The sequence below is a fragment of the Solanum pennellii genome, chromosome 3 (genome assembly GCF_001406875.1).
Source record: "Solanum pennellii chromosome 3, SPENNV200".
Classification (NCBI taxonomy): Eukaryota; Viridiplantae; Streptophyta; class Magnoliopsida; order Solanales; family Solanaceae; genus Solanum; species Solanum pennellii.
Window position 1 is genome coordinate 74,636,171 of NC_028639.1, and position 111,802 is coordinate 74,747,972.

The window sequence follows — 111,802 nt, forward strand, 5'->3', positions numbered from 1 at the left end:
ACTTCTGCTGCTAAAGTCCTCGAAGACAATTCACTGAATCTTCAGCCAAGATGGGGAACTCTTTCTGAAACTGAGCAAGTTGAAAAGGATCAGCTGTCTCCTTCCGAGAAATTAGTTAGTGCTTCTCAATCAAAGGTCAAAGAGCTTGGACATGAACCAATGAAGTTTAAGAAACAAGGTGGTGCAGCTGAACAGTTCAAGAAGACTCAAGATAGAGGTTATGAGATCAGGTCTGGAACTAGCAAAACATCACTCTCGAGTAAAGTGGTTTTGGAGGCTGAGGAGGGACTTGACTCATTTTCGACACCCCCTATTGAGCAAGCTCAGAGGGCACGGCAGCCCAAAGCTAACCAGGAAATGAATGATGACTTGAAAATGAAAGCTAATGAGCTAGAGAAGCTTTTTGCTGAACACAAATTACGTGCTCCTGGTGATAAATCTAGTTCTACCAAGAGAAGCAGGCCAGGTGACGTGCAAAGCCGTCCAGCTGCTAGTTCTTCATCCTACAGGAAATCTGTGGTAGATAATAACAATGTTAGGACTTCTGAGTACTTGTTTAATGAACCTGCCTCAAGTTCCAAGGATGTTCTAAATAGGAATTTCTCTGAACTAAGTTTTTCGGAGGGTTCTCGGGGAAAATCATATGAGAGGTATATGCAGAAGAGGGATAGAAAACTCAGGGAAGAATGGAATTCTATGGGGGAAGAGAAGGAAGCCAAACAGAGGGCTATGGAGGATTGCCTTGAGAGGAGTAGAGCTGAGATGAAGGCTAAGTTTGCTGGATCTGCTGATAAAGACGGTATGGTTTCTAGCTCCCATCGGCGTGCTGAGAGACTCAGATCATATAATTCGAGGTCTATTCTAAGGAGAGACCAGGTATAGTTCTTTCTCTATTCTATAATACAAATAGCAACCTTACCTATGCATATATAAGGTAGCTGTTTCTATTACATGCTCTTTTTGTTGGTTTGGTTCTCTTGAGTTACATGTGCTTGACCCTGAAACAAATTTGTTTTGGCAGCAACAATTGGTTTTTGAACAAAGTGATAACGATGAAGATATGCCTGAATTATTAAAGCAGAAAAAATATGGTGAGGACAGGTCTTTTGACGAAACATCCTATGGAGATGATGTTCGTAAAAGCACTCGGGGTAAGAAGCCTTTACCTGTCAAAGGTTTGTCTTCATCCACACCTCGCACCACAGTAGCACCTGTTCCAAGGTCTTCTGGGAAAGCTTCTAATAATACATCAGGTAAGCGGAGAATTCAATCTGAAAATCCTCTGGCACAGTCTGTCCCGAACTTCTCTGACATGAGAAAGGAGAACACCAAACCTTCTTCCGCAGCTGGTAAGACAACTCGTTCACAATCTAGAAATTACGCCCGTAGCAAAAGCACAAGTGAAGAGGTACCCCTTATCAAGGAGGACAAATCACGAAAACCACAATCCTTGAGAAAAAGCTCCGCCAATATTGTGGAGTTTAGGGAGACATCCACTTTCGATTCTGATGGTGTTGTTCTGACACCTCTCAAGTTTGACAAAGACGAGATGGAGCGGAGTATCGATAAATTTCCAAAGAGTTCTGGTTCAAAGACTTCAGTAAAGAAGGGTAAGAATACTGACTTCAGCTCTAGAGGTGGTCTGACTAAGACAAGGGTTTCTGCTGTATCTAAGATTGTGGACGACAATGATGAGTATGATGATATGGTATTTGATCCCGAAGACTCCGAAGGCATGGGCCCCGATGAAGAAGAGGAAGACTATGAGACCATGACGGGTGAAATTCATGAAAACTTTGACAATGGGAAACCAAGATTGAGCCATGATTCAGAGAAGTTGGAAATCTCTGGATCAGAGAATGGTGATGTTCTAAGATCATTTTCTCAAGTGAACTCTGCTTCAGAAGCTGTATTGCCTTCTATGGTCTCTAACAAATTGTTATCTGGTGGACTTGTGCAAGATTCACCCGGAGAAAGTCCCGTCTCATGGAATACACATGCTCATCACCCTTTTTCTTATCCTCATGAGATGTCTGATGTTGATGCATCCGTGGACTCTCCTGTGGGAAGTCCTGCATCCTGGAATTCACATTCTCTAAGTCAAACAGATAGTGATGCAGCTAGAATGAGGAAGAAATGGGGAATGGCTCAGAAACCTATGCTTGTGGCAAATTCTTCTCATAATCAATCACGCAAAGATATGGCCAGAGGATTTAAACGGTTTCTGAAATTTGGGAGGAAAAATCGCGGCACAGATAATTTGGTTGACTGGATTTCTGCTACCACTTCTGAAGGAGATGATGATACAGAAGATGGACGTGACCCTTCTAATCGATCTTCAGATGATTTAAGAAAGTCAAGAATGGGTTTCTCTCAGGAACATCAATCTGATGATAGCTTTTATGAGAATGAGTATTTCAGTGAACAAGGTGAATAATGTGTTTCACTCCCTAAACAAACTATAGTTGTTTCAATATGGCTGATATTTATTGCTGCGCCCTCAAGAACAATTTTTGATATTCAACTCTGTTTCTCGAGTTTGCATTTCTTATTTTTTAAAATCTTTTTGTACATTAATATCCAAAAGACTTAACTGCTAGCATATGATAGCCGTACAGATCATAGTGCTGTTTTGTCTATCTAGGGAAGATCCAGGGAGGATAACATAATTCTTCTACATAAAAAAGAAAGAATTGGAAATGCTGTTACCTTTTCCAAAAGAAGAAGAAGAAGAAAGAATAGAAATGTTGGGAAGCAGTAGAGACCCACAATTCTAGCTTTTTATCTGTTATTGACGGTAGTTTTGCAAATGGTATTTGTGTAGAGAAAGAAGCATACTGAAGGAATGTAGCAATGATGTTTGAAGCTAAGTTCATACCTTAAACTTAGATAACTGGAAATGAGATTGTTTGGGAAATGTTCAGCTGGCGCTCTTGCTTGTCACTTTACTTCTGATTCCATCTTGTTTTGTTTGTTGTTCTTCAGTCTTTCAACTTCAGTATAGAAGCTTTTTCTAGTCTCTAACCCAATGCTTCTCTTCTGGCAGTTCAAGCCTTGCGCAGTTCAATTCCAGCACCTCCAGCTAACTTCAAATTGCGTGAGGATCAGTTATCAGGGAGCTCAATAAAAGGTGACCAGCTAGTTTAAGAAGTTAGCCTGTCCTATCTTATTGCTTATGTTTTGTGTTTTATGTTTTGTTGCATGATGCAATGTCATCATGTGAAGAAGTTATCTTGATTGGCCGCAAGTAGAAAAATTAAAGATAAGAAAGTTTAGTAAGCCTCTTGTATTGACCTATTCGCAAGTTAGCTCAATAAAATCGTAATCATAAAATGTCTTTTCTAGTTTACGCATTAGGTCACAATCACTTTCACACTGTTCACTAGTTCAATAAAAGGTTTCAATTGGTTTATCAATCTAGGTAACACAAAACATCATTAAAGTCTAAAGATGAAACAGACAAAAAAACCGACTTAATAACACAAGAACTCCATAACCTTCTTTTTTATGTGGTCTAAAACCTCAAAAATGGACTGACTGAAGACTAACAACAATGCACTAAATAATAAAGACAAGAATACATTATCAAAAAAAAAAAGAAAAAAAGAAGACAAGAATAAACCATATTAAAAGACAAGATAGCTGGTAGTTTACTCCAAACACAACTCCATATTCAGGAACTCCAATTATATAATAATTATGAGTTCAAGAACTCTCCTTTCCTTATGGCTCAAGGGCAGCACCACCTTCTCTTCTTTCTTTTTTAACTTTGTCCTACTGCAACTTGATTGCCACCAACTGCTCCAACATGGGTTTATTTGACTGTATTTCTGAGGCAGGGTGCATGATCTTATACCTTAGTATTTGATCTTTTTCTTTCTCATCCAATACTTGTACTTCTTTACGAAGATCTTCAAATGCCCCCAAGTACAGTTGATTTGCCCACATCAACATGATCATGTTACAATTCAAGAAATTTGTCTGTTACTTTTTCTTCACTTGTGGAGGCATAGTAAAATGATTTTCCACTTGGTGAAAAAATCATAACATCAACTCCTGCTCCTGTCCGAGTTGAAAACTCATTTGCTTTCTTGAACAAACCTTTTTTCCTTTTTAAGAAAGTAACAAGGGGTGCTTCAGACTCAATCAACTTAATTTCAATCTTTTGCCTACCCTTCCCGGTCTTCTTATCCATTGCAAAAACAAATAATTGAAGAAGAAAATAAGATGTTTTGGCTGAATAAGTTATAAGTCTGAGCAATTTTGAGAGGAATGCTTGTGTAATTTATAGTAGGTGTGCATGTCTATTTTTCACGTGTATTGCCACGTCTATTTAATGTTTTCATATTATGAGTCTATTTGTCACGTGTATTGTCATGTTTATTTATAGTTTTCACATTATGAGTCTATCTGCCACGTATATTGTCACATTCGTTTAGTGTTTTCATATTCTGTGAATCTATTTCAAGATAAAAGATTTCTTATTTATTCCACTGTGATTGCAAAGTAATAATGTTGGATTGAACTTAAGATAAATGAAATATAAATTGTCACGTTTATTTAATGTTTTCATATTAGGAGTTATTAGTCATGTGTATTGTCATGTTTACGTAGTGTTTTCATATTATGCGAATCTAATCAGACATTATTAGGATCCAAAACAAAAGATGTCTTCAGTATGCGCTCTTGACTTTTATCTGTTCCTAATTATTTTACAGCTCCAAGATCATTCTTCTCCTTGTCGACATTCAGAAGCAAGGGAAGTGACTCAAAGCCAAAGTGACTATCCAAAGCAATAGATAGCTCTTTCAAAGTATAAAGTTCCACTAATTCTTGGAATTACCTTGATTGCACACGTAACTTCAGACTATATTTCGAAGCAAGAGGTCAAGGTAGATGGCGCTACTATCATCTAAATATGTTGTATACTTGTACTTAGTAATCACGGGGCTTCTGAAGCCTTGCTTGTGCTTTTAGCTGTTTGTAGTAGTTGTCCCAAATATATGTTGTAGAGGACAATAGCGGAATATTAATGTGATTTTGGTAGTCATAGCATTCTTTCTTATGTTGTTGTTTACTCTTGATTTTTTTGGTAAATATCAGAAGTTAAATTTTGTTCTATCAAATATCGATAATTTAGAAGGTTGAAACTATTTAATTGTTTACGTATGACGAGTTGACACAACGTTGCTGCCTAGACGGCTAGCCTCTCTGCATATAATCTACAATACCAGACACTAAATTATGTTTGTTTTCGTACTAAGAACAACATGCTGTGCAAATCTGCATAGAAACTGAGGGAATATTGTATAATTTATGTCTGTCTTCATGCTAAAGGTTATATCATATTGTCCAAATTTGTATTTGTCTTCATTACTGGCAGTCAGTTTCAGTGACTTTCTTGAATCCTTGTTGTATAAATTAAGAAGAGCTGCTTCTAAATCATCGCTTTGGAGTTATTGAAGGGTGTTCTTAAATAATTGAACATTTTTCTTGTGATCTGATAATCTCTATGTACAGTACAATTTAGTTTCATTGTTTGATTGACTTCTCGAGGGGACCTTTGAAGTTATGTCCCCGTCTTAAAATTCAAAACTCCCAAACTTCAAATGTTATCTTTGCCTTTGAGGGCCCACGATGCATATGAACAAGGGTGGTTAGTTTAGCATGTATACAAGTCAAAAAACTACTTTTCAAACGTATATTTAAACCTTGAATATCTTTAGTGTAATTTCAGGTTTCGTCACTGCAACTTCACCAACTATGTTTGATAAACATCTGCCGATTGTCAAGAGCACAATTCATACTTTTTGCCGGCTGGTCAGCATATGCTATAAACTAAAAGCCGGCCTACCAAATGTCACTAAGTTTGCTAGCTATATAACATATTTTCTTTTTTCTTCTCTATATAGAGATTATGAGAGCAGTCAACAATCATCAACTTTATTATATAAAAATGATGATTGGTCAATCATGATATTGTCTTGAGTCATTTAACTTTACAAAAAGTTGACAAACACAAAGCCATTAAACCAGTTACTATTAGTCTTGGAGAAACCAGAAGGCAATTTAATAAGCATATTTATCTTAGGAACAACTGTAAATTATACCTTTTTATGTTCATATTTGTCTATATCTACGATATTATAACTTGAACAGAACCACAACTGAAAAAAATTCATCATCAACACTCAACAGCAATATCCCAAATGGCTCATTCCGAGTTCTCGTCTTCCCCGACTAGGCAGAGACGACATACTACACCGGTGGTGTCACAACAACCCTCCACATCATTTTCAATGTCAATGACTAGCTCCCACAACTTCAGCCGTGTGCGCAATCCCACCCCTGCTAGTCCTTTTGCCTCTGATAATGACAGGTCAGTCGCATATGTAGCTAGGTGTATTTGAAAGAGGTTCAATTGAATAGGCTAAAAAACAAAGTTTTTTTGGATGCATATAAATGGTTGAATGGAGAAATGCTATATGATGGAATATAATGTGAGGTGTTTTTGTATCTCTTTTTTGAATTACTTCCTTAAAATTTCTGAATCCGCCATGTGACAGGTCATGGCAAGGGGAGCTTTCTTGGCAATTTGATCCAACAGGGTGGCGTGATAATCGCAATCTTAGTGCAGCACTAAGTCCATGGACAGCTGCTGATACTTCTTTCACTTCAGCAGCAGTTGGCAGTAGGATTTTCCGGAGATCAGCTAATGATTATTACTTATCACGGACTAATGGTGTTTTTCAAAACTTCATCAATCCATCTTATGATCATTCTTATTCTGGCTTCCAGCCATCTGGAAGGCTTGAGCTTCAAAGTTTTGATTCCAGGGCTAATGAAAATTCTTATACCTCAAGGAATCATGTCTCTCGTGAATATAAGGGCAAGCCCCGCAAATCTCCAAGATTGACAACTATCACAGAAGGGACTAGTGCTGGGAAAAGTGGTCCTTTGGCTGTGAAAGATGAGCTCCAGTCTATAGATTATGACAGAATAGAAGATTTTGAAAGGCAGTTCCAGGTTTACGGGTGAGATAAGTCATCAACGACACTGTTAAATTGTGTGACCATATCATCTAAAGCTAAAACTGTTAAGAGAGAACAAAATTTTAATTACTTAATTATATTATACCTTCAACATGCTCCTCACATGCGAGCCTAGTTCTTTTTGAACTTGACGAAGCACATGGAAATTCTTTTGATAATGAATGACAATTAGGCTCAAACAAAAGACATCTAAATGCTATGATATATGCTGAATTCTGTGAACATCTCATATAAAAACTTTGAATTGCTTCTTTATATTATTTCTTCAGCAAACACCACAGTTCAAAATGGTTCTGCAGTATCAATTTGCATGCACAGAGAGTATACTAATCATGTCAAATTATGTAGCAGGTCAAACGCTTATAATCATGGCATTGTAAGAGATCATCATGGACACGTTAACCATATGGGACATAGCTTCAACACTGATACATCAGATTTTGACGTGAAATGTGTTGATCATGTTTATGAGGAACAGAGCCACCATGTTCAACATTCTAGGCAATCAAATCTTCATCTGTATGGAAATGATTTGTACGATGATACTGACAAGAATCATGCAGTACACGATGAAGAAGATGACACAGCAGCTCCTAAGCCAGTTGGTTTGCTAAGCTTATTCAAATACTCAACCAAGTTGGATATAGTACTACTGCTGTTGGGTTGTATCGGGGCTCTAATAAATGGAGGATCACTTCCTTGGTATTCTTATCTTTTTGGTAATTTTGTAAACAAAATTGCCCTGGAGAAAGACAAAGATCAGATGGTGAAGGATGTGGGAATGGTAAATATATACTTTATAATTTTATTGTGCTCCCAGAGCCCTCAGTTAAAAACTCCTTACCCTTCCATCCTGCAAGCAGAAAAAAGAGAAATATTCATAAATACTACTATCCTTAGTAGACGTAATTGCCTATAAATTGAAATTTCTGAATTTCAATGAGATCTTATAACAGTTGATACAACCTTCAGGTGTGTGTTCTTATGACTGGACTATCAGTGGTAGTCATGGTTGGAGCATACTTAGGTAATGTAGACATTTTTATTCTCATCTTAGTATGGATTTTTGAGTTAGAAAGAGAGCAATCACAGTTGACACTTTATCAACTTATTATGCAGAGACAACTTGCTGGAGATTGGTGGGAGAAAGATCAGCTCACAGAATAAGAACTAAGTATCTAAGAGCTGTTTTGCGACAGGACATAGGATTTTTTGACACAGAACTGAATACTGGTGAAATTATGCATGGAATTTCGAGTGATGTGGCACAAATCCAAGAAGTAATGGGAGAAAAGGTAGATTTTTTGCCCATTACTAACTGATAAGTTTTCACTTTTTATAGTGAAATAAACTGTGTTAGCATTCCCACTATACAATGGCTAATTTTTAATCCAGAGAAAACTTACACCAAATACGAGCAAAATCATTTGAAAATTGGAGAGGAGCAGATAAAGGATTTATGTCGACATTACAGCAAATTAATTAGTAGGGTGCTCAGACAAGAAAATCGGGAGTCATTCCTAAGTTGAAAGATAACTGGTAGCACCCAAAACAAGTCAAGTCACAGTCTTGTCTGTGCATCCGAATAGCCTTGGGCCATCACACATGCGGAAACTGATTCATTTTAATAAGATATGCAAGATAATAAATATTGCCACATTATGTTTTATAATAATGATCAACTATCATTGTTTACTGTGGTTTAGAATGTTCTTTCAGAAAGAAGTAATTTGGTCTGGTATTATATTCAGTTTAATGTCTTCTTCTCAAACTAGCGATATCGGCCTTATGCATATAACTGTCTCTGTGATCCTGTGTAATTTTGTTTCTCGTGCAGATGGCACATTTTGTTCACCACATCTTCACTTTCATCAATGGCTATGCTGTTGGTTTTAGAAGATCATGGAAGGTTTCCCTGGCAGTTTTTGCAGTAACACCACTGTCCATGTTCTGTGGCCTTGCCTATAAAGCCATCTACGTTGGCCTCACATTGAAAGAAGAGGTGAGAGGCATGCAGTGCAACTCAAAATAAGTCCTTCTGTCCCAATTTATATGACAATCTTTCCATTTCGACCGTCCTAAATTATTTCACAGCATCCCATTGAAATTTATTTCATAAAACCTTTACAAGTTTCTAGAATCAGCTATAACTAATGTGACATTTTCTCCTCAACCTAAACATTTCCTTGTTATTTTAATACGCTTTCTTCCACTATTATTCCTGTAATAAATGCATCGAAATGTCGTTCTTAGTCAAATAGTTTCACAAAGAAGTACAAGTTAATATTTCTCTGCTTAGTTCAGTTTAAACTGTATACTGAGTTTCGTTGTTCTTTTGTAAAGGAATCTTACAGAAAAGCTGGCAGCATTGCAGAGCAAGCAATGAGTTCAATTAGGACCGTAACTGCTTTTGTAGCAGAGGACTATTTAGATGCAAAATATGTGGAATCGCTGCAGAAATCAGGCCGTTTGGGGGCAAAGGTTGGATTTGCTAAAGGAGCAGGAATTGGTGTTATTTATTTAGTTACTTATGCGACATGGGCATTGGCTTTCTGGTACGGTTCAATCCTTGTAGCAAAGGGAGAGCTTTCAGGTGGTGCAGCCATTGCTTGTTTCTTTGGTGTTAATGTTGGAGGCAGGTAAATAATCTGTCATTTTTCTCTGTATATGCCCTCAACCAGAAGAAGGTTTAATTAACTAATCAACTTAAATTAATAAATGAAATTTAAGTACCATAAAAGTCTCAAAACTTTCAAGGAACCAAACATTTAACAGTCTCATCAAGAATTCAGCTTATTGAAAACTATTCTATTATAGGAAAATCATAATAATTTACCAATTGACATAAACAGAACTAAAATTTTCACATTATATTGACAACATATCTACTCTGGCTTAAGTAAACATATGTCGATTTTTGCAGGGGCTTGGCTCTATCCCTATCTTATTTTGCTCAGTTTGCACAAGGAACTGTTGCAGCTACCAGGGTATTTGAAGTTATAGACAGGGTGCCAGAGATAGATCCCTATAGTCTAGAGGGAAGGAGGTTGTCAACTATAAGAGGGAAGGTTGAATTTAAATGTGTTACCTTTGCGTATCCGGCTCGTCCAACTGTCCAGATTCTCCAGTCTCTTAATTTAGTTGTTCCAGCTTCCAGGACATTGGCATTAGTGGGCATCAGCGGAGGTGGAAAGTCAACAATATTTGCTCTGATAGAAAGATTTTATGATCCGCTTCAGGGTAAGCATATGAATCTTCTTTATAAGAAAATTATACCTGTGGAATGAACATTGTGGATATTGGAGGAAAGATATTAATAAATGAGAAAACAAATTACATATATCTGGCAGGTCTTATTACCTTGGATGGTCATGATATAAGAACATTGCAAGTGAAGTGGCTGAGGACTCAGATAGGTATGGTTGGTCAAGAACCAGTACTATTTGGGACAAGCATACTTGAAAATGTGATGATGGGAAAAGAAAATGCTACCAAGAAAGAGGCTATGGCTGCTTGTGTTGCGGCAAATGCTCACAGCTTTATCTCAAGACTTCCAGAGGGCTATGATACACAGGTGCAATATATGCATTACATTATTCCAAGAAACAAATCTAATGAGATAACCATATGCATATTAAAAGGGTACTAGTAATACTAAACTTGTGTACCTGTACAGGTTGGAGACCGAGGAACCCAACTCTCTGGAGGACAAAAGCAGCGGATTGCTCTTGCTCGAGCAATGATTAAAGACCCAAAAATTCTTCTTTTGGACGAGCCAACAAGTGCCTTAGACGCCGAGTCAGAAGCCATTGTGCAACGGGCCATTGACAAGATCTCCAAGGACAGAACCACATTAGTGATTGCCCATAGGTTAGCAACAGTAAGAAATGCTCACACTATAGTCGTTCTTGATCGTGGTTCAGTTGTTGAAACAGGTAATCATGATCAGCTAATGGAAAAGGCTGGGGCATATTTTGGCCTCATCAAGCTTGCTTCAGAAGCAGTCCCAAAACCTATGTCAAATCAGGGAGATGTTCCAAAGGAAAAGGAATTCTCTGCCTATGAAAAATCAAATTATGATGCGGCAAGAGTAAAAGGTGTATATGAAATCTCAAGATCAAAGTACCTGAAATCTATGCAAGAAGGAAGCCAGATAGAAGAGGAAGAAGGAGAGCAAGCAAAAATGAAGAGTTATCGTCTCTCAGAATTATGGAATCTGCAGCGACCAGAGCTGATAGTGCTATTAGTAGGGCTAATTATGGGTATGCTTGCAGGTGCAATTCTCTCCCTCTATCCCTTAGTTCTAGGGCAAGCACTTAAAGTATACTTTTATACAGACATGTCAAGATTGAAAAGGGAAGTTGGATACCTCTGTTTGATACTAGTTGGTCTTGGATTTGGATGTATATTCGCGATGGTAGGTCAGCAAGGCTTCTGTGGTTGGGCTGGTACCAAGCTCACCATGAGAGTTAGAAGTTTATTGTTTAAATCTATACTCAAACAAGAACCTGGTTGGTTTGATCTTGACGAGAATTCCACTGGAGTTCTAGTGTCAAGGCTTTCTGTTGATTGTGTCAGTTTCAGGTCTGTTCTTGGTGATAGGTTCTCTGTCCTGCTAATGGGCCTGAGCTCAGCAGCTGTTGGACTCAGTGTGTCGTTCAAACTTGAATGGAGATTAGCTCTTTTGGCCACAGCTGTCACACCATTTACTCTAGGAGCAAGCTACCTCACTTTAATTATAAATGTAGGAGGGAAACTAGACAACAGCTCTTATGCTAAAGCAAGTAGTATAGCTGCAGGTGCTGTGTCAAATATAAGAACTGTGGCAGCATTCTCAACTCAGGATCAAATAGTTAAATCATTCGAAAAGTCTTTATCTGAGCCCAAGCGAACATCGGTCAGAAGGTCACAAATGCTTGGTCTAGCACTAGGCCTTTCTCAAGGTGCAATGTACGGAGCATATACCCTGACTCTATGGTTTGGTGCATACTTGGTAAAGCAAGGCTATACCAATTTCGGCGATGTATATAAGATTTTCTTAATACTTGTACTAAGCTCATTCGCTGTTGGACAACTTGCTGGCCTTGCCCCAGATACTTCTATGGCTTCAACTGCAATACCCGCCGTTCTTTCTATTATTAATCGTAGGCCTTCAATAAGAACTGACCGTCTGAAAGAAAAAAAGATTGAAACATCAAAGCCATTTGATATAGAGTTTAAGACAGTCACATTTGCATATTCATCAAGGCCAGATGTCATAGTGTTGAGAAACTTTACTCTTAAGATCAGAGGTGGGACAATGGTAGCATTGGTTGGAGCAAGTGGATCTGGAAAGTCAACAGTGATATGGATGATACAGAGGTTTTACGACCCAACACAAGGAAGAGTACTGATGGAAGGGGTTGATCTGAGGGAGCTAAATTTGAAATGGTTGAGAAGGAAGACAGCCCTGGTCAGTCAAGAGCCGGCCCTATTTGCTGGCACCATTAGAGAGAATATTGCATTTGGCAATCCTAATGCTACATGGGCTGAAATCGAAGAAGCAGCAAAGGAAGCTCACATTCATAAATTTATCAGTGGGCTTCCTCAAGGGTATGAAACAGAGGTAAACCTCTCAATTACGACATATATTTTTTTATTTCAATGAGGTGGCGTGACTTGACTAATCTCTAGAGTTGGCATTATTGATGACTAATTCACAGGTCGGTCAGAGTGGTGTTCAGTTATCAGGTGGCCAGAAACAGAGGATAGCAATTGCAAGAGCCATACTTAAGAAATCAAAGTTGCTCCTACTGGATGAAGCTAGCAGTGCATTGGACTTGGAATCCGAGAAGCATGTTCAAGATGCACTTAGGAAGATTTCCAAGAGGGCTACCACAGTTGTGGTAGCTCATCGGCTTTCCACAATTAGAGAAGCCAGCGTGATTGCTGTTGTGAAGGAAGGCACGATAGCAGAATATGGAAGTCACGACAAACTCATGGCTTCCCATCTGGATGGTCTATATTCTAACTTAGTTCGCGCAGAAACAGAAGCCTTGGCATTTTCTTGAACCTGATTATGAATATTGGAAACTCATCAAAATATTGTCCTTATGAATTACTTCAGTATATCAATGCAAAAAGCCATTGCATATTTAGCAATCTTGGAAGAAAATGTATATTAACACAATCAGTTTAGCAAAACATATAATATGAACAAGAATCATGTTTGGCTTTTAGGATGTTTTTGATTCTTGAAGAGAGTGACTGAATCAAACACACAATACTTATCGTCTAGTATGCAAAACAGAAATCAATCGTCTATTATTAAGAAAAGAATACTCTATGGTGGGAAGTGACTGGTAACTAGTCAAGGGGCACACAAGCTTATTCCGACACCACGATTACCAAAAAAAAAAGAAAAACTCTATAAGCGGAAGCTTAGATATAAAAGTAATCACATGTGTCGTTTTCGATAGTCCTACATACAACTGCAAAATCAAAATCCAAACTTTTCTTACCTCTCTAAATGGCTACACCTCCTCTTCCCGGAAATGGCCCTGCTACCAACACAACATCCAGAGCAAACTGACCAGATTACCCTTGAAAGTCCAAACACATCATATTCAGGATTGGGACATAAGGGTCATTTGAAGTCAGATCAGATAATGGAATGGTCCCATAGAATTGTCAACAGGACCAGAAAGATGGCGTCTTAGCTTTGAAGCCAAGTAAACCTGAACACCTACGTACCTGCAATGGATATATATTAAAAAAAAATTGCTTCTTGGCTTGACTTCCACATCATTCAGGCGCCGGATTCCAAATGCCGGGTTCTTCTCCTTCTCCAGTCTTTGTATATATTTCCTGGTAATCCGTTCCTCTTTCTCACTGGCAAAAACACAAACAGGTTGTCCTATCTCATTTTCCATAGGATCTTCTTGATGGTTTTCGGATTACTTTAATTTAGTTAACTTGCATTATGTTATGTTTATAGCGTAACTGGGAGCAAAAGTAAATGGCAGCGCTTGTACCAGGAGTACTGATTAAGCTTCTCCAGAATATGCATTCCAATAAAAAGGTTCGTGGAGAACATAGATCAGTCCTTTTACAAGTCATCAGCATTGTTCCTGCTTTGAATGGATCAGAACTATGGCCAAACCATGGTTTCTTCATTAAAGTTTCGGATTCTTCCCATTCGACATATGTCACGTTATCCAAAGAGGAGAATGAGTTCATATTGAACAACAAATTGCAACTTGGCCAGTTCTTTTATGTTGAAAGAATGGAGCCTGGAACTCCAGTTCCAGTTTTAGTAGGGGTGAGGCCACTTCCAGGGCGACATCCATTTGTAGGTAACCCCAAGGATTTAATGCAAATGTTGGAACCATCTGAAGTCACTGTTCGAAATGCTCAGGAAGATGTAAATGGTTCGAAGTTGAATGAATCGCCTGAATTGAACAAAGAGGACACTAAGAACAAATTTGTTATCAAAGAGCAAAAGACAGTTGTTGCTTCCAGGTACATGCGAGGAGTATTAACCTCTAACACAAAGATTGGAGGGCTTGATCAAGGTACTGGTGTGAAAGGCATTGAGAATGAGAGCCGTGGAGCTGCTAAAAAGGCCGTACCTCTGAAACAGAAACAATGTGAGCTTAAAGGTCAGGTATGATTCAGTATTGTAGATTATTCATTTGTGAAACTCGCTAATTTGTTCATATCCAAGTTTTATTCCAATTATTCTTTGGCTACAACTCCGTGTTCGTCAAGTTTTCCAATGTCCAATGAAGATATTTATGTAAATTAATAGTAATTCCTACTTTCCAAAATGTTGTTCTGAACACCAGCACATTAAAAAGGCACTCACTGGTTAAAAAGGAAAGCAGTAGGGACTTGGACATGAAAATATTCAGGGAAAGTTCAATTGAATCTAAATTCTCTTCTGAGCTTGCTAAGATAAGTTTCTGCTCGGTTGACTTCAGACACGGTCTTCAACTCCTTTCCGCAGCCAGTCTGATGCATTTGTGATAAACTCAGGAATAAATAAGCATATGAAAACTCCAAGATTTTCAACATTGAAACTCACAACAAGCAAACAAGAAAGCATCAGAGAAAACAGTCAATCCTCAGAAGCATACATGCCTTGGTCCTCGCTACCGACCAACCTTGCAAAGCCTGGGAAGGTATATTTGATTCTTTAGATATCATTTGAATAGTATATGCTTCTGTTTAATTAATATCAACACCGCATTAGTCACCAATTTAATAGCACTATGATCTAATGGTCTAACATTGAGTGCTGTTAGAGAAGCTGTCATTCTTCTATTGGATAGACAGACTTTTGAGGGTGGGTGAAAACTAATAGTTGAAAAGACATGGAGCACCAATTAGAGAGGAAAAATGAATCAAGTATATTTATAATCTCATTCTTGTTCATATAACAAGGGAATACTTAGGAGGGGATTATTAGCTTCTTTAGTAGCAGCAGAAGCTCAAGAAGAAGCGAAGGAAGCAGCAAAACTTCTTCATTGCCTCAGGTATAGTCTAGGAGTCAGAGTTTTATGTAAGGCCACAATTGGATATCCATCTAGTTCTTCATCTTCCATTCTTTCTTTCATTTCATTCTCTCTTTTCCAGAATGTTTGCTGAACTGTGCACCTCAGCATCACCAGAATGTCCCCATATATCTCTCTCCAAGTTTTTCGCGCTCAACAATCTCATTGAACTACCCAGTACTGTTAAAACAAAAGAGCTAACCCCAGATGATTTTGCTACCAAATTATCTGTTCATAAGAAGGTGAAAGAAGGGAAGATGACATGTTTCATGAATGGTAAAGCTACAAGCAAGTCTTTGAAGCCTTCTGTGGAACTTTCTGGGTCTGAAAAGCTAGAGTGGGCAAAAGGAGAAGGTTCCAAAGACATCGTGGAACTAAGAGAGCTTCTGTTAAATGAAATACAATCTTGGTTTCTCAAATTCTTGGAGGGAGCACTTGAAGTTGGGTTCTGGCAGAACAAGCAGGAACAAAAAACGAAAGTAAGTGTACCACGCCAAACGGAGTCAAAACATCAAATAGCATACACATTATCACAGCTCAAGCATGCAAATGAATGGTTGGACAAGGTAAGGAGTACCTTATGCTCAGACAAAAACAATGTGGCTGAAAGAGTTGATAGATTGAAGCAAAAACTTTACACTTGTTTACTGCTTTACGTGGATTCAGCCGCTTCAGCTCTTGGAAAACCAGCCTCATAGACAATAATTCATGGAAATGGACCAGACATCCTAAGATGCGTTCGTCATATTCTATTTATGTAAACATTATGCAAGAAGCTATTTAAAGGCCACCTTAAAAGTGGCCAATAAGCTGATATTTATGGTTCTGTATCTAATTATTTCTTGTATTTTTTTAAAAAACAAACTGGTTGTTACAGTAAGTTAATGATGACTTACTTGCATTGCTGTTAATATTTGAATGTAATTATTGGCGGGGGTTTAAGCTGGAGGGCGAGGGCACATGCAAAATTCTCAAGGATAGAAATCCGAGTAATCTAGCATGTGCCCTGCTTCTCCAGCTTAAATAACCTGTAACCTACAAATCACTAATTCTTGCGGGCACCTCAACTAGTCCACCTAGTACCTGCAACGCTCTTCAGTTAAATAAGTCACTGCACAAGGAATATGGATGATCAAACAAGGGTACGTATGCTTGTATATATATAACGCTAAGCTGTTCAACAAAATGCATCATACTAAGAATTGTTGGCAGTACTTTTCGGGTTAGATTGGTAGTTGATCTTGTGTTTTTTACTTTTGCAAATTAGTTTATTTGTTGTGCTTTTCTAATGCAGATAAGGCCAAGCAGAAGGTTGTTTTTTGCTTTGGTGACTGTTGAAGTTTGGCAGCCAAAAAGGTTTAAGAGAAGACCAAATATTACAAATACAAGCCACCCACCCCATTTTCCTATCAAATACTATTTCAAAACTTGAACTGAAGTATATGAAAAACAGTCACCAATTCCCAAGATTTTCTGCTACTTTGCTTATTAAGTTGAAAGAATGAAACTTTGCCTACAAAAATTGTAATGTTAGTTAACTTGTTATATATGATCAAATTATTAGACACAATGTTGGGGAGTCTGATCATGACATGGGGCAGAAGGGGGTTCATCTTGACCCAAGAATGAATTGAATCGAAATGATTTTTTGATATTTTCAAGGAATTTACATCATATTGTTCTTCTATTACTCTTCAAATTTGATTTGTTATGTTTTAATTAATTGATTAACGGACATCAAAATGATTTCTAAATTTTATGCTATCCATATTATCATTAATATTAGTGTCACAAGTTCGAACTTGGAACTTAGTAACTCAAATGCTAGAAAAAAAAACATATATATGTTCAGGAAATTCAAAAATTATATATATTAAAAATAAAATAAAATAAAATACATATGGATATATAATTATTTTTGGTGAATAAATGTGGTAAAATTCCTTTAACTCAGCCTTGGGGCCCACCTACACGTCGACACCCACTCAGAAAATTACAAATCAGCACAGCTTATGCAAGTGTGTAAAAACACTTTTTATATTTTTATCAAAACCGTACCTCTTCAAATCTCAGCAAAACCCCTCTTTGTTCCCATCCCATTTATTCCCAGCTCCGATTCAAACTCTTAACAAGTTTATCAAAGGCGGTCAGCGGTCGGCGACTGGATCCCGAGCAGTCACGCAAGCGTATGATCGATCGGTAATTTTTTATCTATGCTGATAATAACTTCGTGAGCAATCTGTTTATATCATTGTGTTTGTTTGCGTGATTTTGTGTTTATTAGATTTGATTTTAGTCGTTTTTCATTGGAATTGAATGTCGTAGGTTTGAGTTGTTAGGGTAAGAGAATTATTCTGCAAATCAGTTCTGTCGATGTGCCTCTACTGCCTTAAAGTATTCAGGGATTAAACTCTTGTAAAATAACATGAATGCTCCTTGGAGATCATCTACTTTGTTTAAGGAATTCGGCTTCTGTTGAATTTTTTGAAAATGTGTATTTTGTGGTTTCAATTTGATTGTCTTGTAAGTAAAAGAACTTTTGAATGTACCAAATTATCGGGTGATCTTGTAAGTCTTAAACATGCCACGCTGGAAGCTAGAATTAAAGCGTTGCCAAAAGAAAAAGAAGGAAAGAGTCATTCTTTCTGGAATAAACTAAAAAGGAAAGTAGTTGAGGGAGATTATTTTAAGCAACTCGAAGCAGAAGCGGAAGGAATTTGCCTAAGTTAGCTAAGAAGAAGATAGAACTTGGGATTTTCTTCCGTGCTTCCAAATGAGCTGCAGATCAATATATATACTCTACTACCTTGCCAAAAGTGTGACTATGCAAATTTGTAAATAAAAATAGTTTTACTTAAAAACGTAAGGACTAATCCGTGAAGCTTTTTAAATAATAACTAACTCCCCCTTCAGCCGTTAAGTACTCCTCTTAAAGTGTAATAAACCATCCTGACTGCACAGCGTCTACTTCATCATTTTAGAACACGTCAGCTATATGTTTATTAGATTGAAAGCAAACAGTCGCACTGACTGGAAGTATAATGCATTAGTTGTTGTCATTTATGGGAATGTTGTTCATATAGATGATCCTGTTAGAAGTTAGACGGCATGGACAAAGTAGAAAATATAGAAATTTGACTACAAAAAGTTGAATTCTCACCTTTTTGTGTTTTGATGTAGCTGTATGCTTGCGGGAAAATATGGTGAAGTTGACTTTGATTGCTCGCGTGACTGATGGCCTTCCTTTAGCCGAGGGGCTGGATGATGGTCGTGATGTTCAAAATGCAGATTTCTACAAACAGCAGGTGAAGGCCTTATTCAAGAACCTGTCAATGCGCCAAAATGACGCTTCAAGGATGTCTATTGAAACTGGACCTTATGTCTTCCAGTATCCTTTTGTTCATGTTATCTTTCCAACGTGACTTCACCGGTTTACTTATGGGTCAACACCCAATAATATATTGTGTTTTGATTTTCTCTCGAAGATGAGAGAATGTGCAACTTCCTTTCTGAGCTTGACAAGTTATTTCTTCTAATAGGGTTTTGCCGGGGGTGGGATGGGGGATTCATTTGAAACTTTTAATGAATATTTTGCATATTTAGTAATCAATTTGCCCCTTCCCTAACTATTTCAATTAACTTGTACTATTGCCCATGTTTCAATTATATCTTGGTACTGCTTATTGGGGGTATTTTGATTTGAAAACCCTATGAAGTCAATACTTGTTAGAAAAGGAAATCTCCAGCATTCATAGTCCTTAAAACTTTCCCATTTGGTTTCAATATAACAGACAAGTGTTTATTTCAGAAATGATCAGTGTTGCTGGTTTAGTGCTTTAGATGAATGAGATTCCACCTTGGTGTGTCTAAGCTGTTAAATACTCTTGATCCCTTATGCGACATACATTCTCTTGGTTTGTTTAGTATGTCCACTTGATAAGCTTTCACAACTAAAAACATTGTACTTCTAGTTTTTTACTGGATTTTGAGTAGCATCAATTTCATCATTATCATGGCTGACTGAATGTGAAATATGAAGGATGATTTGGCATTTTAATCATTAACGCATCCAAAGTATGTGAACTTCCGGAGTAATTACTGTTGCCTTAACTACTTTTTTTGTCATGTATGCTTTCTGTACCACCAGTAATATTGCTCTTCTGTCTCTATTTCACCGTCTTGAGAAAGTTTACTCCATGTATATAGTATTCTCTTAACCCGTGCTCTCAGTTATATCATTGAAGGGCATGTTTGTTATCTGACAATGTGTGATCGCTCTTATCCCAAGAAACTTGCCTTTCAATACCTGGAAGACCTTAAGAATGAGTTTGAGCGCGCCAATGGGAGTCAAATTGAAACTGCTGCTAGACCATATGCTTTTATTAAATTTGGTAATCTATTCCAATAGATTTTCTTTTATGTTCTTTGTTGTCCAATTATATTTTGGTGAAACTGATATTTTGATGCTTGCAATATGTGATTTACCCTGTTGTAAAAGATACATTCATACAGAAGACAAAGAAACTGTACCAGGATACTAGAACTCAACGCAACATTTCTAAGTTGAATGATGAGCTTTACGAAGTTCATCAGATAATGACTCGAAATGTTCAAGAAGTTCTTGGAGTTGGTGAAAAGTTGGACCGTAAGTTTCTCATTCTAACATTCCTCTTTTGTGAACAATACCTCGTTCATTCTGGATTTCTTTGATTTGATTATCTCGAAAGATATTGTGCTAATGTGCTATTAACTTAACTTTTCAGTTTATTATATCGGCAATGTCAACTAATTGATATTAAAATTGAGTTTGTGGTATTACACTTACATTAGTTCTGAACTTGTGGTGTTTATAAGGATCTTTCTAGTTTGGTTAGAGACTTGTATGTCCATGTACGGCAAGTGGTGAGATTTGGAGAATCTATGGTAAGGTTTTTTTACCTTTCCCATAGCAGCCTCGCTAAATTTTAAATTATGGTTGTCTCCAAGAGTTTCCTATCAGAACTTCAGGTGTCCATTGGTAGTGTATCACAAGTCTAAATGTCTGTAATTTTCAAGTTTATACGTCTTGATGTAGTAGGTCGGGAGACAAAAACAGAGGAGAGTGGATGCTGTGGAAGATTGTTGAGAAGTAAAATGGTTTAAAAGACCACACTTAGACGTCCTTAAAATTTGATAATGTAATATAACACGGTTAAGTGTTTATTCCTTTATGTCTCCTCATTAACTCCCAGAATGATTTCTTCTATCAGAAACTTCCAAGGTATAATTGTGTAGGCTGCATCTTATATGCTAATATTGAAGGCAGAAAATAACATTTTTGGGTTTATTATTAAGGTAATTTAAATGGAGTAATTGTGGTTGTGAACTTGTGAGATGAGATTTTTATTTGGAATCATTAAAGTCCATGTTAAAGGAAAGTGGGTTCTCTATATTGTTGAGAAAAAAATATGGTGCTCTTGGTATAAAAGTAGTGGACACCAAATCCATCTCTATGCAAATAACATTGGGAGTTGTGTCAGTTCCGACAATATTTGCCACTTCCTAAATCCAAAAGGCACATGACATTAGTCAGCTGTAGGATTTGCAGCTTTGACATTGATTGGACTCTTATGATGATGTATAATTTTTATATAGTTGGTTCGCTCCTATTTTCACCCTTCCCATGTTCATTGCCCTATTTGTTATTCCATTTATGATCATCTTAGGTGGCTACTGACTAGATTGTCGAATATCAATGTTGCAGAGGTCAGTCAGATGTCCAGCCGTTTGACATCTGAATCCCGGATATATGCTGATAAAGCAAAAGACTTAAATCGTCAGGTTAGTTTCATTGGCTTCACAAGATGATGCACCTCATAATTTTGTTTGGAAGTTGTACAGTTTAAACTAATAGTAATACTAAAGCTGTACAAGAAACTGAAGGAACATACTCAGTGTGATTTCTTTTAATTCTGCTAAAATGCAGCCATCATGTTGGTACCTTATTAGGCTCCGACACAAGCAAAGACAAGCAGCTTATGTTACTGATGGTTTTGTCTCATTTGTTTTATCTTTAAGCATGTGATCTGGATATTTGATATTGCTTTAATTACTGATTCATCACTTGACTTTAGGCTTTGATTCGAAAATGGGCTCCTGTTGCTATTGTGCTTGGAGTTGTCATTCTCTTCTTCTGGCTCAGAACAAAGATCTGGTGATGCTTCCATACAGATGCAGCTCAGTGACGACAATACTGTCAAATGTTTTATTCATATTTGTCACCATCAGACTCTGCACAACCCAGAGAACCACCTCACATTACAGTTATCCAGCATGTGTTGTGCCATATCAGTTTTATAGTGCAAAAGAGGAAAGGAACCGCGGTGAATTATGTCCCTTAACCTTGAGAAATTACATTAATTTTGGCTCTCCTTTATATATTGTCTTGTTAGTTTAGCTTCAAAACTCCAAGAGGTAGCTCATTGTAGTTTCAGCTATGAAACTAACGACTTTCAGAATATACAGCAAATATAAACAATCCTTCAGATGTTATGCACAGGAGTTTGGTGCTTTGTTTACTAAGTCTAAGTTGCTGTATGCCTTCCAATACTTGAATCTTTTAAAGTGTTCATCTGGGTCTGTGAATTTTAGTAAAAACAGTAATCCAATTATGGCATAGCATGTCAAAAAAGGATTACATTTTCACCATTCTTATGAAAATGGTGTGGTTAATAAGTTGAAGTCAGGAAAATGACTATACGCTTAAATATTTGACAACGAATTATGTTATTGGTTCATGGTGCCACAATTACATGATGAAAAATGAAAATTTAGAAAAACAGTCCTCAAATGCTTTGTTAAGTCATGAGTGTCCTCTATGTTTGTAGTTGTTTGTATTTTAATGTGTATTTTCATGATTATTATCATAAACTATATCTATGATGTAGTACTTACTGATTTTCAATAGAAGATAGTGTGATCTTTGTTGTTTCTATATTATTGTAGTTTTAAAAAATTAATTTCAATATTTTGCTAATTACCAATCCAATTATGGATATTACTTCTGTACTTCCTCTTCTGTTTAGTTTTAGCAGCAATAAGTTATGTACCATACTCTTGACTGTTACTCTTATTTCTCTCCCTTTAGATAGTTAATTACAGCTTAAGTGAAAGATAACACATTTCTTATTTTTATCGTGTTTATCTTTTTGAAAGTAGAATTAAAGACTCAATCCTTCTTACAAAATCAACTAACAAATTTTAAAATGTGCAAGTTAAATGTGATATTAACGAATGTTTCTTTTACAGTTTGCTCCCTTTCTTTTATAGTAAAACCCCTAACAACAACAATCATAAATTAAATTTGTTGGCATTTCGGAAATAAAACTTATTAGAACCTATTAGAATTAAATTTTGATTTGTGATTTATAAGTCAAAACTTATAAGTTGAAATTTTTAACTTTCATGACTTTTAGTTTATTTTTTGCTTAAAAATTTAGTGCTTATAAACACTTTTTATCTTTATCTAAATACTTCAAAATTATTTAAAAGATATTTTTACATTAACATATTTAAAATAATTCGATCTAAACGAATATTTGAAAAAATATTAAGCCTTTCATTCATTTCGGACATTTAATGATCCACTTCTTTTGTTTGCTCTTACCATCCTATGGAATTACAGGACTTCTTATCTTTTTAGCATAACAAAATACTCTCTCGAATTCAGATGAGTACAAGTGAATTATGGAATATTATATTTTTTTAAAAATAATATTTATTTTATGATCATTATTTGGGATATCAAAACAGTTAAAATCCTATTAAAAAGAAGGGTAGTTTTGAGATCAAATTAATACATTTTTTATTTTAAAAATTCATTCATTTTGAATCATAAAAAACGTGGAGTGTTCACTTATATTGAACTTGAAAGAATACAAGTTACAACTAATGATTTAGCAAAACAAAATCTCAAAATAAATACTCCCTATAACCAATAATACTTGTTCACTATTAACTTTACATTCTTAAGAAGCTATAAATATATACAAGTTACAATTAATAATTTAGTAAAATAAAATCTCAAAATAAGTACTCTTTATAACCAATAATACTTGTTCACTATTGACTTTACACTCTTAAGAAACTATAAATAGAAGACTGTTTATATTGTATCACCTGTTTTAATATAATAAATATAATGTCTTGAAATATATAAATCAGAAAATGAGTATAATTAATGACAAGAGTATATTAGAAACAAAAAATAAAATTATCCGTTAATTTCATACAATAAACACGCATTATTAGACATTTCAAAATAATATAGTGAATAATTATTATTAAACGGAGGAAATATTTTATAGATATTCAAGACAAAAATTTACTTCACACTATTTCCTATATAAAAGTTCAATGTCCTACCATTTTTTTTCTCGGTCTAAACAATATTTCTAAATCAATTTATTTTTGATTGCCATTATTTCAATTTTTAGAATCAAATTATAATTTTTTTTATTAATATTATACGATATATATTTTTATTATATTGATATGTAAAGAGACATAATTAATAATATTTTTTTATACATTTTTAAATATCTAAATTTTTATTTAAAAATATTAAATTAATATAATCTAAAATATTATTTAAATTAAGCATTGACATCAAAAAAAAATGGACGGAAGGATATAAAACAACTTCCTCAACTGTATCTTCACCAACACACCATAATGCATCTTCTCCGGCGAGAATAGTCCATTCTCGCCCGACGTTCGCGCTGCCATTTCGTACTGTTGTCGTCGGTGTTTGCATTACTCATCTCAACCGATTTTCGCCGCTGTTTGCTGCCGTTTTTCCTTGTTATTTTGCTGGTAAAATGAAAATTGATGGAGCAGAGCTCAATCTTAAGGAAATCTGGAACGAAATTGTGGAATATCTCTCAAATAACCTGTTGATAACTTGCGAAGTTGATGAATCTAAGAAGCTACATAAACCTACTGAAATGGAGCTGGAAAATGTAACGATGTGGCAGCAACTGCCGGATGAAATTTGGCGCGAAATTTTAGTTAGGGTTAGTACTCTGGATAAACTGAGGAGTGCAGACAAGGTGTGTTCTTTGTGGAGAAGGTTGTTGAAGGAACCATTTAGCTGGAAAACGATCGATTTGAGAGATTCTAGATGCATTCCCTTCAAAATCATGAAGAGATTTTTTAATGTTGCTGTGGATCGCAGCCGAGGCGAATGTAATGAGTTTTACTATGCATATTGTGGGTCAAATGACCTGGGATTTTTAGTGGAAAGGTATAATTTGAACTCCTCTTTATTAATTGGGAAGACAAAATAATATAGATTTGCATTGTGTGATTGCCTTTATTGAATGATGTATATAGCTTTCCCGAGTAAAGAAGTGAATAGGAGCTGACAGCTAAAGAGCCATCTAGAATAGGCAGTTACAATGAGCTTCCATTTCATTGCTCCAACTACTGTTTTGGCACTAACATATTTTTACTCTTTGTTCTACAGGTGCAAAGACTTAAAAAAGTTGTGGCTTAGGGGTTGGGCAGGAGGTTGGGGTATTCCTATCTATTCTTGTCTGATCAAAGTGGCTCCAAGATTGTACCACTTGGAGGAGCTGATTCTCCAAGATTGTTTTCTCACGCCTGTCTGCATTGAGGCTTTAGGTGTACACTGTCCCAGATTGACATCGTTCTCCCTGAGTCATTTCAATGTTATGGAGTTTGAGACAGAGGAAGAGAAGAATGAGGATGCTTTGGCTATTGCAGCCCACTTGCCTTTACTATGCCGACTTCAACTGATCGGCAATGCTTTGACTGTCTGGGGACTTGAGGCAGTTTTGGTGGGTTGTCCTAACCTCAAGTCCCTCGATTTGCGTAGATGCCTTGGTATTGACCTTTCAGGACCTATTGGAGATAGGTGTAGAAGAATGGCGGACTTTCGACATCCTTTTGACTCGATGATTGATTTCATGTTTCTGGTTTAGAGGGGTTGTTGTTGTTGTTTTGTCCAGCGATTTATACATGCCATAGATGAATTCTTTTGAAGCCCAAATAGACACTCTTGTTATATAGTTGAACACTGTTGAATACTCTTTTTGCATCATTTGTCACCTTTTAGCCATCTTCTTGTATGTAGTATGCACTTGCTTCAACTTGTCAGAGGAAATTTCTTGCATCATTTCACACTTAAGACGACATTGAGCTACTTCATTGTTTGTACTTCTTTGCTGAGTTTATATAGCCCTTAATCGATCTATTGTGTTTCTCCTCCAAATCTTGATTTGAGTGTTGATTGTTAATGGTGATTTTGTCTCTTTCTTTATTCTGAATTATATTAGGGATTTCTCCTCATGGTATTCTTGGATCAGAACTCGAAGTCTCTACTGTTAGGATTTCTCTCAAATGGTCTCATTTAAATCCTACAAGGATCCAGTTTCTATTAGACCATGCATGTCTACTCTGTTCATGAGCAACTAATGAAAGTGTAAACTTTCTTTTGACATTTATATTAATGTGCTTGTGAATGTTTTTACTATTTTGATTATTACAGGAACAAGTGATGTGCATCATAAATGTTGAGGTAGGACCTATTTTCGTTCTCTTGGAAAATACAGATTAGTGTCGTGGCTTTCTTGAATAGGCAAAAGTAGTAACTGCAATGTGATCTTGCCCTGTTTTATATTTGAAATGTTTTTTTTAAGTTCTAATCCTTTTTATCTTTACTTTACAATACTCATTGATGCTTCAGTAGTTAGTCAGTTTATAAGAGGAGTTGAGGAAGCAGAACTTACCTTGCATGTAACTACATAAGGATGACAAATTTGCACCTATGTTAAGAGACATTACAAGAGTTCTGTTATAAGTTCATCATGGACAAATGTACATCCCTCTTTGACTGATGATCTTGAGAAAGAAGCAGCTACAATATGGATTAGTGACATGCTTGCTCTAGGCTCTAGCACTACAAGTTGATCATACGCCACAATTTTTTTTGATTTTCAAGCAATTCTTTGTATATGGAATCTCTGTAAGTGTCAAGGTCTCTAGCTTAACTTTTCTGTTAACTAGTGATTGGGGAAGGATCGGGTGTCTTACTCTTAGAAGAACTTGAACATGCAAAGGTATGCTTCCACTTAACCAATATGCATCTGATTTTGTGAAGTTATTTTGGTCCATTCAGAACTCAGAAGGTAGTCAATTTGATTGTAGCTGTGTTGTGTTTTTTTCTGATAAACTACAGATGAGAAAGGCTAAAATATATGCTGAGTTTTTGGGTGGAAGCTTCACTTCTGATGCTTATCACATGATAGAGCCACATCCAGAAGGTAATTTCATACATGGAAGTTACCAGCGTATTGCTGGTATTCCAGCTCATTTTATATCGTGTACATAGCCATTCTAAAGCATGGAAGACTTGTATTCCTACTGATTTCTTTTATATGCTTTACAAAATAGGAAGTGGAGTTGTTCTCTGCATAGAAAAGGCCTTGGCTCAATCTGGGGTGAAACGTGAAGATGTCAACTATATAAATGCTCATGCTGCATCAACGCCAGCCGGTGACCTGAATGAATATCAGGCCATTCTGCATTGTTTTGGGAAGAACCCTGAAGTAATGCTCTTGTACGCCTTTATTTTTGTTTTAGAAGATGTCCTCATATAGCTTGTTCTCAGCAACTGCTCTCTAATTCTCTTATAATGAGTTCTTTATCATTCAGCTTAAAATAAATTCAACAAAGTCCATGACTGGTCATCTCCTTGGGGCTGCTGGTGCTGTGGAAGCCATCGCAACAGTCAAGGTAATAAAGTTTAAGATCGTTGCATACAAATACCCTATACAAGCTTAATATGGACATTTAAATTCAGAGAAGGATGAAAGGTTTAGATAGAAAATTACAAATTATGTTTTCTACAAGTAGCTGGTGCTGTGGAAGCCATCACAACAGTTAAGAGGTAATGAATATTAAGATAGTTGCATACAAATACCTTGTAAAAGCTTAAGATGAACTTTTAAACTCATAGAGGGATGAAAAGATTTTTTAGATAGAAATTTACATAAGTACCAGGTATGTTGTTTCTTTTAATAAGTGAAAGCACCAGGTATGTTTTATGATTGGAAATAAAATTTCAGAAAATATTTATGAATTACCGCAACTAGTTTAGAATCGAGGCATTGTTGTTGTATATTTATAGAGTCGTCAATACTTAGTAAAAGGACAGCTGGCTGTTGTAATGTAACTTTTTCGAATGATGGCTTGCTGCTGGTTTGCTTCATAACATATTTATTAGGCCTTAATAGGCAACTTTTAGCTGTTGAAGTACGCATTAAGTCATTAGTAATCTATATGTTTTTGAGACAGCACAAGCTAGGTGTACAGATGGAAAGAAATCAACTAGTGTTTTTTGTCTCGAATTTAAACCTGATATCACATGGTTCTTAACCCACTTCATTGACTGCTAGGCCACACTATGATCTTTTGTGTTTTTCCCATCAGAATAAAAACCTTCTTAGGTAAATAGATTGGTACTGGATGCTCGCAGGGGAAAAAAGCTTTTAGATTGTCACCAAGTATTGAAGCAATCTGCTAGTTCGTTTTAACACGTGGAGAATGAAGTAGTTTCTACTTCTATTGACTTGTTAGTTGGTTGACATAAGTTACTGTTTCTGAAAGAAGTCTGTATCTGCAGTAATTGTGTCTTGAAATGTACTTTTAGTTGAGGTAATCTAGCATTCATTTCCAAAGGAGGGAAGCTGTAACACAATCGCTTTCTACTAGTCTATTTGTGCTTAGAGTAATTACAACTATCTCAGACCAAAAAAATAAAAATAAAAATTACTACTATCTCTGCACCCTAGCTTTCAGTTTTTATATGAAAGTTTGCTAATACTTGTTTATTTGGAATTTTATATATATATGCCGATAGTTGGAAGGCTAAAATATATGCCGAGTCTCTGGGTGGAAGCTTCACTTCTGATGCTTATCACATGATGGAGCCACACCCAGTAGGTAATTTTTATACATGAAAATTACCAGCGTATTGCTGGTATTCCAGCTCAGATTTGACATTGTGTATTTAGCCATTATAAAACATGAAAATCTTATATTCTTACTTATGTCTACTATATGCTTTACCAAATAGGAAGTGGAGTTGTTCTCTGCATAGAAAAGGCCTTGGCTCATTCTGGGGTGAAGCGTGAAGATGTCAACTATATATGTGAAACCATGAGCTGATCATTCTACCATTTATGAGAGCTAAGAAAGCTTTACAGAAGAAAGACTCTCTTGAGTTTGAAGAATCAATCAGAAAAAACAGAGCTTACAATCCTGAGTATATCATCTATTTATAGACAGTCATACTAATCTTGCTGATCTAGAATAATCTAGAAGCTTCTAATTAGGTCAACCGACTCATGACTTAACCAGCTAATTGACTGTTAACTTTATTACTAACAGAAAATTAACAAACTAATGGAACAGTAAAAACAGACTATTTTAACCAACTTATTGGACACTAACTTATTGCTATTTCAACAATATAAATGCTCATGCTGCATCAACCCCAACCGGTGACCTGAACGAATATCATGTCATTCTTCATTGTTTTGAGAAGAACCCTGAAGTAATGCTCTTATACGCCTTTATTTATGTTTTAGGAGGTAGTACTCATATACCTTGTTCTCAGCAACTGCTCTCTAATTCTCTTAAAATGTATTCCTTCCCTTTCAGCCTAAAATAAACTCAACGAAGTCCATGACTGTTCACCTCCTTGGGGCTACTGGTGATGTGGAACATTGCAACAGTTAAGGTAATAAAGTTTAAGATCATTGCATACAAATACCTAATACAAGCTTAAGATGAACTTCTAAACTCAGAGAGGGATGAAATGTTTAGATGAAAAATTACAAAAGTTTATGTTTCTATCTTAGTAGCTGGTGTTGTAGAAGCCATCACAACAGTTCTGAGGTAATAAAGTTTAAGATTGTTGCATACAAATACCTTATACACGCTTAAGATGAACTTTTAAACTCATAGAAGGATGAAAGCTTTAGTCAGAAAATTACATAAGTACTAGGTATGCTTTTTTTAAATAAGTAAAGGCACCAGGTATGTTTTTGTGATTGTTTTAATAAGTAAATGCCCCAGGTATGTTTTTATGATTGGGAATAAAATTTCAGAAAATATTTTAGAATTACCGCAACTAATTTAGAATCAGGCATTATTGTTGTATATTTATGAGGTCGTCAATACTTAGTAAAATGATTGCTGGCTGTTGTAATGTAACTTCTTCAAATGATGGCTTGCTGCTTTTTGCTGGCTGGCTGTTGTAATGTAACTTCTTTGAATGATGGCTTGCTGTTTTCTTGCTTCATAACATATTTGTTGGGCCTTAATGTAATTTTATAATGGATATGCTTGAAGAGAGGAAAATTATTATACATTTTTATTGTTAATATACATAAATATTTGTATGAAAATTCAGTTCTCATATACTACAGGGAAAGGAATTTGGGAAAATTACACGGCTAAGCAAACTTATACTATTTAATTACTCATCATAGCTATAGTTTGCTATAGTTACCACTCGCGACTAACGTTATACATTAATTACGTGGGTTGACTTCGAGTTTTTATAATTAGTCATGTTTGTTTATGTATAATTCGTCAGGATATACAAATACATATGTATAATATACTATTTTTAAACCTATATAGATATGCAATTCACCTCTTTCCCACTCTATGCACTCTCTCGCTCGTCTCTCTCCTCCCTCTCTCAATCTCGCTCGCCTCTCTCCTCTCTCTCCCAATCTCGCTTGTCATTTATATAAATGTATATATATGTATAATATACAGTTATATACATATACAATTCACCTCTCTCCCACTCTCTGCCCTCTCTTGATCTCGCTCGCCTCTCGTCCTCTCTCTCCCGGTCTCGCTCACCTCTCTCCTCCCTCTCCCAATCTCTATTGTCATATATACAAATACATGTGTATAATATACAATTATCTAATCAATATACATATAAATTCACTTTTCTCCCACTCTTTTTCTCCTTTCTTTATAGTCTCGCTCGTCTCTTTTCTCCATATAACATGTAGCTATAAAATTATAATTAATCATATTATAGGTATGAAAAGTAATTAATTATTTTTAAGTGGCTATATGTAGAAGTTTCTCAAGGAAATTTTATGAGGAAATCGAAATCAAATGGATTTTGCGGTGAAAATAGTGCGTTTGGAAATTGGAAGAAATCTGAGAGGAGGAGAAAAATATATATTTTTGGTAAAAGAAAATTTCGGATATTAAAAAGGAATGAATACAAAATAAAACTGTTTATTCCCTTATTTGTATATACCTTTTAATTTAATAATAAATAGGCTATAAACGGTGAAGTGTGTTATAATCGGTAAGTTATAAAGTAATATTATTGTTTCTATAAAATTGATCCCACGTAATTTACCTTTTCCGAAATCCTATACGAAAAGGAATAGTAAACCTAATCAAATTAGGAAGTAACGCGCACACAACTTTAAAACCTAATCAAATTAGGAAGTAACGCGCACACAACTATAAAAAGGACTCAACAACTCTCACTTTTTCATACTTGTTTTCTTTGTCAATCTCTCTTCTTCTTTTCTTTTTTTTCTTCTCTTGTTGTGGCAATGGAAGAAAGCCTAGAGTACCAAAAGAAGAGTTGGATTGCTTTAAAAAAGAGCATAAATGGGCTGCTCAATAAAATCAATAAAGCCAACATAAAACACATCATTCCTGAATTGTTTGAAGAAAATTTGATTCGTGGTAGGGGCTTGTTTTGCAGATCAATTATGAAATCACAATTGAATTCTGTTATTTTCACAGATGTTTTCGCAGCATTGATAGCCGTTGTCAACACAAAATTCCCACAAATTGGTGAACTTTTGTGTAAGAGGATCATTCTGCAATTGCGGAGAGCTTATAACAATAATAATAAACCTCAGATGTTAGCATCGGTTAAATTTATTGGTCATCTTGTCAATCAGCAAGTTGTTCATGAACTTGTAGCTTTGGAATTAGTTACTCTTTTACTCGAGAAACCTACTGATGATAGTGTTGATGTTGCTGTTGGTTTCGTTAAGGAATGTGGTTCGATGCTTCAGGATCTGTGTCCCTTAGGGTTGCACGCTATTTTTGAGAGATTCAGAGGAATACTACATGAAGGAGAAATAGATAAAAGGGTTCAGTTCTTAATTGAAGACCTTTTCGCATTGCGGAAACACAAGTTTCAGCCAGCTGTTCCTCCAGAACTTGACCTTGTTGAGGAGGAAGATCGATTAACACATGAAATCTCTCTCGGAGACATGGTGGACGAGCAAATTGAATTGGATGTTTTCAAGCCCGATCCTAATTTTGTTGAAAATGAAAATAAGTATGAACAACTACAGAATAGGATTCTAGGTGGGAGTGATCAGGACGAAGAATCTGATCTTCTAGTTGGTGGTGATCAGTACGAGGATGAATCTGAGGACGAGGACGAGCAAGAGATGCAAATTGAAGATGAGACAGAGACAAACTTGATCAATCTTCGGAGGACGATTTACTTAACGATTATGTCAAGTGGTGGGTTTGAAGAAGCAGGGCATAAGCTGTTGAAAATCAGACTAGAGCCTGGTCAGGAGATGGAATTATGCATAATGTTATTGGAGTGCTGCAGTCAGGAGAAGACTTTTCTCCATTACTATGCACTTTTGGGGCAGCGGTTATGCATGATCAACAAAGTTCACCAGCAGAATTTTGAGAGATCATTCATGCAACAATACTCGATGATCCACCAACTTGAAACTAATAAACTGCGTAATGTGGCAAAGTTTTTTGCTCATTTACTAGGCACTGATGCACTGCCTTGGCATGTTTTGGCTTATTTAAGATTGACAGAAGAGGATACTACATCTTCTTCTCGTATATTCATCAAAATTTTATTCCAGGAGTTGTCAGGGCACCTTGGCATCCATAAGCTGAATGAGCGTCTTAGTGACCCCTCTATGCAAGAGTCGTTTGAGTCGATATTTCCAAAGGATAATCCTAAAAATGTGAGGTTTGCTATCAACTTTTTCACATCCATTGGTCTAGGTGGGATAACTGAAAATCTGCGAGACTATCTGAAGAACATGCCAAGGCTCATCTTGCAGCAAGAGAAACGTGTTTCCAGAGATGATGATCGTCCAAGGAAGAGGAGGAGGAGAAGTTAAGCTAGTAAATTGATTTTAGTGTTGTGATTCTTCTTTAACGTGTTCTAATATGAGGCAATTGGAAATATCTTTTACTTTTTTTGGTTCTGAGTTCAATTTTTTCTGCTCTTTGATTTCTGTCTTTATGTACATATACTGTCAATGAGAATGAGTACAACAAACATGTATAGATCTTTTAGGAAATCAACAAGTTACATTGGTCTAGAAGAACTGTACATCTATTCCATGAAAATCATAGATGATACTGTCAAAAAATTGAGACATCAGCAACAATATATGTTGAATGGTAATGGACATCACTTTTTATAGCCATAGCAAATATAACAATAGTATATCACAAAGAATAAAACATATTTCTCATTTCCAAGCAGATGTGAGATGAATTATGTATTGGCTACTACAGTTCATACCTAAGAACAACTAATAGAAAGATGAACCCAATTTCAAAATATCTATAGTAGTAAAAAAGGTAGTACAGTTAGGAAAATGACTTCAAACACTCGTGATCTCCGGTGCCTGCTTTCCTTTTTGATGAACTAGTAAAGATGTTTAGTTAATGTTCTAGCTCTCTCGTTGGCATGCTGGAATCTTTCCAGGGCAACTTGATGAAAATCAACACAACATTACATTCTTTAAACATGATATGTGCAAGGATTGAATTAGACATTCTTATAAGGCGCAAATAGAATAGACGAGTTGTGTCCTCCAAAGCCAAATGAGTTGGAGAGTGCAACCTTGATATCCAAGCGCTCCTTCTTAGAGCCCACCAGCACATTCATATCCTAATATCATGTTTAGCAACATTAGAACATAGTTAACTAATTAAAGCTGATTAAGATGCAATGGCTTCTTAATCGCATCAATATTAGATAGGGAGTGCAAGCTTGTTCAAAAAGCTGAGGGCATTAATTAACCAGATACATACCAAGCCATTGTCAGGGTTCTCAAGATTGATGTTTGGATGGATCCATCCTGTATGTATGGCCTATATATATAAAATTCCAAATAAACAAGTATTAGCAAACTTTCATATAAAAACTGAAAGCTAGGGTGCAGAGATAGTTGTAATTTTTATTTTTATTTTTTTGGTCTGAGATAGTTGTAATTACTCTAAGCACAAATAGACTAGTAGAAAGCGATTGTGTTCAAGCTTCTCTCCTTTGGAAATGAATGCTAGATTACCTCAACTAAAAGTACATTTCAAGACACAATTGCTGCAGATACAGACTTCTTTCAGAAACAGTAACTTATGTCAACCAACTAACAAGTCAATGGAAGTAGAAACTACTTCATTCTCCACGTGTTAAAACGAACTAGCAGATTGCTTCAATACTTGGCATGACAATCTAAAAGCTTTTTTCCACTGCGGGCATCCAGTACCAATCTATTTACCTAAGAAGGTTTTTATTCTGAATGGGAAAAACACAAAAGATCATAGTGTGGCCTAGCAGTCAATGAAGTGGGTTAAGAACCATGTGATATCAGGTTTAAATTCGAGACAAAAAACACTAGGTGATTTCTTCCCATCTGTACACCTAGCTTGTGCTGTCTCAAAAACATATAGATTACTAATGACTTAATGCGTACTTCAACAGCTAAAAGTTGCCTATTAAGGTCCAATAAATATGTTATGAAGCAAACCAGCAGCAAGCCATCATTCAAAGAAGTTACATTACAACAGCCAGCTGTCCTTTTACTAAGTATTGACGACTCTATAAATATACAACAACAATGCCTCGATTCTAAACTAGTTGCGGTAATTCATAAATATTTTCTGAAATTTTATTTATAATCATAAAACATACCTGGTGCTTTCACTTATTAAAAGAAACAACATACCTGGTACTTAGGTAAATTTCTATCTAAATCTTTTCATCTCTCTATGGGTTTAAAAGTTCATCTTAAGCTTTTACAAGGTATTTGTATGCAACTATCTTAATATTCATTACCTCTTAACTGTTGTGATGGCTTCCACAGCACCAGCTACTTGTAGAAAACATAATTTGTAATTTTCTATCTAAACCTTTCATCCCTCTCTGAATTTAAAAGTCCATATTAAGCTTGTATAGGGTATTTGTATGCAACGATCTTAAACTTTATTACCTTGACTGTTGCAATGGCTTCCACAGCACCAGCAGCCCCAAGGAGATGACCAGTCATGGACTTTGTTGAATTTATTTTAAGCTGAATGGGAAAGAACTCATTATAAGAGAATTAGAGAGCAGTTGCTGAGAACAAGCTATATGAGGACATCTTCTAAAACAAAAATAAAGGCGTACAAGAGCATTACTTCAGGGTTCTTCCCAAAACAATGCAGAATGGCCTGATATTCGTTCAGGTCACCGGCTGGCGTTGATGCAGCATGAGCATTTATATAGTTGACATCTTCACGTTTCACCCCAGATTGAGCCAAGGCCTTTTCTATGCAGAGAACAACTCCACTTCCTATTTTGTAAAGCATATAGAAGAAATCAGTAGGAATACAAGTCTTCCATGCTTTAGAATGGCTATGTACACGATATAAAATCTGAGCTGGAATACCAGCAATACGCTGGTAATTTCCATGTATGAAATTACCTTCTGGATGTGGTTCTATCATGTGATAAGCATCAGAAGTGAAGCTTCCACCCAAAAACTCAGCATATATTTTAGCCTTTCTCGTCTGTAGTTTATCAGAAAAAAACACAACACAGCTACAATCAAATTGACAAAACCTTCTGAATGATCAAAGTAACTCCACATTATCAGATGCATATTGATTAAGTGGAAGCATACCTTTGCATGTTCAAGTTCTTCTAAAAGTAAGACGCCGGATCCTTCCCCAATCACAAATCCATCACGGTCCTGCTCCATCAAGAAAACAAATGCAGCTTCAGTAAACAGTAGCAGGGATCTTTTAAGAGCAAAACAAAGAAAATGGTTCCCAAGCTACTAACCAGTAAGAAATTTCAAAAGGGAAATAACAAAGTAATAGCAAACATGACTCACAATTCGAAGATAGTCTCTTTTCTTTTCCTATTTAAAGTCAAACATTTACATGTGTAGGAAGTCACAACAAACTGTACATGTACATATTCAAGAAGCTCATTTTTAGAAAAACAGCGCTGAAGTCCATGCTTAATCGCTCACATAATGACACTTATGCTGATAATTTCAAAATACATCAAGAAATCTAATTTATGCATCAAAAAGCAGAATTTTTGTCAACAGTTGATTGAAACTTGAAACAGCAGAGAAATAGAGAAATTTGATTGCAATACCATATCCCAGGGACGTGAAGCCCTTGTTGGATCACTATTCCTCTGTGACAGCGCTCCACAAGCACTGAAACCTCCCAACCCTGCCACCGATCACAATTTAAGGATGGAAACTTTGAGAATAAATTATAATTAAATTATTCCCCAGATAGTTTTACCACATTTAACTAACCTATAGGAATAATTGCCGAATCTGACCCCCCACAAAGCATCATATCCTGAAATTTCCACGTTATGATATACAAAGTGTCATTATACTTCACATGGTCTGGAAATTACATACGAAAACAATGGAGTAAGAGTAATTCACCCACTTACTGTTTCACCTCTAATTATATGATTTGCAGCACTTAATATACAGAAGTTACTTGTTGCACATGCAGTGGAGATTGAGTAGCTTGGACCCATCCAACCCTGCAGTTGTTTCAATCAACTTTGAATGAATAAGGAGAAACAGTTCTTTCAATCATATTTTGATCTCATCTAACAAGTAACTTACCAAATCTATTGCAAGCATGGCAGCTCCCATATTGGATGTTGCAAAAGGTACACAGAAAGGATTCAGCTTCTTGTACGACACCTGTAAAGCCTCAATGCCATCATGGAAGACCTGATCAAAGAGCAAACAATCAATTATTTGGAGATGGAAAAAAGAGGAATTTAATATGCCGTAGAATGGTAAGTGGCAGCTTTGATATCATGAAAATACAATATGAACTGGAACCTCATTTGTCATTACTTGTTTATCTTTTTATGGTAACAGTATTGCTTGGTTTTTACAGTTAACAAGTTTTACAACTCTTCTCAAAATTATATCATCTTTATGCTAGATGGCATTCTTTGGAACAATGAGTTACAAGAGCAGCTCTTTTACGGCTCTTGGAATGATCATTTAGTTGTAATAGGTCATAGCCTTGGTATTTGACGGAATAACCTAGCACCTGTTGTTTGTGGGAGGTGGCAGGTATCCCGTGATTTAGTCGAGGTGCGCGAAAGCTGACCCGGACACCACGGTCATAAAAATTTTTTTTAAAAAAGGGCATATATCTTAAGCAAGTTCATTTGTTACCTTCATCCCTCCAAGGGCAGAGCCAATAAGGACCCCACATCTAGCCTTATCTAATTCCTGCAATAAGTCTTCTGAGATCCCACCATCTGCCAAAGCTTTCTTTCCAGCAGTAAGCATATAGAGCATGAACTTATCTGCTCTTTTCGAAAGTTTGGGTGCAACCCACCCATTAGTCGAAAATTCCTTGATTTCCCCAGCAATTCTCTGTCGCAAGGAAGAACATTGTGAAACATCTTGAAAGACATTTTGGTTGGTGAAAAATATTAGTCAAAGTAGAAGATAGATTAACAGTTTGGCGTGCTAAAGCAATCATGGAAAATTACACTGGGAAATTCAGAACAGTCGAAAGTCTCAATCTGACTTATACCACTGATGCCTTCAAGAAGATTACTATAAAACATGTCTGGATCATGACCAATTGGTGATACTACACCGACCCCGGTTACAACAACTCTCCTGTTCCTCATAAGAGGTTTCTTCGTTATCGTGGCTTCCATTGCAGGTTGCACAGCCACAGCCATGGGTTTGCCTAGAAGTACATTAAATCAAAATGAGCAGTTCATCACATTGTTGGAGTCATGCAGTATAAACATTCTTCGAAAACATATGCTAGAAATGTTTGATAGGCATGAAACATATCTTGAATAATATGTATAAACAAAGATAACACGCCTTCATATCTACAAGTTCAAGTAGGTAGATCTCTCTGTGTGCACGAATTTCAATCACATTTTCCTCACACAACACAAACATCAATCCCAAAATAACTAGCAAAAGCTCATATAGTTGTTTTGAGGATTGAGATATTTGTTATTTAAAGCATCAGTTACAGATCTTTAGCTATTCAAATCGAAGAAATATAGTTTAATTTTACTGCCTCCATACCATTTATTGACACAGAGTAAAAAAAAAAAAAAAAGTTTTGGGCAAATAAGCCAAACATATAAATTTGATAAAACAACTTATGAATTAAAAGGACCAAACCCGAAAACCTTTTTGAGTTGTATTACAATTCATTATTCAGTCGCTGCGCTATATCACATCCATAGTCACATATTAAAGACATAGAATAAACCCAAAATCCAATGGGTCGATCTAAAAATCGTTAGACAATAAGCTACCAAATACAGTTCATCAGATTATATCAATAAGGCTTTGATTAAGTAAAATTACCAGGATGAGCAGCAGAGCTCATTCTCCTCTGCCTTCGATTCAATGGCACCTGCTTAAACCCAAATACAGAAAACGGATTTTCGGCAAATAAAGACGAAAACGAAGCAGACAATCCGTCTGATTTATAATACTCCTCACAGGGCTCAAAACCAAAACAAGTATGCCAAGAAGTGTTCATTACAGAACCATTCATCAAGCTCCCACTTTTGCACTTGGTAATCGCTTTTCTTCTCCTACCCATGAACTTGGAAGACTGAAAGCTAGAAGCAGGCTTCGAAAATTGATCCTTTTCGGTGGATACAGACATGCAAGCTGCTACGAGCCATGTACATAGTGGAGAGGCCAGAGAAGAAGCCACCATTTGTGAAACTATAGCATAAAAACAGTGACCCAGATGAGAAATTGGATGATAAACTGAAAGTGCTTAATGAATTGGATCAAGAATGAAGATGGTATTACAGGAAGGTGCCGTGAAAGTTGCAGGGGACCATCAGTTGTATTTCAAACAGTCAACTTCCTCAGTGCAGGGCAGAGAGAGTGAATAAAAATAGGAAAATTGTTAAACAATTACGTCTCATTTCTAAATTACGCTTCCAAATTGACTTTGGAGGTAGCTATCCTTTGTGGGCTTGGCCCAAATCTGCACCCTAATTAATTAATTATTAACCATCTGTCTACGTCCCTCCATTTGAAAATTACGTTGCCACTTAACCAGACTTTAAATATTTCTTCACTTTCATTTTTTATTAAAAAAAAAAAGAGTTGCATATCTGATCATGCATTTTCTAAAAGGGAGAAAGATAATACTCCATTCTTCTGAGACACGTTTCTGATTTCAAATGTATCTTTATCTAAATTTTTTATATGTTATTTAAAAAATTTAAATAGTTAATTAGTATGACTTATATTACTTTTTATATGATTTATAAATATACAGAAAATTCATTTTAAAAATTACATGAGCAAATTCTTGACGAAACTTAAGTTGTTTGAATCTCGAAAAATGAAATGTGTTTCATAAATTGATACAAATAGAATACTTTATTTGAAAATTAAGTTGAATAATAGATTTGGAGCACTTCTTCAAAATTAAAACCTAATTTCAAGATTAAATTTGAAAATTTTATAATTTTCATGACAAAACGACTTCTATATATAATCAAAAAATAAATATGAGTGAATCCTTAAAATTTGTGCCGTCCATTTTTTTAGTCGTAACTATGAATTTAGCAAAATCATTAAAACATACCTATTGGAAAAGTATATTAAGTTAAAAAATAATATCTAAAATACGTAAAAACAAAAAAAAAAATCATAAATTCACTTGTACTTGAAAAAAACTGTAGATTCGCCCCCCGCAAGCTTCGGCCCCACTCTACCGTCGTAGAATTTGGAAAAGGAGTGGTTAATGCATAAGCCGCAAAGTCCCAGAGACAGAGACAGAGACACTCACATTTTGATTAATTCAATCAAATTGTTTGGCAGCTGACAATGTCAATTTGATGCAGCCGCACATCACATAAATGCTTAGCCCCAGTATCTCAAAATTTCCTTTTGTTTGGGGCCGACTACTTCATATTTCAAAGAGTGAAGCACTCCCAATCAAAAGTTATTTTATCACGATGATTAGTCTGCTAATGCCTTTGGGTTGTAAGAGAGAAAGAGTGAGGATAGAAAAATGAAAGGAATTTTGATGTTTTTTGCAATGGTATATTCTTTTAAACCGCGCATAATGTCTCGGCCATTACCTGCGTAACGACAAGTCAAGTCCTATTCTCACTTCCATTAATTTATTCTATGCCCGGCTTTATCATCTGCTTATTAAAAAAGAAGATAGTTTTCAGATCTTTGCGGGAAATTCCTTTGAAGACTTCGCTACTAATAAGAGATAGCTTTGTTAGTCAGAAGGGTGATGAAATTAATTTTCATGAATGTTTTTTGAATTGAGTCCATCACATAGGATTTATATAGTACGATTTACATTTTCGTATAGTTTATAAATTATTATACAATGAAATTTACTTAATATGCACAAAGTGCTCACTCGAATCGAAGAAGAGAGGTTGTGCTGACGTTCTAGCAGCAAGTGGGTTATCTAGGGTTCAAATAAATAAGGATATGTTATTCAATTATACGGCTAGATTTTTCAATTTTTAAAAAATGATATTTAGTTTGTGAAAATAATTTTTGTTTGTTCTGATTTTATTTTTATTTTTGGGGTTTGGTTTCTTGGTTTGTTAGTCGTGTCCTATAAGATAAGGCAGGTCTAATATATATTTAGTCTAGTAATAAATATATTTGAACGACCAAGAAACGTAACTATTACAAAAAGTGTAGTAGTAATGTTAAATTACATAAATATATTTTGACTTACTATATTGATACTCTTTTATATTTGTCAATAATTTTATTTTGATATTTGAACTATGACTTATTTTAATTAAATATTTAAATACATGAGATAAAGTGTTTTTATTAAATATTTTTAATTTACATTTTGAAAGAATTTTTAAATTTGATCTCAAATGTTCATTTTATAAATAAATATATAAATCGTCTTTAATTGATATATGCATACGATTTTATTATTTATTGACACTAATTCGTATAAAACGTTACGACATGTCGTTATTAAAGTATTAAAATGAAATTCAATAACATATCTGAAAAGAGATGTATTTAGTTTTGTTCTTTTTTCTATAAATTCAATTCACATGATCAATATAGTGGATATCACTCATAAGATAGTCATTCATATTTAATATGATTGTCTAAGTCTAACATTCACAGTCTTCTATAAAAGCATAAAATATAATAACCCAACATAAATAAGTTCACGTGTAATATTCAATATTAATACAAAATATATAGGTATCATTTAATGCTAGTTGATTTCTTTACTGATTAAATATATATCATGAAGCAAATGTGCTTTTAAAAATTTTATTTATAAGAGACTAATGTACATATAAGTTTAATTAAAATTCTATGAAATGACCACTTTTCATTTTTAAAATTATGTGAGTTTGAGAAGTTGCGATATTATGTGAGTTTGGGAAGATTAACAGAAAGAATTTTTGGGCCAAATGGGCCGGTACTTTAACAGATGGTTTGGGCTCATACGATTGAGGAAAATGCGGTGATCCTGATAAGCCCACAAGCCTGAAAGAGGCCCATTAGCCCTTTTTGGTTGCAATTTCCATTAAATCTGATTTGGGTATCTTACGTAAATATACCGCACGATATAGTACAAAAACCTCAATAATTTGGGTACTATTACATCCTATTAAAAAGTTTTTTAAATTATAATAACTTCCAATATTTCAGCGAATACATTGCTCTTTCGCTTGATACATAACAAATGATAAATAGGTTATGTATCAAACATATAAGTTAGGTATTAGATACATAACTATAAACCAGATTCATATTGATTTAAGTTTGAAATTATTGGAGTTATGTATCGACGATAACATTTGTACCAGATACATTGTACACTAACAAAGTTGTAATGTATGATTGAAGTGGAGTGATGTATCCAACGTTTAGATAGAAAGGAAAAAAGAGAATTTTGTAATTCATTCGATAGAAATTTTTAGAGATTATGTTATCTTAAATTTTATAATTACATAAATTTTCCTAAAAAAAATTGTAGCAAAATGGTTACAATATATAAAAAAACAAATTAACACAGAAAAATTGACCATTGATTCTAATATTTATTTAATAGAATTAAAAATTATTGAAAAAAATATTTAAAAAATTTTTAAAAATTGGAAGAGAGAAAATTAAGAGTGAAGACCAAAGAAATTATCATTTATTAAGTACTTAAATACATAATACAATATTCATAATAAACACGTTTGACTCAAAATAGTTATCATACAAATTATTGTATGTATCTTAATTATACACGTAAGTTTTAATTGTATTAAGTGGAAACTTTATTACTTACCACTTTCTCCCTAGATTAGATATTCCTCCTACTATCAAGATTATTGTAATCTTGAATTATGCTAATCATTTACAGTGAACTATAATTCTCTAGTTCAATCAACTACAACTATTAGCTAATTAATTGAGCACTGAACTTCAACTCTTCTCTGTTTTCTATACAACAGGTATTCAATGTTTTTACTTCCAAAAATTAATTGAATTTTGATCTAAACTTGTGTTTGCTCCATATGTACTTGTTCAACACATAGACTGATTCGAAATTATAAGTTGGATCTGAATTTCAAGTTTAAGTTAAGTGGATATGTTAGAACTACTAAAGCTACTGGATTCTGCCGAATATGTAACATCAACTTTAGATAGATCTGTCCCTACCTGTGGGAAATGAAAATATTTGAATTGAACATAGGAAATTTTGCCTTTACTTTTAATTAATTATATTACTAATATCTCACCATTTGCTTTTAGAATTTTCGTGTTTGCTGTTTGTTGATTTTAGTTGCTCGGACTCTCCAAACATGCTTCCGACACTCACCCTGGACAGTCTTGAAGAGTCTAAGCAACATAGCTAAATCCTATAATTATTTGTTTAGCTAAATTGATTTTTATTACTAACCAAACTTGAGGGATATATTGAATACAAAATTCAACTATATGAGATGAATTTAACATACGAATGCTCGTGTGTGCAGGCTAAAATGGCGAGTGAACCAGTTAATGTGAATGAATTTCAAGAGCTTGCTAGGAAAGTTCTTCCCAAAATGTACTATGACTTCTTTGCCGGAGGAGCTGAGGATGAGTACACACTCAAAGAAAATGTCGAAGCATTTCATAGAATCACGTAAGTTTGTAATTTCTTGCTCTTGATTAATTTTGGCAAAAAAGATGGTAGCAATACTAACATTTCAGAAACTCAGTATTCAGCCAAGAATACTAGTTGATGTGAGCAGAATAGACATGTCAACTGTCATACTTGGTCACAAGACATCAGCTCCAATTATACTTGCCCCTTCTTCTGCGCATCAATTGGCACATCCTGAAGGTTCGGATTAAGTCAATTAGTAAAAACTAGTCTGTTAGCTTAAGGTACCCCCACCGCGTACTTCTTACTCTAACAAGCTGTTGTATTTATGCCAGGAGAAGTTGCAACAGCTAGAGGTGCTGCAGCATGTAATGTTATCATGGTAAAATATCTGTTTCCAACTCTGGTGTGTGGAATGTTAAGACGATTTCTCAGATAATCATTAACTAATTGATTATTATCTTAAAAGTCACTTTCTTTTTTGAAAACTGAAATCAAGAACATTGGTGATTTTCTGAGATAATACTACTAGTTGAGAAATCAACTCATGGATTATTGAAATTGTATGACTTCCTCACCTAAATAAAAGCTTACGTTGTTATTACTTAATTATAATATGTTTCAACATAGATGTTGAGTTTTCTTGAATATAGGGACTGTCATTTATGTCTACCTGCACAGTGGAGGAGGTTGCTTCAAGCTGCAATGCTGTTCGCTTCTTTCAAATATATGTAACTTTTATTATTCCAAACTCTGATCATTGTTATATATATATAGTGTTCTGTTATCAGATAGGTAATTTATTCTTTGTCAATAGGTTTTCAAAAAGAGAGATGTAACAGAATTTATGGTACGTCGAGCTGAGAAGAATGGGTTCAGGGCTATAATTCTCACTGCTGATACTCCAAGGCTTGGCAGAAGGGAGGCTGATATAAAGAATAAGTAAGCTGTATATCTTTTTATACTTAAATTCTTTACATACTAATCCGGAATAAGTTGGTTTCACTATTTTAGCTCTTACAGAATTTCTTTTTAGTAATACTGTGTTAATCTACTAAGAGTGGGAATTGCAGGATGATATCATTTCGGCTGAGGAATTTTGAAGGTTTTATATCAACTGATGTTGTTTCTGTAAGTAAAACCATAAAAATTTCTGCTAATCATCGAAGATAAGGTTGATTTCTTAGATGTAACATTCTGAGATAATAACTATTAGTTGAGTGACCCTAAGAAATCCAACTTGTGATAGATATATTAACATGAAACTAGTGTAGACTATGCTTACTAATCCACTTACAAAACTCTGCAGGACAAAGGCTCAAATCTTGCAGCATATGCTGAAGAAACTCTTGATCCGTCGCTTTGCTGGAAGGTACAAGATTTAAAAGTTAAATGTATGTGTTCCTTATTATATGATGAAATACAATCTTTGATACACGAACTCAAATTTCTCGAGTGTAGACAGTATGTTAAAATATGTGAAATTGCTGATCTACAAATAGAGTTGAAGTCAAATATGATCATTCTGTAATCCTCACACTCTCTGAAAACTTTGCAGGATATAGCGTGGCTAAAATCAATTACTAAGTTGCCAATTTTGATTAAGGGTGTTCTCAATGGTGAAGATGGTACTAGTATTATCAGTGAGCCTTAGCTATTTGCATATAAAACCTCAGATTTTCCTACAAGTTGACTGGCATATACTTTTTTTTTCCTCAGCAATGAAAGCAATTGAAGCAGGAGTTGTAGGAATTATCGTCTCTAATCATGGAGCTCGACAACTAGATTACTCTCCAGCTACTATTTCTGTTCTTGAAGAGGTGATTTCCTTCCTCTTATGTTTGAATTACAAGCTCATTTGAATTGACAGTTGAAATATGTTATTTGAAAATCTTCTTAGCTTGTGCATTGACTTCCATATATCCCTCCTTAATTTCAATGGTTTTAGGTGGTCCAAGCTGTTCAAGGTAAAGTTCCAGTTCTTCTCGATGGAGGAATTAGGCGAGGAACAGATATATTCAAGGCGTTAGCACTAGGGGCAAAAGCTGTTATGGTGAACTTAATGATTTAAAGGAATGCATTTAACTTGTATACGCTGATAGTGTAAATAGTTTATATTTTCTATCTGTATATTCGTGCAGATTGGTCGACCAGTTATCTATGGCCTGGCTGCTAAGGGAGAATCTGGGGTAAAGCAAGTTATTGAAATGCTAAAGAATGAACTTGAGCTGACCATGGCTCTTGCTGGCTGCTGCACTGTGGATGATATTACGAGAAGCCATGTTAAGACAGAAAAAGAGAGGTTCCTCTGTAAGATGTAATTCTGTTTCTTAAACGAATGGCCTAGCCCCAACAATTCTACAATCATGTGACATCTTGCTTGTAATGTTGTTCAATTGCGATATTGCTATTTAAAGCATCGATTTCAGATGTTAAGATATTCAAATGGATTACAATAGTCTAGTTTTATTACAAAATAACTGCAGGAAAGCAATTCAAATCTTGCCACACATGATGCAGAACAAGATTTGAGCACAAGAGAAGATTAATTTCATGAGATATTGGCCCTGCTGTAATACAGGGTGAAGTCTAATAAAGAAAAGTTAAGTTCAAGACTATGAGCAAACACTTGTCATGCCCCACTTGGTTTAGTGTGGTCACTCGTAGTGGATATTGAGTTCTATATATATCTAAAATAGGTGCATATATTTCAATGCGTTTGCGTGTATAGTGTTCTACTTTCCTTCAGTGTCAACCCGAGGGAGTGGTTGGTCCAGAATCTATATAGTTGACATTTTAAAATATGAAGTATCTCACACCGAAAAGTGCAGGTACCTAATTACGAAGACATAAATTTCACTAAAATTTGATATTTATGTATTATGTATAGAGTATAACTTTTGGATGAAAGGTGTTCAACGGATGAACCTTTATTGTATGTGGCTAGGCCACTGCAGTTACCATAAGGAAATTATCACAATCCTATACAAGGATTTAGTTATTGGAGAGGAGCAGAAATGCTACTACACAGAGGATTATTAGAAAGCAAGACGTGACATGATTATAGAGTTTAGCGCTAATAAGCCGTTTATTTAGAGGAACATAGGATTAAACTACATCCTACATAGGATCCTTTCGGTCTCTGTATTAACATGGCTTCTGGTAATGTCATCCACAGTGCGGCAGCCAGCAAGAGCCATGGTCTGCTCCAATTCATTCTTGAGCATTTCTATAACTTGTTTTACCCCGGTCTCCCCCTTAGCAGCTAGGGCGTAGATGACTGGTCGACCAATCTGTAGAGTTTAAAAATTAAGTTAATTTCAATACACTCTTAGCATATATAAGCTAAATACATTTCTGTAAATCATTAAGTTCACCAGAACAGCTTTTGCGCCTAGTGCTAACGCCTTGAATATGTCAGTTCCTCGCCTAATTCCTCCATCAAAAAGAACTGGAACTTTACCTTGAACAGCATGGACCACCTGAAACCATTTGGACATTCAGGAAGGAATATATGGAAGCCAATACACTAGCTAAAAAGAGGACATCAAACATGTAAGGAAGAAAATCACCTCTTCAAGAACAGAAATAGTAGCTGGAGTGTAATCCAGCTGCCGAGCTCCATGGTTAGAGACGATTATTCCTGCAACTCCTGCTTCAATTGCTTTGGTTGCTGCAAAGAATTGTATGAAAAAAATTCTTTGGAAGAAATGCTCAATTGGTGAGACTTAGTCGCAGAATCAAGTTTATAGTGTATATATGTCAAATCATATGGAGCTGATTAGAGTTTCTGTTGACTTAAGCTAAGGTTCAGTGATAAAAATTATTACCATCTTCACCAGTGAGAACACCCTTAATCAGAATTGGCAACTTGGTAATTGATTTTAACCATGCTATATCCTGCAAAATTTTTGGAGATTGTGAGGTTACAGAAGACTATGAAACTAGAAATGCTCCTTCCCTAATGTACTTTTAACAAATGTTGACAGCCTCAATAAAATTTGCATTCAAGGACCAAGACTATATTTCATCATATGATCATTTCATGTGGTATTAAGGAACACATATGTTAAACTTTTAAATTTTGTACCTTCCAGCAAAACGAAGGATCAAGAGTTTCTGCAGCGTAAGCTTCAACATTTGAGCCTTTGTCCTGCAGAATTTTATCTGTGGATTAGTAAGCCTAGTGTACAGTATTTTTTTAAGTAGATATATCGATGGAAATTGTGTCATATAACAAAATAAAAGAGAAAACTAATGCTTATAGTAGTAGGAACCAGCTATTTGACACATTGCAGTCCTGCAAACTAAGTTTCTTTGAGGAGTTTCAAGTTTTGCTTTTCAGCTTAACTTGTCAATATGTCTAATAATTGCTTTTACTTACAGAAACAGCTACAGTTGATATAAGACCTTCAAAGTTCTTGAAAGGAGGCGCAATCATCCTGCATTTGTTCTCTTTATCAACATAGTTACCAAAATTATATATATTTTTCAAGTACTGAATGATGAAACCGACTATTCCGGATTAGAGTGAAGATGAATCATGAAAAGGATTTTAGCTAGAGTTGATTCTTGAATGACAACAATTGTATATACAACTTACTTATTCTTTATATCTGCCTCCTTTCTACCTAGCCTGGGAGTATCAGCAGTGAGGATTATAGCCCTGAACCCATTGCGTTCAGCTCTCTGTACCATATTTGCTGTTATCTCTCTCTTGAAAGCCTATTTTCAAAGAAAAAAAATTTACCTATCTGTTATAGAACACAAAAATCAGTAAATATGTACCGGGATGTGAGAGTTGGGGATAGTAAGTTACAAAAGTCTGAATGAAGCGAACAGCCTTGCAGCTTGAAGCAACCTCCTCCATTGTGCATGTTGACGTAAATGCCACTCCCTACATCCAAGAGAATTTAGCATTCACATACCAGAATTCGAACTTGATCTGTTTTTTTAGAAAATATTAGACAGAAGGGTCAAAAATATAGCTACAAGTATCCTGCTTTTTTGAGTTCAATAACTGAACTATTATGTGTGTGAGTTTCCTACTTAAACTATCACCAACTATGTATCAAAAGATACCTCAACTATCAAACGTTCCATATTCCTACCTGATAGTTGAATTGTTTTTTATAAATAGTTGGTAAACTTGCACACATGATAGTTCAAGTATGGAACTCAAAGTAGATACTTTAGGTATGTTTTTTACCAAACTAAAACCATTACCATGATAACATTACATGCTGCAGCACCTCTAGCTGTTGCAACTTCTCCTGGCATAAATACAACAGCTTTTTGGAGTAAGAACTACGCGGTGTGGGTACCTTAAGATAACATGCTAGGTTTTACTAATTGATTTTATCCGAACCTTCAGGATGTGCCAATTGATGCGACGAAGTTGGGGCAACTATAATTGGAGCTGATGTCTTGTGACCGAGTATAATAGTTGACATGTTAATTTTGCTCACATCAACTAGTATTCTTGGCCGGATACTGAGTTTCTAAAAGGTTAGTGCTGTGATCTCTATTACCTAATCAAGAGCAAGAAGTTACAAACTTACGTGATTCTACGAAATGCTTCAATATTTTCTTTGAGTGTGTGCTGGTCCTCAGCTCCTCCAGAGAAAAAGTCATAGGATATCTTTGGAAGAACTTGCCTAGCTAGCTCTTCAAATTCATTCACGTTTACTGGTTCACCTGCCATTTATGCATTTGTATGTTAAATCACTGAATTTTGGTTCTTTTGAGAGCAGAATCCGAGGTTTTGAGGCAAGAATATTAGGATACAGAAAGGAGTTCAGTTTTCCAGCATCTCCACCTTCTTGTTTTATAATTTAGAAGTTTTAGGGATATAGCGAAATGGACCCGGCATTTAAAAGGCTATCTCTAAATTCACCACAGCTATGAGCTTCTAAGTTCTAAAAAAATGACTTTTGGGAAATAGCCTTATGCCTATATGTGAGTATGGACCCTGCATTCAAAAGTTCTAAGTTCAAATACAGCTATCAGCTCATTTGATCTAAGAGCTTCTAAATTATAAAAAGAACAAGAAGGTGGAGATACTGGAGGCGTGAACTCTGATCTGCATCCTACGGGGTACTAATATCTATACTTCAAAACCTCAAATTCTTCCCTCAAAACAAGACCAAAATTCTACAACAAGAACAATTTAACATATGAATGCTCTTGCGTGCAGGCTAATAAATGGCAGGTGAACCAGTTGATGTGAATGAATTTGAAGAGCTAGCTAGGCAAGTTCTTCCAAAGATATCCTATGACTTCTTTTCTGGAGGAGCTGAGGACCAGCACACACTCAAAGAAAATATTGAAGCATTTCATAGAATCATGTAAGTTTGTAATTTCTTGCTCTTGAACTGTCCATGGACAGATATCTATCAGTATTAACTAATTTTCAAAAAAACTCAGAATCCAGCCAAGAATACTTGTTGATGTGAGCAGAATAGACATGTCAACTGTTATACTCAGTCACAAGACGTCAGCTCCTATAATGATTGCCCCAACTATGACGCACAAATTTGCACACCCTGAAGGTTGTACTAAATCAATTACTCCATTCATTTCAATTTGTTTGTCTGGTTTTGACTTGACACAACATTTAAGAAAGTAAAGAAGATTTTTGTGTCTTGTTATCTTAAACTAAAGATATGTAGAATGTACCAAAAGATCTTTAACCTTGTGCTTTTAAACATGTCAAGTGGAAAGATAGACTTAAAGACTTCTCAAAATAAGAAAAGAGGAACCGACTAAAAAGGAAAGTAAGAGAAACAAATTGAAACGGAGAGTATCTCCTTAGTCGCTTATGGTTAACTGATTCTACAAACCTGTTATATTTATGCCAGGAGAAATTGCAACAGCTAGAGGCGCTGCATCATGTAATGTTATCGCGGTAATATTTTCTGAAAAAAAAAAGAACAGATTTTATCGAATTCTAGTGTCTGGATGCTAAAATTCTCTTGGATACGGGGATTGTCATTTACGTGCAAGGCTGTTCGCTTCATTCAGATTTTTGTAACATATTATTCCCAACTCTCGTTATCTTCATACGTAAATAATGATTTTTCATGTTTTGCAACAGATAGAGTTTTATTATTTATTCTTTGTCAATAGGCTTCCAAGAGAGAGATAACAGAACATATGGTACGTCGTGCTGAGAGTAATGGGTTCAGGGCTATAATTCTCACTACTGATACTCCTGCGCTTAGTAGAAGGAAGGCTGATATAACAAATAAGTAAGTTGTATATACAATTGTTGTCATTCAAATCTAGCTATGATCCTTTTCATGATTCATCTTCATTCTGATCTGGAAGTAGTTGGTTTAATCATTCAGTACTTCATAAATTTTATAATTTTGGTAATCCTGAATTGATCTACTAAGAGAATTAATGCAGGATGATCGCACCTCAGTTGAAGAACTTTGAAGGTCATCTGTCAACTAAAGTTATTTCTGTAAGTAAATATTCTGCCTTTTTACTAAAAGCAAATATGAGTATTAGACAAACTACATGTTATGCTGAAAGGCGAAACTTGAAATAGTGTACTAATAAAATTCTGCAGGAAAAAGCATATGCTGCAGAAACTCTTGATCGTTCGTTTTGTTGGAAGGTACATGATTTGAAAGTTAAATATATGCGTTGCGTTCCTTATTATCACATGATATGATGAAATTTGTAGGAAATAGCATGGTTAAAGTCAGCTACCAAGTTGCCAATCCTGTTAAAAGGCATTCTAACCAGTGAAGATGGTATAATATTTATCATAAACCTTAGCTCAAGTCCATATCTCATCTCGAAACTCCATATATGTGTTTTGATGGAAAACTTGCAGCAATGAAAGCAATGAAGCAGGAGTTGCAGGAATTATCGTCTCTAACCATGGAGCTCGGCAGCTAGATTACACTCCAACTACTATTTCTGTTCTTGAAGAGGTGATTCCCTTAAACTTCAGATCTGAAATGCAAGCTCATTTTGAAATTCTTTTCAATTGAAAGTTGAAATTTGTTATTTTTTGAATCTTAAAAATTTGAGAATTATTAAATTTAAATCTCCTAAATTAGGTGGTCCATGTAGTTCAAGGTAAAGTTCCAGTTTTTATTGAGGGAGGAATTAGAAGAGGAACAGACATATTCAAGGCTCTAGCACTCGGCGCAAAAGCTGTTTTGGTAAGAAATGAATTTAAGTTCTGTACACTGATATTTTTTATATATTTTTGTGCAGATTGATCGACCGGTTATCTATGGTCTGGCCGCTAAGGGAGAATCTGGGGTAAAACAAGTTATTGAAATGCTCAAGAATGAATTGGAACAGACTATGGCTATTATGTTAACACAGAGAAAGAAAGGTTGCTTGGTAGGATGTAGTTTAGGGCCCGTTTGGATGGGTTTAATAAAAGCAGCTTTAAAAAAGTATATTTGAAAGTGTTGAAACTTATTTTTAAAATAAGCAGTTAAGCGTTTGGATAAAAGTGCTGAAGTTGCAATGCCGAACGTGAAAAGGGAAAAATGGAAGAAAGAGATGTTAGGGTTATGTGGATAATTTGGAGATTGTATAACAATATTAAGGGCAAAAAGATAAATACGTGGTCAACTTAAAACAGCTTATAAGCTAAAAAAAAAAAAGCACCCCTACCCCAACTTTTAACTTTTGGCTTAAAATAAGTTTTTTTTAACTTAAAATAAGTTATTTTGAGTATTGCCAAACAGCTAAATAAGTCAAAAATCAGCTTTTAAGTCAGTTTGACCAGCTTTTAAGCTGAACCAAACAGGCTCTTAATCATCTCTTCCTTTACAAATAAACGACCTCGTCAGAAAATTATATCGTGTATATTAAAAATATATATTTAAATGCATATGTCAAAGAATACATTTTATTTATGTGAAATTTGTGACTTATCTGTTATTGCACAAGACACTTCATGTTGGGTTCGAAAAAATTTAGGACAATTTACAAATACAGACGATAAATCGATATATAAAACTATACTAAAAATCTAATATTATTATATTGAAATCTCCCCAACAGAAAAAAAAAAAAAGAGTTAACGATTGCATTGTGAATGCTGAGACGCCTTCAATTTATAGAATTTCAAACATTTTTGTGAAAATGAAAATAATTAAATATGAAATAAAATTATATTTTCCTTTTGAAAAATAAAAATAATTCTGATATCATTTTAATTTTCCTTTTGAAAAAAAGTAAAACTTGATTAAACTACAAAAATAAAGATAGAATTCTAATACCTCATACATAAAAATGTCAAACTTTCTAGATTCTGAACCAATCTATTCTACTGGTGAGTCGGTGATAAAAAAGAACAACTATACACGCAAAAGGAATAGAAAAATATGCATATTCATTAAATTTAATATACGCTAGTAAAAGTCACGCCAAAAGAATAGATGTAAGCATTTTACACATAATCGTAATTTGATTACTCTATTACATATTATCACTCTATTATTCATTAGTCACGTTAGATTGATATAATTTGATTTTCTAGTAAATTTTCTTTTTAAAATCACAGTTTTATATTGTTAAAATAAAAAAATATTACATTTTAATTCTTATCGTTAACTTGTGAATTCTGATGATGTTTAGTTCACACTACATTCACTAATTTCAAGTCCACTAGATTTAAATTTAAATGTAAAATTTCATATTTCTCACACTAGGTCACACTTGGATTTTTAGTATCTAAAAATTTGAAGATGAAGACGAGAATTACTCCATTCATATTACTTTTTTTTTTATTATTTTAACTTGAATTGAAATTTGAGAAAGAAAATTTTAAACTTTTTTACTAATTAAAAATATGTAAAATATGTTACAAAGATTTCTAAATATGTCATAAACAAAGTAAATATTAAAAAATTATAATGTTTTATATTTAAAATAAATGAAAAAGGGAATTAAAACTAAAAGTGTCCGGCAATACATGATTCCAAGCTATAGATTAGATTATTGGTAAACAATTAACAAGCTGTATTAAGGAAAAAAACAATTTACCTTGTTGTTAGTTTAGTTTAAATTGCCACTTCGTAATTCTCTTCGTGTGTACCTTAATTTATTAGGTGAAAAAACCTCCTAGTATTGAAATTTATTATGCAAAGCAACTTTGGTAAGTTCAACTACCACGAAGAAGAGAGGGAGCGGCAACACTTCTTTGTACTTTGCAGGTACTCTGAAAAATCCTCTTTTTTTTCTTTATTTCTAATTTCTGAAGCTTTCTTCAATAACTTGATCCCTTTTCACATGATGTAAAGTTTGAATCTGAATTGTAAAATGCTCTTACCTCCTTCATTTTGGATTTACCTTCCTTGTTACAAAGGATTTGTTCTACATCTAAACAAACTTGAGTGATTAATTTGTTACTCCTTTCAATTTGTTTCAAGAAGCTTTAAAAAAACAAATAAAAACTTTTGTGTGTATAATAAGTGATATTTGATTAAGGCTAAATTGTCAGTGAATATTGAAATGTGTACTTTTTTTTGGACAGACTAAAAGAAGAAAGTAAGTCATATAAAATGGGATAGAGGGAGTACAACCTTTTGATCTAATGATGTTAAAGTAAAGGTATGTGAAATGTGTCAAAATACTCATTAATCTCATGTCTTAAACATGTGGTATGCGAAGTTAGGAACTAATGAGTGAGACAAATAAAGTGAAACGAAGGGAGTACATTTTTAGATCAATGTATATGAAAACTCTAACCTCACCAATAAGTAATAGCTCAAATAGTTAGATTAACTAAAAGCTGGTTATTTTAGGACGGGAAGGTTGACATTTTTCTGAGTCTCTTGATTCGTAGTTGTTGTATGAGAAGGGGTGGAGCTAGAGTTCTAATTACAGGTTTGGTAGGACCCGGTAGCTTTAGTATTTATCTTAAGAAATTCACCTAGTATGCAAAAAATTTTAAAATTCAGAATCCATAAACGCAATATCTGGATCCACCTCTAAGTACAAGAGCCTGTTTTGAACTTGAATAGACACACAAGATGAAAGTTCTACAATGCAAGAAATGCAATATGCGAGTGCTCGTGTTTTGCAGGTGCAAGTTAATGGCAGAGGAACCAGTTAATGTGAATGAATTCCAAGAGCTTGCTAGGCAAGCCCTTCCGAAGATGTATTACGACTACTATACTGGAGGAGCTGAGGATCAGCACACCCTTAAAGAAAATGTAGAAGCATTTAGTAGAATCATGTAAGTTTGAAATTTATCGCTGTTGATTTAGCCACAAACATATATCTATCACTAACTTCTTAAAAACTCAGTATTCGGCCTAGAATACTTGTTGACGTGAGCAAGATAGATATGTCAACTACTATTCTAGGTCACAAGACGTCAGCTCCTATTATGATTGCCCCAACGGCCATGCATAAATTGGCACATCATGAAGGTTTGTATTAAATCAATTAGCGCCCTAGTCACTTAGCTGAAAATACAATGTAGCTCTGATTCTATCAAACTGATGTATTTATGCCAGGAGAAGTTGCAACAGCGAGAGGAGCTGCAGCATGTGATATTATTATGGTACTCCCTCCATGTTTGTCTTGCTTTCCCTTTGTCCATTTCAAAAAAAATATATCTACAAGATTAAAGGACATTTTAGTAAATTCTACATATCGTAAAACTACATGATTCAAGAGTCTTCTCTATTTTCTTAAACTTCGTGCCAAGTCAAAACCAGTCAAACAAATTAGAAAGGAGTGGGAGTAATATTTTTCCAAAGCGGATCAATTTCCAATTCTGGCGTGTGGATGCTGAGTTCTCTTGGCTGTAGGGACTGTCGTACATGTCAACCTGCACAGTGGAGGAGGTTGCTTCCAGCTGCAATGCTGTTCGCTTTTTCCAAATGTACGTAAAATTTCTTCTTAACTATCATGATCTCCATGTATGTTTACTGGTTTTTTAATGTATTGAGACAGAATGTTGCATTTCATTTGTCAATAGGTTTACAAAAGAAGGGATATAACAGCACTTATGGTACATAGAGCTGAGAAGAATGGATTTGGAGCCATTATTCTTACAGCTGATACTCCGAGGCTTGGTAGAAGGGAGGCAGATATAAAGAATAAGTAAGCTATATATCCTTTTGATGTCATTCAAGTCTAGCTATAATCCTTTGTGCCGTTCTTCTTCAATCTTATCTGGTGCTGATCAAGAAAGAAAAGAGTCACAATTGCAGGATGATTGCACCTCAGTTGAAGAACTTCGAAGGTCTTATATCAACTGAATATGTTTCTGTAAGTAAAACCATAAATTCTGGCTTTACAGACAAATCACTTCTTAAACTGAAAGAGGAGAATTTGGAACTCTCTTAGGAAACAAAATTTATTCTCCGACTGAAATGACCATAATTTGCTGTTTTTTCCTACTAAATCTGATGTTCTTGCTGAATGATTCATTCCTTTCATCCTTCCATTTGTTCGGTGTGGGTGTTGACGCTGGGATTAGCTTCAAAAATTGCCATGCCAGAATACATGCTATCAGTTTGTCTATGAAGTAGAATGTAAAAAGTAGTACTTCTTGTGCTTCCCAGTAGGTAGAACCTAAGTTTCCATCAATGGGAATACAGCTTTGACTTGTAAATTAACTGATCTATTCACCAGTTGTTAACTTGCTATTATGCACGACTTTGACAAAAGATACTTCTGCGTATTACAATGTATTTGGTTACGATTGACACAGGCTTTTCCGTAAGCATTGCTTCTCTTTTTCCCCCCTTTTTTTCTCGTTTGAACGATAACATCTTCATCAGTAAGATATTTGTCTAGAGAAGTTACTCTATTTGACTGCACTGGTGTGCTACTTCAGTTTGTTGAATATGATGCACAACGTTTCTGTTTTCCTCTATGTGCTGCTACTTTATATGCTTTCACGTTCTTATTCATTAATTTGATGTGCAGAACATCATAAATCTATCAACTTGAAAATGGTGTAGTTCATGCTTACTGATCTATCTACTATTAAAACTCTACAGGACAAGGGCTCAAATATTGAAGCCTTAGCAGCAGTAACTTTTGATGCTTCTCTTTGTTGGAAGGTACAAAGTTTAAAGTTTATTCATGTTTTTCCTTAATACCACATGAGAACACAGGATGATATTATATCATTGAATATACTGTATACACTCTTGGTCCTAGAACAAACATTTTGGTTGAGGATGTCAACGTATGTCAAAATAAGTAAATTGTTGAGCTACAAAGTATATGTAGAAGAATAAGATTCTCATATTTTTTACCAAAACTACAAATATGATCAACTGCATTCCTTTTTTGAACATTTTATATCCAAAAACTTTGCAGGATATAGAGTGGTTAAAATCAATTACCAAGTTGCCAATTCTGATTAAGGGCGTTCTGACTTCTGAAGATGGTATCTATTACTGAACCCTCGATGTCTGCATAGTTTACTTTTATGCACTGATTATGTATATACGAGCATGTACAAAGCAAATGGCCATGAAAGCTGAAGGTTGGTATTAAGTCTTAAATCGTACGTAGGGAAATTCAGAAGGGAGCTGGTTAATGCAAAAATCTGATAGTAACTGCAGTCAAGTAAGGAAAATAGGTACAAGCAAACATCATGAAGAACATAGTCACAATTTCTTCAGGGAGAAATTCTCATAAATATGAATTCTAAGTAGTTATGCTAGACAAAAAAGAGATTTCTTCCAGATACTTGCCATCATCCTCCAAAATAAACTGTCCTTTTTTTTCAGTCAACTTTTGTTTTTCTAAGACATAGGAGGGTGGTAGAGGTGGATCTTAAGCTTCTTACAACAATCCAAATTCTCCTAACTCAAGGGTCTCACTGATTACCTTTTAATACATGCTAGGGGTCTTTTTAATCTTGTTAGCTATTTGTATGTCAATAGGATATACAGAGAACTCTTAGTGATAGAGAACCTAATTTACTGATATTGGAATGGGATCGGTTCAAATTGAGCAAAACTGATAGTGAGATGCATATAGCTGACTCTGATTAACTTGTGATTGGGGCGTTGTTGTTGTTCTCACTAATTAATCATCTATTCTAAAAACTTGGTATATGCTTCTGTTTTGCAGCAATAAAAGCGATTGAAGCAGGAGTTGCAGGAATCATTGTCTCTAACCATGGAGCTCGGCAACTAGATTATGCTCCAGCTACTATATCTGTTCTTGAAGAGGTTATTCCCTATGTTGCTGATATGTTTAATGTGGTCTCTTATAGAATGTAGATAAATTCAATGGATTAGCTTCTTAGACTTTTTTAACAGTAATGTTAGGCATAGCACAAAAGTTTGTCAGTATAGAACTCTCAATTCTTGTTTACAAAAAATTAAACCACAGATACAACATACCTTGGAGGAAATATGTAAATTCTATGAATGCAACTTCCTGCCATGTTTGAGTTACTCAGCAAGATCAATTGGGTACTTAGACCTTACATCAAGCTAGTTATTGGAGTCAACTATGTGTTTCGCATTCATAAATATTTGATTAGATATAGAAACAAATCTTTTTGCATGTGTATTATATCCACATATCTCAATGGTTTCACCATTTCAGGTTGTCCATGCTGTTCAAGGTAAAGTTCCAGTATTTTTCGATGGAGGAGTGAGGCGAGGAACGGACATATTCAAGGCCTTGGCTCTTGGTGCAAAAGCTGTTCTGGTGAACTTATTTCTAAGCTTTACCTTGTTCCTACCAGGGATTTGGCCTTCTGTTGAATAAAATGTATTCCTGCAGATTGGTCGAGCAGTCATTTATGGCCTGGCAGCTAAGGGAGAGGTGGGGGTAAAGCAGGTTATTCAAATGCTCAGGGATGAATTGGAGTTAACAATGGCCCTTTCTGGCTGCTGCAGTGTCGAAGACATAACAAGAAGCCATGTGATAACAGAGAAAGAAAGGTTCATTTGTAGGATGTAGTTTCATCCTGAAAGCAGCTAAGTATATACAGGACCTGGCTCCAATTCTACTATTGTGTTGAAAAATCATAAGCAAATGAAGATAGTGTCACATTCCTTGTTCATATTTGTTTTGTGACTCTGCTCGAATGCTGAAAACTATGAAAATCCATCAAAGTTTCGGCAGTAGAAACATTAACCTCAACACACTTGGAACAAAATAATTATTTGAATAAAGTACAAAAAAGATGGAAAAAATCATTTAAAGTTTTGAACATGTAACTCTGGAAATGTGATGCTACTGCTGCATGAAGAAAATATGAACAAGAAACATTGGATTAAACATAAAACTCGCAGTACACACTCAACTTACGAAATCAAAGACATAAAATGTTCACCTCATAATATTCATACATGTGAGTACCGCATACCAAGCCTTGATTTCGAAAACAGCATACAAGAAAATCTAGACATTTATAAAAACTCATCTAGTCTAAACGAAAGGCAACGAAATGTCAAGCCATATTTCTGCACATTACTGGTAATACATGAGCTGCTGAGCAGCAAGATTCTGGAAACCACCATCATATATAGCCTGGCTTGCTCCAGAAGCACTCATTCCCATTGATGCTTGCTTCAGGGGATGTTGACCCTGAGATTGCATGAGGGCATGAACACCAGCCATCTTACTCATAGCTAGCTGCCGTTCATAAGTCAAGAGATCAGTGGCAGTAAGGCCTAATGGCGCTGCAGCTGGTGGTGGAAGAGGATTTGAGGCTGTTCCAGGTGGTGTTGGTTTGTTACCCCAAGAACACTGGAAATACACATGAGAAAATTGAGCTTAAATGTTTTGATAAAATAGAATTGATTATAACACACACCTAAAGTTGAGATACAACTACATATTGTCTTGATAAGTATCATTCTACATTTTTATATAGAAGCATATCATAATCCAATACAGCATGAACTTCAAAACAAGTGTAATACTGGAGAAAGCTGCAGGTAGAATGATGTTACCTTAATCTGTCTCCCACACAGAATTGATTGGGCATTTCCCATTTGAATTGCCAAAGCTGCCTCATCATGGGTGCTGTATCTTACAAAACCAAATCCTTTATCACGTTGAACCCGAACTTCCTCTATCACTCCTGCACCAATGACATAAAAGTGGCGATGGAGATCGAGTTGTGTCGCCTGAAACAAATGAAAATAATAGGACTAAGTTTTATCAAAGCACACTGATACTTCAACATCTGTCCAAGGGCTAGGGCAAAGGCACCCTTATGGTTTACTCCTAAAGGTCTCACAACACCATTTAACGTTCTCCTTACAGGCAGAATTCAGAAAGGCTATCTTACCTCAGGAGCAAGATTACCCACATAAACAGTTGTATATTGCGGGTTGTTTTCAGGAGCATCACTACTTGCTGGATCTTTACCATCTTCTGCAACAAAGAAGAGACATCAATTAAGAAGGCCAGAATCAATATCAGAAAATTAAACCCATTGAATCCAGCCACCTTCCAAACAAAAACCGAACACTTGCATGTTCTGGATAATTCTCTTTATCAAATTTAAGGACTTGTCATTCGAAAACTGTACACACCTGATGATCCATTAGTTAATTCCACGACACTTCTGATTTCTGAGCCTTGCTCATCATTAGAATTAGCTCCTTTTGTAGCCCAGTTACAACGTATCTGTCTACTACCAAGCCATTTCCCTGATATCATAACACAAGCAATCAGCTTTTGGGAGAGGAACATCTGTGATGCAAGAGGTAAAACAAAATCTTCTGGTTCTGAACTGTTTTGAAATAATCCAACAAGTGCATCAATCAGTAATAAATTAACTGAATGCAGAAAACTTTTATGGCGACTTACCAGTTAAATCATTAATTGCACTTTGGGCATCCTGGATAAGAACAACAAAGATTAAATGGGAACAAAGTCATGCATTATCCAAAAGACAATTAAAACCAAATGTAGATAAAAGGATACCTGTTGGTTCCGGAAAGAAACAAATCCAAAACCCCTAGAACGCCCAGTCTGCTGATCCCACATTACCCTAGCATCACTATCAATTGGAATGGATATAATTAGCCACTGGATGTACACATTTAAGTAAACTATCATCTTTTGTGTTGGTGTCTTGGCACATTCTAGAGTAAATATATTGACCATGCCGAGCACCTTCTGACTGAGGCATCACGGAGGAAGAGGTACTTACGAGCAACTAGGGTAAACAGAGAAGCAAGCAAACAACATGGCATCAGTAACTTCTGGGCTCAGATCACCAACAAATACATTGAAGTGACCTACCAAAAAAAATTAGTACACAAATTTACACTCCAACGCAACATAATGAACTAAAAGCAAAGTCACAAATTGCATTATACTAAAACAGGAACTGAACGCACTTGAAGTATCCTCCCTCTGTCCACTGGCATATGCCCAGTTAACTTTAATAGGCTGCCCAAACCTGAAAACAAACAGCATGAACCTTGGTAAAAAGGAAAAAGGCCTAAAGCAAAACACAGCTAACAAAAGCCTACTTACAGGTGCCTTCCATTTTGAGTAACTATAGCAAGTTCAGCAGACCTACGGTCATAATAATGAACAAAGCCATAAGATGACTGCACGAGACAAAGCAAAATCAGTTTTAAAGCCATATAATAGAAAAATGCCTAGACAAGACAAGGAAAAGAAAAATGCCTAGATAAGACAAGGAGAAGAAAGGGAAAACATCAACAAAACATATTAAACAGTAACGACAGAAAATGCTGTCAAGTTGCACAAGGATGAAAGATGTACCTTGTCCTTCCTTACAAGTTTGCACCCTTCAACCAGACCAGTACATGAAAAAAGTTCATGAAGAAGAGTTTCAGACACCTGTGGGTGAATATTCCCAATATACCTGCATTTTCTCAAAAATGGAAAAACTAGAACTTTTAAAAGAGGTAAAAAAGAACAAAGGAAAATCATCGCATCTATAAGAACCTCCTCCAGTATCTAAATCACAGCAGCAAGAGCATTAGCTGGTATGTAAAATTCAAGGCATACCAGTATAAACGAGAAGGCAAACAATCAATAATAAAAAATAACACACTCACACGCTGCGGCATGTACTTGGATCAAACCCAGGAGGTAGATTTCCACTTGGTATCTGCATCAAAGTACGTACAAATAAAATAGAGGGGAGTAATATAAATACGATACAAACTACATATCAGAAACCCCAGGAAATATAACTTTCAAGTAAAAGATACTGTATCTTTTCGTCATTTTTTGTTGATAGTTACCCACACACAGCACTACCCACAAACAAACCCACCCACTCACCCCCCCTACTTTCCTTTTATTAACTTCATTCTTGACGAGAAAAGATTAATAGTTGTTTGGTAAAAGTCAATTCAGAGCAACTCATGACACACTGTAATGAATTCAGACAATACCCCTATTAACATAAGAGCTATTTATATGCTTCATACGTCACTAACATGACACTTCGATAAAAGAGGATAGTTCCCCAACTCAAAAATATCTCCCAGAATTACACTATATGAAACTCCAACATGAAAAAAAATTCAGAAGCAAGGAAATGAATAGATTCTGTACCCCAAGAAGCTAGGTTTAAAATCCAGGCAATCTACTTATAAAAAAAATAAAATTAAATACTGAGGACAACCCATAATTGTAAGAGTTATCTTATATACTTCATACTTCACTAACAAGACACTTCGACAAAGGAGGATAGCACCCCAACTCAAATTACACTACAAACCACTCCTAAGTGAAAACAATATCAGAACCAATGAAATGCATAAATTTTATGCCCTAAGAAGCTATTTTGAAATAAAGGCAACCTACTTATCGGAAAGAAAAAGAAGAAATAATGACAGCCAATATTCATAAAGGTGGAAAAAAATAAAGAATATGCATAAACTAATGGGTTATATAAATGACTACAGGTGATAAATTAAGTCATATAAATGTATAGGGCCTGACTTAACGCCTTTTCACATTTACAGTCCAATTTTCTACCTTTGCCCATAGCATTGAAGATGCATACACAAAAGAAGCTAGCAACTTTGGTGGCTACTCCATAGATGTGGGTGGCAACAGTTAATTACCAAATAACCCCATGAATAGTGATGGGTGATGTGGAACGCAGTTCAAGCAGAGATTATTAGTGTGTGCAAGCAAAGTCACAAAAAAAGAACAGGAAAACACTCGTAAAGTGTTGGGTACTCTTAATGATATCTGAGGTAATTTGGGGAGGAAAGCATAGGAATTTGTCCCAAAGCCAACAATATTACACCAAGTTAAAAGTATCTTTAAAGTTGTTTCAGCAATAGACATTATACAACCAAACCCTAAGTTTCTATCATGCCAAAACAACACCACAATTTTATGGAAAGAAAAAGGGTCCTCATCGAGATCATTTTTGAAAAGTTAATACAATGTACTACACCACAAGAAGTATCAAATATCATTTGAACGCAAATATCCATTAATCTGACAGAAACAAAACCTAGAGAGCTAGAACAACCAACCTAAAGTAAAATGAAACAGAAATAAATCAACCGAAAATATAAGACAAAGTGGAAAATTCAACCTAACCGAATACAAACCTGAGGAGCAGCTATTAGGCCAGGGTGATAGAGTGACTGTTGTTGAAGAAGAGCTTGCTGCATCAAGGCTTGTTGTTGTTCTTGTTTTAGCCTCTGATTCAGCATTTTCTCAACTGCTACTCCAAGATCGGAGAAATAATTACCGGCGTGATTGGATTTCCTGTGTCCTCGCGGTGATAAAGAAGAAGGTCTCCGAGAAGAAGAAGAAAAAAAAAAGAAAAAAAAGAAAAAAGAAAAAAAAAAGGAAAGGAAAAAACAGAAATAAAAGACAAATCAGAATGTAGTAGAGTTATTTATAGAGGAGCGGGACTACCGGTACCGACCCGGTTCCTGTTTTGGGTTTTTTTGTCATGGGCCTTCTGTAATGAGAACTGAAATGAGTTCTCCAGATTTGGGCCGAACTTGTTTAGGCCCAAACGAATGAATCCATTTAATTTGCTATAATTATTACTCGCAGCTAACATTATACATTAATTACGTGGCCTCACTTCGAGTTTGTATAATTAGTCACGTTTGTATATGTATAATTCGCCAGAATATACAAATGCATATGTATAATAAATAATTATTCAACCTATATACATATACGATTCACCTCTCTCCCACTCTCTTCCCTCTCTCGCTCGCCTCTCTCCCCCTCTCCCAATCTCGCTTTCCACATATAAAAATGCATATGTATGATATACAATTATATACATATATAATTCACCTCTCTCCCACTCTCTTCCCTCTCTCCCTCGCCTCTCTCCTTCCTCTCCCAATCTCGCTCGCATCTCTCCTCCCTCTCTCAATCTCGTTTGTCATATATACAAATGCATATGTATAATACATAATTATCTAACCGATATACATATACAATTCACCTTTCTCCTATTTTTTCCCCTCTCTCTCTCGCCTCTCTCCTCTCTCTCCCAGTCTCGCTCGCCTCTCTCCATCATATAACATGTAGCTATGAATTATAATTATCAAATTATAGCTATGGAGAGTAATTAGGTTATATTTAAGTGCTTATACGTGAAAGTTTCCCTTACTTGAAATTTTTAAAGTTTGAGTTGGGGTTGTGTTTGTTCCTATTTTTTGTAATATATATCTAAAATATATTATTTTTTTTAAAAAAAAAAAGACACAACATATATAATATAAATAGGGTTATTTTATAAAAATAAAAAATCATGGTTAATTTTTAATATAAAATTAAGTGAAAACAGCATTGTGGATGTTTTCTAAATTCCAAAAAGTTGTATTTGCAGTTGATGGTCAAACACTGATTTGCGATAAAGTAAAAAGAAAATGAAAAATTCTCATGGTCATGCGGTTCCTATGAAAATATGTTCTTATATTTTTATTTCTCGTTTTAGAGTCATTTCATTTAGGGGAGGAAAATAGTCATACTTTACTTTACCTATCTTAATTCTTTTTGTGTTTGGTGAAATCCTCATATATAATTTTTTCCCAGCTTTGGCTTTAATTAAATTAGATGTTAATATCAATCTCAGAAGAAAGCGATGTCAATATAAATGATTATTCAAAGTACTTATTGAAAACTTAACGATAGTTATGGGTTTCTATTTATATAGAAACAATCCTCTCTATGTGATGCATTGACCTCATTAATCAGTTATGTAATGGGCATTAAAGAAATTTATCTCTATTCATTTTTTTAAGATTTTGGTTAGATATTTATTTATATTATTTACATGATGTGATAGCCAGATTTTGGTTTAATCGTTTGTACATCACTATTTGGTGAAGTTGCTCGGAAGTTCTCTATTGCATATCTGCGCATTATTAAACCTAATCTACCAATCTCTACTTTAGGAGGAGGTGGGGATCCACGGAGAAAAATAGAAATTTCTTTACAAATTCGATACCACATTCTATCTATGACAAGGCCCAAGGGAACAAAGTCACAATAACATCTTGTTTGATAGATTTTGTCAAAAAAAAAAAAAGTTGAGCTTCGATCTTATTTCCAAGTTCCATATTGTAGGGAAGAAATGAAATCAAATCACTCGTTTGATAAATTTTTTCTTAGTTTCACATGTGGTCAGGTGTACCTATGGAGTGTTTCTTTCGTTTAGTACCAAAGGTTTACGAGTAAAGAAATTCGTATTCCATGCTCTCAAAAGTCAAAACAGTCATCAATTTTGCAGTTGCCCCCAAGTTTCTTTCACAAAATGTTTTTCTTTTTAGTTTTCCAACGAACTTATTTAGATACACACTAAGAAGTCTTACTTTGTGAGTAAAGGTCTCCCTACCAAAAGGACTAATCTAAAATCTTGAATAAACGATGAAAGAGTGTATTTACTAATTCAATGCTAATTGTTCTTTTCCTCAAAAAGGTTAGTATTACTACCGTAATTAACACTAACAAGATACACAGAGAACTTCACATCTTGATGAAGGCGAAACGTGAAAAATGGGAAACCAAAGATTAATTACACATTCTATTTTAACAACCAAAAAAGTCATAATATTCCGTTGGTAATAATAAACGATATCTAATACAAGAAATATAATCTGTAAGCTAAGCTGAGCTGGAAAAATAATCTTCAAAGCACTAATCTAAATATATATTTAATACTACTAGCTCATGCAGTGGTGGTCAACCAAAAAAAGCTTATGGAATTCCAACTGCGAGAGTGGAGTTTTGGCTATAACTTGAAATTGAGATCGAGCTGATCTTCGCTATCCTTGGAAGATGATTCACCATTAGTATTCGAAGAAGATGGTAACAACGGATTGTTACGTACAACTTGGTATGGAGCTCTAACAATTGCCCTGAATTAGACAGAAAAAGAAGTGAGATTCTTTTAAACTAAACAAACCTCAAAAGCTGTTTGGAAAAAGTTTTGGTATAGGCACAAATTTAAATTCCGCTTACCTATCTTTCCTCTTCTCGAGAAACCTATGAAGTGAAGATCTTCTTGCGATAGGTAGCTCTGAGAAACCAAAGATATAATGCATATTAGAACCAATCTGTGCAACATGAGTAAGTAGTACTCGCTTTGTTTCATTTTATATTATTTTCTTTTTAGTCTGTTTAAAAAAAAATATGTTTTATATTGGAAACTCTTTTAACATAACTTAGCTGTTTATACATCATGACAGTTTAAGACCACTTGTTTGAAGAGTACTAAAGTAGACCCCAAACGTCTGTCTACCTTTCATATATTTTGTGTGTAGCCAAATACTGCTATATAAAATGAAAAAGAAGGAAGTAATTTGCTCACCGGAGCTGCTGCTAATTCCGGCAGCCTGTGACTGGATTTGCTTGGGTTGCTCCTGCTCTACTAAGGGTGCAGATGAAACTGATCCGAGCTTAAGCTGATCAGTTTTAGTACTACTACAAACATGGAGTGGGGGCGAATTGTGCTTGTGCTGTTGCGGTGCAGCAGAGCAAGAGTCTGGCTTAATCTGGAGGTGTTGTTGCTGTGGTGCAACAGAATCAGTTCTATTACTTGTCAAAGAAGCAGGGGCAGCAGAACATGTGTTAATTTTGTCGATGTTTATAGCCTGGAAAGTCCCAAATGAACTCTGAGGACATCCTTTACTAGCCAATAACATCACTGCTCTAGCTTTGTCAGCAGGGAAATCATCAAAAACAATCACTTTACCATCATAGAACATAGTCAATTGGGCTGCCTTAGGCTCCTTTGGTGCCTCTTTGCTGAAAAAGGAAATCAAACATAAATCAGCATGTGAAATTAGTAACAAGGTGAACGTTCATGTAACCAATAAACTGAACTAGGAAGATGCGAACTTCATAAAAGACTAAAAAGTAAAAGAGGTAAGAGTTTCAACTTTCAACTTCTACCGACAATCTAAAATTTTTTTCATATTAGTCGTTCATAGCAAGTGTAATTATAACTGGAATTACTAGCTAAAACAGGTTAAAATAGACAGAGGGACGAACCTTGTGCTGGGCTCATTTACAGCGGCCTCCTTCTCTCTAGAAGACTCTGTTGTAACAAGATCTACGGATTTGTGTTCTTCTTTTGTTAGATCAATAGATGGTTTTTCCATGACTGTTAATAAATCCATAGTTGCAGTTTCAGTTTTCCCTGGAAGAGAAAGCACAGCACAGTTGAGAAACTATAGAAAACTTAGCTGCAGCTTCTTCTTCTAAAACTTGTTTTATTCTATTTTCTCCAATTAAAAATTACCAGATTAAGATAGTTACAGCCAACAAATCTTCCTCGTATCACAACTCCCCAAAATATAATATTCAATTCACATATTTCCAAATTCAGCTTAAAATATCAACAAAAAATAAAACTCTATGTACGGAAATTCCATTAATGAACTAGATCTCTTAGAAATACTATTAATTGAAAATAAAAAATACCTGCAGCTTCCGGCTGACCGGCGATTCCGAGATTCAGATCTCTAATAGTAGCTTTCCCTTTAATAAACTGACTCAACAAGTTACAAGTCTGTACGAAACTTGACCTCTCCGGCGCCTTGCCGTTTCCATTCCTCCGGCGAGCGTCACATAAATTCGACATATTTGCCGATGAGAAAAAATCCAAAATTGATAGAAACAGAAATTAAGGATTGTGACAATTTTAGGGTAGCTAGAGAAGTTATGTAGTAGTGAAGAAGAAAAAGGAAGCAAGTGGAAGGAACATGTGAATGTTATGGTAGAGAATAGAGATGATAAGATGGGGTAGATAAAGGAAATTACTATACTCAGCTTTTTGGTGTCTTACAAAATGACATCGCCATCGATTCATGCTGGATTAGACTTTTTTACACAATTTTAAATTAAACACGTTTTAATTGTTTCAAAAAAATAAATAATAAAATAATTATTACTGTAGAGAGGCGAAAAATTCAAATGTAGTAGTCGGCAACTGCGGCTACAGAGAAAACGTGCTTTAAAACTTTGAGTGGATTCTAGACAACTAACTACAATTTATTATCATCAGTCCTTATGCTTCTCATATTTACCACATTGACCCCTTTCTGAATAACAATAATTACAATTTAGCCACACTTTTAGTTTGAGTAACACACGTATTAAAAATTGTTTTTCCAAAGTATTTTTAAAAAAAGTTGAATATTTGGCCAAGTCATTTAAAACTGTAACTTTAACTGTTTGAGTACGTTGATAAGCATATACTAATCTTTTTAAGCATGTCAAATTAAAAAAAGCACAATATCAATGCATATTTGTTATCAATAATAATTATTATTTATAGCACAAAAAGAATATTTTGTCACGCCCAAACTCGAGTGAGATGGGGCGATATAGCTATAATATCATAACTTGATGGAGCAGATCAATTTTCTTTGACACGTAATACACTAAATTTTATTAAATTAATATAGATAAATCATAAAATATTATAGAGATACTATTTAATCAATAAATTAATAGTTATTAATTTAAACAGTATTTTGAGATGCAATGAAAGTTAATTCTGATAGCATCAAAATCATTATATCTTATTAATTTATTTATTATATTATTGAATTCACATAAAAAAATAAATTTTATTCATCATAAAGTATAATCAATACATTATAATTATTATATCTTATTAAATTATCTATTATATTATTAAATTCACGTAAAAAATAAATTTATTGTACAAAAAATACAAATGTACAATGTATATGAATAATATATATATATATTTACATAATTCATTATAAAATAGATTCAAGAATTCATGATTAATTATCTGAGTTATTGCAATAAAATGAACATCAACAACCTATTGAACTATCCATGTTAAATGATGCATATTTAGAGGTGTACAGCTTAGAAGAAATTGTAGATAACATCAGAAAAAATAATGTTGATAATGAAGCTGAGGACGATACAATACATTTGAAATCAGTAACGCGTAAGGAAACACTTTTTGGATCTAAAAGTCTTTACAATTTTATGATACAGTTCGAAAAGACAACAGCAAGACTTTTGGATGCAATAAGAAAACTTTGAGATGAGCTTCCACTAGATTTAAATGTTAACAGAAAATAAAACACAATAGAATCATATTTTCACTAATTAAATTATCTTTGATATATTCATACTTTTAGGTATGTTTGGTACAAAGATTAATAATACATGGATTAGTAGTTTAAAGTTAATAGTGCAGAGATTGGTAATGCATCATTTATTTTTATCAAGTGTTTGATTCATTGTTTTTTCATATTATCTTGTGTTTGAGTTAAAACTCTATAAAACAAACTTATTTTCAATTATACCTTCGAATTATTATATAACTCGGTTAAGGCAGATAATTATCGGACAATCTTATTTTTTTTATTATCTTCTAACTAGCTATGAGAAATAATTTTGTGACTTCTTTGCTGTTTTTCACTCGAATCATTTGAGGATAAATAATTGTCATCTTGATAAATTGATCACTCACAAAATGTCAATTTTTCTTTTTTGTTTTAAAAAATGAATCATCTACTTTTAAAACACGAAAAGACATATATTTGCATTTTTAATTGGTAAATGTTAAACAACTCACATTTCAAATATTGTATTGGATTTATTTAGTATCAAACTACACTCTCTAAATAATTTATATGCTAATTTATTTAAATAAATTGACTAGTACAAATATAAAACACAAAATCAAAAAAAATAATTGAGGAATGTTATAATATTTACATAGACTTATCCCATCGTATTATATCTTATGTATTGCTAATATACATTCAAATGGAAGGTATTAGTAATACATTCTATAATACCATGTAAGACGTATAACTTATCCATGGATTAGTTATAAATAAACCTAATTTCCTATTAAACACTGAACAAAATAATATTGTATACAATACATGGACTATTCTTTTAATACTCCTTATCAAACCATCTAAATTTAAATTAAAAGATGGTTAACATTGGCAAAATTAAATAAATCATCTAGATTTACACTTAAATATTGCAAGTTATAGTTTTAATATGTATGTTTAATTTTATAAATTATTTAAAATGCAAATAATTAGTGATATATTTGTCTTTTGACTAGTAAATGTTAAACAATTCACATTTCAAATTTGTATAATTTGTTTTGAATATATTTCGTAATAAACAACTCACTCTAAATAATTACTAAGCTAATTTATTTAAATATATTTACTAGTAAAATTATAAAACATAAAATCAAGAAAACGAACAAAATAATTAAAATGATTTGAGAGATATTTTTGTCTTGATTTATCCCATGGTATTATATCCTATGTATTACTACTAATACCTCAAAATGAAAGGTATTAGTTATCCTACAATAACTTGTAGTATGTATAACTAATACATGGGTTAGTTATACATAGGCTCAAATTCCTACAAAACATAGTACTAAATAACGATACATAATACATGGACTATTTTTTTTAATACAACCTATCAAACGACCCCTTATATAATTATGAATTTATGATATTAATGAGATCATAATTTATAAAGGGATCTCTGAGAATATATTATCTTATCAAAGTGTGTAATTTTTTCTGCTGGCCTAAATTAATATCGTAAAAAAATATTACCTTAAAAAAATTACTAAATTATTAAGTATTAATTTAGTTAGATTTTAATGTACTTAGTTTGCAATGTGAGCTCTACCCTTTCTTGTTTGCTTCATTGATATCTAAAGAAAAGAATTCGAGAGTGGGTGTGTAAAAATCATCGATAAAAGTGCTATTAGTTTGTTGACATAGGGTTATTGGATTAACATTATTTAATGATTTTATAAAAAAATTATCGAATTATCGGTTTGATATTAATTTTTAATATTAAATTATTGAATAAATCGATAACCTATTAAGAGTTGAGTTTATAATATTCTACTACTTTTACATATACATACATATCCGTAAATGTTAATTTCAATATTATAATAGTTATGTCTTTGTCATTTAGCCATCAATTCATACTTCGTTGTAGTAAGAACCATAGTTCTCTTAATTTCTCTTTGTGTTACACATATATAGTTCTTTTCATGTTTGTTATTATTATTTTGTTTTATGAGCTTTTGTAAAATTTTAATATTGCCTTATCGTGTCAAATTTATTAGAAAAGTCATAAATTTGATTTATAAGCATTTTTTTATTGATTAAATCAAAAATTAAACATTAAGGAATAAAATTGATAAATTAAAAATTGATAAAAAATTATCTTATTAATTCCTCATTGATTTAACATATTTAAAAATCAAAAATTGATAAACCAATTTAATAATATATAAAATCAAATCGAACCAATCAATGCACAGTAAGCCAGCAAAGGGGAGTTGATATCGTAATTGTTCATCCGTAGAATATAGTTTTCATATTAAATTAATGGTTTTCCTGTTTAATTTATTTACCTTATCCACTGGATGTGAAAGTTGAATTGTTTTCTAGCACACCAGAAAATAGTGTCTTTTAGCTCCGATGTAGGATATTATTATTTATATATTATAGACTTTCTGTTACACCAACATTAAGCAATGAATATAAATTTAGTTGTTTTCTCAATCTTTTAACATTTTTTTCTTAGGGATTTTACAAAGTCAATGTGTTTAATATTCTTCATATTGAATTTATTTTAATACAATAAAATTAATAGGGGTCACCCAAATAATTTATTTCAATAATCAATAATAAAATTAGTTATCTCTCCTCTTGGATAATATAATATTTAGAGATAGTTTATCTAGAATAAAATAGATGAATGACAAAGACATCTATCTAATTAAATTATTTTAATATATCACTTTTTATATTCATGATGGTATCTTTATAACATAAACAAATAACAAATTATTTTTAAAATTTATGCAATGCATATTATTTTGAATACAACACACTCAACTAAAAATAATCTTAACATTATCATAACCCATATATAAACCAAACCACTCAATGTTTATATCATCCGTTTACTTTCACAAGAGGGTATTGTTAAAAATTCATTTAGTTAGTCAATGTTATTCACTACTTTAATAAATTATTTAAATAAATTATCGAACTGTGAGTGTGAGATTCAGCCAACCAAATAAAGTTTTATAACTTTGCTTTGTGCTGGCGAAAATGATATTAAGTTACCGTAATTAGATTTTTGTAGCAGTTTATATTTATTCTTTGTTTATTATAAGAAAAAACACGCGGAGAATATTGAACCATGTGACATAAAAATGGAATCTTATTCTAGTCCCACTCCCATTCCCACCCACTATTTTTGACTTCATAGCAACAAAAAGAGAATTGAAAGAATAAAAAGAGTATATAGTTTCATTTTTGAGATAAAGAGTAAACTATAGATGCACATTTATTTTATTGAAAGTCACTGAATTATGTAAAATTATTTAGTAAAGTCATTTAATTATATTTTGTATCATTAAAATTGTATTTCATCTTTTAAAATTATTAAACTACATTTGTTATAAAATCAAATTTGTCATGGCAAGTTAAATACTAATTTTTTATGTCATGTATATAGACCCCACAAATAAATAAAATTTAAAATCTCCCATATTATTTTTTATTTTACAATTTTATTTTTGCAAAAGAATTGAATCTGCAGCATTTCTGCGCCTTCTCTCATTGAGATGTTATTTCTAATACATTTTGAGTAATTTTAAATTTCTTCCAACAATTTTCATTTACTCAAAATATAATTAACACCAAGAAACTAGAAAGCAAGTGTAAACCTCCGGTGGGAGTTGGGACTCACCAAACTGGAAAAATCCACAAAGAAATAACGAATCTAAAAGTCACCGTATTTTACTTTATTTTATATTTTGCGATATTTCTTTTATTAAAAAAGGGGGTCAAAATCCGCACCATTTTCAGTTTGTTTTTTCTTTTTTTAAGAAAAAAAATATTTATTCGTTCGGTCTATGTTTATGTGAAATAAATAATAATTTATTTTATTATGTTAAATTTATTTTAGTAATAAGTGTAGTTGAGTGATTTTTGAAGACAAAAACATTAAGTTAGTGATTTTAAATGATAAAAATGTTAAGTTAAGTGATTTTATTAAAACAAAATAAAGTTTAATATCATTGTTAGTAAAATTTTCATAGCTCAATGTCCTTTTGATATATTAACTCCGTTGCATTCTTTTTGGAATTGAAATCCATGTATTCAATTAATTTAGATTTTTATTACGCATAATTTATTTAAAAAGAAAATACTTCTTGTTAAATTTTTCTCTATATTAAGGATCAACTTTAAATTTTTCAGTGGAAGAGAGATAAAGATCTATCTCACTATACTTTATTATCCTCTATGATAAAAATAAACTCAATGGTCATTAAATTGATAATCATGCCCTAATCTAATGAATTCATCCACTTGACTTAATTTAGTTTCTCTTTAGGTCCCTCCCTGCATATAATAAAAAAATAAAAATATATAATACAAGTGTAAGTCGAACGAAATCAATATAACAAATAAATAAGAATAATTGTACCTCAATTCTAAATATGTTCATTTTGGCTATATAAATTTCACCTAACATGTTTCTATATTCAAATTTAATTTGTGTCATCATCTAAAAACTAAAGGATGGTTAAATATACAATATTTAATAATCATAATTAGGCCCCTAATCATAATTCTTAAGGTTTTCTATAAATATAAATTTAAAAAAATAAGACATATATTCGTATTTATGTGGAATTTGTTCAAAAACAAGTGAAAATATTTTATTTTTTCGTTTTAAAAAATATTTTCATTTTTTTTGATGATGTAGAAATTGAAAGAGCAATGAAGGCAAAATGTGAGAAATTTTCTGAGTGAATTTTATTGAAGAAGGAATAACTATTTATGCTAATACAAAATGACAGAAGATGTAAAATAATCTAGAGAGTTAACAAACTTCTTACAAACTTGCACGCCTATACAAATTATAGAAGAAGCATCTAAGAAGAGAATCTTATTCTATGTATAAAAGATGATGAAATGTAATGGGTTAAGAGTGAATGTGCTTTCTTGATTGATAATTTTGATCTAAAACATTGGATCGAATCTCACTTAAGGAATAACTACCGCAACCTGTTCCTCTTCATTCTTTGAGACTAGAATTGAGGGACTTCGACCTGGTTTTTGTGACTGCGGCCTGTGCCTGATTTTTATCATCATTTCAACAGATAAAACGCTATCAAAGAAAAGTTTTTGCGGTTACAATAATTATTCTTGTCTACTTTTAAATTTACACACCTATTATGAAAATAATTATTGATATTGTGAGTTTATCATTCTACCCCTATTAACTATGAAGTGAATGAATAAAAAATTTAAGATTTTTAAAAAGTTCTATTATTTTCAATGGGGTAAAACTTACCTACATCGGGTGTTACACCAATCCTATACATGCATGTCATGTTTTTAAATTTATATTTATCTAACTTTAATTAATTAGCATATATTTTACTTCATTAAATCACATAATAATAATAGAAATTGGATTAGTTTGATGTAAACACCCGGTGCAGGCAATTTTTTTTTCAAAATAATTAATTGAGGACATATACTAAGTAATTTTTCTTAATTTAGGAACAACTATAAAAGAAAAAATAAAGCTATCGTATATATATATATATATTTTTTCTGAAACACTTATTTTTATACATAAAAATAAAAGAATTAAGCAAGAAAAGAACTTCATTATAATCTAATTAGACCTACATTATGCATGTAATCACTTTATTGCACTAAAATAATTAAAGTATTATCTTTTTTTAAAAAAAAGTAATTACTCAATCTATTCTACATATTATGAAGATCATTAACTATTTTCTTCAGTAAATTAAAACTAAAAATAAAATAAAAGAATCACTTAATTTAACATATGAAAATTTCTAAACTATAAAATGACTATTAGGTTAATTGATATTAAGAAAATGAGAGTAAGGAGAAGAGGGGTGCAACTAGCCATCTCTCTCTATCACTCAATTTTCTTTATTAGAAAATTATGAATGTGTATTCAAAATAACGAATCACGATTTTCATGTATTGACTTTGCGTAAATTCAGTGAAGACAAAAAATGATTATTTAGAAAAAAAAATTAGGTATGAAGGCTATTTGTTTGTGGGTGGTGCATAAACAAAATGATGGGAAAGTTGAGGGTGAAGTTTGAGAGGGGGTCCAACTTTGCACAAGGGACCATTTATTTGTTGTTATGAATCTTATGCAATTTAAGGCCACGCAATTATAGCAAACGGACTAAACACGTTTCATTGCTAATTAACTAATGCTACAACACAAATATGTCAAATCCTTTGATTCCCTCTATATAATTTATGTGAAACTCCTTTTTAAATTTTAATTTAATATTTTTAAAATTTTCAAAAAGTTGAAAAATAGTAAAAAAAAATATATTTACGTTACAAATTATTCATAATAAGTAAAATTATCATCATGACAAATGCAACTCTAATTTTTAAATATCAATTTCACCTTGAAAATAACAATTACTTTATTTCTTCAAATTTTAAAACATGACCAAACCCTCATATCTAGGCATTTGGTCATGGATTTTTTTCACTTTTCAAGATATTTTTAAGAAGTGGCTTCGCCTCTCTCACTTTAAATTGTGCAATTTTTTTAAAAAAAAAACTCAAATTTTCAAATATCATATTTTAACTTTAAAAATAAATAATTTTAAAAAAAATCATAATGAAACATGAATAAATACCCATGTACTACTCCCTCCATTTACTTTAAAAAAAAATTTAATATAAGGAACAAATAGAGTAAATAGACAGAAAAATCAATAAACGTATAGATTACCCAAATGTACGTTGCCAAACTTGGGTCGAATTTCAAAGGGCCTTTATTCAATATCGGTTGTATTGTAGAGTGTATAAATATAATGCATAATAGAGTGTATTAATAGTATTTATATTAATCATGTATAAATTATTTTTATGCATAAGTTGGTTTGATATATTAAAAATAATATGCATAATATAAAAATAGTTATTTACAAATATATCATCTACAACTATGATGAAAAAAATGTAAAATTGCTTTTGAAAGGTAATTGGGTCTTTAACTATGCTAGAAAGTACGACATTACTAATACACTTCTCAATATAAAATATAGTATTTAGTTATACATAGCATAAAAAGTATACCAAATAAGGAATTACAAATACATAGAGCCAATGCATATATTATTTTTACTAATACCAAACGACTAAGTTAAAAGGTTTAACTTGTCTAAGATGCTAAAATTGGTTCACCATTTAAGTTCACTACATCTATATAATTTTTTGGTATTCAACTTTCGAAATATGAACCAATAATATGTAATTACTACACATTGTTTCGATAAAAGTTTATAATTGGAAAACTTATGTATTTTGCTCATAATTTTCTTCAGGCAACATGCTTTGCAAATTTGGTCTATTAGATTGACTGTTACTGTCTCAGCTAAGTTATAAATAACATATTTTACCCGTATATTGTCTGATTTGATATTAAATTTCAAAAGGAAAAAAAAATTTTAAAGCTTAAATATTTGTTCTACTATAAATTATTTTATTAAGGTAAAAGAAACTTTTTATTTCTAAATGAAAGGAAGTAAAAGATAGTTGAGAGATATAAAATAATTTATGTTAAGACCAATTTACATATCTTTCAACAGAACAAATTGAAATTTTCATTACTCATTAGGTAAACAAATCCAAAAGTTGGATTTGATTAGTCATGATTATGATACGTTAATTCAAATTTTTTTGGGCCCAAATTCAAGTAATGAGATATTTGGGTTGAATGGGTCGATTAGTTTTAAATGATAAAAGAGTTTAATTCCATGTGGACCTGGGGGGCAAAATGTCTATGTTTACCAGATTTTTACCAAATAAGATGATGACTTTTGAAGTAGGATATATAGTACAAGTATTAGTTAAAGATAAATAACTTTCTTAGCTGGTTTAGTGTTGGCTCGGTGTTATCTATATTTATAAATAATTGGATCATAATTTTGTCATTTATTAATAAAATTGACTTAAAAAATATTAAATAAGGGTAAAAGACTAAAGTTACATTATTTGTTAATGCAAGTACAAAGTAAAATAGGACATATAAAATGGAACGAAAGGAGAATAATTTTTTTAAAAAATAGAAAAGAGTAGAAGAAGATGGTTTTGCTTAATAAATGACTTTTTTCTAAATGAGGCTCTAATTCGTACGTATTTGAAATAATCAAGTTGATATCGAATATCAATTACGAACCTAAAAATAAAATGAAGAAATTGTAAGTTCTTTAAGAAACTAATACCGCATATCTCCCAACCCCTTCTTTTTAAATCCACATTATAATTTGCATTTTTATAATCTTTACGTTAATATTGAATTATAATTTTAATTAAGAAAAAAGAAAAAAACATAAACATATATTTAATTTTTTTTATTAGAAAAGGATTAAATGAACCTCTTTACGCCCATGTGACTTTGTCCCTACTTTGCCTACGCTATAAATAATGTATTTAAAAAAATTTAGTTCAATGCACATAAACAGAATAATTGAGGTGGGTACTTGACAAATATTTTTAGATTTCTTCACAAAACAAAATATAAAATAAAATAAAGGCGAAGAGACAACACTTATTCTTCAAAGTATAAGAAAGGTACTCCAATTTCAACTACCGGACTGCACATTCTTCATGTGCCAAAAAATTAGTTGCGGCACAAAGCTGTAGTTTTTCCACTAATTAATATTCCATAATATCAAAACTTATTTATTAATTTGTTGTTTTTTCTTTTAGTTTATTATTATAATTATTTTTTTCTAAATAAATTTGTAATGTTTCAAAAAAAAAAAAAGTTGAGCAGTAAACTAATAAAACTATTTTTTTAAATTTATGATTTGTCAGGATATAGAAGAAAAAAAAATAGACAATTAATACGAAAGAGAAGCTTAATCATATTAGTAATGCGAAGCGTTTGCCTACATATGCTGAAAGTAAAATTGTTCAAAGTTCACTGGATAGCACATAAGTGAAGAACATGACCAAATTAAGTTTATAATTAAGGCTATATACTTCAGTTTTGGCGCATAAATTCAAGAATATGTTCCCAATATTTACTGGTGAGATTAATAGGTGTTAGAATCGAAATAACCAAATATCATGCAGAAATTGAAAAATCAAATAACAAAAAAGAGACATTAAGTTAACGTCTTCGATCAATTGACCTCTATTCTCAAACTGAGATAAACAATGTATAAAAGAGAGTAAAAAATATCAATTAGAAATAACCTCGCAAAGTTTAATTAAAAAAAATATCAAACACAAGTGACACGACAATACTTATGAATCACTAGTTCTCTACGCTAAATAAGTGAGAAGGAAGGAGCCTCAATTTACCCGACTCAAAACCCTTTCCCTTTTACGGAAAATTTAGATGAACGTATAAGGTAATTAAAGGTAACTAAACATTCTAAATTTACACATTAGCCTAATTTTTTTTCTAAATTAATAGTAATACCTATAGTTATTTTTTAATACTAAAATGTGTATATATATATATATATAACTTGTATGTCAGTTATTTTAGGTTGAATGTCTGCACACAAACTCGACGATAATAACGGTGAATCAATTGTTTCTTACTTCAAGTCTCATGTGGTCCTTGCTTCTCTGGCTCTTTTGCACCTTCATCAACTCAAACATGCAAAAATGAAGAAAAATTATAGTAATTTTACGTAACAAAAAAATCAAAAATGAACCAAACAAGTAAATTTTTCTTTAGTTAACAAATGAAAAATCCCGAAATTTACTTGGAAAATAATTTCATAACGGGGAGGAATATAGTAATTTTGAAGAAATAACATGGACATTTTTCGTGTTATGATTGTTTGCATCGTCTTGTTGATGATTTACCCCGTGAAAATAATGTCAGTTTCGGATACTGATGCTTTGTTGAAGCTGAAACAATCATTTACAAATGCAGCTTCATTGGAATCATGGAAACCTGGAACGGATCCGTGTGATAAAAATATACGTTGGTTGGGTGTTTTTTGTCAGAAAAAAATAGTTACTGGACTTCTTCTTGCAGAAACGAATTTATCTGGAACAATAGACATTGAGGCATTATCACAAATGACTGGTCTGCGTACACTTAGTTTTCAAAGCAATTTATTTTCTGGACCAATGCCGGAATTCAATCGAATGGGTGCTTTAAAAGGTCTTTATTTGTCGGAAAATCAATTTTCTGGTGAAATTCCTTCAAATTACTTTGCAAAAATGTTGTCCTTGAAGAAGTTATGGCTCTCTGACAACAAATTTTCCGGTGAAATTCCGGCGTCATTAATGGAGCTGCAATATCTCATTGAATTGCACCTGGAGAACAATCAGTTCACAGGTCCAATACCCCCAATGTCGAAGCAGTCAACGTTAGAATCAATCGATTTTTCTAATAATAACTTGAAAGGGGAAATCCCTGTTTCGTTATCAAGATTCAATGAGAGTTCGTTTAAGGGGAATTCCGAGCTTTGTGGTGAGAAATTAGGCAAACCTTGTAATCAAGCCATAAATAGCAACAACACTAATAATAATGGCACTCAACAAAGTCCGGATAGTAATTCTAATAAAAGCATCTCAATGTGGATTGTGATATCATCAGTTGTTCTGTTATTGATCGTGATCATAGTAATATACCTCATATGTCGCTACCAACAAAGTCGTCGTGCTTCCATTGAAAGTTTTGATGAGCCATCACTTGGGAGGCGAATTTCAAGTGATAGCAAGAAGTCATTTGAACTAAGTAGACGTGGCAGTTCGATTAGAAGAGGATCGATAATGGGAAAACGTGTAGGAGATTTGACAATGGTGAATAATGATAAAGGTGAGTTTGGTTTAGCAGATTTGATGAAAGCTGCTGCAGAGGTGTTAGGGAATGGGCCATTGGGTTCTTCTTATAAGGCTATGATGTCAAATGGATTGACAGTTGTGGTGAAGAGGATCAAAGAAATGAACAAGATCGGAAAAGAGGGTTTCGATGCAGAGGTTAAACGTTTAGGAAGTTTGAGACATAAAAATATTCTAACACTTTTGGCTTACCATCATCGCAAGGAAGAAAAGTTGTTTGTATATGAGTACATTCCTAAAGGAAGCTTGCTATACATATTGCACGGTAAAGTACCTACCTCTAATTTTATCAAGTCATACTAGAAATGCATGGTAAGACTGCGTACAATAAACTCATTTTTGTTAATTTTGTGCATGTGCTTAGAATAGGAGGCCAAAAACTTCTACAAGTCGTGTGTTTACACATTGTATTAGTAGTTTAGTCGTCAAGTGTTTCATATTAGTTGAGGAACGGAAAGTAGTCTCCTAGTATGATCTTGGCAAACTATACGTCTATATCCATGAACTAGCTTTGAAGTTGAGTGAGGTCTATAGGTCCGTTTGCTTCACAAGTTATCGAAGCCAGACTCATCTGTACTCTTGACATGTAGAGCCCCCATGTTATATTGGGATTATTTGCACCTTATGGTCTTTTCAAGGCCACTTATTGAATTATGTTCCCGTTAGCCCAGTGTGTTAAGGGGAATGTAACATAAATAGAGACCTCAAGAAAGGTCTTTTCTACAGTTGTCCTGTTAGGAGTTTAAGGGACAGATTTGAGCTATGCTTAACTCATGAACTAGTTTTTGAGGTTTAATTAGGCCAAATACTCAATTTTCTTTGCGCCAATTAGTTTGTGTATGATTACTTATAAAGATTGCTGCTGCTTTATGAATGATCACAGGTGAAAGAGGGCTGACCCATGCTGAGCTCACCTGGCCAGTGCGTCTAAAAATTATACAAGGAGTAGTTCAAGGACTAAATTATCTTCACACTGAACTTGCTTCTTCTGATTTGCCCCACGGCGACTTGAAATCTAGCAATATACTCATAAGCACAAACCACGAGCCAATACTCACTGGTTACGGATTCTGCACCTTAATGAACAACACGCATGCAGTTCAAGCATTGATCGCGTTCAAGTCACCAGAAGCAGTACAAAATAACCAGGTTACACCCAAGTGCGACGTTTATTGCCTTGGAATTGTGATTCTTGAGATAATAACAGGGAAGTACCCGTCTATATATCTTAATACCGGTAAAGGAGGGATAGACATAGCACAATGGGCGAAATCCGCGATTGCTGAGGGTAGAGAAGCTGAATTATGTGATCCAGATATAACAGCAAGCGCGAAAGATTCAATGAGTTCAATTAAGGAATTAATTCACATTAGTGCAGCATGTGTAGAGAGTAATCCACAACAGAGGATAAGTATTAGAGAAGTCATTAGGAGGATTGAAGAAATACAACAACAAAACGGAGTAGGACAAACAACAACGTCTCAGTCTCAAACGGGACAAGCAATTGAGATAATGCCGTCTCCAAGAGATGGAGATGCTGAAATACAAGTTTCAGAATCCTAACAAGGAATAACAAATCATTAGGAATTTTAGCAGATTCCGGTAATTCAAGAGGTGGTTAATATTGCAGCTTCTCCTATGGTCATCAGACTAATGATAGTGTTTTTTTTTCTTCATTTTTAAAGGTTCGTTAACTAGGGATAGTACATATATTACTGACTAAGTTTTAGTTTTATTTTTGTGTATTTTTTCCCTTCTTTTAGATGCCCCCATTATCTCCCCTTGTAGAACAAGAAATGAGAGGAGAAGCTGTATCCTGTGTAGAGATGAAACAGTTTCCTGTTTCTACCATGTTGATTACTAACTGATCTTGTAGACCAAAAATTCTTAGCATACTTCGACTAATTCCAAGGGATACTGTCATTTCCTATCACTAACATGTACCAGGTAACTCTGCTTACCAAGGATAAAATATATGAGAAAGAAATTACCTAGTGTTTTTATCTCTGTTGATATTTGAACGTGAGACCTCATGATTCTCGACCCACTTCATTGATCACATTCTTGGACGTTGTATGTTAATTTTTTTCACACATTAATAAATAGAGAAGCATGGAAGGCCCAATCAGATAACTAAACTCTTTCTCCATTTGGACTATAATTTCATGGGACAACAGCTCTTTGCAAAGTTTAGATGTTGGACTCTAACCTTCCAAAGGACTTGTTCTGAAGTGCTTTTAATGAAGTAATTGGGCTTTTGTCAGAGAAAACAAAAATTTGGATCATCACATTTATTAAAACATAAAATTCAAAGGTAGAATACACATCCCTTGAAATCGGTCCAGTAAATTTCATTTAGACATTCAAATTACGTCATGTTCCGGTTCAAACATACTAAAATATTTATATTATACACTTCTAACTTCTTTTTTTTTTTTAAAAAAATACGCACTTTCTCAAATATCGAGTCACGTAAATAAGTTTGATCACTTAATTCATATCCCCCTTTAATTATACACATTAACATCAACCAATCGAAACTGCTAGTATCAAAACTAAAGTTTCAATCGAACACGTGATAAATTAATCTCACAATTATTATCCTTACCCTTCGTACCCCGGATGGACTAATGAAATGTGTGGATCTCCCATTGGCAATGTATGTACGATTGATCGAACGTGACCTCACTGATGATATGTGTATTACATAATACAGCTGGAGATGAAAGAACCAAAAAATGTCCACACGTCAAGGTGTTTTTTCTAGTCTGGCAAACAACAATATGTAATTAAGACATTACATTACTACACATATTAATTTGTACTCCAATATACAGAGGAAAGTGAAAAAAAAATAGTGTTTCCAGAACCTGTCTGAACACAGAACAGAATCAAACAGGTTGGTTTTTGAAAACATATGAGCTGTTTTTTGAGCTGAACGCCACAACACTAACCTATACATTATATTAAAAAAAAAAATATATTGAAGTTACTACTAGTTAGTGGTGTAGTAGTATAATATTATGACACACATATTGAGATGATAGATTTAATCCAAAGTACAAATTGTTTATTGTAGCACTCGTGTGATACTGACTTTGCTTTAATTTTCTGCATAGATTGTTTGCCAGCTACGAAACAGCTTCACACATAATTTGAATCATTCAATGGAAAAATCAGTACAATTCCTTCCTTGTGTATTTTAAATAACATTGCTTTCATTTCACACATACAAAAATATGAATTTCCAGCTTGCCACTGTTCTTTCCATACTCCAAAGGCTGTTAGCTTAACGATTCTTTCTGCTCTAGATCAACTAAACTTGTTTTAATTGTGCGTTAGATTCATAATCAGTAACGAATTTAGACTTTAAAAATTATATGATAAATTTTTGTACTACGGAAAGAACGAAGGCTGAATGTAAACTTAATTTTTTTTTTCCTTCTTCACATTTTTAGATATAAGATTTAACATTGAAACACTGAAAACTCGATGCATAAATGTGGTATTGTTATTTTGTGTTTATATTATGTGGAAGAATTGTTTAACGTGCGAGCGTGCACGCACGTGAATCCGTACGTAGATAAGTTGACTTCATTAAATTGTTCATTTGGTTTACTCTCATTAATTAATTTTGGCTTTTGCGTTTCTATGTCTTGGCCAATTAGGTCATATTTGATACGATTATAATATGAGGGGATTTATTTCATTTTTAAAATAAAAATAATGGAATAAAATGATGTAAAAATTAACTAATACTTAGAATCAAAACACAAAATAGAATAATTTTAATTTTATTTTTAAATTTTTATTGTTATCCCACTAATCAAGTACGGACAGAAATATTAATATTTTGTTATTCGTTTAAAAATATGTATACAATATGACATTGACTTTTTTTTAAAAACTCTCAACTTAAACTAGTTAATCTCAAAATTAACTTTTTTTTTTAAACGGCAGTTTTGAAGTAGTCAATATTAGTAATTTCTTGTCAACAATTGCTACATTTTCCAAACTTGGTCAACAAGAGTGCAATGTGTTACTATTAGAATTAACTTAAAATTTGCAAGTTTTTCGACCTATTAACTGTTTCTAGCTACTCTGTATTGGTGAATTTTTGTTTTAGATATTTCAATATTTTATAAAGTATATTTAATTTATCAATTAATTGAAATATAATACTTGATCATTTTGCTTATGAACATGCATAAATATATTATAATTATTAATCATTTAGTCACTTAATTATCGAGGTATAATATGCAGCTTAGATATTATTACCCACAATCGACAATAAAATAGTTACAAAAGTATTTCTTATATATAAAATATATAAAGGCAAAAAATATAGTAATTTTTAGTTAATGGAAGATTATATGTTATTGAATATTACTATCATAAATTTATTAGTAATATAATAATTGAAGGACCAAATGTGTTATTATACGAAGATGAGTTGAGAAATAGTGATAACAGTACAGTAATTAATCAATCTTAATACTATATTATTGTTACTGCAGAAATTGATTAATTAATTAATTCAATATGTAAAATTTATCGGCTTCCATTTTTTGATTCTTCAGTTTTCTTCATCTTTATAATTCTCTGCATCTTCTTCACCAAAAAGCTCGAATCCTTTTTTTGCTTTTTACCAGATTCTGAATTTCAAATTTGGATTCTTATCGATGGAAGCACCAGAGAACGACGCCGTAGCGTTCGAGTCAGCTGAGAAGATAATTCTCCGGTGGGATTCTACGGTGTCGGAAGAAGCTAGAGAGAAAATGATATTTGACGCCGATCGTTACGAGATCAATCGGTATTTGCACGCCGTCGATGAAATCCAACGGTCAATGGAGTCCACAACACTCTCCGACGACCAAGATAAAGCTAATAGTGCGATCCAGATCGCCATGGCTCGGCTTGAGGATGAGTTTCGTAGCATACTTGTTGCTCACACAAATGCAATCGAGGCTGATTCGTTAACTGACCCTAGTCCTTCTCCAGTCCACTCCGGCGAATTCCAGTTGCCTGTGGAAGACTACCATGATACCCCTACCGACGATGATTCATTCACCAAAGAGTTGGAACATCAAGAGAGTAGCAGCAGTAGCTATCGATCTACTAGCAGTATCCGCGAAGTTGATCTCATGCCGCCCGTAGCAATATATGATCTCCGGAGTATCGCCGAGCGAATGATTTCCGCTGGATATCTCCGGGAGTGTATTCAGGTCTACGGTAGTGTACGGAAGTCCGCTGTGGAGTCGAGCTTCCGCAAGCTTGGAATAGAGAAACTCAGCATCGGAGATATCCAGAGACTTGATTGGGAGACTTTGGAAACAAAGATCCGCAGATGGATACGAGCTGCCAAAGTATGCGTTCGCATACTCTTCGCTAGCGAGAAGAAACTCTGTGAGCAAATCTTCGAGGGTTTGGGCACGGTGACTGATGATGCTTGCTTTATGGAGACTATTAAAGGACCAGCTATACAGCTATTCAATTTCGCTGAAGCCATTAGCATCAGCAGGCGATCGCCTGAGAAGTTGTTTAAGATATTGGATCTTCATGACGCTTTATCTGATTTACTTCCTGATGTTGAGATTGTTTTCGAGTCAAAATCTTCAGAATCAATCAGAGTTCAGGCAGTAGAGATATTGTCTAGGTTAGGGGAGGCTGCTAGAGGGATACTGTCGGAATTTGAGAATGCTGTACTCCGTGAACCTTCGAAGGTCCCTGTTCCAGGAGGGACAATTCATCCCTTAACTAGGTATGTCATGAACTATATAAGTCTAATTTCGGACTATAAGAAGACATTGGGTGATTTGATTGTTTCACAGCCATCGACGGGATCAAGGTATTCAAGTGATCCTAACACCCCTGATATGGACTTTGCGGACCTAGACGGGCTGACACCATTGGCGCTTCATTTGATTTGGATTATTGTCATTTTGCAGTTCAATTTGGAAGGTAAGTCTAAGCACTATAGAGATACCTCTTTAGCTCATTTATTCATGATGAACAATGTCCATTATATTGTTCATAAGACTAAAGGGTCACCTGAGTTGGGGGAAATGATTGTAGATGATTTCTTGAGAAAATTAACGGGGAAATTTAGACAAGCTGCTACCAGTTACCAGAGAGCAACCTGGGTGAGGGTTTTGCATTGTTTGAGAGATGAGGGACTACATGTGAGTGGCAGTTTTTCATCGGGGGTGTCAAAGAGTGCATTGAGAGAGCGTTTCAAGACGTTCAACGCCTTGTTTGAAGAGGTGCACAGGACTCAGTCCACATGGTTGATACCAGATACACAGCTCAGGGAGGAGCTGCGCATTTCCATAGCCGAAAAGTTGATTCCTGCCTATAGATCATTTCTTGGACGATTCAGGAGCCATATAGAAAGCGGAAGGCATCCAGAAAACTATATCAAGTATACTGTGGAGGACCTAGAGAATGCTGTCTTAGATTTCTTTGAGGGGTACGCTGTGTCACAGCACCTAAGAAGAAGATCTCAGTGAAAGAATATTAGTTTCAACAGTTAGTTCTTTAGGCCATTCTTTGAATTTTTTTCATGGAGTTATTCAGGGGCTCAGGTTATGGCATTCTGGTGTTTCTCGAGTTTCTACTTCCATTTGTAGTATTCCAGGGTGATTGGCTGCTGAAAACTTCAGGAAGATCAACTGTTATCAATCAAGAAGGGTCAGTGCCTCCTGCCTCTGGATGCTCTGCCCTGTAAGCATGTTGTTGTTGTATTTCTTCCATACTTCTAGACTTCATTTCACTTTGTCCATATCTGAACTGTTGTGTTGATTACTTTATTGAAATTTTATCATTATCATGATTTTGTTAACTTGAGTCCAGAATTTAGTTTAGCTTGGATGACTTCTACACTGCTACGATATTGTTCTTTGGAATATCTTCTTGTAAGTTTATTTTAAATCAAGAATGTAACAGATTTCCTACAACGGCAAGGGCCTTAGTAGGTGACAATAAATAAATAAATAAAACGATGATCTTGTGATTGTAAAGACTTGAAATTACCAATTGTTGCTTACTACTGTCTTCTTATTGTTTTTTAAGTCTCTGCCTCTCCCAGAAATGAAACAATTGTCCGTGGATTTTTAAATTTTACACTGGAAATTCGTGGGGCATTACTAATTATCTCACTGTTTGATGTATGACTATGCTTATTCCTTGGAGTGTTTGTTGTTAGTTTGTACTTATTTTGTTTTCTCAGCTAAGAGGACTGGTGCAGTGGTGCTTCTTTAGCTATCTAGGGTAAAAGCTACTAATTAGTTCTGTCGACATGATTTTCTCAATCATGGAATGCTTGATCTGGACATGTATCATGAAAGTTGTTCTTGTAAACTAGAAATTGAACTCCATGTTTGTTACACACTGTCATGTAGAAGTGGCTAATCTGTGGTTACAAGCACAAGGAGCATCCGATTTAGTGCAGCAGATTCATGCAATCGTTGTTGTTTATCCTCCAAATATATCACCTCAACAGGCCTTCTAGTTGAAACTCTGAAGTGTGCTGCATCTGATGGTCAGAACTTACAAGGAGGGCCTTCCAATGTCACACATCTTTTTGCTACCTCTTCACTTACCAGTCACCATGTACTCCCTGTTTGTGTATTCTCAAATGTGGTAATCTGTGTCCAAAGTAGACATCACCCTCTATTTCTTACCTAAAAATGTAGAATATTTACTGACCAAGATGTTCAATTACTAATCTGTTTAAATACCATTTGTAGATTTGATTACCACACTTGCATAAAATCCATGTTTCTGTTTTTTTTCTACTTTAGCTGGTGTTGCCACTGTAAAGTACTTCTTAAAATAGCCCCTTTTCCCATATATAAGGAGTTACTAAGAAAAACTCTTCAAACTAATAATTCTTGTGCCGTGCTTGTTCTTCTTTCTCAACAGAAGATAGGAAGATTGAGTGTGGAATGTGGATTTTGACTTGGATATAAAGTGATAGACGACCTAATTTGTGTCTTTTTCAACCCAGGGAAACTAAATCTTTACAGTTGGTGTGAGGCTTCATCTGCCAATCCATCTATTTGACGTCTATTCCTACTTTTCAATTCTCGTGGGTCCTTATTTTTCTATTTAGATAAAGAGCCTATGTGTTCCATTATTGAATGAGCTCCAAGGGTCACAATGGGGACCCAAGGGAAAAAAAAAAAGAAAAAAAGGAAGACCAGCTTTTAGTATGGAGAGAGATCACATAAGATTAATGAACATTACTTCTAAAAAAACAACACTTACAAATTTGTTTTACCTAAAAGACACCTCCTGATTAACATTCGTACTTTTTTATACAGACAACACAGATAACATGATTCTAAAAACAATTTACTCAGTCTGACGGGTACCTTTCTTTAACGTACTGTAAAAAAGTTTGTGTGTCTTGCTTTACTCGGTCTTGTCTTCTACAACTTCACCATTAGATAGTTCGCTGTTGCCCAATGTTGGCCTCACTTCAGGTTGGCTTCTAACATCCTTTGGCAGCAGAGGGGACGGCTTTATGAGCGTTAATGTAGCGTCCTTATCGAACTCTTCACCATCATCAGAGTAGGCATATCTGTTATGTAAGCATTTAAAACAAACCAGTGAGAGTTGAGATTCTCGTCTGAGAAAAGACTGGCTATTATTGTAAATAAGACTTGCTATTATAAGATTTTGACTTCTTATAGTGATGAAAATAGAAAGAAGCTATGAGATGTTTGAACAAGAATGGTTCGGGAAATACAAGTTTGAGAGTTTGCATTTAAACACAAGATATAAAGTGCAGATATGATGAAATTATAAGAGAACTAGAAGGGTTAGAATAGTGAAAACTCTGTAAAATGAATGTACACTCGCAATAAGGTGGAAGCTGGGTAGTACCTCATAGAGTTTTGAGATGGTGCCCAAAGAACGCAGATGATGCAAAGGAGAGAGAAAGATAGCACTTGCCAGAAGGCAGGAATAATCCAGGCATTTCGCCATCGCTCATTGTACACATCAGTGGACTTGAAGTACAGCTGCCAAAAGGGGTGAAAATGGTTAATGCATTGTGCTTCAATACATTATCAGGAACAGTTGAGAAAATTATGAACCCTATGTCTGATGTAGTTGGATGAATATAAGATACGATCATGCTCAATTTCCAGAAGGTGCCTTTTCTCTTGAAGGTAATAATACATGGAGTGCCACAACCCAAGTCGAACCTGAATTGAGTTGTGAGGCAAATGACAAACCAAGAATCACTTGTTGAAGGTCCTTTCTTGACTAGTAAAAAGAAGTGACCTAGAACATATGAAAATGAATAACAGAATGATTGCAAAACATTAAAAAGGCCTAATTATGCTTCTGCTTCCTGTATTATTGGAAATTTAAGTCCTCTCTCCAGAAAATTGGATTGCAGGCCAAATTTGGTGGATTATATATGTTCCTTTTTTTGGTGTTAAGTCATTCTGCTAAAGTAATCATGTCACGTCAAGCAGACCAGTCGACAATAAGGTCCCTATAACCACTTCCCTTTATTAACTCAGATTCTTCAAACAGGCAACAAAGATACTTGACAGAAGTTACTAAAATGAAGAACCAGCCACATCATGTAGGAATTGAAAATTACCTCATAGCACGTCCATCCAACAGATACAACAACAGTGACAGCCAATGCATTTGTGAACTTGCGATAAATGTCTAATTTGGCCAACAACCTTCTAGCCTGTCAGATCCCAAATCCAGCAACTGAATTAGCACTAATGGAGCCTAAATTGAATTATACTAATAACTGAATGACGTCATATCATGATCGACTCCAGCCCCAACGCCCTAAGATAAGGGAAGGAAAAGGCTTCCTTTATTGCAAGAATTAGGCACTACAACCAACAAAAAGATACCAGTACACCTTTCCGAATGAACTTCATGATTAATGTAATATGTAACACATATAGTGGCTTAGGTTATTAGTCACAAGTGTAATAAGATCTCTGCTCATGAAAGTAAGACCTGAGGCAAGTAAGAAGTAAAGAAACTAAAACATTCTCTAACTAGCAATCCGCAAACAAATGAAATCACAGTGAGTAAAAGAAGCCAACAATCTACCTGAAGCTTATTCACAGTTGCCGACAAGGAGGTGAATATCCAAACGATAAAGAAAGCATCCAAGAATGCCACAGGAAGTACAAAAAACAACCTTGCTTTTCCTGAGAAATCACTGACAGCACCAACATTTTCTACCAGTTCAAGCACTTCAGAAGCCAAAAAGAATGTTCCTCCAAGCAAAAGGACCTTTGATGTGAGACCACCCAGAGTAGGTCTAACGACACCATAGCCCATAGAGACTATCAGAATGACCAAACGTGCAACTGTGCGCTTTACTGTACCAAATGTCACAGCCCATACAGTGGTACCAGTGGGCCTGACACCAGTTTCATTGAATTCAGCATAGTCGAAGTACCAAAAGGCCATTTCAAGCATGCCCAATGTTATAACGAGTGTAATACAATTTTGTAAAGGAATAACTTCTCTCCAGAATCTTGCATACTGCGAAAACCAAAAGATCCCTAGTAACACGAATGCAAGAGACATGTACCCATAGAAGTTCATAAGGGGAGCCATTCTACCAGGTAGGTAACCAGTAGGATTCTTCCATATGGTTTTCCCTTCAACAGTTATTTCCTTAAGATTTGGCTCACAGTGAATAAAATACACGTTATACATCCCAGTTTTTGTAATGGGGATTGATCTCGACTGCAGTGCTACATCAACTTCATCAATGCTGAATGAGGCACTAAAAACTTTAGGCCATCCGGGATTACTAGCAGATGGGCGGTGAATTATTTGCCCTTGTGTACAAACTCCAAGTTTTGCAAGATCCGCTGTGCAACAAATAGCTCTTTGGCCACCATAAGCAGAGCCCCCAATTAACTCTCGATCATCCACCTCAAAAACAATTGCATGAATTGGGTCTGAGCTGAAGTTTGAGAATTCCTTTGGCCTCCGAAATACAATCTTTTCAAACCTGTTGAAAATGTGACGTCAGAAATTTATAGACTCTTACGCATAAAACTGGGAAAACACATGAATGACAACACTGATTTCCAGAGTCTGAAATGAATTAGAAAATGCATAAGAATGAGCCCATTAAATTCCATGGAGCATGACTTTTAAATAAAAAAACACGAAAGTTAATCGAAATACAACGTTGGATCAAATGTATGAATCCTCTTAATCCATATGACTCTATTCAGCCCAAACTAAGTAAAAACTACTTAATACTGTGAGAAAGCAAAATTCAGTTTTATCTTCTTTCACCCAACTATGGATTTCATACATAAGCTTCACATCAACAAAAATAATTTGACCTTAATGGTTGAACTATGGTTGCTTTTAGCGGCAGAAATTGAAGGAAGACAGCTTTAATAGTAGTGCTAAAACTTTTTGGCTTTTGGTAGTAGATCACATAAGACTTGGAGAACTTTACTAACTAGGTAACTTGATGGTTGAGTTAGTTATGTTTTTAGCAGCCGAACTAAAAAAAACAATTTAGCTTCAATCATAGCAGTACATTAAGGCATTCGCTGATGAATCACATTCAACTTAGAGAATCCTACTAACTAGGCTCCTTTTGGCAGATTTTGAAGCCAAAACTTGAAAAATTGAATTTTGTGAAATTTTAGATATTTGGAACTTTTAGTTGTGCGGGAACATGCATTTTACTTGGAAAAAATTGAAGAATAATGAGTGTACGTCCTAAAAACTGCACTGAGCCCCTTTTTTTCGTGAACTTGAAAATATTTGACCATCTGATTTCCAATATATAATAAAATTTCATGGTTAAACAAGATAACCGAAGATAAATTTTCAAAAACTACTCACAAAATTATAATTGAGCAGAACAACAGTAGTAGCTTTACTAAGTTAATTTAAAAAGACAAATATTCAACCTAAACAAGTAGAATGATACCGTCAATAATTAACAATTCTCAGAGCAGATCTCGAACTATTTCATCTTAAATCGTACCAAAAAATTGACTGGAGAGAGAGAGTAAAATTACCGAATGAAGGAGTCGGTGTTAGAAGAATAGGAAGGAGATTCAGTGAGGTTAGGAACAGAGGAGTAAATTCCTTCGCTACCTCCGTGAACCACAAATGCATTGCCCTTGCTCACGAATTTCTCCACATTGTAATCATGCACTGAAGCTTCAGTCGTCTGGAACAGCCATAACCAGAGTAGAAATAGTAATCCTGAAGCTCCAATTGACTTGAACGACAGCATTTGCCGAATTGAGAGATCAGCGCAGTGAGTGAAAGAGTAGCAGATCTGCTGTTGCTCAAGTAGCAGCAATACCGGAGTGATGGAGAGAGGAGATTGGACCCACTGGCGACTACGTTTCACTAGTAAATACTCGTTTACTTGAGTAAACGAAACTTGTGTAATGTGTACGCCCAGCAAACTATTTGTTTATTGCTCACTTACATTTAAATAGAAAAAATGCAAAACATGTAATGTAATATTTTAAATATTTTTAGTTTACAATTAAAAATTATACATTTTAAATTTTTATATTAAAATGTTGGAAATAACATATAATCGTGTTATTTCTCCAGTGATTCTTTGAATACTATTGTTTTAAAATAACATTATAATATAGTATAAGATTTAATTTTATATGTGAATAACTGAAACGTTTAACTTAAAAGTAAGGTGCATGAAAAAAAAATAAAGGTGAAGAATTTATTTTTTTATAAAAAAAAACACCTAGCTCAACCTCATCCATTCCAGAATGTTTTCGGTTGAGTGACAAGTTATTATGTAATGAATTAGTAATATGTAAATTAAATTTAATTACGACAAGGAATAATAATTTGAAAATTTGTAATGTATAGCAAATTTATACCTCCTGAATTGTAGCCGCTTCAGATTTTCACTGTCGGTGTTAAAGTGAATACTAATTGTCACTCCATTTTTCCACGTACCTCAGAATTGATGATATGGATCCACCAAGTCGTTGTCGGTGCAGTGCTTTTTCTTCAGTTTGCACTTGCTGGCAATAAGTACGGCAGATTTATAGTATATATACTGAGAAGAAGTAAATTTCTTGCACACCTCCCCTAGTGTACTACTACAATTCCACTTTCTTCTAATGTTGTCAAACACTAGTTTTTCATCTTGACAACTCTATTTTGCTAAATTAAGACGGGGCCAAACATGCACCTTTTTTTTTTTCATTCCAATTATTTTCAATCAGTAAAAACCATAAACATACCTAAAAATAAAGAGGGTAAGATCTGAGCAACGCGCTTGATTCATGTTGAATAAGAAAAGGACATTGGAAAAAGCAAATACCGGAAACTCCCATTTCACAGCATATACAGAGTCTAACATAAAACTACAATTCCTCCAGACTAGCATAAAAGACAGGAAATGGAACAACTCAACACTTGTTTCACCATTCACCATGTCTAACACCAGTAACCTTTACTCAAACATCATAAAAGAAACACATGTTACAAATGAACACAGAAAATCCCAAGAGAAAACGAACACCACGCAGCAACTGCGATAATATTTGCAGAAGACATGGAATTATCTTAAACAACAGTAAACCTTAATCCATATCAAGAAACTCCATCCTCTTCCTCATTGAGCCTTTAAGATCTGTAGAGTCCCTTTCTGCTTTCTGTGCCTGATGGATGGATGGATGCATACATTATATGAATTAGAAACAAATTAAAAGTCTCAATAAAAAATATATACACATCATATAAAGTGGTCCGGCTCCTCAACTCCATAATGTGTACTAGTCTTACACTAAATACTAACATCTCGTATCTATGACTAAATAAATCGGTGAACCATCAACCAACGGTTAACCTCAAGTTAATCATGATTTTGCACTTGAAGAATAGATTTATAAACAAGAAAAATCGAAATGTTATCTCTTTAGAAAGAATATGAAAACATGCGCACATAAAGATACAAGTCATACACAAAGACACATTCTATTAACGAAGATTACTGTTTGTTTCTTCATCTTTATAATTTCTCTCTCTGTGTTAAAGGAAAAAAAGCTAGCTACATACTGTATTTCGTGTACAAGCTTATCCTTCTATTTTTGACAAAGGGTTAATCTCATTGTTAAAGGGGCATGTAAAGCTTAACCTTTTTGCAACTTCATACCTTCAGCTATATCTTTTCCACTCCCCACCACCATTTATCAAAAAATAACTTTTCATCCCTAAATGTCCAAAACTTTGCAAAACACCTACAGCTTTTTTTCCTTCTGACTATTCATTCACCAATTTATAGTCTTTCCAATAAAAGTTGCCCCACACCCCAAACTTCACAAGTCATGCACTTGCAACAAGTTCATTAAGCATCTGAAAGAGTGAAACTAATAATAACAGGATCTTACCCTTCTTATCTCAGCTTCTGAAACACGTGTCATATGGGGAGGAAGCTCCTCCTTATCCACGTCCTGACAAATAATTACAACATTATATTAGCCGAAGGATATACAATTATGGGGATAGCACAGAACTTTTGTATTGAGAGAGAAATCAAGACATACCAGTTCACCAATTAACACAACATTTTCCCCACGTATAATATAGAGACCTAATGGGATATCACAATATAGATCACCAACAATAGCACGCTCACATGCACTTTCAAGAACAGCATTAGCTACAAACAACAGGTGGAATTTTTGTCAGGTGGTTAACCACGGCCGTGAAATAGAAAGTAATAAAAGGAGAAAACCTACCAAATTGGTCAAAAGAACGAAGTATTCCTAAAAGCTTTCGCCCATCTCGCAACAGCACAAGAAGTTTCTCTGTGAGGGATAATAAGTCGAGTCAGAAAAGCAAGAAATAGATCCAGTAAATCAATAAACAGGTTTAGTTATTGCTATCAATCTAATAGCACGTGGACTTATATATAAGAAAAAGTAGTGCCCCAATTATTTCTTTTAGTACCAGGCACCCCACGTATTATAGCATTAGCTCCTATCAGAGGCGAATCTAGGATTTGAAGGTTGCGGGTGCCACTGCATTTAATGTAAACTTAGTGATGGACATTAAATTTGGGCATACACTCATCCAATTCAGTCCATTTTGAGCTAATATGGATTGATTCACGAATATTTTGGTACACAAATAAGTATATGATTATCTAATCAAAATGAATTTTATACGATTCAACCAAATTCTGCTGCAAAATAAGAATATGTACAAGAAAACTAAAAAATTTTGAATACGCCATCGCACCCCTCCTTAATCATAAGATACTTAAATGATAAATCATGATAACCAACAAAAAGAAGCTAATAAACTAGCACAAAACGACCCTTGCCTCTATTGCTTTCGTTTAAAAGATTGAGAAACGAATAATTAAAAAAAATTGGTAAAGAGAAACGAAGACTAAAATTCAATAGACAAAATGTACTTTGAAGGGATAAAGGGGGAAAAAGAATAAAATCATATCCACTTAAATATTTGGACATTTTGAAGAAAAAAAGAAGAAGAAATAATTAAGATAAATAAACTAATAGATGGGTGGCAAAGGAAGAAGAGTTTAAATACGAAAATAAAAACTATAAAGCAAACAAATAAAGAAAGAAAGAAGAGAAGTAAAGGAAAAGGCAAAAAGGGAAGAAAAAAGAAGAAGAAGAAAAAGAAGAAGAAGAACACAAATTGTATTTCAGGGTATTCAAACCAGTGTTGGGTGTGGCAGCCTGTCAGTTGACCAACTGATCAGCAGTCAGTATGCTATTGTGGGTGCCAACCTTTATAATACTCGCTACAATTCCTATATATATATATATCAAGCACCACTGTAACGCATTAACTAATTGCTCAAGGACGGAAATAACTAATTCTTCAGTTTACAGGAACATGCCTCTTCGGTAGAATAAGTAGTATCATAGCTTCCTCTAGAAGGAAATAGTGACCACATATACCCATAATAATTGTGGTTTCTATCATTCACGCAGCCAAGACAAGAACACAGGAGCATCCGAAGAAAGGGTGAAACTCATTTTTTTATAACGGTAGATTCCACGCCAGCTTGCTCTCACCTCAGCTACTCAACTAGGTACTTTCTACTACCTCCCACCAGTAAACCATTGGATAACTATGCTCAGTTGCTCGCAGAGACTTAACTAGAAGGGTAAAAATCACCTAATATTTTTTGTTTCTATTGGATTTTGAACCTTGGCCTCCAAGGTCTGCACATACTTCATTGACCTAATCACACCCTAGGGTGCAAAAAAACAATTTGTGAACCATGTATTTTCTACAATTTGCACAAATGTCAAGATAACAGCAAGACTTACTAAGAAAGTTGATTTTGCTGAATAAGGTAGGCTTTCAAGCGCAAGCCTTTGTATAATTGAGTGCTTGAATGCACCTTTAATTCTCAGGAAAAAAAAAAGAAAAAGTGGTACTCAAGCACTCAAATATACAAGTGACTTGGGCTTGGCAGCAACTTTCTTTTATCATTAAGGCTTTCATTTTGAGTTGTCACTAGAAGGAAACACAAACAATTATTGTGGCTCTTTGACCCCTGCAGCAGTAGAAAAGATCTATTCCGCCTTAAAAGAAGGAAGCACTCCTCTTCCCTCGCAATATATGAATTCAGTGAAAAATCAGCACTTTAGTCATTATGGAGTATACATCGGACATCTCCCATAAAGCACGTCTACAGGGAACGCAACATGGTTGCAGTTGGCTTAGCAAAAAAAGGTTCAGATTTATTTTTTTTATGACAAGAGAAACCCGCAGCAGCGTAGCGTAAAGGGTCAAACCTCCGCTACTATGCAATAGCTCGCAAACCACATAGGAGAGGTAACCCGCACTAGGCAAGCCCGGTGCGTCAAGCTCGACCCAAAAGGTAAACCCCTCGCTTTAGCTTGTAAGGGGTTTCGAACTTGAGACCTCCAACATGGAAGTCCCAAGCCCAAACTACTGGGCCACCCAGAAGGATAACAAGGTTCAGATTTAGACTTGTAAAGGCTTAAAATAGTTGATTTTTCCTCCTTTTGTGTTAACAACTTTTGAGAAAATCTACCAGTGGTACAAATAAGATATACTCCATTGGTTTCAATTTATTTGTCTTAATTTTAAAAAAGAATCTCTTTTCTTTTTTGGCGACTCCTTAATTCTATTTTTCCACGTGCCATGTTTAATACTACACGATTAAAGGACATTATGGTACATTCTACGTATCTTTAGTTAAAGATTACAACATTCAAAAATCTTTTTACTTCTCCAAACTTCAAGTCAAAAAGAGACGAACAAATTGAAGCTGAAATTTATCTTTTGAACCCAAAAAAGATGTGCACTTTCAACTTTTTCTCATAATGCAACCAACATCTTCTAGGTATTCTCTCTCCCCATACATGAAAAAACATTTACATCTCAATTTTAAACTAATGTACTATGATCAGAATTCAGGAATCAACGCAAGATTACTAGATACAAACAGACAACCATAAGTGTTCAATTAAAATAAATATGAGGAAACAATCCAATACCAAACAGCCCAAAAGAACCTCGGAAGTATAGCAAGACTAGATTTTGAACACCAAAACTACTAGAGATAATAGCACTTAACATATAAAGCTTTCTTTAACATATAATTTATAAAGAAATGAAGAAAAACTCACTGTCAAGATAACTTGCAAGAGAAGTGGAGGTATAGATATCTTCTGGACTTGCCCAAGACATTGATTTGCTTTCAGTTTAACGCTTTCGGTATCCCAAAAATCACCGAAACTTCTTGAGATTTCAATTCAATTTGCATTGGCAGATCCGATTACCCGCTTTACAGTGCCCTAACAAAAGCTTCGCCGCTTCACTGAGAACACATAAACTAAAATCCTAATTCTAGCGCTAAATCAAGAAATAGAAAAACTCCAAAGCCCTAAATCTGAGAGAAGTTTGAAAAAAAAAAGAATTTGTTGACTTTTGGTTGCTCAGATCGGGAGGAACCCTAAATTCGGCCTATCCCCAAAATTTTGGGGGAGTCATACGCTTTACTGCTCTTTCCGATTCTTATTATTGAGAACTACCCGGCCTACTTTTGTAAATTTATTTATAGTTCACCCCTTTAAAATTTTTGGGCTCTCTCTTACTTCTTGCTTCTTTTTTTATTTTCCGGTTAAGATTGATAGTTTTTGCAATCATCTATCAAAATTTAATATATCTATATAAACTAAACTTTTTTAGCAAAGGAGTGTTACTTAGTATCTCTCGAACAAGGATAGCTCCTCCGCCCCTCGTCAAACAACATGATAGGCTACAAAGGGATATTTGATCTTTAACTTGATTTCTGTTATCGATTAAGAACTTTAACAATTATCAAAATTTGACATGTTTATACAACGTAATTTTCATATAAAGGGGATTCATTGAACACCCCTCGGACAAGAGTAGCTTCGCCCTTGGTCACAACAGTGTGGTACACAAAAGGAATATTTGATCTTAACTTACTTTCTATTGTAATGTGTCATCGTGAAAGAATTGTTATTTTTCAATATTAGGGTATAAAATAAAATGATGACGGAGTTAATGAATTTACTTACGTTTAAAGTAACGTGAAGTCAAATCAACGAAGTGAGTCGCCAAGCCGCAAGCGACAAAGAGGTAAATTCTCAGACTGAAGAAGCAGTGGTTACCATTGCTGAAGTCCACTTTTCCTTTGACGACAAAGAAAGTTACAGTAGCTTATTTCATTTGAAAGTCGATTTTTCAACCAAATCCCATACGTGCGGGTCTCCCCGCATACGGCTCCCGCCATTCGAGGTGGCCCAGCCCAGATCCATGTCATATACATTTTTTTTTTTTGGATTTTAACTGATACTTGAAAGTGGAAATGTACTTAGAAAAAATATAAGGAAATATAAAATTTTAAAATATAAGGGAATATAAAAATTTAAATATTGATATAGATATAATTACTAGTTGCCTAGACAAGAAGTTATTGGATATTTCTTTCCAAATTAATCGTTTGCATTTAGAAATAAGCTAATGTTGGTGAATGAGATATATCTTTTTATTAAATTAAAAAAAAAATACACAAACATGAAACTATGCTGATCTGCATTATGAACTATATTCACACATTTCACCATGGATGAAAACATGACAATTGGTATAAAAGAAAGATTTTCAGTGTTATCTTTTCTGACATGTAGATATATATAACAGATACAATGTCAATTATATAAGTTAAAATCGATAGAGAGATTATAATGACTCGTAAGTGAATGCTCTCAAGCTTCCATATTTTATTTCCTCTAAATTCTATTACAAGAAGTTCATAAGTGAGTGCTCTAAAGCTTTCTCTAAATTCTATTACAAGAAGTTCACTGCAGCATCTAGAATACAATTAGAGGCGAACCCAGGATTTGAAGACTTTCAAAAATAGGCTTAAGTGGGATTCCAACCCTGGTATAGATATTGGTAACTCTAGCTTTTACCAATTGCACTAAGGCACTTCTATGCTTTTTATGGGTGCACTGTTACTTATATCTTAATTTTTACCAGTTTTTCAAAATAGATATACATATATACATATGATTTTTTCAAAAATTACCGGGTGCACGTGCACCCCACCGTATGGTGTGGGTCCACGTCTGAATACAACTATACATATAAGTAGTGTGACAGTCTAACCATATTTAATTTCTGATACATCTGTGGTAATATATTAGCCACAGTCTCCACATACTTCACAACAAAAACTAATACACTCAAAACAAGCGAGCGCTGTACAGATTTGTGCTAACGTCACAGCACATTGATCACTAACCCGAGAGCAGAACTGTATGAAACACATGCAACAGCAAAAGTCACATAGTTTGCCACATAAGTTTGAAGCAGCGGCAAATACCATTTCTGATGTTTCATGCAACTTAGGTTCTGCTGCTTCCACAGGAAGATTGTCTGCAGTTGCCTTCAAGTTCCCAAAACCAACACCGAGTGCGCGAAGGTATATGATCTTCTTGACATTCAACTGATCAGAGGCCTTCCATCAATCAATACGAGAGCTTTTATTTTCATTAACAAATTCCGCTTGTAAGCTTAAAAGAGTGCATTACTGTTGTTTAAACAAATGTATTCTTGAAGTTCCACAAGCATAAGAATGCTACAGTTTATTTATACACTAGTATATGTCTAGATATAATTACCTCATACATGTCAATATAAACTTTATGAATCAGACGTAATTTTATGCACTTATCTACGTTATACCAATACATTTAATGTACAAAGTAGATCTCCCGAGCATTGTACAAAGACTCTAATCCTTAGACTCCAAATTTGTATTTGGTATGCATGTTTTGCATACAAATGCACAAATTTTACTTTAACGAAGTGATGCACGCGAATAAAAAATGACAGAAGATGGATAGTGTTAAAACCTCATCAGATGATTTTCTCTAATTTTAAAGACAGTTAACCTAGTACATTGACAAACCAACCAAACCGCATACCTCATCTACTGTCTCTAATTTAGACGTCTGCTTCTCCTTCAAATTTTCAACCAAAATCAAGTTGGTGTACTCTGAAGGCACCCCAGTTTGCAAGCTCAATTTTGCAACCTAGAAGCAGATATATAGTTTAAGTGAGCATAATTACCATAAAGAAAAAATAATCATCATTTTCAGTCGTAGTGCAAGGGACTGGCGTATAACGAATATAATATAAATCTCTTAATGTTATAAAGATTTGCAATCACGCGATTATGTATGGAACTTCTTTATGCAGCACTATAAGAATTAAGATTCATTAGAACAGACCATCTCCTCTAGTTGCTTGCTTCCGGAAAACCAGGCATTCCCAGTTATTGTTTCAATTTGTCTCTTTGCAAAAACCTGCATAAAGGGAACAAGCATAAGTTCTAATGGTAGAAGAGTGCAGATTTCTACTTTTCCAGCAAGGTTCATGTAAGCATGCACAGACCAAAAAAAATACAAACGTGATATCTGTTTGATTAATACGGGGAATAAGAATGCTAGATAGTTCATAGAATCAACCTGTAGAGAAAACGCGTAGAACAGAATCCAGGTAAAGATGGAGCACCACATACACACAGTACTTTTTCTTTAACTTTCTCCTCAGCATAAGTAAATCAAATTAACATTTCAGTAAGGAATACAAGATGAAAGACCTTACTCTTTCCAAAGGAAGATCCTTTGCTTTTTGTACTTTGACATTGACCACAAAACTGCTCAAATCTGCTAGCGTGCCACTAACTTTAACGGAACCAGGGCAGGTCCCGATGAATCTGCCAGAGACAATCAGTGGTCTTGAAGACAACAGGTCCGGCAGATAACATGGATATAGCTGCAATAAGAACATTGATTACAACTGTCAGACAAGCAGAGGAAAATAAAAATAAAGGCACATATTACACTTTATATCATAACTATACATGGAAAAAGAAAAATAATTAAGCAGTGTATCATTTAGTGGAAGTTTTATGAAGCCGTGATATTTTGGAAGGCAACAATGGGGTATATTCAGCTACTTATACTGCTTTGTACATCCTCATCTCTACTCAGAATACATAAGGAATCTGAAGGTGTATATACCTCAAATGAATCAAGACTTTCCAGAGCTTCGATTTTCAGGTCTGCGAGAATAACCGATGATATGCCATTAAGTAGTCTTTCCAGCCGAGAACTGATTGAATCTGACCATGGAAATTGATGTGAAGAACTAAAATCATAACTCGCAATTCAAACTTCTGCCAATCTGATGTGGTGTTAAATAGAAGTTAAATAATACTCTAATAACTTTTTCGGCTTTGGAAAATATGAAAGTAATCCCATTCATAGTGATTTCCATTCTAAAGTGTGTTATCCTAGATAGAGAGTAAAAAACTGAAATGTAAAATAAGTCTATGAATGGCTTTTTTTACAACAGTTCAGTAACCATCAGAGAGTTTCTGAATAGGTTGTTGAAACTTGGGCAGAAAAATAAATTCTTACAAGCTACATGCACTTAATTGCATCGTATTAAACAGAAATACTAAGATGCATAATTGTTAAATTAAGCGCACCTAAATCATATGCAGCATCGTAGTAACCTCTTCCGATTTGAGCAAGCATTTGCAAGAAGTAGTGATTACAGTATAAACCTGAGAGACATAAATATAGTATTGAAAATCGCTATTGAAGCATGGGAGAGAAGTGTCATTAAAAATGTCAAAGAAAAACAAACGCACCAATGCCGAAGGTCGAAATTCGCGGAGAACTCAAACCGCTCTTCATCAACCTCCCTCTCAAGGCTTCACAAATTTCTCTTTCATCTCCAACAGACCCGTCGGTAATTAGAAAAACAAGAGGAATTGAATCACCATTTTTCGATAGCATCTCTATTGCCTGACTTGGATGAATTTGCAAGGACAGATTATGAGGCTTAGGTAAATGCGCCAAAAAAAAAGTGAAATCAACATAATGCTGCATTTTCTTTTGCCAAGTAAATCAACATAATAATACATGGCTGGTGCAACTAAAAATTGGAAAATAGAAGGAATAGAACGGTCAAATAGTTAGAGCTAATCAACATAATGATGCATCACACTCACATGAACTAGTTATTCAATTTATCACATGTATCTTCTACACATAATTATAGTTCAAAAGAACAGAAATGTTTTGTCACTGAGTTTAGAAGGACCAAAACAGAAGTTCTACTTAATTTTGCTTTCCACACGATACTTGTCTTTGGAAAATAATAAGCAGCATCATACCAGTCCACAGTAAAGAAAAGTAACATTTCTAACCTGGTTCAGAGGCAGTGAAATGTCAGTACTTCCCTCAGCTACGAAATTTTGGTCAATCCACTGAGTTGCTTTTCCAATTGACTCCTTCCCTGACGGCATCATGGATGATGAGAACAATAAGCTTTTCCCGTTGAAAGCTATGATGTTAAAAGTATCTGCTGGACTGAGTTTAGAGAGGGCAGCCAGTAGTGCAGACTTAACATTCTCAAGTGGCCTCCCTTGCATGCTCGCACTTATATCAACAACATATACCACTTCCTTCCTGAAAACCTAAAAATCAACAAAAGGGAGTACATATGCCATTTAAGTACCTAAGAGAGATAACAAACAGGTAAACAAATTCAAAAGTTGCATTCGTATATTGACAATTTGACATATGCAAAAGTAAACATAAATTGATTATAAGGCAGTTTAGATGTCCAATAAAGCATAGATTTCAAAAGCTGCATTCGTATATTGACAATTATCGCCTATTTTTCTTATTTGGCAGGCTTAACCTGGTTCGACTGGATCTTAGCTTAATATGTATGACAACATCAAGAACAACACTAAGTTGAACATGTGTAGTCTAACAAGGATCACAGGTTAAAATTACATTTTGATCAAAATCTGGATAGCATTCAAGCCATTAAGTAACAAGGCTAACAAACCTTCATTGCATTGACAGCCGGTGGGTATAGATTGAAGCAAAACATTTCTCTCTGATCAACATCAAGCATAGACACAGAGTTCAGGAGCACACTCCCAAGGATCTCACTTGAATGAACCTAAAGATATTATGCAACTATAAGTGACGATTTCTGAAGCTCATCAAAATAAACAATGAAGAAAAATAAATGATCAATAAAAACAAAGAGTACTTCATAAAGCAGGTCCAACCGGAAGTGGTCTTACTTTGTAGGAGAAACTGAAGTCATCCATTGACCATGCCCGAACTTCACTCTCATATAAAAATCCTAAAGTACCAACCAAACGTCTTGTTTCCTGGGAAGAATAACGAAAAGGGTTTAAAAAAAAAGTTATCAATTGTTATATTCATGACTAGATAGGTTAAAAAATGTTCACCTTTAAAGGATGACTGCAACTTCCGCATATGATCTCTTTCCCCATACCAGAGTTCACGTTCAACCGAATCCTCTCTTTCTTGCACAATAGTTTTGCAATTGGATTGACATACCACGGGAAACTGAAAGGTATACTCAAGGAAAATTGACCATCTTGATACAGTATTTTCTGTGACCAACTGACTTTAACGGAGAGAATAGAACCTCCAGCAACCTTGAAAGATCCAAAAGTAGACAAATATAGCCCCTTTCTTGAAACTCAACAGGAATGAAGAAAAGATAGATAATCGATTTGGTAGTGTGAGATGGTAGTCACCTGAGGGACCTTTAATGTGTATATCCGGCGATTTAGTAAGAAGCCATCTTTAGCATTGGCTACTAAACCGGCATCTTTGGTATCGTTTGATTCAATCAATAAGGTGGAATACGATCTTGATGGTGTTTCAATCTCCACACCTAGAACTGAACCCTGTGTTAGACAAATGATAGTATTTTAAGAACAACAGAATGACAAACATCGTATGCTACACTAATCAAAACTTAAACTATACAGTCAAATGCTTATATCATATATTTGTTTAGTTTGTTTTAATGACATGTCTAGGTCAAGTAAACATTTGGAATGACATAAATATTAAATCAGTTGGGAGGACACAAATATTTCGTATATTGGAAAGGTAAGGGTATGGAGATGTAAAATTTCCACAGCTATATATAAGTTGCCACCTTCCAATTATCCATATAAGGATATGCCATTCTTTTTCTTTGACTCTTTCTCTCCGTTACTTCAATGCCTATAATTCGGAGTATGACAGAGTAATCTTGTTGATAGGCCAGCTTATTCAGCGCAGACATGATTCTGACCAATGAGGAAATTAACTTGTTTACTTTAGGCCATCAAGAAATCTCAGACAACTAAAAGTCTACAAACCTTCCAACTGATGTGTGCATATCAAAAGAGAAAATGTGGGGTATTGTTGTCTGTCTGCTTTTTGTTCCTTTCTTTTGAGTACGAATTAATGCAAATATACAATCGAAGAACCATTTTTTGCTACAAATGTTAGCTTAAGAAAAGAAAGACGGAAAAAACATAATTACTACTAATATTCTTTAAATGCTCGTCTCTCCATGATATAGTTCACTATGTTGAGATTTGAACTTGGCAAATACGAATTTTGAAGCCCTTCAACCACTGAGCCATCTCAATCAACCTCTAGTCTTATGTTTAAGAGATAAAGGAGAAGTGACCCAAATAGCCGTCCAGAGAACTGATTAAACTAAAATATCAGTATTATTTGTATGACAGTAGAAAAAGTAAACAGTAAATCTGTGAGCGGCTATTCAGATAGAGAAACAAAACCTGCTCTCCCATTGGTACAGCGATTCGACAATCGCAATATCGACTAGAAGCAATACAGTGCACACGCCAAGTTCCGTTGACCGTTACAAAAGCAGTATCCATATAACAATCAACCTCCATCGCGATCCCCTGCATGTCAAGCGGAATCAACGCCGGCGGATCACAACGGCCGTGAACATACGGTTGATAGCTCGGAATATCAGGATTATCCACCATCGCTGGGTCCCTAACGACGGCGTACACCATAGGTGCCGTCGGCAAGTTATTAATCTCAGATGATTTTTTCTCCATTACAAGTGGCTTCGGCGGATTTTTACCGTAGTAAATCCGTTTAGTTAACTGAAGCCCCATATCTACCGACGATGCAAACTCATCCGCCATACTTTCCGGCGAGCAGAAAAACAGAGGAAATAAACAGAATCAGATGAAGCAGCTAGAAAATGTAGTGTTGTAGTGCATTAATGGAGATAGAGATACGTGGAAGATTGAAAGATGAAATGAATCTTCTTGTCAGGTCTCTATTATGAATTATGAATTACACAAATAATTACGGTAAAGGAAACAGGACGACTTGATTAAGACATATGGAATCGTTGTGGTCAACTTTAAGACGACAAGTTAAGCATGTTCACTAATTAGGATAGACTTTAGCATATTATATTGTAATAGACTAATAGGTTCAAACATAAAAAATATTTTAATATATTTATCGTATCTTTAAATTAAAAAAAATTATTAAAAAAAATCATGATGGCACATAGATGTACAAGGAGAAATAATATTAAAAATGAAGATATCAGAATAAGATAGGAATGGTTTCTATGGTGGACAAGTTGAGAGAAGTAATGTTGAGTTGGTATGGCAGATGAAGAGGAATAATAATACCTAAGTGAGGAGGTGAGAGAAGTTGAAAATAATAAGCATATATAAAAAAAAGTATATATCATAAAGGTGATTTGACAAGACATAACACAACGAAGACATCATAACCTTAGATATGATGTTTAAAATCGGAATCAGGATAGCAAATTAATTGGTCATTAACGATTCTGTTACTTTCCCTGCTAATAGACTTGGTAATCATACTCAAACCTTTTCTTTTGTTGTCCTTGTTGTTCTTTCCTTTGTATATTGTTTATTGCTCCTTCATTTCAGTGTTGTTACTCTTTTCCTCTCTCAAATTCCCTTTTCAGACTTTTGGATATTCTTTATTTTAAGCACCAAATCTATCAAAAATGACTTTATGAAATTGAGCTTTTATTATAAAATTACGCTAAATCCCTTATTAATACTGTAGAGATAAAATACCCCATTCTCAATCTTTAGAGTATGGGCTTGTATTTATATAAATAAATTTAAATATTATATTCTTAAAATTTTACACGTGATTTATATTTTTATTTTAAAAAAAGTATTTAATTACTGCATTATTTCATATTGGTTTCTCTGACTGAAATTAATTTTTCCCAACAACCAGACGACTAATGAGTAAAATATTCCAAAATATCTTTTAAGAAATAAAATATTGTTTGGGTGACTTAGAATTACAAGCAAAGGACAAGCAACTCTTTTGCTGTTATTGAATGGACAAACTGCTCTAATTTACTATTTCCTCTCTAATTATTTCTTCGCTTTTTTTTTGTAATCATTCTAATTATTTATTTATTTGATAAATTAAGAAAAGATTAATTTTTTTATTATATCCTCATTTAATTACTTTAAAAAGATAAAAAAAAAAATTAAAATATTAATTTTTTAATTTATTTACTTCATAATTAATAAAAATAAAATAATAAATTTTTTATATTAATTATTATTTTTTTAACCTAGATAATAATTCAAAAGTTAATAAATAATTAGAGATACAGTAATTTCGTGAAAGAACACTTTATAGACATGTAATTAAAATAAATATATTCCTCGTGTCAAATAAAGATCGATCTACAACACTCAATAATTGGTGCCACTTTTTCACCTACCCAAAATTAATTGCGCAAATTGTGATATCATGTTGGTCAGTGGTGAATATAAATAACTATTTTTGTATAAATAATGACGTTATATATTTGAATATTTTGTTATTATTATATCAAGTAATTGTTATACACTTAATATTTCATGTTTGGATTACAGTTAATTGTTTATTTGTTATTATATAAAGAAACAAAAACTCATTTCCCCATGAAATTTATGTTATAAAAGAATAAAAAAAATTTAAAATTAAAATATATTCATCTTTTATTAATTAAAAAGCTTAAATCTAACACATTATTAATATATCATAGTATATATGTTTTTATAACTATCGAGTTTAATTTCCTGTCTTTTTGTTGGCAATATGACGCTTGAGTATTACTATACTTTTTAGTCATTTTTTTATTTAAAAAGAATAATATTTTTTTTAAGTAACTCTGTCATTTAATTTTTTACAACATGTTTAATATTATAAAATTATATATTTAATATATTCACGTATCTTTAATTTGAAATCAAAAAAATTTAAATATTTTTTTCTTTTTACTTTCTTAAATTTCATCTAAATTAATATCAGATAACAATTTAAAATAAAGACAGTAACTTTATAGTGATATGCTGATATAATAATGATTTGTTGTTACAAATGAACTTATGTTTTATAAAAATAGAACATGAAAACTTTATTACAATTGTGAAAATTAAAGTTTTCATAATGAAGAACAAGATACATGGAAAATTAAATATTAGTGGGCACAAATACAGTAGGATCGATTGGGACTTTGCCTATGAGCTATGACTAAAAATAGGATCTTGTGGGACTAACCTATCACTAACGTTTGTCTTTCTTTCTGTAATATAAAACAAAGTACTTTTTATTTTTATTTTTTGAAAAAACTGAATTAACTTAATTAAGAAAAAAAGTATAGGTCATTCGATGAAAAGAACATCGACGCTGAAATTTACTGTGCCAGATATAATCCAGAAATATCGGACTCTCAACAAAATAAATATCTGAAAACAACAAATGTACGTATTAATGAATGCATCAAATCATCATAATTCATATATAGTAAGAAAAAGAGAGGTGAACAAGCAGAAAATAGATTGAATAAAAATAAATAAAATATTTAACTAATTCATTTTTAATATAAATAATATATTATTTATGGCTTTAGAAATAATTAAGTGAGACATACACTAAAAACTGTTATAGATTCATTTAATTATGAATGTTTTCTTTTTATCAACAATCTAATGTAATATATATATATATATATTTGATCTCTATATATTAAATTTAAGTCTTAAAATCTACTAACGCATTTGGTTTAAGATGGTTAATGGAAGGTTTGTAAATTCCATAAAATTAGAAAAATATTCACGCTTATAAAAGACACACTTGAAAAGATAAATAAAATTCTTTACTTTATACTTTTCATTACCACATTTTATCTTCCTTTCTTATTTGATATTCTTGTATTTTTCTCTCATTTTTTTAAAAAAATTGATTAAGCTTAAATTGTTAAAAACGAAAAAGAAACATGAAAAATTAACAAGCATACAAATAGGTATTTCTATCCAATATTCATATTACTCATCTGAATAATATTCTTCTAGTGGATAATATGATTCGATATTTGTTTATTTCTTTTTCTATTTTTTAAAAAAGTCCACTATCCTAATTCCTATTCATATCCATCGAGCCAGGATGACTCATTTTCTCGTTTCCTTTCGTTTTAATTATAATTTCAGCATGCAATTTATTGCTTTTAGTGAACTATTGAAGGCGACCAAAGATATCGGTTTTAGGTGGATACGAATTTAGCGAGTTCAAATAGTGTAACGAGTTAGAAGTTTTCATCAATTTTAATAGGCATAGTATTGCAAGTAAATAGAACAAAAAATTTAGCCTTTCTTTCTATTAGAATCACGAGCTTTCTGTGGTTGGTTCTAAGGAGAGAACCTTGCTGGTTACTTGCATATCCCCCGCGTCCTTACATGGTCTGCTCGTTCTTTGAGTCCTGCTTCTCCCTTTCCCCTTTCCCTATTTCTCAGGCCTATAGAATATAGCCAAGTGGTAAGACATAAATTTTGACACCGACATATAAAGTTCGAATTATCTTGCTTTTTGTAGTTTATTTTTTAAAAAATGTCAATTTCTTTTTACGGTATATAACTATTTGATTAATATTTACACATTATATATTTAAAAATTATAAAATTTTAAAAATTATTTTTTATTTTTTAAACTCGCTATAGAATCTAAATAAGACAAATAAATCCGCATTAAGAAAGTAACTCACTCATTGTCAAATTTAAACCGAACAAATAGATTCACATAAAAATAATAACTTACTCATTATTAAATTTAAATAAGACAAATAAATTCAGACAGTAGATATTTTAACCACCCTAATCACCAGTGAAGGTCAAGTTGACATCAGAAAAAAAAAAGATAAAAATTTAACAACGTGTAACAATGGAAGTTGGGGGTGGAGAAAAAGAAAAAAAAATAGAGGTGATGGAGAGTGGGACACATAGTTATCAATTTGTTTGTGTAATTGATTAATAATAAGAGTGGTGGTAGTTGAAAATTAAAATCATGTGATATCATGGTGCCTAATTTTTTGATTTGATAAGAGTAGAAATCAAAATTATTGGAGTGGGGGGCCTATTGTATAATTATAGTATGTTCCCATTATAATAAAACTAAACATAACGTATGACGAGGGAGAAACACTCATACAAGGAGTAGGTATATATTGACCCATTGAAATTAATTATTTGTCCTATATTTTCATGTGAGATGATCAATCATATAAATCCTAGGATAAATTTAGATGTTAGATCAATAGTCCTCCTACTATGTAAAACAATTTTTTGAAATTTTTATCTGGGTTTATTTTTTGATGGAATGTTAATATAAATTGTTATTGGGCTAGTATCGTGTAAGGTTTATATTTCAAATGTTTAATTTATATTTTAATAAATATTTAAAGTTCAATGTATAATATTTATTTAGCAGGTTCTAAACAAATTATTATAATACTTCTTGCTTTTGTGAATTATCGGATTAAAAATAATCAACCTACATCACGAGGATATAAAATCTAAAGTTCAAAATTAATTTTTCTTGGCTGTGTCTGAAGTCACAAGATATGATAGTGATTCAACACAATTATAGCCTTTTCTTTAATAAAAAAATCTAAAGATCATGATCAAGATTTTGTGTATTAAAAAATTCAATATGATACACTATAAAAGTCTTATAATTACATAAATATTATGATATAATTATTTTGAAAAAGTTCAAAAATTTTATAATAAGTTGACATAAGTAAAAAAGTATTCATATATTTCATTGTCAATAAAAATAATAAAATTAGAGAGTAAAATATATTCGTCAACTAGTCATAGGAGCAAAGAAAATCAATGGGGCCTGAAAATCAAGGGCTCAAGTCCATCTAGCTTCTTCCTTCTTTTTTTTTTTCCACCAAAAAATGCGATATTTTAATTCATTATAGACAATAATATGTCCAAAAAAGGATCGTTTACAATCCAGCTGTAATTGCAACATTTGACATTTGGACCACAAATGACTTTTTAACCCTCCGAAATTAACCCAACTCTACATATTGGCCATTGATATATTAATTTAAATGTCTTATTTTGATCGCATATGAAATTTAAAAAATAAAGAACAAATTTTGAATTTGATGATTCAAATTAAAAATGTACATAATCTTTTTAATCTCCTGGTTTTAAACCGAGAGAGTAACATTTGCCCAAACCATGACAAAGGGAAAAAAAGTGAAGAAAATGATAATAAGATTGAGGTAATATTATAATCTCATGTGACCAACTGACTTTAATGAACCTATTCTCTCCCTATTCTCCGATACACGAGATATATCTAGATATTTTAGGATGTATTTAAATTTTACCAAATTTTATAGACTTTTTATAATTTCAAAAAGAGTAAATATAAGATGTAATTAGCTTTTAACATTGTAAATTTATGTAATTAAATTCCTTTTCTTAATTTTTTTTTATCAACGGTGTAAAAGTGGGTACTTGAACATTTCTTCCGACCCAGTTGATGATCCACTTAAGTTGGGCTTTATTCCATCTGAGAAGAAGTAGGTACGGCCCACTTTAAGTAGGGACTTAGGCTCGTTATTCGGAGGTTTCCTCCACACCATTTTAAACCTTCATTTTACCGATTGTAACCAAAGATAATTTTTTTGGGAACTTTCGCGATTAGTCACTAAAATAAAATTACAGTATTTACATATGCTACATAACTATAGTTTGAATAGTTACAGGATATGGCTATAATTTAAGCTATCTTGTTAGTATAATTTGCAGGTTCAGGTTTGTATACTTTGCGGGTATATTTGTATAAACAGTTATTTTTGTATAAATTCGAAATAATGAATTTATACATTATAGATATTATAAGTGGAAACAGTTATACAAATTATATTGTACAAATTCCGAATTATACAAAAGTTATACAAATAATATTATACAAATGTGTGAATTATACAAAACTAAAAGGCTCAACCACATAACAATAGCTAAAAGTAGGCCGCAAATTGTAATTAAAGTAAATTGTAGTTATATTACCTAATTAACTAGTATATGTTTACTTATATGCGTAATTTTTTCATGTTTGGGTATAATAAAGAGTAACTCTCACATATAGCAAACATAAAAATCATATTTGTATGCTATAGTAATACTTTGCATAATTGCTCTCAATAACAAACATAAATATGTATATTTTGCTATACATATACAAAAAAAAACAACTGTATAATTCGCTATACATATACAAAGAAATCAGTTGTATAATTCGTATACATAAATAAAAGAAAGCAATTGTAAAGATTAATTGTATAATTTGTGTATGTATAAAACGAGAAAAGAGAAAGACAGAAAATTGGGCAGGAAAATATTTGTATTGTATAATTATAAGTGTATATAGGACGAAGATATATGGATTTGCATGTGTATATACAATTTTGTCTCGCTTTTTACAAACTGAAAACACAATTTATACGTTTCGATTCTGTTTGTATAGGCGAGAGAGGCGAGGGTGGCGAGCGAGATCTGAAAGAGGAGAGAGAAAATATATGTACGTATACTATTTTTTTTCGTTTT

At 33.8% G+C, this 111,802-nt stretch overlaps 18 protein-coding genes and 1 pseudogene across 28 annotated transcripts in view; 12 read left to right on the forward strand and 7 right to left on the reverse strand.

The window, feature by feature from the left end:
- Positions 1-5,126, forward strand: part of LOC107014503 — a 10,509-nt gene extending 5,383 nt beyond the window's left edge. The window contains exons 8-11 of the mRNA XM_015214433.2: positions 1-876; positions 1,022-2,429; positions 3,047-3,130; positions 4,719-5,126. The exon at positions 1-876 is cut by the window's left edge and continues 1,030 nt beyond it. Of these exons, the coding sequence (XP_015069919.1) occupies positions 1-876; positions 1,022-2,429; positions 3,047-3,130; positions 4,719-4,783 (2,433 nt within the window). The 3' untranslated portion in view covers positions 4,784-5,126. The remainder of the gene's footprint in view (positions 877-1,021; positions 2,430-3,046; positions 3,131-4,718) is intronic.
- A 944-nt stretch (positions 5,127-6,070) lies between these two features.
- On the forward strand, positions 6,071-13,630 carry LOC107013956 (ABC transporter B family member 19-like). Its single transcript, XM_027915263.1, has 11 exons — positions 6,071-6,379; positions 6,567-7,034; positions 7,401-7,836; positions 8,025-8,079; positions 8,172-8,347; positions 8,890-9,054; positions 9,396-9,691; positions 9,976-10,292; positions 10,403-10,626; positions 10,729-12,657; positions 12,755-13,630. The coding sequence occupies exons 1-11, from the start codon at positions 6,210-6,212 to the stop codon at positions 13,100-13,102; spliced, it is 4,584 nt and encodes a 1,527-aa protein (XP_027771064.1). The 5' UTR covers positions 6,071-6,209; the 3' UTR covers positions 13,103-13,630.
- A 178-nt stretch (positions 13,631-13,808) lies between these two features.
- Positions 13,809-16,668, forward strand: LOC107012978. 2 transcript variants are annotated; one of them, XM_015212956.2, is made up of 5 exons: positions 13,809-13,941; positions 14,029-14,697; positions 15,014-15,214; positions 15,477-15,568; positions 15,669-16,668. In XM_015212956.2, exons 2-5 carry the CDS (start codon positions 14,050-14,052, stop codon positions 16,282-16,284), a joined length of 1,557 nt encoding a protein of 518 aa, XP_015068442.1. In that variant the 5' UTR covers positions 13,809-13,941; positions 14,029-14,049; the 3' UTR covers positions 16,285-16,668. The 2 variants fall into 2 exon arrangements, with proteins under 2 accessions (XP_015068442.1, XP_015068443.1); XM_015212957.2 differs by having other exon boundaries at positions 13,821-14,692; positions 15,069-15,214.
- A 958-nt stretch (positions 16,669-17,626) lies between these two features.
- On the forward strand, positions 17,627-22,162 carry LOC107012159 (25.3 kDa vesicle transport protein-like). The gene is made up of 6 exons (XM_015211923.2): positions 17,627-17,785; positions 18,767-18,974; positions 19,817-19,977; positions 20,085-20,231; positions 21,330-21,406; positions 21,700-22,162. The coding sequence occupies exons 2-6, from the start codon at positions 18,787-18,789 to the stop codon at positions 21,781-21,783; spliced, it is 657 nt and encodes a 218-aa protein (XP_015067409.1). The 5' UTR covers positions 17,627-17,785; positions 18,767-18,786; the 3' UTR covers positions 21,784-22,162.
- Positions 22,163-24,240: 2,078 nt separating this feature from the next.
- LOC107014973 (putative F-box/LRR-repeat protein 22) lies at positions 24,241-25,859 on the forward strand. The gene is made up of 2 exons (XM_015215111.2): positions 24,241-24,869; positions 25,092-25,859. Exons 1-2 carry the CDS (start codon positions 24,445-24,447, stop codon positions 25,567-25,569), a joined length of 903 nt encoding a protein of 300 aa, XP_015070597.1. The 5' UTR covers positions 24,241-24,444; the 3' UTR covers positions 25,570-25,859.
- Positions 25,860-26,524: 665 nt separating this feature from the next.
- On the forward strand, positions 26,525-30,029 carry LOC107013664 (3-oxoacyl-[acyl-carrier-protein] synthase II, chloroplastic-like). Its single transcript, XM_015213524.2, has 6 exons — positions 26,525-26,552; positions 26,654-26,706; positions 26,826-26,910; positions 27,041-27,195; positions 27,302-27,382; positions 29,312-30,029. Exons 1-6 carry the CDS (start codon positions 26,525-26,527, stop codon positions 29,387-29,389), a joined length of 480 nt encoding a protein of 159 aa, XP_015069010.1. The 3' UTR covers positions 29,390-30,029.
- A 696-nt stretch (positions 30,030-30,725) lies between these two features.
- On the forward strand, positions 30,726-32,997 carry LOC107014972 (pre-mRNA-splicing factor CWC22 homolog). The gene has a single exon (XM_015215109.2). The coding sequence runs from the start codon at positions 31,252-31,254 to the stop codon at positions 32,812-32,814; it is 1,563 nt and encodes a 520-aa protein (XP_015070595.1). The 5' UTR covers positions 30,726-31,251; the 3' UTR covers positions 32,815-32,997.
- Positions 32,998-33,148: 151 nt separating this feature from the next.
- LOC107014971 (3-oxoacyl-[acyl-carrier-protein] synthase II, chloroplastic-like) lies at positions 33,149-38,921 on the reverse strand. 2 transcript variants are annotated; one of them, XM_015215108.2, is made up of 14 exons: positions 38,773-38,921; positions 38,314-38,682; positions 37,464-37,669; positions 37,141-37,344; positions 36,571-36,681; positions 36,390-36,485; positions 36,244-36,289; positions 36,075-36,154; positions 35,590-35,658; positions 35,392-35,476; positions 35,105-35,259; positions 34,918-34,998; positions 33,740-33,799; positions 33,474-33,596 (listed from the first exon to the last, which is right to left on the reverse strand). In XM_015215108.2, the coding sequence occupies exons 2-14, from the start codon at positions 38,672-38,674 to the stop codon at positions 33,474-33,476; spliced, it is 1,677 nt and encodes a 558-aa protein (XP_015070594.1). In that variant the 5' UTR covers positions 38,675-38,682; positions 38,773-38,921. The 2 variants fall into 2 exon arrangements, with proteins under 2 accessions (XP_015070593.1, XP_015070594.1); XM_015215107.2 differs by lacking the exon at positions 38,773-38,921 and having other exon boundaries at positions 33,149-33,596; positions 38,314-38,674.
- A 3,333-nt stretch (positions 38,922-42,254) lies between these two features.
- On the forward strand, positions 42,255-45,527 carry LOC107012903 (peroxisomal (S)-2-hydroxy-acid oxidase GLO4-like). Of its 2 annotated transcripts, none has more exons than XM_027915144.1 (12): positions 42,255-42,434; positions 42,960-43,108; positions 43,185-43,309; positions 43,405-43,451; positions 43,723-43,800; positions 43,887-44,011; positions 44,143-44,200; positions 44,379-44,441; positions 44,628-44,703; positions 44,789-44,889; positions 45,018-45,122; positions 45,211-45,527. In XM_027915144.1, exons 2-12 carry the CDS (start codon positions 42,966-42,968, stop codon positions 45,388-45,390), a joined length of 1,101 nt encoding a protein of 366 aa, XP_027770945.1. In that variant the 5' UTR covers positions 42,255-42,434; positions 42,960-42,965; the 3' UTR covers positions 45,391-45,527. The 2 variants fall into 2 exon arrangements, with proteins under 2 accessions (XP_027770945.1, XP_015068355.1); XM_015212869.2 differs by having other exon boundaries at positions 44,628-44,697.
- Positions 45,528-45,967: 440 nt separating this feature from the next.
- LOC107012987 (peroxisomal (S)-2-hydroxy-acid oxidase GLO4-like) lies at positions 45,968-48,893 on the reverse strand. The gene is made up of 11 exons (XM_015212967.2): positions 48,631-48,893; positions 48,438-48,562; positions 48,296-48,342; positions 47,889-47,966; positions 47,673-47,794; positions 47,454-47,511; positions 47,160-47,222; positions 46,900-46,969; positions 46,642-46,742; positions 46,447-46,551; positions 45,968-46,362 (listed from the first exon to the last, which is right to left on the reverse strand). The coding sequence occupies exons 1-11, from the start codon at positions 48,771-48,773 to the stop codon at positions 46,183-46,185; spliced, it is 1,092 nt and encodes a 363-aa protein (XP_015068453.1). The 5' UTR covers positions 48,774-48,893; the 3' UTR covers positions 45,968-46,182.
- Positions 48,894-49,006: 113 nt separating this feature from the next.
- Positions 49,007-51,561, forward strand: LOC107013665 (annotated as a pseudogene).
- Positions 51,562-53,129: 1,568 nt separating this feature from the next.
- On the forward strand, positions 53,130-58,180 carry LOC107014843 (peroxisomal (S)-2-hydroxy-acid oxidase GLO4-like). 3 transcript variants are annotated; one of them, XM_027915683.1, is made up of 13 exons: positions 53,141-53,262; positions 53,583-53,659; positions 54,135-54,287; positions 54,359-54,483; positions 54,571-54,617; positions 54,868-54,945; positions 55,038-55,162; positions 55,273-55,330; positions 56,068-56,130; positions 56,393-56,462; positions 57,155-57,255; positions 57,638-57,742; positions 57,818-58,180. In XM_027915683.1, exons 3-13 carry the CDS (start codon positions 54,145-54,147, stop codon positions 57,995-57,997), a joined length of 1,095 nt encoding a protein of 364 aa, XP_027771484.1. In that variant the 5' UTR covers positions 53,141-53,262; positions 53,583-53,659; positions 54,135-54,144; the 3' UTR covers positions 57,998-58,180. The 3 variants fall into 3 exon arrangements, with proteins under 3 accessions (XP_015070438.2, XP_027771484.1, XP_027771485.1); XM_015214952.2 differs by lacking the exon at positions 53,583-53,659 and having other exon boundaries at positions 53,130-53,262; XM_027915684.1 differs by lacking the exons at positions 53,141-53,262; positions 53,583-53,659; positions 54,135-54,287 and having other exon boundaries at positions 54,397-54,483; positions 54,765-54,945.
- A 107-nt stretch (positions 58,181-58,287) lies between these two features.
- On the reverse strand, positions 58,288-62,871 carry LOC107014842 (oligouridylate-binding protein 1B). 2 transcript variants are annotated; one of them, XM_015214951.2, is made up of 12 exons: positions 62,611-62,871; positions 61,090-61,142; positions 60,791-60,893; positions 60,536-60,612; positions 60,397-60,458; positions 60,207-60,294; positions 59,978-60,053; positions 59,861-59,891; positions 59,584-59,700; positions 59,337-59,419; positions 58,996-59,172; positions 58,288-58,789 (listed from the first exon to the last, which is right to left on the reverse strand). In XM_015214951.2, the coding sequence occupies exons 1-12, from the start codon at positions 62,713-62,715 to the stop codon at positions 58,511-58,513; spliced, it is 1,251 nt and encodes a 416-aa protein (XP_015070437.1). In that variant the 5' UTR covers positions 62,716-62,871; the 3' UTR covers positions 58,288-58,510. The 2 variants fall into 2 exon arrangements, with proteins under 2 accessions (XP_015070437.1, XP_015070436.1); XM_015214950.2 differs by having other exon boundaries at positions 59,337-59,422.
- Positions 62,872-65,004: 2,133 nt separating this feature from the next.
- LOC107012288 (protein TIFY 10c-like) lies at positions 65,005-67,325 on the reverse strand. The gene is made up of 5 exons (XM_015212088.2): positions 66,959-67,325; positions 66,527-66,674; positions 65,844-66,280; positions 65,495-65,552; positions 65,005-65,391 (listed from the first exon to the last, which is right to left on the reverse strand). The coding sequence occupies exons 1-5, from the start codon at positions 67,116-67,118 to the stop codon at positions 65,265-65,267; spliced, it is 930 nt and encodes a 309-aa protein (XP_015067574.1). The 5' UTR covers positions 67,119-67,325; the 3' UTR covers positions 65,005-65,264.
- Positions 67,326-78,108: 10,783 nt separating this feature from the next.
- On the forward strand, positions 78,109-81,443 carry LOC107013667 (pollen receptor-like kinase 3). The gene is made up of 2 exons (XM_015213526.2): positions 78,109-79,705; positions 80,324-81,443. The coding sequence occupies exons 1-2, from the start codon at positions 78,403-78,405 to the stop codon at positions 81,001-81,003; spliced, it is 1,983 nt and encodes a 660-aa protein (XP_015069012.2). The 5' UTR covers positions 78,109-78,402; the 3' UTR covers positions 81,004-81,443.
- Positions 81,444-83,967: 2,524 nt separating this feature from the next.
- On the forward strand, positions 83,968-87,239 carry LOC107012239 (exocyst complex component EXO70A1). Of its 2 annotated transcripts, none has more exons than XM_015212025.2 (2): positions 83,968-86,166; positions 86,844-87,239. In XM_015212025.2, exon 1 carries the CDS (start codon positions 84,126-84,128, stop codon positions 85,950-85,952), a length of 1,827 nt encoding a protein of 608 aa, XP_015067511.1. In that variant the 5' UTR covers positions 83,968-84,125; the 3' UTR covers positions 85,953-86,166; positions 86,844-87,239. The 2 variants fall into 2 exon arrangements, with proteins under 2 accessions (XP_015067511.1, XP_015067512.1); XM_015212026.2 differs by having other exon boundaries at positions 83,968-86,133; positions 86,844-87,216.
- A 415-nt stretch (positions 87,240-87,654) lies between these two features.
- Positions 87,655-91,863, reverse strand: LOC107015492 (transmembrane protein 87A-like). Its single transcript, XM_015215783.2, has 5 exons — positions 91,494-91,863; positions 89,539-90,457; positions 89,063-89,158; positions 88,333-88,469; positions 87,655-88,027 (listed from the first exon to the last, which is right to left on the reverse strand). The coding sequence occupies exons 1-5, from the start codon at positions 91,712-91,714 to the stop codon at positions 87,859-87,861; spliced, it is 1,542 nt and encodes a 513-aa protein (XP_015071269.1). The 5' UTR covers positions 91,715-91,863; the 3' UTR covers positions 87,655-87,858.
- Positions 91,864-92,728: 865 nt separating this feature from the next.
- LOC107012410 (sm-like protein LSM1B) lies at positions 92,729-97,527 on the reverse strand. Its single transcript, XM_015212250.2, has 5 exons — positions 97,107-97,527; positions 94,206-94,274; positions 94,011-94,126; positions 93,855-93,917; positions 92,729-93,125 (listed from the first exon to the last, which is right to left on the reverse strand). Exons 1-5 carry the CDS (start codon positions 97,165-97,167, stop codon positions 93,048-93,050), a joined length of 387 nt encoding a protein of 128 aa, XP_015067736.1. The 5' UTR covers positions 97,168-97,527; the 3' UTR covers positions 92,729-93,047.
- Positions 97,528-98,967: 1,440 nt separating this feature from the next.
- LOC107014660 (von Willebrand factor A domain-containing protein DDB_G0292028) lies at positions 98,968-105,287 on the reverse strand. Of its 4 annotated transcripts, none has more exons than XM_027915549.1 (13): positions 104,660-105,287; positions 103,616-103,768; positions 103,301-103,513; positions 103,130-103,219; positions 102,886-103,002; positions 102,236-102,505; positions 101,675-101,867; positions 101,510-101,587; positions 101,040-101,140; positions 100,621-100,791; positions 100,245-100,319; positions 99,939-100,046; positions 98,968-99,457 (listed from the first exon to the last, which is right to left on the reverse strand). In XM_027915549.1, exons 1-13 carry the CDS (start codon positions 105,038-105,040, stop codon positions 99,152-99,154), a joined length of 2,256 nt encoding a protein of 751 aa, XP_027771350.1. In that variant the 5' UTR covers positions 105,041-105,287; the 3' UTR covers positions 98,968-99,151. The 4 variants fall into 4 exon arrangements, with proteins under 4 accessions (XP_027771350.1, XP_027771348.1, XP_015070153.1 ...); XM_027915547.1 differs by having other exon boundaries at positions 98,968-99,469; positions 104,660-105,283; XM_015214667.2 differs by having other exon boundaries at positions 98,968-99,469; positions 101,675-101,831; positions 104,660-105,277.
- Between the last annotated feature and the right edge of the window lie 6,515 nt (positions 105,288-111,802).

Excerpts from the sequence above, each read along its gene's own strand:
- LOC107012978 (XM_015212956.2), top strand. The coding sequence starts at position 14,050 with ATGGCAGCGCTTGTACCAGGAGTACTGATTAAGCTTCTCCAGAATATG. Across the intron at positions 14,698-15,013 it reads AATGTGAGCTTAAAGGTCAG|ACACGGTCTTCAACTCCTTT; the intron begins GTATGATTCAGT and ends GGTTGACTTCAG. Across the intron at positions 15,569-15,668 it reads AAACTTCTTCATTGCCTCAG|AATGTTTGCTGAACTGTGCA; the intron begins GTATAGTCTAGG and ends TCTCTTTTCCAG.
- LOC107012903 (XM_027915144.1), top strand. The coding sequence starts at position 42,966 with ATGGCGAGTGAACCAGTTAATGTGAATGAATTTCAAGAGCTTGCTAGG. Across the intron at positions 44,704-44,788 it reads CAATGGTGAAGATGGTACTA|CAATGAAAGCAATTGAAGCA; the intron begins GTATTATCAGTG and ends TTTTTTCCTCAG. Across the intron at positions 44,890-45,017 it reads CTATTTCTGTTCTTGAAGAG|GTGGTCCAAGCTGTTCAAGG; the intron begins GTGATTTCCTTC and ends CAATGGTTTTAG.
- LOC107013956 (XM_027915263.1), top strand. The coding sequence starts at position 6,210 with ATGGCTCATTCCGAGTTCTCGTCTTCCCCGACTAGGCAGAGACGACAT. Across the intron at positions 7,837-8,024 it reads TGGTGAAGGATGTGGGAATG|GTGTGTGTTCTTATGACTGG; the intron begins GTAAATATATAC and ends TACAACCTTCAG. Across the intron at positions 12,658-12,754 it reads CTCAAGGGTATGAAACAGAG|GTCGGTCAGAGTGGTGTTCA; the intron begins GTAAACCTCTCA and ends ACTAATTCACAG.
- LOC107012987 (XM_015212967.2), bottom strand. The coding sequence starts at position 48,773 with ATGGCAGGTGAACCAGTAAACGTGAATGAATTTGAAGAGCTAGCTAGG. Across the intron at positions 48,343-48,437 it reads TCAATTGGCACATCCTGAAG|GAGAAGTTGCAACAGCTAGA; the intron begins GTTCGGATAAAA and ends TATTTATGCCAG. Across the intron at positions 46,970-47,159 it reads ATCCTTCGTTTTGCTGGAAG|GATATAGCATGGTTAAAATC; the intron begins GTACAAAATTTA and ends AAAATTTTGCAG.
- LOC107015492 (XM_015215783.2), bottom strand. The coding sequence starts at position 91,714 with ATGCTGTCGTTCAAGTCAATTGGAGCTTCAGGATTACTATTTCTACTC. Across the intron at positions 89,159-89,538 it reads CAACTGTGAATAAGCTTCAG|GCTAGAAGGTTGTTGGCCAA; the intron begins GTAGATTGTTGG and ends GGGATCTGACAG. Across the intron at positions 88,470-89,062 it reads TTGGATGGACGTGCTATGAG|CTGTACTTCAAGTCCACTGA; the intron begins GTAATTTTCAAT and ends CCCTTTTGGCAG.
- LOC107012159 (XM_015211923.2), top strand. The coding sequence starts at position 18,787 with ATGGTGAAGTTGACTTTGATTGCTCGCGTGACTGATGGCCTTCCTTTA. Across the intron at positions 18,975-19,816 it reads ACTGGACCTTATGTCTTCCA|TTATATCATTGAAGGGCATG; the intron begins GTATCCTTTTGT and ends CCGTGCTCTCAG. Across the intron at positions 19,978-20,084 it reads ATATGCTTTTATTAAATTTG|ATACATTCATACAGAAGACA; the intron begins GTAATCTATTCC and ends CTGTTGTAAAAG.
- LOC107012288 (XM_015212088.2), bottom strand. The coding sequence starts at position 67,118 with ATGTCGAATTTATGTGACGCTCGCCGGAGGAATGGAAACGGCAAGGCG. Across the intron at positions 66,281-66,526 it reads GTAAATGAGCCCAGCACAAG|CAAAGAGGCACCAAAGGAGC; the intron begins GTTCGTCCCTCT and ends TTCCTTTTTCAG. Across the intron at positions 65,392-65,494 it reads CTCGAGAAGAGGAAAGATAG|GGCAATTGTTAGAGCTCCAT; the intron begins GTAAGCGGAATT and ends TGTCTAATTCAG.
- LOC107012410 (XM_015212250.2), bottom strand. The coding sequence starts at position 97,167 with ATGTCTTGGGCAAGTCCAGAAGATATCTATACCTCCACTTCTCTTGCA. Across the intron at positions 94,275-97,106 it reads TCTTGCAAGTTATCTTGACA|AGAAACTTCTTGTGCTGTTG; the intron begins GTGAGTTTTTCT and ends TATCCCTCACAG. Across the intron at positions 94,127-94,205 it reads TCGTTCTTTTGACCAATTTG|CTAATGCTGTTCTTGAAAGT; the intron begins GTAGGTTTTCTC and ends TGTTGTTTGTAG.
- LOC107014660 (XM_027915547.1), bottom strand. The coding sequence starts at position 105,040 with ATGGCGGATGAGTTTGCATCGTCGGTAGATATGGGGCTTCAGTTAACT. Across the intron at positions 103,769-104,659 it reads CTGTACCAATGGGAGAGCAG|GGTTCAGTTCTAGGTGTGGA; the intron begins GTTTTGTTTCTC and ends TGTCTAACACAG. Across the intron at positions 103,220-103,300 it reads GTTGCAGTCATCCTTTAAAG|GAAACAAGACGTTTGGTTGG; the intron begins GTGAACATTTTT and ends TATTCTTCCCAG.
- LOC107013667 (XM_015213526.2), top strand. The coding sequence starts at position 78,403 with ATGGACATTTTTCGTGTTATGATTGTTTGCATCGTCTTGTTGATGATT. Across the intron at positions 79,706-80,323 it reads CTTGCTATACATATTGCACG|GTGAAAGAGGGCTGACCCAT; the intron begins GTAAAGTACCTA and ends GAATGATCACAG.
- LOC107013664 (XM_015213524.2), top strand. The coding sequence starts at position 26,525 with ATGCTTGCTCTAGGCTCTAGCACTACAA. Across the intron at positions 26,707-26,825 it reads AAGAACTTGAACATGCAAAG|ATGAGAAAGGCTAAAATATA; the intron begins GTATGCTTCCAC and ends GATAAACTACAG. Across the intron at positions 27,196-27,301 it reads GTTTTGGGAAGAACCCTGAA|CTTAAAATAAATTCAACAAA; the intron begins GTAATGCTCTTG and ends TTTATCATTCAG.
- LOC107014973 (XM_015215111.2), top strand. The coding sequence starts at position 24,445 with ATGAAAATTGATGGAGCAGAGCTCAATCTTAAGGAAATCTGGAACGAA. Across the intron at positions 24,870-25,091 it reads CTGGGATTTTTAGTGGAAAG|GTGCAAAGACTTAAAAAAGT; the intron begins GTATAATTTGAA and ends TTTGTTCTACAG.
- LOC107014843 (XM_015214952.2), top strand. The coding sequence starts at position 53,189 with ATGCAAAGCAACTTTGGTAAGTTCAACTACCACGAAGAAGAGAGGGAG. Across the intron at positions 54,484-54,570 it reads TAAATTGGCACATCATGAAG|GAGAAGTTGCAACAGCGAGA; the intron begins GTTTGTATTAAA and ends TATTTATGCCAG. Across the intron at positions 57,743-57,817 it reads TTGGTGCAAAAGCTGTTCTG|ATTGGTCGAGCAGTCATTTA; the intron begins GTGAACTTATTT and ends GTATTCCTGCAG.
- LOC107014842 (XM_015214950.2), bottom strand. The coding sequence starts at position 62,715 with ATGCTGAATCAGAGGCTAAAACAAGAACAACAACAAGCCTTGATGCAG. Across the intron at positions 60,459-60,535 it reads ACTCAAAATGGAAGGCACCT|GTTTGGGCAGCCTATTAAAG; the intron begins GTAAGTAGGCTT and ends GTTTGTTTTCAG. Across the intron at positions 59,423-59,583 it reads ATTAACTAATGGATCATCAG|AAGATGGTAAAGATCCAGCA; the intron begins GTGTGTACAGTT and ends TCTTTGTTGCAG.
- LOC107014972 (XM_015215109.2), top strand. The coding sequence starts at position 31,252 with ATGGAAGAAAGCCTAGAGTACCAAAAGAAGAGTTGGATTGCTTTAAAA.
- LOC107012239 (XM_015212025.2), top strand. The coding sequence starts at position 84,126 with ATGGAAGCACCAGAGAACGACGCCGTAGCGTTCGAGTCAGCTGAGAAG.
- LOC107014971 (XM_015215107.2), bottom strand. The coding sequence starts at position 38,674 with ATGGTGGCTTCTTCTCTGGCCTCTCCACTATGTACATGGCTCGTAGCA. Across the intron at positions 36,682-37,140 it reads CTGCCCTTGGAGGGATGAAG|GTCTTCCATGATGGCATTGA; the intron begins GTAACAAATGAA and ends CTCTTTGATCAG. Across the intron at positions 34,999-35,104 it reads GTTTTGGGAAGAACCCTGAA|CTTAAAATAAATTCAACAAA; the intron begins GTAATGCTCTTG and ends TTTCCCATTCAG.